Here is a 121,896-nt window from a genome sequence, read left to right on the forward strand (position 1 = left end):
ATCAGGAGAAAGAAGAAAAACTAACACAACAGTCAGAGACAGATGTTCACATTCCATGGGCAGGGGGAAGTAAAAAAAAGAGCATTGTTTGCTTGTCTGAAGAAGTTTATTTATTTTATTTATTTATTTATTTTGTCCAATATACAATGAGAGTTTTAGTGGGTATATATATCTGTATACACATAGTAAAATACATGATGAAGGTTATAGAGGAGATACTCATAGTAAAATATATCTATGAAAGAATAGAAAATAAGATATAGTAATAGAACATATCAATGAAAGAATAGAAAAAGAGATATAGGAATAGAAGAAAGGTATAGGAGATATAGGAGAGCAATAGGACAGGGGACGGAAGGCACTCTAGTGCTCTTGTACTCGCCCCTTACTGACCTCTTAGGAATCTGGATAGGTCAACCGTGGATAATCCAAGTGTAAAGTGTTGGGGGTTTGGGGATGACACTATGGAGTCCAGTAATGAGTTCCACGCTGAACTCATTACCTGAAAACTCACTGTGGACAAGCTGTATTGTCCCTCTTTTGATCCACATAGCACAAGTTCTGTGCACCATGTTTTCCAACTGCCTCTTTCAATCAATACAAGCTGTATTGTCCCTCTTTTGATCCACATAGCACAAGTTCTGTGCACCATGTTTTCCAACTGCCTCTTTCAATCTTGCCAGATGGGGTGGTTCTAATGCAAAAGGAAATTCTCAAAAGTGACTTGAGCTAGAAGCCAAACTATCTAAACCACTTGTCCTCAGGGGATTTCTCTAACACGACAGATTGATTAAGGACATTCCAAACTGGGAGGGGGAAAATGTCAGTTTAAAATAATCTAACCTTCTACAGAGGTTTATTTGCAGACAGTAAGACCCGTGGTGGCACAGTGGTTTAGAAGGCAGTATTGTAGGCTAATTCTGCCGACTGCCAACATTTGGATTCTTATTGGCTCAAGGTTGACTCAGCCTTCCATCCTTCTGAGGTTGGTAGAATGAGGACCCAGATTTCGGGGGGCAATATGCTGACTCTGTAAACCGCTTGGAGAGTAAATCACGATGAAGTAGTATTTAAGTCTAAGTGCTATTGCTATTGCTAGTTAGGAACTGACATTTTTCTTTTAAAAAAATGTTCCTAACTGAAAATTGCTTTATAGAGAAAGGGGCCTAGTATTTTGAGATGCTGCCTAAGAAAAAATTATTTTATTTATATATTTATTAGATTTCTATGCCGCCCTTCTCTGCAAACTCAGGGTGGCTCACAACAAAAGAAAATACAAAACACATGAGAAATCTAATATTAAAAATATGTTCTAAAGCCCTAATACTAAAGTTTAATCATTTTATTTAGACATCAATGCCACTTTGAAAGTTATGTATAATACATATTATAGAATGGACAGCACTGGCCATCACATTGTTTTTCCTTCTTTATGCAGGGAATCTAAAAATAAGCAGAGAAGATTGGGGAAATTGGCACCCTGAAGTTCTGTTGATTTCAATGGGGCTCTACATAAACAGAAGAAACCATTCTGGATTGTAGCCGGTACAATATTTGAGCACAGGAAATAAAGAATATCTACCTGAACTGAAGCAGAATGTCAGACAGCAGAAGATAATTTTGAAAACATGGGATTTGGCCTGATCAGAGGGAGGGGTTCAAATCCTCTAATGGGGAAATTCTTCTAGTTAAACTTAGGGTCAAAAAAAAAAAAGGACTTAAGAGCCAGCAGAAGATGATCTATGAGCCCGCCAGAAAAGGCCCACAAATAGTCCTGCAAATGAGGTCAGACAACTGAAGCACAGGCCATTCTACTTCTGGAGCGGTCCTGAAAAATTGGTAAACCTAATTAAAATAAACGGGCAGACAATAGCTTTTGATGCCCATTCACCCAAGATTGCTCGCTTCTCTGAAATTAAGATACGCCAGTTCCGGGAACTTAAATAATTAAATAAATAAATAATTCTTCACCCACCCACCCCGTATGTAGAGGGCAGGCCTACATGGCATGAGGGAATGTGCCCCAAGTATGTCAGCAGCACATGAGCTGATATGAAAAAGAGAAGAGAGAGACGGACGATCAAGCTCCCAATAATTAATTTCTTTTCTTTCTTTTTTTACACCCGGATCCATTCACAGCAGGAAAGCCAAGAGGGAAACAAAGCGATTGCCAATTGCTTTCTTCTTCAACAGCCACCAGGGGTGTTTAACTGAGCATGACTCGTCATCACAATGACTAGTCGGCCTATCTATCAGCAATAAAGAGATTTGCCTGGCTAACAAAGGTCAGCATAGAACACAAAGCAACGGATTTTACCTTACAGAAAGATGACTGCAGGGCTACAACACTGGGCGACTGCCTCTATGAGAGGGCCATAAGCACGCTCCATTATTTGTATGGTAATGCGGCTACAAGCTGGGCATGAATATTAGGCAACAGGTAGAGTTCAGTAATGGTGCCTTGTTGTATCTAAGGTGAAGTTTAAAAGAAAGTTCTTCTGCATCTTCGTCTGTAACGTGATGGGATTCTGCAATGCTCCAAAATTAGTTTTCTGTCCCTGTGATGTCCTAAATTAATTTATTTTTACTGCAGAACTGATCTTTCAGGTTCAGTTGCCATGAACCTGAAACTGTAGAGGATCTAGTTGGTTGTGGTTGAGGTTGTGGCCGCGGCTGTGGCTGTGTGATCAGGGGTAAGAGGGTGAGAAGGCTGCTCCCCAGTTGCAGAGCTGTTAGACTCCTGATGCAAATGGAAAGGTCTCCCTCCCTTCATTCCTCCCTCTTAAAAATCACAGGACGTACTTGATAGGAGAGGGAGGCGGTGAAATCTACTTATCTTCCCTACCAATTTGGAAGCGCGCAATTTATGTGCATGTTCTTTTTTCACCCTCTGTGCATGCATAGGAGGCTTTGCCCATGCACAGGGGGTTAAAAAAAGAAAATGGTAGCATCCAGGGTGTGTAGGTGGAGCCTCGCCCTTCTGTTGCTACTGTTTCTATAAACCACCACCAGCCGCCATTACCAGTTCGCCCAAACTGGGCTGAACAGATAGCATTTTACCCCTAGGAGAAGGGAATGTTTTGCTGCCATAGAACCAGGCCAGAGTTTCACTGGAGAACTGCAAACATGCAAACTGGAGAAGATCCTTGAAACCCTCAATGAAAAGACCAGGTTTAAGCACAGGAAACAGTCTTAGGAACCTCATCCAGTGGTGCTGGCATGCTGATCTCAGGGTTTGCTGATCCCTGTCTTTTGCTAGGAAGCTAGGAAGGGAGCGCCTACTGTTACCTACTGAAACCCCACATGTAACTTTGGTTTCAAAGATACTGAGCAAGACAGAGAAACACACCTCCCAAGGATGTCCCTTTTTCTCTGGTGAGATGGAGGGAGGGAGGGAATCTTGAATGTCTGTCAAAGCAATTTTCCAGCCCAACTTGTACCTACCATAGCAAAATTAAGGTGAAGTTATTCTGAGTTTCTTTCTCAAGTTTCCTTCTCCTCTGGATTAGGATTTTTTTTCCTGTAATGGTCCTGCTCTGTCCTCCAGGTTTTTAGAGTCAGCAAAATACTCCATATCAGCAAGAAAATAACCTTGGTTCGCATATATGCTATGCTAAAGCACCATATGCTCAGTCAAACCAAAACTACACTTGATATACATTTACTTTCATTAGCACTATCAGTCCATCGGTTACTTTTACCTTTTCTCTTACCATCCAAAGCAGAAACTTTTCTCAGGATAACAGATCAGAATAATAATTTAAAAAAACCTTTGAAAGGATAGGCATTTAAAATGTTGATTAAAAATCCTGGACTTCTCCATCACTTCTGAAGACACTCCATAAACTATGGTCATGTTACTAATTGCCATTCAAAAACGAACAAACACCAGCACAGGCAGGAACTGTGTGACCCCTGGATAGTTTTGACAGATGGTTAGCTCCAAATTCACTCCTGAGCACTACTGGATTCACCATGAGTTTCTCCAGGGGTGAAATTTTCCAGCGTTCTGCTTTTCTGCACAACCAGATCAGAAGTTATCACTACATTGTCAGGACGAAGCCATCATTTGTTTTTGGAGACTTTGGCCTGCCACATATTATGCATTAGACTGTATTCATGCTGTGGGAATTTGGGAGAGGCTGCTGCATGAGGGAAGTAGAAATGTAGCCATAACAAATTCCTTCTAGATTCTCAAGGTGATCGTTTGTTCGACACCTGCCTGGAAGTTGATGGGAGTAACGGACATGTTGGCATGAAGGAGACATGGTGAACAAGGGAATGAACTTTAAACTGGATTTGAGAAACCCTGGTAGCCTTAGATTCGGGTTTCTCACAGATGTGCCAACATGGCTCTGCTAATAAATTGGAACTTTGAGGGATGCTATGCCTCGGACTCTGACTTACTTTCGGATGCTATTTGGAACCTTGTCACACAGTACCTTCTGAATGGCTCATGAGACCACTGGGGATCACAGCCTCATCATGAGAACCTCTTAATGTCCCAAAAGTGCTTTTTCAAGAGTGACTGAACTTGAACGTTCCCTTCAAGTTGTTTCACTTCTCATCCAAGAGGCTTCTTCAGTTCTGAACTGAAGAAACAGAACATCTTTAAAGAAAAACAAAGGAAGTCCTGTTATCTTTTGAAAAAACACCTTTGGGACAACCATGACCTGGATGACTGAGAATTTCCATAGATTGCTTCTTAATGTCCCATCAATATGTGAGAACAAACCTATGCTTAAGATATCATGAAATGCTCCATTATTTATTACTGCAATGAAATCCCACCTATTTGTTTGTTTATATGTTTGTTTGTTTGTTTGTTTGTTTGTTTGTTTGTTCGTTTGTTCGTTTGTTTGTTTGTTTATCAGTTGAAAGGCACCTTGTAGGCAGGGGTGGGCTGTTGCCTGGATTGGGGGGGGGAATGCAGTGGGGTAGTAAAAATGGAGCTCCACCCCAGAGCACCCAATTTGCACTGAAAAATGAAAGAAAATGCAGGGCATCCTGCATAAGCCAGTGTGGTAGTAAAATTTTTGGTAGCCCTTCACTGCTTGTAGGTCATCTAGTCCAGCCTCTACTCTGCTTGTAGGTCATCCTTCACTGCTTGTAGGTCATCTAGTCCAGCCTCTACTCAAGCAGGAATCCTACACTACCCCAGTCAGATGACAGTTCAATTTCCTTTTGAATGTGTCGAGTGATGGGGTGTTCACCCTCACCATCAGGAAGTTCCTATTTATTTCCAGGTTGAATCTCTCCTTGGTCAGTTTCCATCCGTTGCTCCTGGTCTGGTCTGCTGGTGCCCTGGTGCCCTTCCTCTCTGTGGCAACCCTCAAGTACCTGTATACAGCTATCATGTCCCCCCATGGCCCTTCTTTTCGCTAGACAATCCATGCCCAGTTCCAGAAACCTCTCTTCACATGTCTTGGTTTCTAGTCCCTTTATCATTTTGGTTGCTCTCTTCTAGATGCCTCTTTTGATACACTGACCTGGTCCTGTGAGAGTTGGGGACAACGTGACATGTCTTCCACAAAGGCAGAATGCTTAATGCCAGAGCTAAATTGTCACTTTTCACTTCAACAGCATTAAACTGGAGGGTTTCTGGGTCATTAATAGGCGTGATTTGATTATAAGGCTTGGTTAGAATCACTGAAGAATGAACTATGCTGAGTATGCCTGTTGTGGACTAACTAATTTTCCCCCCCAAAGTCTGATTCACTTTCCCTGTTAAGTGCTACTTTCCTTGCAGGATATGGCAAAATGAAGCCTTTTGTTCATCACTCAAGTTATATCTTTATTTACTAAAGAAATAAGCCATGGTTGTGGCAAAATAACACATTATTTTGTAATAACGTTTAATACACAGAATCAAGAATAAGCAAATAATAGTAATAATATAATAACTTACCCATTGCTATACTGGCTTCCAATTTATATGTTTAAGTATGTTTAACTCATTTATGTTTTTCACCAATTAAAGGAGCAATGTACAAACTGAATGAGCGTAGGCACCCCATACTTATCTCGGAAAATGCAATATATACAATATTAAAACTTTAATTTGCAACCTAAAAATTAATGTACTTTAGATATTATTCCTAGAAACAGCAACATTTCCTAAGATTATGGAAGAGAGTATAATTTCTGAATTTCATTAGTTATAATCATCCATAGCTTTATATGCAATTAATTGTAGATATTTAACTCCGTTTGTTGGATAAAATTGTATCAAATATTTAACTATCGGATTGTCATAATTAAAATTTATTATTTAATTACTTATCGGCCTTCTTATCAGGCTGCTGGTATAATAAGCATTTCTGCAGTTTCTTTTTTTGCCCACACTAGAAGTGTGTCTCGCATCATTTATCTGTTTTGGCTCGGGTTGTGAAACTGCTTATGGGTTTATGCACTTTGGGGTAGTTGCTTCTGGCATTAAAGGACGAAACAATAACACCAAATCCTTGCAAAGCAGTGTCCCCAATTCTGTTTTAGTAACCCCAATTTTCTTCTCTTGCCCAGACACACGGAATCAGTATCCGGACCAAAATGACTAAATTTAACTCACCAATTATTTTGGCAATAGGATTTGAACCCAGGGTTTCCAAAGTAAAAAAGAGACCAAGGGGCCTCCTGCACCCATGCCTCCTAACGTTGATCATATTTTAATATTAATTAGTCACTTACTTGGCTGATTATTCAGTCAAAATACGCTAGGTTGAAAAAAAATTATATTCTTAGCACATAATTCACACGCCTTGCAAGGGGTTCCTTTTATTATTTATAAGGTCACGTGACACCTCCGTGCTTAAAAAACGAGGGTCTGCATGAGAAAAGAGGTAAAAGAAATGCACAGAAATGAAACAATCAGATATTCCCTAATGATATTTAAAAATAGAAAAATTTGCTACTGCTACATACAGCATGTTCCATCTTTTGAGATTTAATGGCTCTCTTGTGGTTTAATGGAGAATTAGTTTCAGTAATTGATTATTAAAATTTAAAATTGCTAACCATCTTCATTATTAGACGAGTGAACATGTTATCCTTGTAATTAAAAAAAGAAAGAAAAAAAAGCTGGAGATTGGCTTTCATCCTGTTGACAGACTGGGAAGACAGGCTCAGCGCTCTCCAACAAGAGGTTTCAGGCTGGTCTCTCGTTTGACCAGGGGGGGGGAGGGAAAGAAGGAAAGAAAGAAAGAAAGGGAGGGAGGGAGGAAGGAAGGAAGGAAGAAGAATAAGCAGCACATTATTTCATGATAAAATTGTAGAGCATCCACAGAGACTGAGCAGAGAATAATGAACAAAGATAAAATTATAAGAGAAGTAACAAAGACTTGGAAGCTAATTAAAGTATTTGGGGAAGGGCTAATACTGCCCACTGTCATTCTGCATGCTGCTTAGAAACATAGAAACATAGAAGACTGACGGCAGAAAAAGACCTCATGGTCCATCTAGTCTGCCCTTGTACTATTTCCTGTATTTTATCTTACAATGGATATATGTTTATCCCAGGCATGTTTAAATTCAGTTACTGTGGATTTACCAACCACGTCTGCTGGAAGTTTGTTCCAAGGATCTACTACTCTTTCAGTAAAATATTTTCTCACGTTGCTTTTGATCTTTCCCCCAACTAACTTCAGATTGTGTCCCCTTGTTCTTGTGTTCACTTTCCTATTAAAAACACTTCCCTCCTGAACCTTATTTAACCCTTTAACATATTTAAATGTTTCGATCATGTTCCCCCTTTTCCTTCTGTCCTCCAGACTATACATATCATCTTCTTTTAACAAGCCCATAATCCTTTGCGGAGTCTGGGCAACTGAATGGAGCTGAAAGTTTACTGGCTAGATGCCTTTCCTGTTGCCAATGCAGAGTTTTGTTCAGTAGATGTACTCTCACTGTGTTCAGAGAGAGAAATATCAGCTTCTATCTAGGATCAAACTCATAGCTTCATATCTAGGATCAAACTCATGCTTTCTTGTCTTAAATCCTGCTTTGATTTTTATGAGTAAAACAGACAGAAAACTCATCGTACAAAGGTAACAATATACCTTAGGGTGGAATTGGTACTGAAGGAAGAGCTTTGCAGATTTCACATTGCAAGGTGCTACACACATATACACACGCTCCATATCAGTGGTGAAATCATTTCTTTTAACTACTGGTTCTGTGGGCATGGCTTGGTGGCAGGGATGGGCTACTACCCAGACGGGGGGAAAGCAGTGGGGTTACAAAAATGGAGCTCCACCTCAGAGCACCCAATTTGCACTGAAAGATGTTGAAAGAAAATGCAGGGCGTCCTGCATAAGCCACGCCCACAGTAAGGTAGTAACAATTTTGGTAGACCTTCACTGGTCATGGTGTGACTTGGTGGGCATGACTTGGTGGGCATGGCAAGGGAAGGATACTATAAAATCTTCATTCCCATCCCATTCTGGGGCCAGCTAGTGGTGGCATTTGCCAGTTCTCTAAACTAATCAAAAATTCCCACTACCGGTTCTCCAGAATGGATCTGTTCTGAGTCCTATTCTTTTTAATATGTTTGTGAGTGACATAGGGGAAGGTTTGGTAGGGAAGGTTTCCCTATTTGCCAATGACTCTAAAGTGTGCAATAGGGTTGATATTCCTGGAGGCATCTGTAATATGGCAAACAATTTAGCTTTACTAGATAAGTTGTAAAAGCAGTGGAAACTGCAGTTTAATGTTTCCAAATGTAAAATAATGCACTTGGGCAAAAATGAATCCTCAATCTGAGTATTGTATTGGCAGTTCTGTGTTAGCAAAAACTTCAGAAGAGAAGGATTTAGGGGTTATTTCTGACAGCCTCAAAATGGGTGAACAGTGTGGTCAGGCAGTAGGGAAAGCAAGTAGAATGCTTGACTGCATAGCTAGAGGTATAACAAGCAGGAAGAGTGAGATTGTGATCCCGCTGTATAGAGACCACATTTGGAATACTGTGTTCAGTTCTGGAGACTTCACCTACAAAATGATATTGATAAAATTGAACGGATTCAAAGACGGGCAACAAAAATGGTGGAAGGTCTTAAGCATAAAACGTATCAGGAAAGACTTAATGAACTCAATCTGTATAGTCTGGAGGACAGAAGGGAAAGGGAGGACATGATTGAAACATTTCAATCTGTTAAGGTTCAAGAGGGAAGTGTTTTTAATAGGAAAGTGAACACAAGGACAAGGGGGCACAATCTGAGGTTAGTTGGGGGAAAGATCAGAAGCAACGTGAGAAAATATTATTTTATTGAAAGAGTAGTAGATGCTTGGAACAAACTTCCAGCAGACGTGGTTGGTAAATCCACAGTAACTGAATGTAAACATGCCTGGGATAAACATATATCCACCCTAAGATAAAATACAGGAAATAGTATAACGGCAGACTAGATGGACCATGAGGTCTTTTCCTGCCGTCAATCTTCTATGTTTTTTATCTGTTCTGTTCTGTAGATCCTTACGTCTAAACCATGTTTCTTTTACTGTTACAGTAAAACTGCCTTCCGTTTTGTCTTACGGCTTTGGATCATTTCACAGGAAAACCACATTTCAAGCAGTTTCCCCATTGCATTCAGAAGCTCTCCTAGCCTGGCCCCAAATGTCATAATTTACTGCCTAATTAATGGGACTGTGTGCATCACATCTGTTAGTAAATGGCAAGGTGTCAAAATCAACAGCCACTGCTGGGCAATGACGTTGAGACTTTGTCTGCCTGAAGAATGAGCCAACTTGGAAGAGTTTCATTTGCTTGGCAAGGCTCTACCTTATCTCTTTCTTTTTTTTTCTTGTTCAACTTTAGTGAGCACACACACACACACACACACACACACAAAACAAAGTTGGATCCCCCCCCCCGCTGTTTTCTCTAGAGTCTGATAATGTTATTTGCTAAATCTTTTTTGTGTCAGCACGGATAGAAGCTATCTCGGTACAATGGAAATGGCAGATTGTGAATAATTAACATCAGGCATCAAGGCATTGACATGTCACTCACTGATAACACCATGGGATGGAATGCCAATAATGCTTTCTAAATATGCCATAGAGGGAATTCCGAGATCCTTAACGGAGGACGCCTTGATACATAATGTATAAGGAAGCATCTACCTTCCCCCTGCAGAAACTGTGCCAAGTGGAAGGAAGGTAACTGCATTAACTTTCAAAGACTGGCTCCAAGCAACAGACATTTTTATTTTATTTTATTTTATTTTCTAAGGTTAAAAACATACACAGACACACGGAGACATGGGTTTCAAAATAAGCTTTAGCCTTTGGAATATACTCTTTATTAGATAATGGCGACAGAATCCTTACTTTTCTCTTTCTTTTTGCCTTTCAGTCTCACTCTCACTCTACCTGTCTTTGTTTCAGCCACCTGTAAGTTTTGTCTACTTGCATTCAATATTGGTAGGCCTTCCTTGGAATGATAAATATAAAGGACAGCGAACTTCGTGCTATTATATCATTAAAAAGCTTTTTTTAAAGAAAAAAAGCTAGATTTGGGGAAAGTTGGCAATAGGGCTAACATCTCCAGGGGAAAGAGGAGGAATTAGCAGCAATTCTCTTTACTACCATCTAATGATCTTCTAGTTTTTTGCACCTCGGAATTAATTACAGAGCAGTAATTCAGAGAAAATGGATTTTAAAAGACAGTGTCATTATTAAAAAGTAACCAAAGAGAGTGGGGGGGAGAGAGAAAGGTTTAAGATGGTTTTAAAGCTTACGCAGATCATCTTAATTACGTGGTGTGAGTTCCAGGACTAAGTGACAAGCAAATAAAAAATAAATAAAAGAGGAAGATACTGCCTTTAATTTATTTTGGCATGTTGATTTATTTAATGTGAAATGTCTCATTTTACGACACGTTTTTACAAATGTCAAGGGTATTCCCTGAGCTACAATCATTAGCATATAGAAGTTTTTTTTCCCCTAAGTGAAACCCATTGCCTGTTTACTCAGAATACTTTGCTCAACAAGGTGCATAGCTTTATGTGTTAAGGAACACCAGAGTAGGTGAAGTTCTCCTCTCACAGAATTAATTCACACTCAGAATAAGTGCCACCCCAATCATGCTTGTGTGACTGTTTGAAAAAGAATTCCAGAAAGAGAATTCCCTTATAAAGTGAGTTTTAAATGCTTCTACATATCCAAGTGTTAAAGGGGTGGGTGGGAATATGCATACTGGGATCAACTTCTCAGTTCTGGATGAGATACTGTAATTTTCTAATAGGTGTAACTGTATTCCTCTTCCCCACATAGTTGTTGTGAAAAGGAGAAAATCAAAACCCAGCTTGGAAGGGAAGCTGGCAGCAATTAGTTTCAGGTGAACAGCAAAATTCACCGGAAGTTTTTCTTTTCACTTAAAGAAAAAGAGGAGAGTGGGAGGAAGCAGAATATTATACTGCAACAACATTGCCACCTAATCCTTCCCAGCTTCTTCTCTGGTCATTTTGAACTGCTAACAAGAGCTTACAAAACATTTGTCAGACCAATCCTAGAATACAGCTCGCCTGTATGGAACCCACATTGCACATCTGACATCAACACAATTGAGGGAGTCCAGAAATATTTCACAAGAAGAGTCCTTCACTCCTCTTCTCACAACAAAATACCTTACTCCGCCAGACTTGAAATTCTTGGTTTAGACAACTTACAACTCCGTCGTCTCCGTTCCGACTTAATTATAGTTCATAAAATCATATACCAAAATGTCCTACCTGTTAACGACTACTTCACCTTCAACCGCAACAACACACGAGCACGAAATCGATTTTAACTAAATGTCAACCGCTCCAAACTTGACTGCAAAAAATACGACTTCAGCAGCAGAGTAATCAACGCGTGGGATGCACTACCTGATTCTGTGGTTTCTACTCCTAACCCCAAAACCTTTAACCTTAGACTATCTACAATTGACCTCTCCCCCTTTCTAAGAGGTCTGTAAGGGGCGTGCATAAGCGTACCACTGTGCCTACAGTCCCTGTCCTATTGTCTTCTTTTGATACTTTTTATCATTACTTATCTAATGTTTTATTTGTACAAATTACCACTCTATAATTGTTTGAATAAAATAAAATATAAAATATAAAATATAAAATATAAAATATAAAATATAAAATATAAAATATAAAATATAAAATATAAAATATAAAATATAAAATATAAAATATAAAATATAAAATATAAAATATAAAATATAAAATATAAAATATAAAATATAAAATATAAAATATAAAATATAAAATATAAAATATAAAATATAAAATATAAAATATAAAATATAAAATATAAAATATAAAATATAAAATAATATAAAATATAAATTATAAAATAAAATAAGGTTCATTCCACCTCCCAGGGAAGCCAATCTTGTCACCATCAATAGCTTCCAATGGAACAGGATCAAGCAAATACCCACTTTTTAGATTCCTAGACAGTATCATGGTTTCTCTATGGCAGGGTGCCAAACAGGGCCAGAATGCCATTACTACTGCTACCAGTGCACTGTGTGCGCAGCTTCAGCTCTCTTGCGTGCATGCGTGCATCCCAGCATGTTTTTGCTTCTGTGCATGCACAGAAAGCAAAAATGCACGAAGCGATGTGAGATTTCAGCAATTTTTTGCTTCTGCGCATGCACTGAAGCAAAAAAACCTGTTGAAATATCTTTCTTGCCCGTCCCCTTGTGAGATTTTGTTTCTGCGGATGCGCATGAAACAAAAATACACTGGGATGCACATGTGCATGCAGGCAAAAGAACTGAAGCTGTGTGCAAAGCAACCCACTTCTGGTGTCAAATGGGCAGCCCGCAGACCATATGTGTCTCACGCATAAGCCATGCCCACCGCAGCTCCACGAAGGGGGAAAACATTGTGATACATCACATGACAGCAATGTGATTATTATTATTTTTTATTAGATTTGTATGCCGCCCCACTCCGTAGACTCGGGGCGGCTCACAACAACAATAAAACAATGTATAACAAATCTAATAATTTAAAAGTCACTAAAAAAAACCTTATTAAAAAGCAAAAACATACACACAAACACACCATGCATAAACTGTATATGCCCGGGGGAGATGTCTCAATTCCCCCATGCCTGACGGCAGAGGTGGGTGATGCTGTGAGTTTGACACCTGTGCTCTATGGGATCTCCTGAATTTATTTTATTATTTATTTATTTATTTATTGGATTTGTATGCCTAGAATTCCTAGAAATCAAGCGGCCTTTCAGAATTCTGTTTCTTGAATTGGATGGGAATGTCCCTCAAGTAAGAAAAAATGCAAAACGTTTTTTTTAACTTCTTGAGGTCAATACCAGCTTCTCTCTCTTTGGGGAAGGTCTATGTGCCAGCAGCCCTCTCTGAAACTCAGAGATGACTTGCAGCCATGATGGACGTCAGGAGTCTGAAAATTAACATGAGGTGTTATATCTATATCTGCCACTCAGATACGCATCATCAGAAGGAGCCAGGAGTGGGTTGCTACCAGTGCGTTAGGTGACTGCACATTGGTAGCGGCCCCCAAATTGTGCAATTTGTGTGTGACCCCTCCAGTGCCAGTCCAATGAGTGTCGTCATCTTTTTTCTTCAATTTTTTGTATTCTTTGCTTTGCGCGCATGTGCAGAAGCAAAATTTTGCGAGGGGATGCCCGTGCACACAAGATTTCGGTGATTTTTTTTTTGCTTCTGCACATGTGTGGAAGCAAAAAACAAAATCACTGAAATCTCATACTGTTCTGTCGGGCTCTCTGGAAGACTCCTCCCAAAAATTCACAGGTACAAATTTCAAACACACACATGTTTGAAAATTCAAAACAATGTTCTTTATAATGAAAAATCACTTAAACCAAGCCCTCTTTTGGGATAGCAAAGAGCACTCGTCTCCAAACAAACTGGTAATTTGTACAAGTTCCTTATCAGTTCTGTGATACTTAGCTTGCAGTGTGAGGCAATTCACAGTCCTTCTTCTTTCACAAAGTGAAACACACTTTGCTCTGGTTTAGTTTCAAAGCGGGGAAAAATCAGCACACAAAAGGTCAAAGTCAGTAAAGCAGTCACGAAACACAACAATCAGATAATCTTTGATAATAATCTCTCAGCTGTTGTTGCCTATGCATCGCTCTCCGCATGCATGGCTGTATCATTAACTCTTGTTCTGAATCCAAGGAGAAGCTAGATAATTTATCTCCTTCTGAGCTGTCTGCCACACTCTCCTCCTCCCTGTCACTCATGTCTTCTTGGTCAGAGGAGCCTTCATCATCAGATTTCACCGGGAGCAAAACAGGCCTGCAGCATGTGGATGTCTCCCCCACATCCACAGTCCTTGGGGCAGGAGCTGGGCCAGCGCTAACCATAACACCTACCTGCATGCATCCCCTTGCAATATTTTAGCATAGTTTTTGCTTCCTGTGCATGCACAGAAGCAAAAACAAGCTGGGGACACACACACAAGACAACTGAAGCTGTTTGCACAGTGTACTGGTAGCAATGGCAATAGCAATCTGCCCCTGGAAGGAGCACTGTAGAAGAGGTAGGGGGATGAACATAGTTGACTTCATTTCGTACGGCACACGGGACCTTCTAGGTCAGTGATGGCGAACCTTTTTTTCCTTGGGTGCCGAAAGAGCATGGGCATACACTGTCGTGCATGCATGAGTGCCCACAGCCATAACTCAATGCCTGGGTAGGGGGAAAACAGCCTGGTGGCCCTCTTCAAATCAGAAATGGCCTGTTTCCCAACTTCTGATGGGCCCAGTAGGCTCCTGTTTTACCCTCCCCAGGCTCCAAATGCTTCCCTGGAGTCAGGGAAGGTAAAAATGCCCTTCCCCATCCCCCTGGAGGCTCTCTGGAAGCCAAAAAATGCCCTCCCAGAGCCTCTGTGCAAGCCAAAAATCAGCTGGCTGGCACACACATGCACGTTGGAGCTGAGCTAGGGCAACTGCTTGTGTGCCAGCAGATATGGCTCTGCATACCACCTGTGGCATTCATGCCATAGGTTCGCCATCACTGTTCTAGGTAGATTGGATTTCAGATTCCACCATTCTTGGCAGGCAGATCAGCAGTGGATCACAAAAGATGAATGTTCAAATGGATGGCTTTTTAGGCGCAGACTAAATCAAACCATCATTATGTAAATGCTACATCAAAAGCTAAATATGTAGGCTATGCACTTATGCAACTATGGAAAAGCAAACATTTTAGACAAGTAAACTAGCTACCTAAGAATATTTCCTTTTCTAATTCTCTTTTGAATAGACTTTCTGCCTGAGTTAGGTCTGAGTAATTTATGGTACATGACATAAACCCAATGTCTTAACACAATCATTAAGTGTTGTACCACATGATTCTTGACAAATGTATCTTTTTCTTTTATGTATACTGAGAGTATATGCACCAAGACAAATTCTTTGTGTGTCCAATCACACTTGGCCAATAAAGAATTCTATTCTATTCTATTCTTTGCATGAAGTTGGCCATCGGTTACACCATAATTTGGCTTTATGTGGGCAAAGCATATCATCCGAACACAACAATTGGGCTTTGTTAATCTAGGCTAATGTAATTTCTGACTTCCTTTCTAGGCTGAGCAAGATTCTTTCAGGGAACAAATTATTCTCAGCCCAACAAGGTAGATCAGACTAAGAAATCAATGACAAATAAGTCAGGAGTATTTTTATTGTAACCATAGTAACAAAATCTTCCAAGTCTGAATGTACTCCCCCACCCACCCGCATCATTTTATCTTCCTGTGAATGAAAGAGGAGGTTACCTGAATATTTACTCACATTACAACCTTGCCTTGGACTCGGGTTCCTTTCATCTATTGCCTTGGTAGTAACCCTAAGACCAGTAAGAGTAACAAAATGTGTTATCCATTGTCACCAAAGCAATAGCAATAGTACTTAGACTTATATACAGCTTTAAAGTGCTTTGCAGCCCTCTCTAAGCAGTTTACAGAGTCAGCAGATTGCCACCAATACTGGGTCTTCATTTTACTGACCTCGCTGCTTTGAATGGTACATATCAGGCTCAGCTGATCACAGATTTCGAGGACCAGGAGATGGATGAGTAATGGCATCGCAGGCCAGTGTTCTTGTCACCTGAATCTAAGAGTGATAATGAAGGGGAGTAGGAGACTAGGGAACCACCAGAGATTGTAGAACCCCCAATTAGGGTATTGTCTGACTCAGAGAACAATGGGGACTTTGAGGATCAGGATCCCCTGTTAGATGCAAGGATAAGCAGGATGAGATCGAGACATGAATATCTCTCAAGAAGGGGTTCTTGGCATTAAATACATCTATGGGATATTTGGTCACACCTTGGTAGTATTTATGGACAGGCTGATGGGAAATGGGGTATGGCAGACAACATTCCCCATTATGGAGGAAGGTGCCTCGGAGGTAAGAGACTTCTTCTGCTTCCATGGACTTGGATTCCTGCATGTGGCATGAGCTGTTTAAACTCTTTAGACTGTAAGTGTAGTTAAAAATCAAAGACACATCATTAGCGGAGGTTTATGACTCTGGCTGGCTGGCATCCCTAGCCTTATCTCCTGCTAATTAGAGAAACTCAGCCAACTTGGAATTCCTTGCATTAAACCTGGTATTGCAGAAATAGTGTTACCAAAAGACTTTTGCCTATGGGTGCTTTTGAACCAAAGCGTATATGGGTCTTTATTTCTGATCATTGATCCTGCCAGAGAAAACACTCACAAGGATGGAAGTCTGAATCAACCTTGAGCTACTCAGAGTCAAACTCAGTGAACAGTCACTTAGCCTGCAAAACTGCATTCTAACCACTGCACCAAGACCACCGATCTATTCTCCCTGGAATTCTGATTATCCTATTCTGTGTTTTCTGCTGCTCCATATATTCTTACCAGCTTCAATAACGGGTCTCTGTTATGTGTTGGATTCTTGAACTGGGTGGGGAATTGAACTGATCTCCAAGATTTCTCCAACTGTTACCATCCATTCAAGGATTCTCTGTTGATTCAGGTTTAGAAGTTTAGTTCATCCCCAATTCTACTGTTTCAATTGAAACACTCTAGAAAAAGTATGCATTTGGCTTTGCTAAGGCCAAATTTCTTATTCAATCTTTATCACTTATTGGGAGAGAGATCCTGTTTGGTCTAGTGGTTAAAGCACCAGCCTAGAAACTACGATGCTCTGGGTTTTAGTCCCACTTTAGACACAAAAGCTACTGGATGGTTTTGGGCTAGTTCTTCTCTCTCAGATCTACTCATCTCAAGACGTTGTTGCTATTGGGGAAATAGTGGAGAAAAAAGTATATATAGTCACATGCAGTTACTAATAAAAATAATAAAGGTATTATTTTTTAAAAGAATCTAATCTAATCTATGTGAGGCCCCAAAGTACATAAATATCTAACTACCGGTAATCTATTTCTACATACATGGTGGATGTTCTCTGTTTCACCAAATTTGTAATGTGAATCTTATTTCCTAGCACAGATCATCCCCAGAAAAAGAAAAAGAGAAGAAAAAAAGAGCTTCAAACAACAGAAGCTTAACCTATGATTTCTGCTATCTAATATATACATTAATGCAAGAATAATCAAGAAATAGCAATAAAAATAGGCAGAACACTAAAAAACATTATACCAAATAATCAAGGAAGGAGTATGTTCCCCTTTTAAATCCTCCTGTGGCTATTAAATCTGAAATGGAAAATACATCTGTGTCTCATCCTGTTTCATTATATATAAAGTCTTCAAACATGACGCAATAATCCCATCCTTCAGGATCTAATCTGAAATTAATCTGACAGAAGAAAATGAAGTGAATGGGACATTATTTTTCTCATACCATTCAAGGTGATAATTTGGGCACTTAAATTTAAAACTTTGATAATTCCATTTGCAGAGTATATGGACAGTATCTTTTGAGTGCAGCAATCAAGAAAGAATGAGGGGAAGACTGAAGATTGAATGAATGACTGAACTCGACAAAATTAAAATGGAGCTCTGTTTAACTAAATGTGTTCTGTTCTCTTTCCGTGTCTCCCATTTTTTCTCTCCCCACATTTTAAACTTATTTCATTCTTGTACAGTGATACCTTGTCTTACAAACTTAATTGGTTCTGGGATGAGGTTCTTAAGGTAAAAAGTTTGTAAGACGAAACAGTGTTTCCCATAGGAATCAATGGAAAAGCGATTAATGCGTGCAATTCACCCCTTTTGCCAGCTGAAGCTCCTGTTTTTGCACTGCTGGGATTCCCCTGAGGTTCCCCTCCATAGGAAACCCCACCTCTGGACATCTGTGTTTTTGCAATGCTGCAGGGGAATCCCAGCAGGGGAATCCCAGCATCACAAAAACGAGTGCTTTGCTGGCAACGGAAGTCCGGGGGTGGGGTTTCCCAGCGAAGGGAGCATCAGTGAAATCACAGCATCGCAAAACATCAAAGTCCTCAAAACCCCATCTCCGGACCTCTGTGTTTTTACAATGCTGCAATTTCACTGAGGCTCCCCTCCATGGGAAACCCCATCTCCAGACTTCCATTGCCAGCGAAGCGCCCATTTTTGCGCTGCTGGGATTCCCCTGCAGCATCACAAAAACACGGGAGTCCAGAGGTGGAGTTTCCCATGGAGGGGAGCCTCGGGGAAATCCCAGCAGTGCAAAAAAGGGTGCTTCGCTGGCAACGGAAGTCCGGAGGCAGGGCATCCCAGTGGCAGCAGTGGGTTTGTAAGGTGAAAATAGTTTGTAAGAAGAGGCAAAAAAATCTTAAACCCCAGGTTTGTATCTCAAAAAGTTTGTATGATGAGGCGTTTGTAAGACGAGGTATCACTGTAGATCCTTTCTCTCACCTGTCTCATTTTCTACTTTTATTGCCTTGCTACAATTATAATAATTTACCTGGGAATAATGCAACACCAGCTATACACACTTTAAGTTGTTCATGTAATATTTAGTAATTTAATTTCGTAAGATTAAAGCTGGTCCTAGTCTTGCCCTCTTAGACTCTTGCTTCTTTTCAAAAAACTGGAACGATGCTTCCCAGAGCTAAAGTGAAATGCTAAAATTCTGAAAAGCGTAGAAGGCAGGGAGTTCACATCGCCAACTGGTTTCACGAATGATCCTAGTTAAGATTTAGAGAGAAATGTATTGTTGTGTCAGTGGACCTTTTACTCTTTAAAATGCCTTTCTTCTCTTCCTTGTTGTATACCGTGAATTCTATACTAATATAATTTTGGGGATCAAGGTATCATGCAGGAAGAGGAATTGTCTGCTTTCAACCTATTGGATGAGTAATAAAGATCTCAACTTTGGTCAACTCTAAGATGTGTGGAGTTTAATTCCCAGAATTTCCCATCCAGCATACTGGCTGGGGGAATTCTGGGAGTGTGAGTTCAAACATCTTAAAAAATGACCAAAGCTGAGAAACATACGTAGTTCTAGTGGGTAAGACTATCACCTACATAGATCTAGTGGGTCAGACTATTCTGATTGACCAACGTTTTTCTCCATTCTTTCATTGGTCCTTTTTATAGGGATCCTGTCACAGAGAAACCAATCCCCAAACTTCTGCATATAGAAAGGCATCCCAGAATACGCTCAGATAACAACTGAAGAGCTTTTCATTAGATCATTATTCCCACTTAGGTGTGTTCAAAGGAGAAAAATGTGTCTGCTCCAACAGTAACATTTGTTTTATTTCTCTTTAATTCTGTTTCCATTTTCCAAGCGATTGTTATGAGAAATCTACCCTAGTTTCTATTGCTTATTACTTTGATATTTCCAATTAAATGGCACACATTTTCAGACATTGCATCGCACCTTCAGGCCATTATAACCACTTAATGTCATGCAGATTAGACAAAGATTTTCTATTTTAGCAGTAATTAAAAAGGCTGCCTTCTAAAGAGGATCTAGTGAGTCTTCTCCTGTTTATATCTTCAGTATTGTTTTTTTCCAAGTTTTGAACTTCCTTACTCGATCTTAAACACAATAGACAAAGTAAAATGTGAAAAATGCATAAAACGTTCATTATTTTTAAATACTTAATTAGGCAACGAGATGATGGAAATGTGTGCACTGAATTTTTCTTTATTAATTTTTCAAATCTAACAAGAGCTTATTTCCAGTTGCATAGTTAACAGCCTGTACTATTGCTGGCTATATCTGGAATTGATTAAAGCTGGATGACTAAAAGAGCTTTTATTTATATAATATGATCCCTGTATTTGATACCTGACAGGAAAAAAGAAGATATGGGAATGTCTCATTTCTGGGAACCTTGGTATAGGACAGTGATGGTGACCCTTTTTTGGTTTGTGTGCCAAAAGAATGTGTGTGGCCACATCCAAAACATCCCCCACAAATGTGCCCCCTGTGCTCCACCCCATGCATGCACACAACCCCCCCCCCCTCCATCTTCGCACATGCATAGAGGCTCACTGAAATCTGGGATGGTGAAAAAACCTCACAACAGGCAAACAGGAAGTTTGGAAAAATGGACTTCCGGTTTGCCCGTTGTGCTGTTTTTCAAACTCTGGAGGTTACAGGGAAGCTTCTTGAAGCCCCGGAGTGCAAAAAACAGCACAATGGGCAAACTGGGAGCCTATTTTTCCGAACTTCCAGTTTGCCCATTGCCCAGTGTGGTTATTCGCACTGGGCTTTCCCTGAAGCCTCTGGAGGGTGAAACAGCCTTCTCTAAGGTCGAAAATCAGCTGGACAGCATGCACGTATGCGCTGGAGCTGACACAGGGCAGCGTCTCGCATGCCCTCTGATATGGCTCAGGGTGCCACCTGTGAAACACGTGCCATAGATTCTCCATCACGGCTATAGGAAATACGGGTTCTATTCATCTTCAGCATTATTGGTGGGCCAGTTGACACTTTCAGGGGTATCATCGGAAGGATTAAAAAAGTACACAAAAAGTAGTGGACTTAAATTATGTGGTCATGCCTACTACATACTTGCTCCCTAAGAAAGCCCCCTTCAAGCCTCTCCTTCCCATGTGAATTATTTCTTTATGACAAGAGGATTAGGTCTATGGGTTACCTAAAGCAGTAAGGGGGTGATCACGAAAATATTTTATGGAGACGTTAGGGAATTAAAATGGCTACACAGGGAATCATTACACAGAGTGGCAATTTTGTGTGACAGTGGACTGGATGGCAAAGCTGAATGTCAGACGGAAGTGCCATGTCAAGGTATGTGTGCAGAGAGATTAAAAAGACAAAGCCGCAAAGGCCTTTGAAGGCAAGGACAACCATTTTGTGTGGGCAGCGTAAGGAAGTTAGCCGAGAGATTTAAGAAATAGAGCTACATGGTCAGAAGGCTAAGAGAGGCATATAATCTTTGGCAGAAAGTGGGAGATGGATGTCATTGGATTATAGTGCAACGGCAGAAAACCAGGGAGAAAAAGACCGTAATTAAGGCAAATGTTACTATAGCATAAACAAGAGTCTTACTGGAAAAAATAACACACCAGCTTACTTCCCAAAGATAGTAAATTACGAGGTTTCCCATTGAACCCAATGTGTTTTTAGATACTTCTTCATAAAGCCACTCCTGCTTTATTAAATCATTTAGAGATTAAGACTAAGCAGTGGGTGTGTAATATCTTTAGGCCAGGTGCCACATAAGGCATTTAATTGATGTGCCAGGGGATTACACTCTTAAGTCAAAAAGCAGTTTGATTTAATTTTTTTCAAAACACTCTTAATATGATTATCTCTCCTCTTATGTTTGATTGCTTTCTCATGCAGATAGAAACTTTTGTCAACCATTTCTGTTTTAAAAAAATCACCTTGAATTTTGTACATCCGGTTGAGTGCATCCAATGTGTAATATCTTACAATCATAAAGTCTTCCTTCCTTCCTTCCTTCCTTCCTTCCTTCCCTCCTTCCATCCTTCCATCCTTCCTTCCTTCCTTTCTTCCTTTCTTCCATCCTTCCTCCCTCCCTCCCTCCCTCTCTCCCTCAGAATAATATATATTTCTCAGCTGCTTCTTAGAATATCCAATTTCCAATCTAACTTCACTGGCTGTCTCCAAATAAGCATCATTCATGTTTCCTGGTTTGTTCATCTGTGCTCACGTAAAAGATACTACCAATTGCTTTGACCTGGATTGCTTGCACATTGCTTAATACTTGAAGAATAGCTCAAAGACATATTACACAGCCATTTTTAAAAAATCTGTTCTTCTGTGGTAGGTTTTTTTTCTCTTCCTTTTTAACTGTGGAGCTATGCAAGTCGAGAGATGTAAAAGAAACCGAGATCATATTCTAATGCATGAGAAAATTGAAACGCCTTAGGACAACAGCATAACTATTGCCAGTTAATGTACTGGATTAAGAAACAGAATCCATTTACCTTCCTTTCCCACAATTCACAACTGTGTTACAAAAGGAAATAAATGTCTGATGGAAGAATCATGACACAATGATATTTCCCTTTGGTTTGAAAAATCATAGGACCAATTATATACGCGAAGAGAAACGCTTATAGAAGTTGGGGGGGGGTTAATTTTAAAACATTGTCCTCCCACATGGTGAGTCACCCACTCCTCTCTTATAACAGATAGTAGATTAGTGTAAAGGCACAGGATGTGTATTATAAATTACACATGATGTCCTAGGTATTCAATTATGTATTTATTTTTTTGGCTTCAGCAGCTGTTAATCCTTCGCTTTCCTTGGCCTTGGTTAGTACTTGGACTTCTTGGAAAATCCAGGCCTCTGGGTTGGACTTGAAAATTGAAAACATTACAGAAATTGACAGCATTATGGAGGGAGGAAATTTCTGGAAACTGCAAAATCCCTATTTCCTCCCAATCAGCTGGGACTCAGGAGGCAGAGAATAGATGACAGTGGGGCCAATCAGAGGTGGTATTTACCGGTTCTCCAAACGACTTGAAATTTCCGCTATTGGTTCTTCAGAACTGGTGAGAACCTGCTGAATCCCACCTCTGACTAGGATAGATAAGACATGAAAATTCAAAACTGGAGGATAACACGTCCTGTTCTTAATTTAAGGATTCCAGATCTCATGGGATAAACATTGTATAAGAATTGCCTGCAGATTGTTCTGCATAAGAAAAAGGTATAGCTGAGAATGCATGTACAAATAGCAGACATTCTGTTATTAATTGACATTAATTATTTTAGCTAGCTACTTTGAGGACAACCTGGTAGAAAAACTGGGGCAAAATAGCTTAGATAAAAAGTGAAATGATGAAAAGAAAATCATTCCCATAGGAATGTGGCCTGCTTAATAATATTTATACATGTCCAGTAAAAATAGAGACTTCTGCACTACTACTATTGGGATTTTAGTTTATAGTTTTTAATTATTAGATTTGTACACATATTGTTTCTTTATTGTGTTCTGTGAGCCGCCCCGAGTCTTCAGAGAGAGGCAGCATACAAGTCTAATTAATAATAATAATAATAATAATAATAATAATAATAAGAAGAAGAAGAAGAAGAAGAAGAAGAAGAAGAACAAGAACAAGAAGAACAAGAAGAACAAGAAGAACAAGAAGAACAAGAACAAGAAGAACAAGAACAAGAAGAACAAGAAGAACAAGAAGAACAAGAACAAGAACCAGAAGAAGAAGAAGAAGAAGAAGAAGAAGAAGAAGAAGAAGAAGAAGAAGAAGAAGAAGAAGAAGAAGAAGAAGAAGAAGAAGAAGAAGAATGGTCAAAGTGTAAGAAAGTTTGCCAAGTGATTGAGGTCTCTAATAAACAGCCAATTTTTTTGAAGAACTTAAGAGAAGTTAGCCATTGCACATTATTCAGCCATTACAGAACAACATCATTCTGTTTTTAAAAAGCTTTACCAGGATGCCTATTTCTAGCAACCCAGTTCCAGTTTTCAAAAACTCAGTTGCATCAATAGCAAAATATTAATATTTTTGTACTAGTGCTTTGACATTTCCTTTATTTTGTCCAGCCTGGAAAGCAAGAGTAGGTTCTACTTACCCTCCCCACTGGTTCGCATCACAATGGAAGTGTATGTTTTATACACGCATGTGAGTCACTTCCTGGAAATGACCCTCTGCACATGTGCAGTGCTATTAAAAAAAGCTTCTGCGTATGTGCAGAAGCAAACAACAAGAGAGAGAACTGGTTCAAGGGCGTGACAGGCGTGGGTCGCTGCTGGTTCCAGTGACCCAGGCCACCAAGTTACTACAGGTTCTACAGAACCGGTTCGAACTGGGAGGAATCCATCTCTGCTGGCAAGGCTAAGAATCAGACTCTAACAATATTGTGCACATAAGACATGGAGAGAAATTAAACAAAATAATAAAGACAGAAAGAATCATGACACACAGAAATTTGCCAGCATTCTTTAAAATATAGGTTCAAAAAAAGCAAGCATACTTCATTTTTTTCATCATTCTAAAATAAAAATCAAGATCATCATCATTTGGAAATGAAATGTTGGCCTCAGTTTAAATAAAAAATAGAACTGATGTTCGTGTGTGTTAAAATGTATAATAAAAAAGCATTTACCTGGTAATACAATTGGCAGCTTAACACCAAAGATTTTTTTAGTAATAAATGACATTGCTGGAGATAAGATACTTTCAATTTGTTTATCACGAATGAATTTGTTGTTCTTTTTTTTCCTTTATAAAGGATAGATAGTAAAAAAAATCCATATTATTACTCAGTTAAAAAAGGATTTCTTTTTTCTGGCTGCAATTTGCTTTTAGAAACATAGAAACATAGAAGTCTGACGGCAGAAAAAGACCTCCTGGTCCATCTAGTCTGCCCTTATACTATTTTCTGTATTTTATCTTAGGATGGATATATGTTTATCCCAGGCATGTTTAAATTCAGTTACTGTGGATTTATCTACCACGTCTGCTGGAAGTTTGTTCCAAGGATCTACTACTCTTTCAGTAAAATAATATTTTCTCATGTTGCTTTTGATCTTTCCCCCAACTAACTTCAGATTGTGTCCCCTTTTATTGATTTTTTTAATACTTCCAAATCAAGACCTGGAGCCATCCACTGGGCTCACACCATGTTCTAAGCCATGGGATACTAGAATGAATAAAATACAAATTGGCAGTTTCATGTACAAGGTGAAATCATGAACTTTGGTTTATTCTAAGCCAAAAATTAAGTGAACCAGATTAAGGCATAATAAATTTTGGCCACCACACTACCAAAAAAAGTCATTGAAACACTAGAGAAAGTGGAGGAGAGCAACCAGGATGATTAGGGGACTGGAGACTATAATATACGAAGAGCAGTTGTAGGAACTGGGCATGGCCTCTCTGGTGAAGAGAAGGACCAGGAGAGACATGATCGCAGTCTTCCAATACTTGAGGGCGACCACAGAGAGGAGGGAGTCAGGCTATTTTCCAAAGCATCAGAAGGCCAGACAAGGAACAATGGATGGAAACTGACCAAGGAGAGATTCAACCTAGAAATAAGGAGAAACTTTCTGACAGTGAGGAGTGATCAATCAGTCGAACAGCCTGCCTACAGAGGTTGAGAGAGCTCCAATACTTGAGACTTTCAAGAGGAGATTGGACTTCCATCTGTCTAAAGTGGAATAGGGACTCCTGCTTGAGTGGGAGGGAGGGGTTGGACTAGATGACCTGCAAGGTCCCTTCCAACTCTAGTAATCTGTAATCTGTAAATGATCCCTGTTTAAATGTTCTCCCCCCACTTTTTTTGTAGGTATTGCCGTCAAACCTGTGTTCTATCCTGGCCACTCTGGATAAATTTCTGAAGCTTTCTTGGAGAGATTTTGGAAGTGGTTTGCCATTGCCTGCTTCCTAGGGCTGAGAGAGAGCAACTGGCACAGTCGCTTGGCTTCTTGCCTGAAACTAGTTTGCCTTAATCACTAGACCAATTTGGTTCTTGGGGATGTTCAAAACACAACATGGGCAATCTTACAAAATAGTTGCTGTTCTGTCGGGCTCTCTGGTATAATCCTCCTGAAAATTCAGAGATACAAATTTCAGACACACACACGTTTGAAAATTCAAAATAATGTTCTTTATACCGAAAATTCAAATAAACTAAGCACTCTTTTTGTATAGCAAAGAGCACTCGTCTCCAAACAAACTGGTAACTTGTACAAGTCCCTTATCAGTTCTGAGATACTTAGCTTGCAGCTGTAAGGCAATTCACAGTCCTTCTTCTTTCACAAAGTGAAACACACTTTGCTCTGGTTTAATTTCAAAGCGGGGGAAAATCAGCACACAAAGGTCGAAGTCAGCAAGGCAGGCACGAAACACAAAGATCAGATAATCCTCCACAATGGCCAAACCCACAGGCTGCTATTTATAGCAGATTCACTAATTACCACAGCCCCACCCAATCACAGGTGGCCTCATTTTCTTCGATAATAATCTCTCAGTTGTTGCTGCCTATGCATCGCTCTCCGCATGCGTGGCTGTATCATTAACTCTTGTTCTGAATCCAAGGAGGAGCTAGATAATTGATCTCCTTCTGAGCTGTCTGCCCCACTCTCCTCCTCCCTGTCACTCATGTCTTCTTGGTCAGAGGAGCCTTCATCAGCAGATTCCACTGGGGGCAAAACAGGCCTGCAGCATGTGGATGTGTCCCCCACATCCCCAGTCCTTGGGGCAGGAGCTGGGCCAGAGCTAACCACAACAGGTTGCTATATGGGTACTCACCAAATTAACGACTTGCCCTACCCACCTCAATACTCTTCCCACCCATCTTTTTCTGGACAGATTGGTGCACTTCAAGCAACATTCAAGAAGCATTTCTGACTTATTTTTATTTTCAAGAATGCTTCTTTAACCCATGTGGTACCCAGAGGGATTATTGGGGGGAGATATCGGAGGTTATTGCTTCCCCTTTTTAATGTTTTTCAAATTAATTTTCAAAAACACCATGAAGCAGAGTCTCCAGTGATGTTGCTTGGCACACTGGTCCCCATCAGGAGTGTCACAATGAATATATGCCCCTTCCATAAAACAATCTACATTTTTTGCGAATATACATGAAAAAATATTAGAACTGAACTTATCAAATTTTATCATAATGGATGATCTTAATGCTATCACAGACAAAACAAAATATATATAAAGGCAGCTCTAAACACAATTCAAGAAAACTACTTCCAACCACCTTTGGTCAACTAGTACATATTTCAAAAGATGATGTTACTATATTACATTCTCCCACCCTAGGAGAACTCTTTATTTTAGCAGCACCAGTAAAAAAAAGAGGAATAGCCATATATGTTAAACCAAAATTCTTTCCTAAACTTATTTATGCTGACCAAAATGGCCAAACACTAATTGTCCAGGTAACTATAGTGTCACAATGACATCTTTGGTTTCAGAACCTTCACAGAATCTTCATTTTATATTTTCCTATTTAATTCCAAATAAAAGATAGCGTCGAGATATCCCCAGGGACACAAAATACAAAATGTAGTAGGTGGGGTTTTTTTTAAAGAAACCACTATTGAATAAAAAATTCTGTAGTTGATTAAACATTAAAATTCTAGATGAGAAACAATTTGTCCAAAAGGGGAAAATACTGGTGAGATTTCGGTGGACAAAATGTTCATGTACAAACACAGGTGAATGGCCTTTCAATATATGATACAGGTAGTCCTTGACTTACAACCATTCGTTTAATTTCAGTTGCAACAGCACTGAAAAAAGTGACTTATGACCGTTTCTCACAGTTATGACTGCTGCAGCAATCTTGTGATCATGTGATCATAATTTGGACCCTTGGTACCTGGCATTTATTTCTGGCAGTTGCAGTGTCCCAGAGTGACTTGACCTTCTGACAAGCAAAATTAGAAACATAGAAGACTGACGGCTGAAAAAAACCTCATGGTCCATCTAGTCTGCCCTTATGCTATTTCCTGTATGTTATCTTAGGATGGATATATGTTTATCCCAGGCATGTTTAAATTCCATTACTGTGGATTTACCAACCACATCTGCTGGAAGTTTGTTCCAAGGATCTACTACTCTTTCAGTAAAATAATATTTTCTCATATTTCAGTAAAATAATATTCAGTAAAATAATATTTTCTCTCTAAAATTAATGGGAAACTCAAATTAACTTAACAACTGTGTTTATTTATTTATTTATTTATTTATTTATTTATTTATTTATTTATTTATTTATTTATTTATTTATTTATTACTTAGATTTGTATGCCGCCCCTCTCCGAAGACTCGGGGCGGCTCACAACACGTGGAAACAAATCATAAATAATCTAACAAATTTAAAATTAAAAGATTTAAAAGACCCCATATACTAACAGACATACACACAAGCATACCATATATAAATTAAACATGCCCAGGGGAAGATGTTTCAGTTCCCCCATGCCTGACGGCAAAGGTGGGTTTTAAGGAGTTTACAGAAGGCAAGGAGGGTGGGGGCAATCCTAATCTCTGGGGGGAGCTGGTTCCAGAGGGTTGGAGCCACCACAGAGAAGGCTCTTCCCCTGGGTCCTGCCAGACGACATTGTTTAGTCGACGGGACCCGGAGAAGGCCCACTCTGTGGGACCTGATCGGTCACTGGGATTCGTGCGGCAGGAGGCGGTCTCGGAGATATTCTGGTCCAATGCCATGAAGGGCTTTAAAGGTCATAACCAACACTTTGAATTGTGACCGGAAACTAATCGGCAGCCAATGCAGACTGCTGAGTGTGGGAGTAACATGGGCATACTTAGAGAAGCCCATGATTGCTCTGGCAGCTGCATTCTGCACAATCTGAAGTTTCTGAACACTCTTCAAAGGTAGCCCCATGTAGAGAGCATTACAGTAGTCGAGCCTCGAGGTGATGAGGGCATGAGTGACTGTGAGCAGTGACTCCCGGTGCAAATAAATCACTAATAATCCCAAGTATCTGATTAGCCGCCCCGAGTCTTTGGAGAAGGGCGGCATACAAATCTAATAAATAATAATAACAACAGCAACAACAGCAACAACAGCAGCAACAGCAGCAACAACAGCAACAACAACAACAACAACAACAACAACAACAACAACAACAACAATAATAATAATAATAATAATAATAATAATAATAATAATAATCCTAGGTGCTTGGGAAGCGCCCGACTGGTGATGAAATATGAAATCCAGCATCTTGTTCGCTGTGCTGTATTGACATAATAATAATAATAATAATAATAATAATAATAATAATAATAATAATAATAATACACTTAGCATTCTGTATTAAAGAAACAGTGGTTGAATGTACAATTCTGGAAATTTATCTCAAATTAATCACACATCTATCTTGGGCAAATCATACAGAAGAGGAACAATATTATCTTTGTTTCAGCAAGGTTTGGAGATTAAACTTTACCAATGAAACATGTAATTTTAATGTTTCGCCATTAGAATTAAACTTCAGCAATTAGATTATGCTTCATTCTTTTTATTGCCTCACATTTACATGAATGTGCCAGTATTTATTTTATTTATCTTATTAATCAAATTTCCATGCCGCCCCTCTCTGAGAACTCCAAGGTTTATTTTCTAATCTGAAGCCCTTAATCTGAATCTAAACTGCAGACTATAGGTCAGTAATATCTAAACTAGTATTGGTATGCACAGCTTAACAGCAAAGTGAGAAAAAAACAGGAGCCAGATGGAAGAAGCCCGAGTTGGCCATCAACAGCTTGTTGGTGAAGGGACCCATCGCACAGACTTCAGAACAGAGACTGACCCATGAAAACAGGGGAGTGATGCTGCCGGCTACCAGCTCTTTAGTACATCATCTCTTTGAAAAGTTGATGGGGATACAAAGCAAAGCTTGACACCCAATGCGAACTTTTAGCATATGAGAACAAGCATTACTTTCCCTTCTCTCTTTCTTCAGAGAGTGGATTTTATCGCCTCTTTAAAGGGGGAATTATGACAGAAATGAGCCAGACTTTCAGAAAGATATGACTGACAGGACAAAAGCTATAAAATTTGGTACAGACACTGTTTTGAGCATACCAAGTGGCTTTCTCACCAAGAGCTAATAGAAATATCCCATTTCCTCATGAGTGGATTTCAAGATACATTCTCTAACTCATTCGGAGGCTATAAGCCACTGCTGACAAGAGGGCAAATGCTTGAAACTTGTTACATCTATGACAGATTATCTATCTATCTATCTATCTATCTATCTATCTATCTATCTATCTATCTATCTATCTATCTATCTATCTATCTACATCCATCCACCCATCCATTCTATCAGATAAATCTTTGCTCATTAAAATATTTTCATTTCATAAGCATTTTCGTAAGATTGCTATCCTTCCCTCATATAAATAAAATAAAGACAACCAATTAAATAGTCAACTAACTTAAATAACAGGAAAAGAAAAGAGTCAGTTGAATATAGGAATAAAAGAGATACCGATGTGAGACCTATGAAAAACAAAACGTATATTATTATTATTATTATTATTATTATTATTATTATTTATTAGATTTGTATATATTTGTATAATATAGTATTAGAAACAGTAAATGGTGATTAGAGAAAACCAGCGATAACTAAAATGATGCCCTTTTCCAGCAGGCTCTAAAACTGTGACAATATAAGTACCATAGATTGACTCGCCTCTCCCAGCCCATAAAATATCATTATGTATTTGGGTGGAATTAGGCTCGCTTCAGAACGGCTAACTGTTATTGGAACAATGGCTCTCTATAGTGAACACTTTAATTTTCCAGAAGGACTGCGCTGAATAAGATACCTTTCCCTCCAGATATGTGTACATTTCCCTAAACTTTGGGGGGAGTTGGGTGCCTAGGAGTTCTTTTGATGCTTCTGATCACTACCTCCTCTACCAATTTTTATTTCCTTCCCTCTTTTGCATTTTTTGCAATGCATCCTGTGCATTGCTCCTTTCTCCTTCCCTCCCTCCCACCGATGCTTTTATGAAGAATTTCAGCTTCCCCCTCCCCTAAAAAATTAATTATAGAAATCATTAGTATTAAAAAGGTAATATAATGGTTCCAAGAACAAGCTTCAGAGAGTATCTGCATATTTAATCATCTGAGTTAATAAATATTTAATCATTCATTGAATTCAGGTTCTGTCTTGAAGCTTAACTTGATAACAAACCTTGCAACTGGTAGAACTAATTGGTACAGAAGAAGTGAATAATTTATCAGAATGAAAAGCGCCCGGGTTTTTCGGAAGGTGTGCAGAAACCAGGAATCACAGCTGTTTTAGGAGCTAACAGGAAACAATGGTTCCTTCAAGGGATTGCAAGCGCACTGCTGCCCTCTGGAGGCCCACGCTGATCACTGTCACCTCTCTTTGAAAAGAACTATAAGGCCTACTACAAAGTCAGATCCACTAAGTTTTAAATATTCATGCATTTCATTAAAGCTATCATAATTGGTCTACCATACACATTGCTTATGCATAGACCATCAAGTGTTTAACCTCTGAAAGCTTGCATGCGTATTTTAAATATATCTGTTAGGTCCTGTCTTGGTGGCTTCGGAGAAATCTTAAACCACATGGAGCTGGATTAGAAAAAGAAGAACACACCACCAAAGAAAACAGAGGCCAAAGAAGTAAAGTGTGGCAACAGCAATGTTGTTATTTGTTTCTTCAGCATGATCAAAATGTATGGTTCTGAAACATTTGAGGGGGCAACCTCTCCCCCTCCCTCCAAAAAAAATTAAAATTGTTTGACATTCTTTAATGGCGAGCTATTTCTTTACAGTTATTTCCTGCACATATTTAATTTGCAGAGCACAGATTTGAAAAGCAAAATGGAAGTGTCTGTTTTTTAGATGCACTGCAAAACTACGATCAGATTAACTAAAAGGGAAAAGGAAGAAGTCCCATCATATCCAATTGCTCATCAGATTCTTCAGAAACATTGGAATCTGTTATATCGAAACCTTTTTTAGATGCGGCGTTAATTGCAGCTAATCTGACCAAAACCAAATATCAGTTGTTGGGCAAAAAGGATTATTTCTTTCATGACAATCAAATAGATTTCAATCACATTCTGTTTAATAAAACCCCACTTATTTTAGAAACCCACTTAATTTAGACTTCTGGGGTAGGCATAGCAAATGGAAGATGTCTCCATGACAATTTAGCCAATGACTGGCCAAGAACAAAGAATTGGTAAGTAGATCAGTTCCTTGAAACCTCTTTGGATAACGTGAGAACAGATTATTGCCCATGTGTGTGCCAGATAGTTGCTCTTCATGTGGAGACAACAGGATAGTAATTTTCTGATGGTTAGAATGCCAGCAAACAATGGGACCAGCCATCTTGCTTGCAACAACAATGGAGTTTTAGAGAGGACACTAACTTAAAAACCTCACTTTCTAATCACTTTCAGAAGCTGCCCATTAACCACCAAAAGCTAAAATAAGATTTTGATCTAAAAAAGTTACAAACAGATTAAAGGTCCAGTTAAATTTGATATACAGTGGTACCTCTACCTAAGAACGGCTCTACTTAAGAACTTTTCTAGATAAGAATCGGGTATTCAAGATTGTTTTGCCTCTTCTCAAGAACCATTTTCTACTTACAAACCCGAGCCTCCGAAACTGTAACCGGAAAAGGCAGGGAGAAGTCTCCGTGGGCCTCTCTAGGAATTTCCTGGGAGGAAACAGGGCTGGAAAAGGTGGGGAGAAGCCTCTGTGGTGCCTCTCTAGGAATCTCCTGGGAGGAAATGGCCAGAAATGGTGGGGAGAAGCCTCCGTGGGGCCTCTCTAGGAATCTCTTGGGAGGAAACAGGGCCTCCACCCTCCCTGTGGTTTCCCCAATCACACACATTATTTGCTTTTACATTGATTCCTATGGGAAAAATTGCTTCTTCTTACAAACTTTTCTACTTAAGAACCTAGTCATGGAACGAATTAAGTTCGTAAGTAGAAGTACCGCTGTATTGGTGTTTACTATAAGATTTTGGAACAGACTAGAAAAAAAATAAACAGATTTTAGAAACTGGATACCAGAGGGGATTGAAGATTCTAAATAGAAGAGGGAAGGGGTCGAAATAAATCAGCATTCATCCACTGGTCAACTTTAAAAAAAACAAAGTAAAACAATAGATTCAAAAAGTGAAAGTCGGATATGTTTAAGAAAATGAAACTAATAACAGGAAGATGGATATACCCAATGACTTTCCTACTGGGATATGGATCTGAGTCACAATCCAGATTATCTGAAGGATAACCCCTCTCCCCCATTACATTCACCCAATTCACCAAAGCAAGGAGGCATGGAATGTTGTAGTACTCCTCTCCTCAGGATGTACATCTGGTAGCACCCAGAAGAAGGCCTTCTCTGTGGTGGCTCCCTCCCTTTGGAATGCCCCCACCTTGCAGAAATTAGACTAGTTCCTACTTTTACACTCTTTGCAAAGGCTCTTAAGAGCTGATTTTGCCAACAGGCCTGGGAAATCCAGAATGCAATGAAGCCCATCAAGTGGCTTGTTTGATTTACTGCTGTTGCTGGGGGGGGGGGGGGGCTGAGGGAGTTATTGTTTTTATGGCTGCATGTTGGGTTGTTGTTGTTTTTGCCCAGAGTCACTGAGAGTGAGTGGGTAGCTGTGTATATTTCCTAGGTTAAATAAATTAGTAAATAAATGATTTACTAATGATTTACTAATCTCCAAAATAGGGGGGGGAATGTTGTAAAATACATACTAAGACAAGCTGCTTCAATTTAACCTGAGAACCCATGTTAGATTTGTGCTATAATCTTAGATGTACATTTTCTTGGGAATTAAGTCCCACTGCATTTGATAGACCTTTCTTCAGAGAAAGCAGAGATTGCAATTTCATTTGCATAATATAGAGCACCGCACACCAAGACAACTAGACACAAGAACAGTTTTTCCCCAAACCCCATTGCTCTGCTAAACAAATGATTCCCTCAACACTGTCAAACAATTTACTAAGTCTTCACTACTATTACTACTATTTTTTTCTCATCATTCCTGTCACGCATCTCCTCCCACCTATGACTGTATGACTGTATCTTGTTGCTTGTACCCTTGCAATTTATATTAATATTGTTTCCTGGTTGCTTATTTGACCCCTATGACAATCATTAAGTGTTGTACCTCATGACTGTTGACAAATGTATATTTTCTTTTATGTACACTGAGAGCATCTGCACCAAAGAAAAATTCCTTGCGTGCCCAATCACACTTGGCCAATAAATTATTCTATTCTATTCTATAAAGCCTGGGTCCCATCTGGTACCTGTGAATTGGGAATTTACCTCTCTAGAAATGTCCCTCAAAGCCTGTCAAGCTCCATGGCCCATCCTGGATCACAATGCTTCTACTCTGTGGCCTTAAAACAATGTATGTTTTTTAAAATTAAACCCACAAGCAAGCGTTCAGTCTGCTTTAAACAGAACTAACAAAGCAAACTCCACGAAGCTTACGCTGCCCCATTATGTTTCAAGGCTTAATTGAGGTGGAGGTTTTGAAAAGAAAAGGAGACCTGAGATTTCGGGGAATGCCTTCTTCTAAATGAAGCCATGTAATGTAACAAAGGACAAGGGGTGGGTTGAAGGGGAGGAACCAGACGCAATCCATCTTTAGACATGGAAGTTCTTGGGGGTGACAGATTCATTTGCCTCCTTCTTCACCACCATTCTTTTCGCCCTACCAGCAAAGCTAGTAGAAACAAGGTGGTTTTTTTAAAAGCTTTAAAAACTGAAGCACAGCTATTTTCAGAGAGCTTTCACTGCTGCTTTAAAAGGAGGATTTAAGGCAATGGCTTGGACCGCTGACATAAATTAGCTCCAATGAAGCCTAATGAATGGGATTTTCCACTGATTTTAGTGAAAGTAGTTTAGCTACCACCCGGTGTCTGCTTGACGCTTGGTTGTCACTGGGGCTTTCTCGCTTCATTCCTATTTATTTTCTTTGCTGCTCACCACTTTCTATTTGATTTGCACAGAATATTGCTGTATGAATGTTATAGGTCAATATAAATAAATAGAAGTCTATCAACCACGAAGGTATCAATTAGAACAGCCGAGTTTGTAGTTGTGTTAGGACTTCAATTCTCAGAAATCAATTTTAATTCTTTTTGCTGCCTTGAGTATTCTTTGGAGCAGGCAACTGGGTAGGCAGGATATAAATCAAGCAATAATTTTTTTTTAAAAAAAAAATAATAGATTCCCGTCACTGGATTTCTCCCATTTCAAAGCTAAGTATCACTCTCCATTGCTTTGAGATGTGTTATGATAGTTTCTTTACACATTAGGGATACAGAAGCAGTGCAATTAAAACTAAAGATTGATTTTACAGCCTACTTCACTCACGACATAGGCATCTCAAGGAAAAATTTCTATGCTGCAAGCCCTTTGAACGAGAAAGATAAATGCAAGTTGGGAATTTCTTCTTAGATAGATAGATAGATGCTGTGCTTGAGAAATTCTCTTTTTAGAAATATTTTTCTCTTAATTTCCTTTGCTTACCAGATCTTTGCTTTTTCTGGAAATGCAAACTGTCTATTTGTCTATCATCTCTATCTGGGGTCCTCAATCTATGGCCCATGGGCCAGATACGGACCACCGAAGCAATTAATCCAGCCCGTGTAGGACCACAAGGTTGCCCCGCGCACATCACCATACCCACCTGCCAGCCCCCACCCTTTGGCCAAGGGCAGGATTTATCTTCGCGAGCCCCGCAGGCTGGAGCTGTAAGGTAAGACCAACAGTTTTGGCTGGCAGAATGCTACTGGAGGCAGGGGAGGCCAAAAATGGGGTCCACACACAAATGCCCTGGGAGGCTTCTGCATGCCCCATTTTTGACCAGCAGAGTGCTACTGGAGGGCAAAAATGGGGGTGGGTGGAGACAATATGTACCTAGAAGCAATATCCATGAATAGTGCAAGCCATGCTGGAAGAAATAGTAACAATGATATAAAGCAAAGATGAAATGAAGAAGGTCACAGAAGACTTCTGACTTGGGTTGTCCCTCCACTGCACATCCTCTTCTCCAGTTTTCCAAATCAGAGCCTGCCAGCCTCAGATGTACAAAAGTTTGTGTACATGATGGAAGGGAAAGGATAACTGAGTGTAGAATTGCTTAAGTTTCTGAGCTCATATCTACCATTGTAAAAGAGCTGCATAAAGTGATGTTGGGTAGCATCAAATCAAATCATGGTATAAATCAAGGCAAGAACCCTAAGAAAGACTCCTAAAATTGAGTAACTGTGTCCAAAAATGTTAACTTTCCATTTTATATTCATTCTTCCAGTGAACAGTTTGCTTTTCTTTCATCAAATAATGTTTTATTCTTATGGTCCAAAGTATTCTCAACAGTCTTCCTCAGTACCAGAATTCACAGGGATTCAATCAGCCTTTCTGATGGTCTGGCTTTCATGGCCATATTTTACAACTTTTTTAAAAAGCCCATGGCCTTGACAATATATACCTTTGTTGTCAGCACGATCTCTGTACATTAGTATCAATTTTTCTCCTGAATAGCAGGCAGCTCTCTATTTGATGGCTACATGTGAATTGTTCAGCCTAAGATGATAGTTTGTTTCTACAGCTTTTCTCTTCTTTGTATTGAACTGGCATTGCCCATTCATGCTACTTTAGTGTTTGTTTTTTAATAATGAGCGGAAGAGTAGTTATTGTACACTCTGCGTTCATCTTCAACAGGAAATTCCTTGAATTCTCCTCTCTTCCAGCCATTTAAATGGTATCACCACATAGCTGGTTGTTTCAAAGTTGTCGCAAATTGCAAGATGGATGGCAAATAAAATTCAATGATAATTTTTTAAAAACAATTCTGATGTTATTGACATTTCCCCCAGTGTCTTTCATTCTGATTTCTATTTCTTCTAATTGATCAATTCTTGTGATTTATTCTGGATATAACACAAATAAGGATACAACCACTGAAGGGCTAGCAAAATTTTTACTACCACACTGTGGGCGTGGCTTATGCAGGACACCCTGCATTTTCTTTCAACATCTTTCAGTGCAAATTGGGTGCTCTGGGGTGGAGCTGCATTTTCACTGCCCCACTGCATCCCCCCCCCCCCCATCCAGGCAGTAGCCCACCCTGGCTACAAGGTACAACTTTGTGCAATTGTTTGGTTAGTTTGAATATTCTTCAGCACTGCCCGTTTTTGGTCGTTTTTTCCATATCAGAGTACACAAGGCATACAAAGAATTGCATCATTTTGTAAGTTCCGAAGTTGTCCTGCTGGTATTCCATCAGCCACTGCATCTTTGATGTTAGCAACATTATCTAGAACCCATTTAACTTAACTTTCCAAATATATTTGCTCCATTCCCAAGCACCCATTAGGCCAGTGTTCCACAAACTTGGCAACTTGAAGAGATCTGGACTTCAACTCCCAGAATTCCCCAGCCAGCATTCGCTGGCTGGGGAATTCTGGGAGTTGAAGTCCAAATATCTCCAAGTTGCCAAGTTTGGGAAACACTGCATTAGGCAACCAAATACTCTTCACCCAGACAGAGTGATTAACTCCTTTACAAAGCGTCCCCTTTGCAAGCAGACAAAGTTTTATCTTTCCTCTGGATGAAAAATGCATAGCAGAGCCAGGCAATCCCAATGCTCCCCCTCCTCAATCCCACCATCTGTTGGCTTGCCAGTGGCCATGCCGAACAACCATGGGGCATCAGGATCGCTTGCCCCCCCCCTCTCCCATGCCTCTGCCTGCTGCCACACAAGGCCTCCTGTGAGCCTCCTGTGAGTCAGGTAGCTGCAAAACATGTCCAGATCATCTGTCTTCTCCCCTCCCCACCTCTGTCTCCAAGCTCAGACTTAGAAGTATTTGTGCTGGGCAGAGGGGCCGGCAGGCTGCAGCTGGACACTGTTTGTCCCTGTGTGCTGGGTCTGGCCACATCCATCCCCCCTGACTTACTTTTGGGGTAAGGCTTATATTAGGCCCATCCCCCAAAATCAGGTTAGGGCTTATTTTGAGGGTGGGTCTTACTTTTGGGGAAACACTCAGTGTTTGTGTGTATTTTTACTTCTGCATGTTTCTTGGTACAATTTATCTGCGCTATCTCTTTATTTCATCAGATCTTTGCCTCCTTTTATTTTCAATAAAATAATGCAGTATCTTGCTTTCTGTGATTTTCTTGAATTAATCTTTCCTGAATTATTATTATTTAATTATATTCTCAATTCCTTTGCTTTTTCCTACTTAGATATAATTCCTTGCATTTTTTGCTCGCCTCTGAAACTCAATGGTTAATGGTACAATATTTTTGTCTTGTGTTGCCTTCTGCCTTCCTTCAACTGTTTTCAACATCTCAGCATTTCTTCTTTTGCTTTCTGCATTTTGGGTTATCCTTTTGTTTCCTCCTTCTTTAAAGATGCCACAAATTTAGGTTTATACTTTTTAGGCACTCTATTCATCAAACCCAAAGAATAGATTTCTATTCTTTACCTTCATTACATGATCACTGAGTTCCTATTTTGCTTTCTTTAGATGTAATTTTCTGAGTAATTGTTTGATACGTCAGCACTGATTTGTTTCTGTTGCCTAAGTAAAGCTTCCACATCTTTTGCTTATAGGGCAATGTTTCTCAATCTTAAAGCAAGCCGAAGTCCACATGTCTTAGTTGCCAAGGTTCAAAAATTCTGTTCTAAACTATTTCATTAGTTTAGTTGTGCATCTGAAGCTGACTATGTGAAGCAGGGGTGTCAAACTTGCAGCCCGTGGGCCAGACGCATCATAGGCTGGCCACGCCCATGCCCAGTTTAGCAAAAAGGAAAAAAGTCGTGATGCAACACATGACAAAGATTAGATTAGATTAGATTAATTAGATTTGTATGCCGCCCTTCTCCGGAGACTCAGAGTGGCTCACAACATCAAAGCACAGTACAAATCCAATGTTGAGAAAGCCTTCGATAACCTCAATTGGAACTTTTTCAAAAAATTAATAAATACTATGGATTTAGGAGAGAACTTTGAAAATACAATAAATAAAATATACTCCAAACAAAAGGCAAGGATAATTATAAATGGAGATTTAACCAATACATTTGATATTAAAAAAGGAGTGAGACAAGGCTGTCCACTATCTCCCTTAATATATATAATGTCTATAGAAATACTATTAAACCGAATTAGAGGGGAATCATCAATACAGGGCACCCAAATTAAACAACAAATTTATAAAACACAGGCCTTCGCTGATGATCTGGTCTTCTTCTTAGAGAATCCAGTTAGCTCAATGATATATTTAGTAAAAGAATTAGAGAACTATGGGAAAGTGGCCGGCTTAAAAATAAATAGGAACAAAACTAAAATATTAACCAAGAATTGTAATCAAGATTTAAACAAATTATTAATAAAAGAAACAGGTTTTCAAATAGAAAAGAAAATTAAATATCTAGGGATTTGGTTTACGACAAGGTATTCTTCACTGAAAGAACTAAATTATACAAAATTATTAACAAAAACAAAAGAAGATTTAGAAAAATGGTCAAAGTTAAATCTATCCTTAATGGGAAGGATCAATACAATAAAGTCTAATATACTTCCAAGGTGGCTCTATCTCTTCCAAACAGCACCAATACAACTAAACAAATCGTTCTTTGCTAAAATAAATAAAATAATTTCTAAATTTATCTGGTGCAATAAAAAACCTAGAATAAACATGAAAGCCCTACAAGATTTAAGAACAAGAGGAGGATTCGGTTTACCCAACTTAGAAATATACTACCAAGCCACTAAATTACTATGGATTAAAGAATGGGTCAACCTTGAAAATCCTAGAATTCTAACAATAGAAGGCCACGATATAAATGAAGGATGGCACGCACATTTGTGGGAAAAAGAACACTCAAAACATTCTCACTTTAAACAACACCAAATTCGAAATACACTATTGACACACTGGCGGAAAGTCAGGAAAAAACATTACAACGAAATTCCCAGATGGTTATCCACTCTAGAAGCTCAAATTCATCCAAACATAATAAGCCAAGAACAAAAAATAACCTACGAAGCCCTATTAAATACTAAAGGAAGTCTTAAAACTAGAGAAAGACTTAAAGAGGAAGGTATAGTAATAGATTGGCTTCCATATTACCAAATTCAAAGCAGATATAAAAGGGACTTGGTACAATTTGGAATATGTAATAAACAAAATGAAATAGACAAAATATTGACAGGATCTGACAAAAAATTTATAACCAAAATGTATATTTATCTATTAAACTATGAAAACATCGAAGAAATTGTTAAACCTAACATGATATCTTGGATGACCAACTTTGGATATGCAATTCAGCTAGAAGACTGGGAAAAACTATGGTCAGTTAATTATAAGATGACTTTGTCAACACCATATAAAGAAAATCTTTATAAAATGTTCTTCCGATGGCATTATGCGCCAGCACGCCTAGCCAAAATGAATGTAAACATTAGTAACAAATGTTGGAAGTGTAAAAAAGAAGTGGGAACATACTACCACATATGGTGGCAATGTAACGAAGCAAAAAAATTTTGGATTCAAATTAGGGCATGGATGGAAGAAATATTGGGCTATAAAATTGAAATAAAACCGGAAATGTATTTATTAGGCATAATTAGAGGCAAACATAGCAAAGAAAATTACTACTTAATAAATCACTTACTTACTGCTGCAAGATTAGCATATGCACAAGTCTGGAAACAAGATAAGATTCCAAACAAAGAAACGGTAATTAAAAAAATATTAGACTGCGCCAAATTTAGCAAATTAACATACGAAATTCAAAATCAACAAAATAAGGACTATTACAAAGTGTGGGAAAAAATTTACAATTGGGTGGAAATCAAGAAAAAGGTATAGTAAATAGAATTGTTAAAAAATAAATCTTGTAAATATATTAAGTGTAAATGTTTAATGTTGTATTGTTTGATGTCTAAATGTTTGTAAGTCATATAAATAAAAAAAAGAAAAAAAAAAAAAACAGTTAAAACCCTTAATATAAAAAACAGTCATATATCCCAGACAAACCATACATAAAACGGAATGGCCCAGGGGAATCAATTTCCCCATGCCTGACGGCAAAGGTGGGTTTTAAGGAGTTTGCGAAAGGCAAGGAGGGTGGGGGAAGTCCTGATCTCCGGGGGGAGTTGATTCCAGAGGGTCGGGGCCGCCATAGAGAAGGCTTTTCCCCTGGGTCCCGCCAGACGACATTGTTTTGTCGACAGGACCCAGAGAAGGCCGAGTCTGTGGGAACTAATTGATCGCTGGGATTTGTGCAGCAGAAGGCTGGTCCGATGCCATGTAGGGCTTTATAGGTCATAACCAACACCAACAAAGATGTGAGTTTGATACCTCTGATGTATAGAGTTATCTTCTAAGCTGTTGATGGAAGGCATTTGCTATAAATATTGAACCTTCTTCGCAGAACCTTGTAGTCTGTTTCCTGCTTTGTTTCGCACATCAGTGCCAATGTTTTTCTGTTTATGGCAGATTCTATTTTACTTGCAACTTTGACCTTTCGGTCTCTTATAATTGTTCCTTTTGTTTGTTTTGCTGACAGGTTGCAGGTTTTGATAGATCTATTTACCTGCTGCTTCCTTGGCCTCTGTAGTTGGGGCAGAGATTTTGGTGACTGTGATACTGATTGGCTTTCCTTGGATTTAGATTGGTTTTTCCTTGGAGAAATTAAAATGAGGATTATCTGCTCTCAAACATTATTTTCTACTTCTTAAGGTGCGAAGGCTTCCTTACAAGTGTCAGTTCTATATTTCCATTCCATTCTGCTGTCTGGAATCCAGAGAGGAATATTGAGGCATATTCTCTTAAAAGTTTGTTCAATTGTTTTTCATTGATAAAATCTACTTTTAAAAAATATTCTCAACAGAATAAATAAGGAACCAGAATCTGTACATTTAATACAGCTAGTCCTCAATTTACAACTGAGCTTAAAATCTTGGTTGCTAAGTGAGACTTTCGTTAAGTGAGTTTTGCCCTATTTTACAACATTTCATTCCACAGTTGTTAAGTGTGTTAAGATATTCATGAACCCGGAAAGTTGTGTTAACGAGGTCAGTCAATGAATAGGCATAGCAGCTGAGTCAGCCAAGGGAGCTTGAAGAATTGTGAGTCTGTGCAGAGGATCAAAACTGAGAAACTTAAGGCTGGCCATGGCTCCAGGTCCACACTCTGTATTCTTCCACTCTGCTGAAATGAAACTAACTGCTTGAAAAATAATCTATATTGTTATTGTAAAAATTTACTTCATCTATATTCTTGTATATAAAGAATTTAATGAATCCAGCTGAATCAGTCATCTGTGTGTGCTTCTGGAAATTGATTTTTCTGCAGCAAACTTGAATAGATCACTGTAGATGTTAAGTTAGTAACACAGTTGTTAAGGGAATCTAGCTTCTGCAGTAACTTTGCTTGGCAGATAGTCGCAAAAGCCGGTCCCATGACTTGCGGATACCATAATTGTCATAAACATAAGTCAGTTGACAATTCAAAATGTAACAGATACGGGGTATGAACTGTTTAGAAATGTATATATGCTATTATTTTTTTAAAAAAATTCTTCATTTTCAAAATCAATTTAAAAAAATAAGTCAGTTGCCAAGAGTCTGAATTTTGATCATGTGACCACGAGGATGCTGCAATGGTCATAATTATGAAAAATGGTTATAATGGTCATTTTTTTCAGTGCCATTGTAACATCGAATGATCCCTAAGTGAACTGCAGTGAAGTTGAGGACTCCATGTACATAAATGTTGCTTTGTCAATTAAAAGTACTAAAAGGGAAAGTAACATATTAATACCTATATGTACAGGAGACGTCAAATGTCCTTTAGCTATTTTGAACCATAGTCGATCTATACAATGAGTTGTTAAAATGGAATAATGAGATTTGTAGTTTATGATACCTGAAAGGTTGCAGGCTGCCTTCTTACTTTCTATAGATTTAATGGGTAAGCAAAGACTTTTACTGTAAATATGTACTATTATCAAAATGTGAGCTAGCTATAGCTATGGTATTTTCCCAGTATCTTGTTATCCAAGAGTTTGATGTTTTATCTTGCAAACAAATATCATTTTTCACCTTGACTAAATTCTGAAACCATGATCTGGAACACAATGCATCAAACTGGGTCATCTTTCTGTATCTTGGCTGATGTAAAGAAGAAATGGCATTGCATGGGTGATGTTCATATGATCTCATCATATGCAAAATCGATGAAAGGTGTAGCAAGCAAAAGAACAAATGGGTAAGTGTTCTATTTCTACACTGTACTCTGATGCATTCCTGAGAGGCTAACAGTCATGTTAGCAGGGTATGTTTTTGCCATTTAATAATTGTAAGGAGGAAATAAAAAAGACATTTGGAAAAAAATAGTGAAAAAAGACATTTATTGAGATTTTGAAAAATACTCCCTAGGATTCCAACACTGCAGTGTTACACCATTTCAGTCCAAAGTTCATACTTGGAAGATTAACCATTGATTAATCAACTCTTAATGCAAAAGTACTGTGTTTTGTTTTTTCCGTAGAAATAGAAGCTCTTCTTTGTAAGCTGGAATTTACATTCAATTACTTCTTTTTAAACTTCATTCTCATAACAAAGTGCTTTTTCAAAAGTAATGTTCTGTCTTGATTTGTTATTCTAAGTGAGCTTGGGGTGAGATGTTGATATTTTAGCTAAAGTGCAATTCGGGCACAATAATGTTTTAACTTGCAAGGAAGGATGCCTTTATTGAGTTGGTAGAACTCCACGAGTTGAATAAGATCAGAGAACCTAGTGTGACCATCATCCAGTGTATAAAAGAGTTTGCCTTCCTCTTCTAACTGCAAAAGGGGAGAGAGAAAATACATAATCTATATCATGTACAGTCAACAGGCAATTAGACAGACAACTATTATGGATATATATGTGGCAGCAGCATCTTGGGTTTTATTGAATAAAAACATTTATCTTTCCTGCATGAATTTTACATATCCATCATCTCTTAAGAAACAAGTTCCATGAAATATGTACTATATCTTGTAAGATACAGAGCACACAGGAAGAAAAAGGTAGAGTGATAGTCCCATATATAGACTTATTGGGATATGTGTCAAAACGGACAGCGAAGTCATAAAGATAAGTTGATATCCCAAGTAAGAAAGTAATTTTCATGGTGAACAAGGTTTTTGGTTTGGAAACTTCTCTTCCATAGAAAGTGCAAAACCATGGGATTTTGTTCTTGTAAACAGAAAATCAAAATATTTGATTCAGCACCTTCATAGCTATACTTACCGGCACAATTTGGAAGTGCTTTATTTTTAATCCATGGCTTAATGACAACACAAATGTTTTGGGGTTGCTTTGACTATCCCGAACCAAGAAAACTCTATGGAAAAAAGGAAAATATCTGTGGTAGCAAAATATAAAATTGTGTCCATAAATAATGGCATTGTGGTGCTAGCAAAGAAATTTATCAATTTATCAATTTCAAGGAGGTGAATATACCTTATATTCCTTCCTATTTTCCTCAGAAAAAAATGTGCTTTAGTACATTTTATTTTACCTCTTTATTTTTTTAAAGTGAACATAATTAACATTAATTGCTGTATCACATGTGTCACAATATCCATAATAAAGTTAAGCAGGTCCACATCAGAAAAAAGGAAAATTGCCAAGTGAGTATAAGGTATAGAGCTTTACATTATACTATGGAGAAAGAGGGAATAAAAATGTGATAAATACTGTACATCTTATATGCTATTGTACCCACATGAAGCTGAAGATAGATAACATAAAAAGTCCCCAAATGAACATAATTGACAACTATAAAAACTAGAATGATATCAACAGCAAACAGCAAAAATGTCCCTACACATTTTCTAATAAATGATGATGTTAAGGCAAGGGTACCCATTTTCTTTTACTGTTTGTATTTGCTTTAGAAATTTTTGTGGACAAGATTCAACATACTGGAGATTAAAATTCAAGGACAGAAATAAGAACTGAAACATTATGCTGACAATGTAGTACTAAGCATTATGGAAACACAAAGGTTTATAAGATAGCTGATGAAAACATTCAAAGACTGAGGAATTCTCTGAAGACTGAGTCAATGAAAAGAAAACAAAATAATGACAAGGTACTTAACCCCAGATGAAGAAGAACTTTGTTTAAAAAATAGTCTGAGTTTGAGATAACCAAATAAATATATTCAATGAAATTTTTAGGGGTATATTAAATATATATTTACATTTGATAGGATGCAAAGACATATTTCAGAACAACAATCAATTGAGGGGGAAATATATTGAAGGGTAGACAAACCTAAAACTTTCTTGGCTAGATCTTATCTTGACAATAAAAATGAGCATACTACCCAAGATGATCTATGTATGTTAAATGACACCAATTTCAATCTCAATCAAAATCTTGCAGGATTGGCAAAGAAGAATGAAGTGATTTATACAGAGTAGGAAAAAGCAAATAAGAATAGGATTTAAAATTCTGCTGTTGTGAGCCACCCCGAGTCTGCGGAGAGGGGCGGCATACAAATCTAATAAATAATAATAATAATAATAATAATAATAATAATAATAATATATTCAAAGAAAGAGGTGGCCTTATGTTTCCTAACTTTAAACTATATTAACACATAACGTAACAGATAAAACCCACAATGAATAGAACATTGGGGAAACTGACTTAGCCAATGACTTTATAGATACAGTGATACCTTGTCTTACAAACTTAATTGGTTCCGGGACGAGGTTCTTAAGGTGAAAAGTTTGTAAGATGAAACAATGTTTCCCATAGGAATCAATGGAAAAGCGATTAATGCGTGCAAGCCCAAAATTCACCCCTTTTGCCAGCCGAAGCGCCCGTTTTTGCACTCCTGGGATTCCCCTGAGGCTCCCCTCCATGGGAAACCCACCTCAGCATTGCAAAAACATCGAAGTCCTCGAAACACCACCTCCGGACCTCTGTGTTTTTGCGATGTTGCGATTTCGCTGAGGCTCCCCTCGCTGCAAACCCCCACCTCCGGACTTCCTGCTGGGATTCCCCTGCAGCATCACAAAAACACAGCAGTCCGAAGGTGGGGTTTCCCATGGAGGGGAGCCTCAAGGGAATCCCAGCAGCGCAAAAATGGGTGCTTCACTGGCAATGGAAGTCCGGAAGCAGGGCATCCCAGCGGCGGCAGTGGGTTTGTAAGGTGAAAATAGTTTGTAAGAAGAGGCAAAAAAATCTTAAACCCTGGGTTTGTATCTCGAAAAGTTTGTATGATGAGGCGTTTGTAAGACGAGGTATCACTGTACTTATACTTTTATACTTATAGTATAAGAAAACAAAAGAAAATAATTTGAAAGGACATATAAAACCATATTAAAAGTCCAATAACAATAGGGGATCTTCTAAAAACATAAACAGGTCTGGCAATTTCATGATTAGTTTCACTGTCAAACATCTTGGGTATGTAGGTTTCTGTGGGTGGATCCTCCAATCTCAACAATGTTAAATCACTTCTGACATTTTTTTTAATAAAGGCAGAATGAAAAGTCCCTTTCCAGAAGTAGATGCTGGAGAAGAGGAAGAGAGTCTCTTTGAAGGAGAACATTCTGTGCATCATGATATAAAAGGGTGGGAATGTGAGTTTACTTCTATCCTGATACAATATGGTGAACTTCCAGAAGATTAGGCAACAATTAAAATAGATTTGAAACTCGCAGCTGAGGTCCACATTCAAACGGACAATTCACTGAGGGCTGCATAGTTGGAAAAGAAGGTCATCCCCATTCTCTCTTTTAACCTCTTCTTGCTGCTGGTCTACTATCAAGGGACTTCCCAAAGGGCAACTGGACTTCCTTTGTTTTGCTTGAAGATATTTTACTTCTCATCCAAAAACCTTCTTCCATTTTGAAGTGAAGAACTGAAGACGTTTCTTGGGATGAGAAGCGAAACGTCTTCAAGCAAAACAAAGGAAGTCCAGTTGCCTTTTGAAAAAGCACCTTCAGGACAACATGTCCTGAATGATTGTGAATCTCCATAGACTAATCAAGGGACTTGAACTGAGTCTACATACAGGGCTTCTGAAAATAAGGTACTTAGGTACCCTTACTGAACTACCCTTACTATATGCTTGTTTGATTTATTGATAACTGATTTTAAGGCTCACTGGTGACTTTGGCATCTTACAGAAGGTTAAAACGACATCAACCATTAGGAAAGTCAAGGACGCTGGGAGGGATAAATCATCTTATGAGATAGCTGCTGGTGCTTAGTGGGAACACACATAAAACTCGGAATCTGCTTGAAGAGTCAGGACTTAAGTTCTTACACAAAGACCAGCAGGTCAGAGTCATGTAGATCTTGTGGGAGATATAATTCCATAGAGTAGAGGGGGCAATAAAAACAGTCAGTCATCAAATTTAAACATCAAGGGCAAAAACACTTACCCATCCACCAGTCCTTGCCTCAGAATCAGTTGGTGTGCCTCTTCCCTAGAAATCTTATGATGAAACCATGGCTGTGAACTGTGTATAGCTAAAAACATGATTCTAGGTAAGGTAATACACCTTTACACTCTGCTTCAAATATCTGAGGATTATTTTCCACAAAGTGGTTCATACAAAGAGTGTGCTAGTCCTAGTCCAACATGTCCAACCTAGTATTGCAGTATTTCTTGGCTTTTTTTTTCATGACAGAGGTATTCATTTTATTCCAGTAGTCCGAAAGCTTTTTGATTCAAAAGCCCTAGAATGTATATTATACAAATTTTACTTGGGTCACACCCTTCATTTGAATTAATCCGTTCAAGTCTCTGAAAGGCTATCTTTTAAATTACTAATTGTATTTGTAATTGCATTCCCAATTTTATTTTGGGAATGCAATTTTATTTTGAAGCACAGTTGAAAATCTAAATCAAATCATCACCTAGTGGTCAAATTTCAAATTGATCTCTTTGTGTTTGGCTCCTTTTATACTAGACTTTATATACCAGTAGACTTTTATAATCTTGGAATTGCCTTCTGGAAGCACAGTTCCCATTAGATAGCTTTCTTTAGATTAGGATCTGCTGGAAAGTCAGCGGTTCCAAGTTACTATTACTTGAATAGGTTCAAATGTTCTTTGAAGACAGCTGATAATTTATTTCATGTCTCAATTCCCAATTTATGTATTTTTATAAAAAGTATTCATGTTGTCATCCTTGGTAGTTTTATTTAGGAAATACAGGATATTCCATATGGTCTAAGTACAGTAGCTTGAGTCAACAAAATGTATCCCCCTAAACCAGGGTTTCTCAAAATGATCAGTATTGACCCCCACAAGTTGATAGGACTTATCCACTATTACCATTGTCACTATTATTTATTTATTTATTTATTTATTTATTTCTAGTGCTATTTATTCAAGTGTTATTTATTAAATATAATAGATTTTTGGAGGGGGGGGGTCAATATATAATCTGAAACTTCATGAAAGAGTCAATGAGCTGAAATGTTTGGGGACTCATGCCCTAAACATGTATTTTATAAAGATATGTAACTTTTTCTCATTTCCTTCCATAGTGTTGTGGTTAGCTCTGGCCCAGCTCCTGCCCCAAGGAATGTGCAGATGGATGTGGGGGAAACATCCACATGTCACAGGCCTGTTTTGCTCCCGATGGAATCTGCCGACGAAGCTTCCTCTGACCAAGAAAGTGTGAGTGACAGGGAAGAGGGGAGTTTGGCAGACAGCTCAGGAGGAGATCAATCATCTGTATCATCCTTGGATTCTGAACAAGAATTAATGACACATCCACGCTTGCATAGAGTGATGCATAGGAGACAACAACTGAAGGATTATTACAAGAGAAAATGAGGCCACCTGTGGTTGGGTGGGGCTGCTGTAATTAGTGCTAGAGATAAAAGTGCAACCTGGTGTTTTAGCCTCATGGCAGTTTATCTGATTCATTGTTTCATCAAGATCATGGTTTTTGTGTTGTTCAAGATTGTGTGTGGACTCTCTGGACTTTAGAATTGGACTCAATTTCCCAGTTATTGGGTGAGCAATTGACATTTAAAAAGGGAGCTGTTTCTATTTTTCTGTTTATAAAAACTTTTGGGTTTTTCTTTTATCGCGTGGTGTGTGTCTTCCTGGACTAATTACCCTGTAATTACGGGCGGTTGAAATACGCCGGCAGAACATGTGGTCCTCTCAAGAATTTTTTTGCTTGCCCAGAAACAAAAGTATCTGCAGAATTGTTTTTGGCAAAATGGCAAAAGAACACTGCCCTATGAGTTCCACATCACGACACATATACACAAGAGGCAAAATTTTCTTTGGGTTGGCTTGTCGCTTGATAGGCCTAAAGCAATCTCCATCACTTTTTTAAAAACAATAAAGCTGAGATAAACTTGTATTACAGTATCGTTTTGTGAATATATATACACGTGTGTATGATGAATGAATTCATCACATTCTACACAATGTGTCAGTGGTGCATACCTGTAGTGGAGGGGGCACTTTGCAAAGTGCTGGGGCTGCTGTGTATACCAAGACGTAAACTTCCTTTTTTCTGCATAAAAAGAAAGGAAAAGCACTACATTTTGAAACAAGAAACCACAACGTTAAGAATGCCTTTAAATGAAATGTTCATACCCGCCATGCTAAACCTTCTTCAACTGCAACTGATAAGGCTTCTGTGGGGTTTTCAATAATTCTGGATTTATTCCCTGTGAAGTCCATAGCCACAAGGGAATTCTCTGAAACACTTCTCTACAGGATAAAAAAATGTGTTAAATACAGCTACCAAAAATATTTTACAGTATACCCTTGATTATTCTCAGACCAAATCAACATGGACTCTATTGATTAGCCTGCAAAAAAGTAAAAATAAAGGCATATTTTCTGGAGAAGGTGGTTTATATGCATTAGATACCCCCATTTCTTTGCAAGAGTATGCCTGAAAGTTAATTCCTGTCATTATCAAGATCAGCAAATGGTATTTCATTTTTAAGAATTACAGTCTGCATTCATGACAATTCTCTGTCAAGATGGTTAAAAAGTAATTAAATTAGTTATTTAAGTTGAGTAGGTTATTGTTGGATTTGTATTCCACCTTTTAAATATACCATTTACAACCGAGGTAGTTATCTTTCTCCTCATTGGATCGAACTCCTACAGGCCCCAGGTCTGGTTTGATGGGAAGCTGTAGCTCCAATTACCTTTAGAGATATATCCTGCTAGACCAGTGTTTCCCAACCTTTTTTGAGCCGCGGCACATTATTCATATTTTCAAAATCCTGGGGAACACTGAACGGGGGGACGGGGGGCGGCGCGGGGAGGGCTAAAGAAAAGTTTGGACAAAAAAAATATCTCTTCCTCCATTTCAGTCTATTTCTCCCTCCCTCTTTCTCTCTCTTCCTTCCTTCCCTTCTTTCTCTCTCTCCATCCCTCTTTCTTTCTTCCCCTCTTTTTTGCTCTCTTTCTCTCTCCCTCCTTCCTTCCCTCTATGTCTTTTTCTCTCCCTTGCTCTCTCTCTGCCTCTCTTGCTATCTCTCTTTCATTCTCTCTACTTCTCTCTCTTTCTCTGTCTCTCTTGCTATGTCTCTCTCTGTCTCTCTTGCTATCTCTTTCTCTCTCTCTCTTTCTCCGTCTCTCTTGCTATCTCTTTCTTTCTCTCTCTCTCTGTCTCTCTTTCTCTCTCTTGCTATCTCTGTTTCTTTCTTGCTCTCTATCTTTCTCTCTTTCTCTGTCTCTCTCTCTGTCTCTCTTGCTATCTCTTTCTCTCTCTCTCTCTCTCTTTCTATCTCTTTCTCTCTCTCTCTCTTGCTATCTCTTTCTTTTTCTCTCTCTCTCTTGCTATGTCTCTCTTTCTCTCTCGGGCGGGGGGTGGGGGCTAAAGAAAAGTTTGGACAAAAAATATCTCTTCCTCCATTTCACTCTATTTCTCCCTCCCTCTTTCCTCCCTCCCTCTTTCCTCCCTCCCTCCCTCTTTCCATTGTATCTCTCCCTCCCTCTTTCCTTTCTATCTCTCCCTCCCTCTTTCCTCCCTCCCTCTTTCCTTTCTATCTATTTTCTTTCTATCTCTCCCTCCCTCTTTCCATTGTATCTCTCCCTCCCTCTTTCCTCCCTCCCTCTTTCCTTTCTATCTCTCCCTCCCTCTTTCCTTTCTATCTCTTTTCTTTCTATCTCTCCCTCCCTCTTTCCTTTCTATCTCTCCCTCTTTCCTTTGTATCTCTCCCTCCCTCTTTCCTCCCTCCCTCTTTCCTTTCTATCTCTCCCTCCCTCTTTTCTCCCTCCCTCTTTTCTTTCTATCTATTTTCTTTCTATCTCTCCCTCCCTCTTTCCATTGTATCTCTCCCTCCCTCTTTCCTCCCTCCCTCCCTCTTTCCTTTCTATCTATTTTCTTTCTATCTCTCCCTCCCTCTTTCCATTGTATCTCTCCCTCCCTCTTTCCTCCCTCCCTCTTTCCTTTCTATCTATTTTCTTTCTATCTCTCCCTCCCTCTTTCCATTGTATCTCTCCCTCCCTCTTTCCTCCCTCCCTCTTTCCTTTCTATCTCTCCCTCCCTCTTTCTTTTCTATCTCTCCCTCCCTCCCTCTTTCCTTTCTATCTATTTTCTTTCTATCTCTCCCTCCCTCTTTCCTCCCTCCTTCTTTCCTTTCTATCTCTCCCTCCCTCTTTCCTTTCTATCCTTCTCTCTGTCCCTCAGCGGCGGCAAAGAAGAAGGAAGGCAGGCTGCAGAGGGCACCAAGGACAAGAGCGCTCACTCACTCCCTCGCCCTCTGACTTCCCTCCCTCGCTGCTGAAGGGATGAGCGTGGGCACAAGCGTGCGTGCGGGCCCGTTGCAAGAAGTTTTTGTTTGTTTGTTTTTTCCTTCCCCCGGCTCACGGGAGAGAGAGAGAAAGAAAGAGCGCAGCCAGGGAAAGCGGCCTCGAGCCGAGTGCGAACTGCAGGATGCGGCAAAGGACTCCTTGCCAACCAAAAAGGGGGTGGGGGTGGTGAAGGCAAAGCCTGGGAGGCGGGGAAGGGAAGAGCGGGAGACCCCCAGACAGAACGGCTGAGGAGAAGGAAAGGCGGAAGGAGGGAGGGATTCAGAAGCGAAGCCAGGGAGGGCTGAGAGAAAAGGGGAGCGGCGCGCGCGAGAGAGGGTGGGGGTGGGCATTCCCGAAACGGACGGAGAAAGCCCTCTCGGCACACCGGTTGGGAAACGCTGTGCTAGACAACCCAAATACTATCAATTGAAAAAGGAAAATGGAGGGGAGGAAATAAGAAATAACTGCAGAAATTATATAGAGTTCCAAACTAGTAACTGGAGGGCTACACTTGGTCCCAGAGATTCCACTGAATAGTCTGGCATCAAATTAATTTATAAATTCATTCATTCCTTTGTTTATTCATTCCATTTGTATATAACCAAATCAATAAAAGCATACAGATAATAAGTCATTGTGGGGAAAATCATCTTACTTTGACAACCAAAACAGAAAATCCCGTAACAATAAACAAGCTAAACAATTTCCTCCTCTTCCATTATCTCTAAAAACAGTTGACTTAGGAGGCCGTATAATGCAACAATCAGGAGGTTGTATTTATATTTCAGTTTAAGTAGTTGTTATCAAATATACCTACCATGGGTGTGCTAAGAAAACTTCCCCCACTTCTACCTTGATAGGGCTGTGTGTAATTCTTGTACAACTGCATTCCATACTGTATAAACAAGGAATAAGAACTATTACAATTTTATGTATACAATTCAACTGCTTGAGAGTATTCTACAATTAAAATAAAAACACAGACCTAACATGCACTTGCAATAGCACGTAGACCTATGTATTACTTTATAGTGCTTTTACAACTCTCTCTAAGCGGTTTACAGGGTCAGCATATTGCTCCCAACAATCTGGGTTTCATTTTACCAACCTCAGAAAGATGGAAGGCTGAGTCAACCTTGAACCAGTCAGGATCGAACTCTTGGCAGGGAGCAGTGTCAGTCTGCAGTACTGAATTCTAACCACTGTGCCACCACAATTCCTGCAGCCTATTTATTTGAGGGACCATCTGTCTCTGATTATATCTACCCATCCCTCTAGGCCCCAAAACAGAGGCATGCTCTGGGTTCCATGTATTGTTGTTGTTGTTGTTGTTGTTGTTGTTGTTGTTGTTGTTATTATTATTATTATTATTATTATTATTATTATTATTATTATATTTGTATGCCGCCCCTCTCCTTAGAGACTACCGTAGAGATTAGAGACTACCATCTGGAGGAGCCCAGATAGAGCTCTTTTTCTGTCATGACAGCCACCCCTTGGAATATTATCCATACCAGAGATTAGATTGGACCTAATCCTGCTGGCTTTTGGTAAGGTCTTACACACAAGGTTGCCTCATTTAGTTTGGCAACTTGGGGTATGTGGCAGAGCCTGTGCAATGGTTATATTGAGGATGTTGGTTATTCTTTAAAAATATGGTTTTTTGCTGCTGATTATGTGTGCAATTCTAAATGTTATGCTGCTTTTAATTGTTATTAGTTGCTCAGGGGCAAGAATTCAAGAGGGGCTACTATATAATTTGAGATAGGCAGAGGAGATAGACACAAGTAAATTCTACCACTAGGCTGTATGATTGAATGGTTACAGACCAACATCTCTAAAAGACCCAGAATTGGAGAATGTTGACTTAGAAAAGCAATCCTCGATCCACAGCTCACATTAGAGAAACATCTTTCAGCTGTGGCGAGGGGGACGTTTGCCCAGGTTCGCCTGGTGCACCAGTTGCGACCCTACTTGGACCGGGAGTCACTGCTCACGGTCACTCATGCCCTCATCACCTCGAGGCTTGACTACTGTAACGCTCTCTACATGGGGCTACCTTTGAAAAATGTTCGGAAACTTCAGATCGTGCAGAATGCAGCTGCGAGAGCAATCATGGGCTTTCCCAAATATGCCCATGTTACACCAACACTCCGCAATCTGCATTGGTTGCCGATCAGTTTCCGGTCACAATTCAAAGTGTTGGTTATGACCTATAAAGCCCTTCATGGCACCGGACCAGATTACCTCAGGGACCGCCTTCTGCTGCACGAATCCCAGCGACCAGTTAGGTCCCACAGAGTGGATCTTCTCCGGGTCCCGTCAACTAAGCAATGTCGCCTGGCGGGACCCAGGGGAAGAGCCTTCTCTGTGGCGGCCCCGGCCCTCTGGAACCAACTCCCCCCAGAGATTAGAACTGCCCCCACCCTCCTTGCCTTTCGTAAACAACTTAAAACCCACCTCTGCCGCCAGGCATGGGGGAATTGAGATCCTCTTTCCCCCTAGACCTTTACAATTCTATGCATGGTATGTATGTATGTATGTATGTTTGGTTTTTATATTAATTGATTTTTAATCATCAATACCAAATTACTATTGTACACTGTTTTATTGTCGCTGTTAGCCGCCCCGAGTCTCTGAAGAGGGGCGGCATACAAATCCAATAAATAAATAAATAAATAAATCCTATCACTTAATATCATGCTTCCCTAAAAATAAGACCTCCCTGGATAATAAGTCCTAGGGTGTCAGAGCTGGAAATCAGGTAAGATGACAAGAAGAGCCCCGTCTTTCTCCATACACCCCAAAATAATACTGGAGTTCAAAAAAAATATAAGACAGGGTCTTATTTTCGGGGAAACATGGCATGATCAGTCACAATGGTGAGCCAAATTATTATTCCATCTCTTTTAAACGTGGGCTGAGTGATGTTCTGCTACATACTAAAAACAATAGGAATGCCTGTGTTACAGATTTTTTTTTCAGGGGTTCTAAAAAGGATAAAATAACAAGTTTCCATGTTTTTTTAAAATAACTGAACAGATCTCTATCTCAAAAGCTATGATGAGCAGGAGGAGGAAAAGGAGAATGTCTGCCTAGATTTATTCTTATCCTTTGACAAGTAGATTATAGGGAAAGAGACAGGGCCACCTGGTGACCCTGAAAACTTCAGTGTACCTGAAAGAACATCCCTAAGGAAACCTACAGCTTGCCAATAACAATAGTAATACTAAAATCCTGTAATACAGTGGAGCAGTTTTTTATTGATCCCAACACTAACAACAAAAGAGCAACAAGCATTTGTGTTTATAAGGTAGTAGCAAAGTGAAATTAGGCTCTCTTTTTGTTTCTAGGTCCCACCCAGAAAAACCCTAGAAAAACCCAACTCTATTTGCAGTTTTAAACATCTTTCATATCCTGAACTGGATTTGGACAAATGCGTAAGTGGTGATTAAATAGTGGCATAACAAAAGCAGTTACTTAAATACTCCTTTTATGCACAATGTAGTTTTGTGCTATTAGGCGACTGGCTTGAGAAAAATATGAACAAAAGGCATTTTTAAAACAACCAATCTTATTTTGTAGAAAGAGCTCTTGGGAAGCTAGCTGAAGATGTATTTGCTAAGATCCCAGGAAATGTGATCGGATCATTGTGCTCGGGACAAGAATAACAATTACAGAAATCATTATTTTGAGTTAGCAAAATTATATACAGTGATCCCCCGGTTATTGCGTCCCCGACCATTGCGAATGGGCTACATCGCGATTTTTCAACCCGGAAGTAAAAACACCATCTGCGCATGTGCGCCCTTTTTTCCTATGGCCACACATGCGTAGATGGTGTTCCCCGCCGGGCAGATCAGCTGCTGGGCGGCTTCCCTGGGTCTTTCCCCTCTTGCTGGCGGGAGGGCGAGAAGCCCCCCCCAGCACCCGCTCGCCCTCCGTTCGCCCGCCCTTCGCCCGGCCACCCGCCATTTGCTCGCTGCTCGCCCGGCCACCCGGGTTCGTTTGGCTTCAGGACTCAGTTGGGAAGCGGCACGGGTGTTTTAAAAGGTCTCCGCCGGCATGGGGGGCTTCTTAGCACCCCCCCAAACCCGGGTTGGGGGTTCGGGGGGGGTAGGAAGCCCCCCATGCCGGCGGAGACCTTTTAAAACACCCGTGCCGCTTCCCAGCTGAGTCCTCAAGCCAAGCGCAGAAGTTAGCCTTGAATCCCTTTGAATCCCGCCGCTTCTGCTGGATACGGGCGATGGGGGGGCGAGCTGCCACACCCCTGGCTTCCGCACCGCTCGTCCCACCCACCGCCCGTATCCAGCAGAAGCTGCTGGATTCAAAGTGCTGGGGTGGGGGGCTGTCGGGACACACACACCCCACCCCAGCACTTTGAATCCCGCCGCTTCTGTTGGATACGGGCGATGGGGGGGCGAGCTGCCACAGCCCCTGGCTTCCTCACCGCTCGTCCCACCCACCGCCCGTATCCAGCAGAAGCTGCTGGATTCAAAGTGATTCAGGGAACAGAATGGAGCCTTCCGCGGCGGGGCTGGTAGGAGGGGAGCCGAGGGGATAACCGAGCCCAGCCCCGTGGCATTCGCCTTCCTCCCGCCTGCAGCCGAGTGATCGTGGGCTCCTTCGCAACCTCAGAGAGCTTCCTGGTTTTCGTGAGCTTTCATGCCCAGGAAGCTCTCTGAGGTTGCGAAGGAGCCCAGGATCACTCGGCTGCGGGTGGCAGGAAAGCGAATGTCACGGGGCTGGGCTCGGCTCCCCCAGCCCCGCCGCGGAACGCTCCATTCTGTTCCCTGCCGGCCCGATTGAGCGGCCGGCGGTCTCCATTCAGGGAACAGAATGGAGCCTTCCGCGGCGGGGCTGGGGGAGCCGAGCCCAGCCCCGTGGCATTCGCCTTCCTCCCGCCTGCAGCCGAGTGATCGTGGGCTCCTTCGTAACCTCAGAGAGCTTCCTGGTTTTCGTGAGCTTTCATGCCCAGGAAGCTCTCCGAGGTTGCGAAGGAGCCCAGGATCACTCGGCTGCGGGTGGCAGGAAAGCGAATGTCACGGGGCTGGGCTCGGCTCCCCCAGCCCCGCCGCGGAACGCTCCATTCTGTTCCCTGCCGGCCCGATTGAGCGGCCGGCGGTCTCCATTCAGGGAACAGAATGGAGCCTTCCGCGGCGGGGCTGGGGGAGCCGAGCCCAGCCCCGTGACATTCACTTTCCTGCCACCTGCAGCCGAGTGATCGTGGGCTCCTTCGCAACCTCAGAGAGCTTCCTGGTTTTCGTGAGCTTTCATGCCCAGGAAGCTCTCCGAGGTTGCGAAGGAGCCCAGGATCACTCGGCTGCGGGTGGCAGGAAAGCGAATGTCACGGGGCTGGGCTCGGCTCCCCCAGCCCCGCCGCGGAACGCTCCATTCTGTTCCCTGCCGGCCCGATTGAGCGGCCGGCGGTCTCCATTCAGGGAACAGAATGGAGCGTTCCGCGGCGGGGCTGGGGGAGCCGAGCCCAGCCCCGTGACATTCGCTTTCCTGCCACCCGCAGCCGAGTGATCGTGGGCTCCTTCGCAACCTCAGAGAGCTTCCTGGTTTTCGTGAGCTTTCATGCCCAGGAAGCTCTCCGAGGTTGCGAAGGAGCCCAGGATCACTCGGCTGCGGGTGGCAGGAAAGCGAATGTCACGGGGCTGGGCTCGGCTCCCCCAGCCCCGCCGCGGAACGCTCCATTCTGTTCCCTGCCGGCCCGATTGAGCGGCCGGCGGTCTCCATTCAGGGAACAGAATGGAGCCTTCCGCGGCGGGGCTGGTAGGAGGGGAGCCGAGGACGGAACCGAGCCCAGCCCCGTGGCATTCGCCTTCCTCCCGCCTGCAGCCGAGTGATCGTGGGCTCCTTCGCAACCTCAGAGAGCTTCCTGGTTTTCGTGAGCTTTCATGCCCAGGAAGCTCTCCGAGGTTGCGAAGGAGCCCAGGATCACTCGGCTGCGGGAAAGCGAATGTCACGGGGCGAATTCGCTTCAGGACTCATCTCGAAAGCCCGCTAGCGAGGAGCCGAAGATTGGGGGCGGCGCGGCTGTTTTAAAACGTCGCCGCCGGCATGGGGGGCTTGCCAGCACCCCCCGGACCCCCAACCCGGGTTTGGGGGGCTGCTAGGAAGCCCCCCATGCCGGCGGCGACGTTTTAAAACAGCCGCGCCGCCCCCAATCTTCAGCTCCTCGCTAGCGCTGCGGAAGTTAAAAACACCATCTGCACATGCGCAGATGGTGTGTTTACTTCCGCAGCGCTACTTCGCGAAAACCCGCTCGTTGCGGGGGGTCCTGGAACGGAACCCTCGCAACGAGCGGGGGATCACTGTATTACTTGATGGAGATAGCCTTAGAATCACTTATTTTAAAAGAAATTTAAATATTTCTTGAAGATTACTCTGTGAGGTATGCCAAATCACAACAAACTCTTCGAATGCATTAAGTTATTATATCCCAATTAAAATACTACATCCCTTTTACAGTGCTTTATGGCTTAGTGTGACAAGTGAACCCAAACAACTGTGATTTATTCAACAAGTTCTAGATAAACAAACCACGAGTTACTATAATATATAAAAATGTTTTATATATTATAGTATCATATATCATGTAGGCCAATACATGAGCTACAAGAATAATCAGTAAACAGATTATTCACAGGAAAAATCTTTCCTATCTAATTTTATTTTTTGAAGCTATCTACAACTCCTGAAATGTTGTCCCAGGAAAACCCTTCAAATTATGCATAATATGATTCGGAGTGTGTTTTGCAATCACCAGTGATGGGTTGCTACCAGTGCAGTAGGCAACTGCACACCGTAGCGGCTGCCAGATTACACAATTTGCGTGTGACTGCTCCAGTGCCAGTCCTTCAAGGGACACCATATTTTTTCTTTAATTATGGGTATTTTTTGCTTCCTGCGCAGCAAAATCTTGTGAGGGGACGTGTGCGCGCCCGAGATTTTGGCAATTATTTGCTTCCGCGCATGCACGCAACCAAAAAGTCACCAAAATCGCACTTGTACACGCATCGCAGGGGACGTATGCGGAAGTAGCAGGCAAGAGCAATCCACCCTGGCAATCACTTACATTCTTCTATAAATTGAGGAATAAAATATGATTCAAGCCAATGGTCTAATACCAGGGTAGGCAAAGTTGGCTCTTCTATGACATATGGACTTCAACTCCCAGAATTCCTGAGGCAATCATGCTAGATCAGGAATTCTGGGAATTGAAGTCCATATGTCATAAAAGAGCCAACTTTGACTACCCCTGGCCTAATATAATATATAAACCAAACCTTTATGGCAGCCTAATCAATACAATTTTTTCAACAAATCATTCAGCCCAACAAACTGAATCTGACCTCCCTCCTGAAATATTATTGTAACTAAATTGTGTCCAATTTTACTTTTCCTAAATGGAAAAAATGGAAAAAATACTTTTTTCCAAAGTAACCATTTTCTTTATTCTAACAGAAATTGTAATAGTTTATCAATGTTTAAAAAAATGAATGGATAAGAAGAAAATATACATTTATTAACAAAGAAATCCCACTAGTCTAAGGCAGAAATACAGTATGTAAACTGGATTAACATATTGCCTTAAACCCATGGTTTAATCAAGTTAAGTGATTAGACCATAATTGATTGTCTTCAGAAAGTATATTAAGTATCAAAAAAACCCTACAATATGGTTTAGTATTTTGCATGAATCAACATTTAGTATAATAATTACCAAATGAGTGACAGTTTTGTGGTAAGATTTTTGGGTTAGTTCAATTGTAAGTAATGAACCTTACCACATTCCAGTAAAAAATATATGTTTTATAGACTATTTAACTTCACTGGCATCTGCTGAAATTTCTATTATTTTCTAATCTATGCTGCATATTTTATATTTTTTTTAAAAAAAAATACATTTAAACTGCCTCAAGCAATATAGTCCTCTTAATTGAATTTTAACGTTCACTTTTATTTATTTATTAAATTAAATTTATATGTCGCCCAACTCCCAAGGGACTCCAGGCAGCTTAGCAACAGAATAAAATATTAAAAACATCTTAAGCATTCCATGGCCGGATCTCACCGGCCCCAGGCCTGCCGGAAAAGCCAGGTCTTAACTACTTTTCGAAAGGCCAATAGGGTGGGGGCAGTCTTGACTTCTGGAGGTAACTGGTTCCAGAGATCCAGGGCAGCCACAGAGAAGGCCCTCCCTGTGGGCCCACCAGCCAACACTCTTTAGCTGACGGGACCTGGAGGAGACTAAGTCTGTGGGATCTCACCGGTCGCTGGGAGTTGTGTGGCAGAAAGTGGTCTCGAAGATAACCTGGCCCTAAGCCATGTAGGACTTTAAAGGTAATGACCAACACCTTGAATTGTGCCCAGAGACCAATAGGAAGCCAGTGTAGCTCATGGAGGATTGGTGTAATATGTGTGTACCTAGGAGCACCCACAACAGCTCACACAGCTGCATTCTAGCCAGTTGTAGTCTCCAAGCAGTCTTTGAGGGTAGCCCCATGTAGACAGCATTCCAATAATCCAATTGTGAGTTGACAAGGGCACCTCTCGATCCAGGTAGGGTCGCAGTTGGTGCACCAGACAAACTTGTGCAAAGGTCCCTCTAGCAACAACTGTCAAATGTTGATCTAGTTTTAGCTGTGAGTCTAGAAGGACCCCCAAATTTCAACCCCGTTCTGAGGGGGATAATTTCCCCCCCAACAAGAGCCAAGAATGGACAGTTGACATAGTCTTTAGGAAACAATATCCATAGCCACTCAGTCTCATCTGAGTTAAGTCTGAGCCTGTTGACCCTAATCCAGATCCTCACAGCCTCAAGGCACCAGCATGTCACATCAACTGCTTCAGTGAATTGATGCAGGGTGCAGATATATATTGGATGGAATGGTCCCAGGTGGAAAGTTTCCTATCACTACCCAGTTAAAAGATGTAACACAGCTCTGCTGCCTTCTGATCCTTAGAACACCAACTGTGACAGAACAAAGTAAAAGGAATGGGGGGGGGGGGATGTTGATAAAGTACGGGATTGCTATAAATGGAGCATCGTCCTTAAGGAACAAATATTCTTGAACTAGTTCTTTGGAATAACAGTAACAAGCACTTCTTTGATAATCCAAAACTGGTGACAGTGCTTTTTTTATTTTCAGCCTATTCTTTGACCATGGCAAAGGCACATTTTAAGTAACTCACTTCTCCCATAGCTTCCTTCCACTTCTTCAGAAGGAATGTCTCTTCCAAACATTACTGCATTATCCATGCAGCCTAGTCATCCTCCTGAGATTGAGTGGGTGGTGCTTTTTGCAATATTTTGTCAGTGGTGGTTCTCTCTCATAGGATGCCCTCCCTGGGAAGCACGCCTGACACCCATTTTAGTGACTACTCTAAGCTAAGAGCTTCCTGTTTTCCCATCATTTTTTGTGAGCTTTGACTTCATTTCTATAAGGGGTTTGTTGTCAGTCTGAAACCATTGTCGACTTGGACCTGCCACACTTTATGCTTTAGAATGTATTATTGCTGTGGGAACTTGTGTGTGTGTGTGTGTTGTTGCATGAGAGATGTAGAGATGTAGCCATGGCTGCCCCGAGTCTTCGGAAAGGGGCGGCATACAAATCGAATAAATAATAATTATAACAAATCCCTTCTAGATTCTCAAGGTCATCCTTTGTTCAGTACCTGCCTGGAAGTTGATGGGAGTAACGGACATATTGGCAGAAGATGACTGGGCAATGTAATGAACTTGTGGGTGTGGGAGCAAGGGAATGAACTTTAAGCTGGGTGCAGAAACCCTTGTAGCTTTAAATTCAGGTTTCTCACAGATGTACCAACATGGCTTTGTTAATAAATTGGAACTTCAGGAACGTTGTGCTTCGGACTCTGATTTAATTTCCGATGCTATTTGGAACCCTGACATTTGTGTAGTTTTATCTTACATCCTTGTGGTGCACCGTTCTAATTCTAATCGGTTTTTATGTTTTAAGCAAACATTATTTACTGAAATAATTGCGCAGATGAGAAATATACACATGCAACACTGAGCTTCCAAAGGCTAAAAATACCACTTTTACCCAGAGGCTAAAGAGAAGAGTGAAATGTATTGTGTACGGTAACTATAGAAACAATTGGTGAAGACAATGCACAGAAGAAGAGAAGACATTTACCTTCAGCAACCGAATTGCTGTCATCCAACAGGTCCTACTTTGCTCACTGTCTGCATAAAGGTATTTCAGGTCTCTGGTTCCTCCTGCTTTATAAGGCTAGAAGGCCACAGCATATTGTTTAGCATTAATGCATATCTTGAAGACTATACCTGTTGAAATAAAAGCCACTAATTCTCCTATTTCACAAACAAAATCTCTTCTTTTCTTAGTTTTTTTCCCTAGCATGAAAAAAGTGGCTTAGCAAGTGATAGTGGGGGGAAGAAACCCCACTAATTCGCTGAAAGATGTTTAGCTCTTATTAAAATACTAAATTCTTACCTTGAAGCAGAACCCAAAAGTGACTGGCACGCCAGACATCTTTTTGCCTCTCAGAGACATATATATGTCACTACTGCTGAATTCACTAAAAAGCTGGAGGTGTCGTGGTTCCTGAAACGAAAAACGTAAAAATATTACATCCATTTTTAAATTATTGCTGTCAGGTATGGGTGTGTGGTTGAGAGAGGGAGAAGGAGAGAAAAAACCTACAGTGGAAGACAATGAATTTTCAAAGAATTTGAATTTTTTCCAAGTTGTATATAGCACCTTATGACGACTCAAGATCTTTTAGATTAGGGAAATCTCCATCAACATTACTAAAATAGCATTATACCCTGAAGAAGAAAAATAAATATTTTTAAAGGAAATGACCTTGAAGTACTGAACACGATAGCTGTGTTTAGAGTAGGGGATGTCGAACTGGATTTCTTCGAGGGCCGGATTAGCACTGTGGTTCCCCTCTGCAGGCGTGTATGTGGGGGAGATGGGACAGATGTCTTCTGCAGCACCTTGTTGGCCAAAAACGGGCTGCACAGGGTGCATATATGGCCTGGTTTGGTTGTACCACGGCCCAGTACTTTGATATTTCCAGGCCAGCCCAGTGGGCTGGATTTAAGTCTCCTGCAGCCGAATCCTTACGTAGGCTTTGAGTTTGAAAACCCTGCTTTAGAGACTCCGCTAAAACCAGAATGTGGCTTATTTTAATTTGTTGCACAGGATGAAGTATCGCTAGCCACTGTAGTTTATTCAACTGATTATTCTAAACTTAAACTATGGTCCAATATGGAGTGTCACCCTCCTCTGATATTCCACCATTGGTTCCACCCAGAAGCAATTGTGGATCTCAAATTCAAGAACGAATCAAAATGTAGATTGAACAAAACTGTTGGAAACAACCAATAAAACCATCATTGCCAGAAATTCAAGGGCAACTAGATGCCACTGTTTATGGTAATGCACAGACACAGCAAGTTTTTACCAAAGGCAAGGCTGTGACGCACAATTATGCACCAACTGCAGGAGCATCCAGTCCTCAGTGAGGGCCAAAAAACCTAGATGACAGATCAGTCCAAGTAACAAAAGCCAGGTCCCTTTGTCCATGCAGCAGAGTTGTTTTCTGTACAAAGGGGTAGGGTTCTGATCATACAGTCAGGCCTGCCATTGTAACTTTTTGGCCCAGACCCTGAGGATAGCTCTGTGGATATTTTTTACCAGGTCATGATGTCTTCCCTGGGTTTCAATCACAAAGGAAGGAAAACTACTGTATTGTTCGGATTATAAGATGTATCTCCCTCCCCCACCCCCCAAAAAAAGAGATTGAAAATTTGGGTGTGTCTTATACTCTGAATGTAGCTTCTTCCCACTTGCAGGCTTGTTTTCATTGCTAGTCCCTTTGAGTAGCAATATTGAATATTGGCTGTATTCGGTGTATAAGATGCACTGACATTTCCACCCTCTCTTATACTCCAAAAATATAGTAATCATAATGCAACTTTTTTTAAAAAAGAAATTTATGTTTTAAGAGCAACATCATGAATCCTTTAAAGTTAATTATACATTTTTTCAAATCATAATTCATTGCAAGTCTATATCACGGCAGTGTTTCTCAACCTTGGCCGCTGGAAGATGTGTGGACTTCAACTCTCAGAATTCCCCAGCCAGCAGAGCTGGCTGGGGAATTCTGGGAATTGAAGTCCACACATCTTTCAGCAGCCAAGGTTGAGAAACACTGTCATAAGGACTGGATTATCTACTTTTTCACCTTTCTTTCTCCATAACAGAGATTCCCGGCCTGGGGTGCCTAAACCTCCATGGGATACCAAATGACATTTTAGAGGGTGCTGCAAAGAGTGGCTTGTGTCAGTTAGGCATGAGTCACAAGTCACAATTACTTTTATAGAGAGTGTGAATATTGATCCAACATTTGTGATGCATAGAAAATGTTGGGAACTACTGTGTCAATTCTGAAGTGAATTTGGCTGAATCCATCTTGTGCTACCTGATGGGGGGAGGGAGAAGTAGATAGCTCAGTTACAGTCAAAACAAAAGTTTTCCTGTGGGAACCAAGGTCATAGTAACAGAGGTGCCTATTGAAGGAAGAGAAAAGCCTGCCATCCATCTTCATTGGACAATGTGACTGGTAACACTTAGGAGGGGAGATTTTAACTCTTTTAATTAGGTGAAAACTGCGGGAACTGTTAGAGTTGGATTTCACCGGCTGTGCCGATATGATGAATGCAATAAATATGTTCTTCGAGGAATCTCCCTGAGTTCTGCCTTCCATGGATGCATTGCACAACAAGAAAAAAAGTGAGAGGATTTTTTTTTCTAAATCTCCAGAGACATAAAATGACAAAAGAAATCTAATACATAAAAATAAAATGTATACCAATTTCTAACACTTCTTCCTTTCAATTTGCGAAACTTACCTTTGATGTTCCCTTAGTGGAAAAATACAGACCAGATCTTCGCAACAAAAAGTACATTTTTTTCCAGGCTTTCTTCCCTTGCTCTTTAAAATGCAAATAACCATGAATTTCAGGATATGCAGTGGAACTTAAAAACATCTGGGGGGAAAAAGAGAGAGAGATAGAACAGCAAGAGAAAGTGAGAAACACCACTCTTTAAATTCCATTGGAATGATCTCTTATTTTGCAGTTTTTTTGTAGTCAATGAAGTATTCTAGCATGGCTTTGGCATTTGCTCAGGACATTGAACAATGAGCTTCTGCAGATTATATATATATTGTTGAAAGATCTACAACTTTCTTAAAATGCTAAGTGCTGTAAATGCTAAGTGTGTTTGAGATAACTCCATAGTGATTTCACCTTATTCTACAACCATTGATGCTCTGGGTTGCTATTTCCGTTTTTCAAAATAGCGATTAGTAAGACCCAGATCCACCAACTTTTCCTGTTGCTGCACAAAGTCCCTCTATCTCAGAGGTCTTCAAACTTGGCAACTTTAAAACTTGTGGACGTCAACTCTCAGAATTTGCTATGGCTATGCTGGCTGGAGAATTCTGGGAGTTGACGTCCACAAGTCTTAAAGTTGCCAAGTTTGGGGACCCCTGCTCTATCTTCATGAAAGTGCCTATAATTAGCATAAGATTTTTCACAGCTGGGACTGGAATTCTGCTCAGTTGTCTCCTCCAATATTATTCACAATTTCAACCAACCAGCTATAATTTCTTCAATACCTTTTTGCAGATGGCATGGCTATTATTACATATAACATTATCTGATAGAACAGTTAGGTGAGAAGGCCATTCTTTTTCTCCAGGCTCACTTTTTCTTTGCTACACAAATGTATGGGGCTACACACATGCACACAGAATACACACAGCGACTTCATTAAAAGAAAGAGATGCTTATAAACCTAACTGACACCTTAAGAATAAATAAATCTTAAGCCAGATGGTATCCACCTGAGGGATTCCAAGAACTACACGAAATTGCTGACCTGATAAAAATACACAATCTGTATAAGATCACCATCTATTCCCAAGGACTGGAAAATTATCAGTAAGACTCCAATTTCTACAAGAGAAACTGAGAGGAGATGCTGGCAATTATAGGACAATTAGCTGACAATTAATTTGTCTCAGATCCATAATATCAAACATAGAAAAAAATTAGAACCAACATGGCATCATCATGGATTGATCTAAGTCAGTGCTTCTAAAATAATGGGGTGAAACCACCGGGAGGGGGCAGGGAGTGATGCCAGGGGGGAGTGTGACTCCAGGGATCATGGGTTTTTTTGCCACAGGGAGTGGGGGTTTTGCACTGAACAATAGCACACTGCACACAGTTATCCAAAGTGCAGATAACAAACCTGTAAGAGACACCATGGAAAAATATTTAACAGGGATGAAAAGAAAGAAGGAGAGAGACGGAGATAATGAAACAAACGTAAGTCTCCCGAAAGCTAAGATGAGGAAATATGATGAAGCATATATAGCGCTTGGCTTCACTGTGACTTCGGTGGGAGACAAGGAAAGACCAGTATGTTTACTGTGTCTTAAAATGTTGGCAGCAGACAGCATGAATCCAAATAAATTAAGGCATTACTTAAACACATTACATCCGAATCACTCTGATAAGCTGCTTGAGTTTTTTCAGCAAAAATGTGCCGAATATTGCAAACAATTGTCCCGGTGGAGGGGGGCGGGCAAAATGTTTACTTTTACCTAGGGGGACATAATAGAAAATAATTGAGAAGCAGTGGTTTAAGTTAAATTTCTAAACTGTCTAATGGTATAAAAAAGCATGTAGACAGAGATGACTGGACAAGTCATCTGGAATACTCAATTAACTTTTGCCAAAAGCCCCTGAGCAGTTTCAGCAGAGTGGTGATCTTAAAGAGAAGCAGTCGGCTAGAGCAGTGATTTTCAACCTTTTTTGAGCCGTGGCACATTTTTTACATTTACAAAATCCTGGGGCACACCACCAACCAAAATGACACAAAATGACACCCTAAGACACTCTCATCTGTTTTTCCATCCCTGTCTCCTCCCCACCTTTTTGTGTGTGTGTGTGTGTGTGTGTGTATATATATACACACACTCTTGAACCAATTCCAAAAACAGGCGAGGTCTGGGTTTTTTCTCTTATTCTTTGGGTGCTTTTTATCATACGCTTTAAATCAAGAGTCACTTCTCTCTCTCTTTTGTTTCTCTCTCTTTCCTCTCATTCTCTGTCTTAATCATTTTCTCACTTCTCTTTTTTCCTCCCCTTTTTGCTCATTTCTCTCTCTCTCTCTCCCTTCCTCTCCTTTTCTCTTTCTCTCTCTCTCTTGCTTTCTCTCTCTCTCTCTTGCTTTCTCTCTCTCTCTTTTCTTTCTCTCTTGATTTCTCTCTCTCTTTCTCTCTCTCTTTCTCACTCTCACTCTCTCTCTCAGCAAAAAGTTGCGAGACCGGAACCTGAGCTTCCTTCTTCGTGGCATACCTGACCATGTCTCGCGGCACACTAGTGTGCCATGGCACACTGGTTGAAAAACACTGGGCTAGACAACAGAAATGCACAAATCACTTTTGGTCTCGAGTGATATTCAATATCCAGTCCAATATTCAGAACTGAATCATCAGGAAGCAGTAGTAGAATCTGCTTAAATCTTAGTCTGCTTAAAAATCAATTCGAATGAAGAGGGATCAACCAAGTGATGATGATTTTCCATCCACTATTTTGAGACATGTGGATTAGAGCACCATAAAAGTCAGCCACAAGGGATGCAATCTCAGCTAAGGATGCTTCAGAGGGAAAAATTAAATCGGATCCCCAATTCTTACTGCTTTACACAGAAGTGAGAATGTGCTTAAGAGTGCTTAATGGAATCTGTGGTTTGATCCACGGGTAAATGATTTCATTTCAGTATCTTACCTGCAGTATCTGTGCGTGGTTCGTTGTGCCATTGATCTCATTTGAGAGGGATACGAGATGATCTGGGAAAAAAGTCTGCAAAATAAAAAGTTAACAGAAGGCAGTAAATGTTTCACAAGCTTGAGCTGGACACAGGCTATCTTGTGGGCTTCATCATGACTATCATAATCTAGGTTAGATTATGCAAAAATGCCGGCAAGAAACATCGTACAGTACAGATGGCAAGAAAGTGGTACAGATGGCAAGAAAGCCATACCAGTAAACCAGAAAGTCCAGTTGCCTCTTGAAAAAGCACCTTTGGGACAACCATGACCTTGATGACTGAAAATCTCCATAGACATACAGAAAACTCTTAACACTCAATTGGAATTTAGCAACTTTGCCTTAGAATTATTTATTCGTGAATATGAATTAAAAGAATACCTGACTCCCAGTGAATCAGTGTTAAGATATTCAGAAACTAGGAGAGCCAGTGGTAACAAGGTTAGCCAATGAATAGGCATAGCAACTGTGTCAGCCAATGGGAGCTAAACACTTCTGAGTCTGTGCAGAGACTTGAAACTAGAATTTAAGCTTAAGGCTGGGCATGGCTCAGCCCACTCTGTACTCTCTGTCCATTCTATACTTGTCTGTTCTGCTGAAATGAAACTAACTCTCCTGTTTGTGTGTACTTCAAGAAATAATCTACTTGTGGTATTGTATATATATTACTATGTTTATAAAGAAGTCAATGAATCCAGCTGTATCAGTCATCTGAGTGTGCTTCTGGAAACTGATTTTTCTGCAACAAACTCTGATAATCAGGATATTTGATATTATAATAAGCCGGGATAATAAAATCAAACAATGAGACCTAGTTTTGGGGGAAGGAGTGGTTTCCCCACAAGAAACACTTCAGCAACTATTGTGTCTGAAATCAACGTTCAGCAGAAGAGCACTTTCTTGTAAGCAGAAGGCCCACGTTGATGTTACTTACTAAAAGAAATAACATGGAAATAGATAGTATAAATACATTTATGCTGCCTGTCAGAAATCCATGGCCAAGGAAATTTTCTATGGACTTATTAAGTACAGGTACTCCTAGCGCAGGGGGTAGGCAAAGTTTGCTCTTCTATGATATGCAGACTTCAACTCCCAGAATTCCTGAGCTAGCATGATTGGCTCAGGAATTCTGGGAGTTGAAGTCTACAAGTAATAGAAGAGCCAACTTTGCCTATCCCTGTCCTAGCGTAACAGCCACAATTGAAACCAGCAATCTGTCACTAAACAAATGTGGTAATTATGCAAAACATGTAACTGCAATGGGATTTCTTTCTAGTTGTTAAGTGAATGACCCATGGTCATTAAGTGAGACATTATGCAATCGCAACATGTAATTTTTACAGTTGATTTCTCCACTGGCTCTATTTGTCAGAAGCCAGCTGTGAAGTTCGCAAATGGCAATTGAATGACCACATGACACTGTAGCACTCATTAATGCAAGAACTTATCACAAAGTTACTTTTCAAGGCTGTCATAACTTCAAGTGGTTACTAAAGGGGGCAGTTATTAAATGAGGATTACTTGTAGTACTTCCGAGTCTTCTCCAGATGTGTTCCAGCACAATTGGAAAGTATCATGTGGTGGAAGACTCTTATAATGTACACAGCTCACAGCTTGTAATAATTGAATGGAGTCCAGAAAAAAAAACCATTTGTCACTTTTGTCTCCATATAAAACAATGTGCAGTCAATTGCCTCTCAGCAAGAGATTTTTGACTGCCACCATAACCTTCAAGCTCTGTTCATATATAGGAAGTAGCTGAGGAATTTGGAGCAAGTAAGGTTTTGCAAAGCTCTGTTTTTTTCAGAAGATGGGCACAAGAACAAAGAAAATGACCTCCTCTTACAATGTCAGTTCTTCTACTGGATGGAGCATAAGGAACCCTTGTCACTTTAGGTCAGGGTTGGGGAACAATGGCCTTTTTATGGCTTGAGCCAGGAATTCTGGGAGTTGAAGTCCACAAGTCATTTCCACTGTTCCCTGCCTCTACTTTGGGTAGTCTAGCAGTGATGAATGATTCCTCTCCAGTGGTAAAATTCAAATTTTTTCCCCACCTGATATGACTGGGTGGGTGTGGCCATCTTTAAAAAAAAGCTTTTTAAAGCATTTTTTATTACAGGTTGTCCTGAACCGGTAGTTAAAAATGCTTTTAAATTTTTTTTTTTTAAGTTCTAATGACCATCTGTGACAAGACGCGATTCACAACCAGTAGCAAAAGAATGCTTAATTTTTTTTAAAGATTCTGATGATCACAAGGCACAGTTGATTGTCACAGCTGATCATCAGAACCTTTTTAAAGAAAACTTTTAAAGCATTTTACTACCTAAAATAAAAAAATACTTTAAAAAGTAAAATAAAAGTTCAATTGATTGCGCAGCACAGCTGATTGTCACAGCTGATGATCAGAACCTGTTTTTTTTTACTTTTTAAGGTATTTTTACTACCTATTTGCTGGAACTGGTAATAGAAAATGCTTCAAAAAGTTTTTTTAAAGGTTCTGATGATTATGCAGCATAGCTGATTGTCAGAGCTGATCGTCACAACTTTAAAAAAAACTTTTTAAAAGCATTTTTTACTACTGGTTCAGGCAAACCAGCCTAAAATGGTAGCATTTCATCCCTGCCTCACTCCGCTCTACAACTTTATCTTGCTGTTAAAAACAACTCAGAGCTGAACTGTTAGTCCTTTGAATGAAACAGATAATGGTATATACTCGAAAGATTTTTGTCACTAGACTTCACATAGCTGATGAGTTCCTGTAACTGTAAAGAATTATGCGGAATATTAAATCTGAGGTGCTTGCCTATGTTATAAACATATTATCGAATAAGAACTTACCTCGGGAGTTTTAAAGAACTCGTATTTGGCGTAATTTTTCCGGAAATAAAATTTATTGCCTTCTTCAATTCCCCACTTTGAATGGACTTCAACAATCATTTCATGGTCTTCCACTATTCTTTCTGTGAAGCAAAAGAGAAATGCAAATTCTAGTTCTTTCTCCAAAGGGGCTGGGAGGAAGTGGCTTAGCGGAATCCTTTCAGGTAGGGTTCAAGTCCAGTTGTGCTACTGAGGCAGCATTGACTGTGCATGTGAATGCCTTCAGGATGCATTCATTCTAGCTGTCCTGGATCTCATGGCAGCTTTTGATACTACTGACTATGATATCCTTCTGGACTGATTTAGGGAGTTGGGAGCACTGTTTTCCAGTGACCCTCCTCTTTTGATTGTAGGCCAATTCCAGTCAGTACTAAGGGAAGGGGGAGAGATCAATCTTTAAGCCCCTCCTACATGGAGTACAGTGTTCCCTCGATTTTCGCGGGTTCGAATTTCGCAAATAGCCTATACCACGGTTTTTCAAAAAATATTAATTAAACAATACTTCACGGGTTTTTTTCTATGCTACGGTTTTTCCTGCACGGTCACATCATACGTCATCACCAAACTAACAATTTTTGCAAATAAATAACAAAATAATAATAATTATTGTTAATAAATAATTATGTTTATAAATATCAGGATCACTAAGTGTCTTATTCAATGCTGAGCACCAGTAATAATGGTGAGTAAATGATGGTTAAGGGAATGGGAAAGGGTAATTTAGAGGTTTAAAGTGTTAAGGGAGGCCTTGTGATACTGTTCATAGCCAAAAATGGTGTATTTACTTCCGCATCTCTACTTCGCAGAAATTCGACTTTCGCGGGCGGTCTCGGAACACATCCCCCACGATAATCGAGGGAACACTGTATTCAAGCCTCAGGTGTCTGTCCTGTTTAACATGTACTTGAAACTCCTGGATGATACTTGTAGATCTCTGTCCCAGGCCAGAGAGATGATGCCATTCAGAATGTAGGCTGCAAGATCTATGGAGAGGAATTCATCAACTCTAGCAAGAGAGAGGGGCTCGGAGCTTCTAATTCAGTAGTGGGTTCTCAAACCCTCTACTAACGGTTCGTGCATGCATAGAAGCATCCCAGGTGGGTGGGTGGAGTCTCCCAACACTAGCACTACTGGTTCTTAGAACCAGACCGAACCGGGAGAAACCCATGGCGGTTCTAATTCCTCTGTATCAGGATAATTCCCCATCCATCCTCCTAGATTGGAAATTAAGGCTTGCTCTAGGTCCCCTCCCTTTAATGCAGTTATCTGGTGGAACTATTAGAAAGTGACCCCTTTCTGTAGCTTTTGGAACAGCCTCCCCACTGACAAACAAAAGACTCTTTTCCCAGAATTCCATTACAATCTGGCTTTTCCCAAAGGTGATGGATCAGGACAGAAAGAACCCACCATTTTTAAGGTATGGGATGAGATACTTAGGGTGCTTGGTAGCAAGAGGAAATTTTAAATTTTTCTTATTGTTATTATTAGAGCCGGGGTGGTGCAGCAGGTAGAGTGCTGTACTACAGGCCACTGAAGCTGACTGTAGATCTGTAGGTCAGCGGTTCAAATCTCATCACCGGCTCAAAGTTGATTCAGCCTTCCATCCTTCCGAGGTGGGTAAAATGAGGACCGAGATTATGGGGGCAATAGGCTGGCTCTTTTAAAAAGTGCTATTGCTAACATGTTGTAAGCCTCCCTGAGTCCAAGGAGAAGGGCGGCATAAAAATCGAATAAACATATAAATAAATAAATCGTTACTGGCTTACCTACTGTTAACTGGCCAGCATTACTTTATAAAATATGAGCAGCTATATAAATTGTTTAAATACATACATTTCCATTTCTGTAATTGAGAAAAACTGTCAGAAGTCTGAAAGATGGAGGCAATTTACAAACACTGTAAATAACTAGCTACAATTTGCCGCAGGCCCTGAAAACAATACTGCTACTATTGTGAACATTTAAAAAAACTTAAGACTATTAAACTGATCTGTTCAGGGAAGGAATCTTGAAAGCCACATACCATATTTTTTTGAATATAAGATGCACCTTAATTTGGGGGGAGAAAAACAAGGAAAAAAGGCCTCTGCCTCCTAGCAATTTGCCAATCAGCAAAAATGATGCTGTGTGTTTGCTGTTGGCTGTGTATTTCTGTGCATGTGTGCCTAACCCATAGAAATAGCAAAGAATTGGAGAAATGTACATTATGGCAGTATATTAATCCCAGAAAGTTTTCTTAAATGTAATCACAATTACTCCTCCCAATTATTTAAATAGAACTACTCCAAACATGATTAAGTCAGGGTTTAACTCAGCTGCCTTATCCTAATACTAATACTTAATATTAAAACAACACATTTCAGATTATATTTTTACAGATCTTTAAAATTGATGCGGCTTTATTCTTTATTTCTCAAATAGACAACAGGGGAAAACCCATCCTCATTTGGTTAGTCAAGTTGTTCTAAAACAAGAGGGCTTTCGCCAAGATCATTTTCCAGGCTCATCCCCGGTCCCCAAGTAAAGTAATCCTCAGCCAGCCTTCTATAATAATATTTAGCTACCACTATACTCTTTCCACCAGTCAATGAAGCCAATCTCTCTTAAGTTCTAAAAATAACATATTCTAGATCTTGGGATAAGACAAGTGTTTAGGAAATATAATGCACATATAGCTTGTCCTTCAAACTAATTAAATTCATAAAATCTGACCTGGATTAAAGATGGCAACTTTTCTTCAAAAGTTTCCTTTCATTTCCATGCCAGCCGAGTAACTGAAACCTGAGCTGTCTCAAAATCTGCTTCCTTTGCTAACTGTGAAGGAAGCTTTCAAAACTAGTCTGACATTTAACTGTAGCTACACAGATGTCACTGTGGCATTTATGAAAATGCCACCTTGTATAGGAGGGGAAAGGTGTTTTTTTATTGTAACTATCGCCAATAGAATATATTAATACTTTCATCAATTGCACCACTGACCATTATTACTTAGATAAATAACCATCATTTTCCCAAATGTTGTTTATAGACATCTTTGTCTTCTAACACACTTAGAAGTTTTCAGACTCTCGTGCAATCCAGTTATTCTCTACTCTGTTTCCTTCTTTAGCCATCCAACCGATTTTTCTAAAATTCTTCTGGAGCGCAGAATTTAAATGGACTCGATTTAAATTTATGCATTCCCTTTACAGTTTGTAAATTCACACATTGCTGGATTCCCAGAATGTTCCTTAAGTGTGCATAAATTATTAGCTTTCCAGTTGCTTCCAAATTATTAGCTAGCCAATGGTGTTATTAGATGAACAAGGAACATTGTACTTTTATCTTGGCCAATCATGTAGCCGCCACCACCACCATTAATATGTGAATTTTGATTCCCCAACTTCACCAGATAACATAGCTACTGTTGGAATTTTAGGACTTGAAGGTCATCCAAACAAGGTGCACAAAAGTTTGGAAAGCTGGAATCTCTCTACTTGGCACCACGAGTGTACCTACTTATGGTTCCAGTCAGCCACATCAGGACTGTCAACTCTGAAGTGAGCCTGGCTGAAGTCATATTTTGCTGCCTTATAGTTGCCACGATTTCTGAAAGGGGAAAAGGGTGGGTGAAATAGATAGGCTAACAGTCAAAACAAAAAGTTTTCTTGTGGGAACCAAGATGGCAGTTAAAGGAAGAAAGGAGTGACCAAGCAGCTTGCCAGCTTCTGTCATTGGAGAATGTGACCATTGACATCTTGGGAGGAAAACACTTGTTCTTTTAATTAGAATAAGACTATGGAAACTTTTAGAGTTGGTGTTCACTGGTTGTGCTGATATGATGTATTCAATAAACATGTTATTTGAGGAATCTATTTGCCTCAGAGTTCTAATTTTGGCTTCTGTCTTCCCACCAACAGCAATACCTTTTCTCCACAATTCTTTTATTTCTTTGTTATTATTTTTAATCCTACCTTTATTGTTGTTTACCGTATAAATAACTCAAGGAGGAGAACCTATCTAATATTCCTTCTTCCTCCTATTTCACACACATCAATCCTATGAGGTGGGTTGGGTTGAGAGGGAGTGACTGGCTCAAAGTCACCCCACCCATTTTTCATGCCTAAGGCGGGACTAGAATATAAATGTCAATCTAAATTGACATTTAAAAATTTAATTGACATTTAAAACGGCCAACCCTAGGGATTTATGCAGCATAAAAATCGTATATATCGAATCGAATCAAATAACATTTAGAACTCCAACAGACGTTTTCCAACTGAAAATTGAACTGGTTAAGTGCATCCAGCTTTCCCCATTAACTTTGCTTAGCAGAAGGCAGCTGGGAAGGTTGCAAATGGTGACCCATATATACCTGCCAGTTGCCAAGCACCCAAATTGTGATTATATGACCACACAGGGATGCTGCGATGGGATGCAAGGACCAGTCATAAGTCACTTTTTTTTTCACCCCTTCATAAATTCAAATGTTTGCTAACTGAATGGTCATAAATTGAGGATCACCTGTAGTATGTTTTTTCTACTCAGCAGCATTGATGTTATCTCATTGAATAATGAAATATTTTTAAGAAAACAGCCAAGCGCAGAGAGCACCAAGAATTCCACAATTGAATCCTGAGCTACAAATGGTCTCTTTTTCCATTAATGATAAAAGTGCATCTACCTCTGAAATTAGAAGGGACATTAGAACCTGTTCTACTTTGCAAGGTTGCTCTTCTGTCGCCTACTGCCGCCCCATGAAGTTGCTAGGAGTTGAGCTCAAAGGAGATTTCTTACTGAAGGTTAAGAAAAATGAATGACTGAAATTCTGTGTTGAGTTTTGCTAAAGGGAAATTATGTCTCTGAAAGTAGACAACAGTGACACCCAGTGGACATTTCAAAACTATACACGTCTACCTGCCATTATGTGAACAATTATCGTTCTTTCTTTATAAAGTACGTTCAGCCGTTCCTAAATTAAAGCAATTTTAACCTCTTTTAAGATTTGAAGAATAAATCAGTGATGTATCTCTATTCACTCGTCTCTCTTACTTAAATTCAAAATTCAGAAGCCACTTGTATTCCTATTACTGGAAAAGATTCCATCTAGATAATAAAAGCCTACCTTATGTCTTGCCTTTCCGCCTAGCTTATTGAACAGTTACCGGTAGCTACCACCATTTCTTTTGCATTACCCTTGAATCTGACCCTGAAGAAATAAAGCCTGCTAAATCCTGCCTATTAATTCCATTTAGTAGATTGGATTAGAGTCATGACCAAAACTGTCTTCCGCTAGAGCAGAGTGATTTACTATTAGGCAGCACTTTTAAACCCCGTGTTCTGGTGGGACAGCAAAAATATTTCTGTTGGCATCAACGTAATGCCCCAGATGGTTTTAATATTCCTAGATGTGTCAAAGGATATGATCCCGATCAGATACCTCTGCACAGATTAATCAAGTCAAATAGGTAGGGGTAAATGTGTCTGACAAAGCGGCATCAGAGTTCATCCTGTTCAGCACTTTTAAAACTGAATTTACATTAATCTTACGGAAGAAAAGAATGATGTAAAGTAAGTTCAGCAAAGTCTGAATGCTTGAAATGTTGGATTATTAACATGCTGAGGAAGGGAGGGAGGGAGCAACAGAACACTGGAAGAAGTAATTGGAAACTCACTCAGAAACCAGTTTATATCTTAGATTCCCATTCTAGAGTTTGCTTTTAAGAGTTTGGATCCAGCCACAAACAAGCTAAATGCTGCAGAAAACTGAAGCACAGTTCCGAGTTGGCAGAAATGGAAACATGTCATAGCTGATTAAACTACACGGCAGCTCCAGGGAATTCATAAACTTTACTGTACAAGTGGTCCTCGACTTACGAGCAGAATTTCGATTGTAAGTTACAATAGACTTACAATCCTGGGCCTAGAAAGCCTAGAACTATGGCGCCTAAAACATGATTTGAGTATTGCGCTGCAATGTCCTACCAGTCAATGACTACTTCAGCTTCAACCGCAACAACACAAGAGCACGCAACAAATTCAAACTTAATACGAACCGCGCCAAACTTGACTGTAAAAAATATGATTTCAACAATCGAGTTATCGCAGCGTGGAACTCATTACAGGACTCAATTGTGTCAACCCCTAATCCCCAACACTTCTCCCTTAGACTCTCCACGATCGACCTCTCCAGGTTCCTAAGAGGCCAGTAAGGGGCGTACATAAGTGCACTGGTGTGCCTTTCGTCCCCTGTCCAATTGTCTTTCCTTTCTCTCACTTATCATATATATTCTCTTCCTTTCATATATCCTCTCCTCTAAGCCCGCTTTCACCCTTTTATATTATCACATGTCTATTTTTCTTCCTATGTATTTGTGTATTGGACAAATGAATAAATAAAAGAAATAAAAGAAAAGTTGTGATGGTCATAAGTCGAGATATCTACATGCCTGGACCCAATTTTATTTCTTGTTCGTTTGCTTTTTTTGCAGAAAATTGATTTTAAAAAGTCACAAATCACAATCGTATGACTGTGGGATGCTGCAACCAGTTGTAAATGTGAACCAGATGCCAAGTGCCCAAAATATAGTCATGTGACCAGGGAGGGTGCAACAATGGCTAGTAGTTCTTACAGGCCATAAAGAACCCTTTCAGAGATGTTCAATTCCAAAGAGTTGTTGTTTATTTATCCTCCATTCCAAATGGATTTCCTACATGCTAATGGAGAGGGGCTTCCAACCCAACAAACTCCTCCTAATATACAGATTGAAGTCAGTGCTTTTAAGAAGAAAACAACTTTTTTGCCCAAACCATTCGGAAATACAGTGATCCCTCGATTTTCGCGATCTCGTTCTTCGCGAAACGCTATATCGCGATTTTTCCACCCGATGACATCACTCTCTTCCTTCCTTTCTCATCTTTCTTTCTCTTTCTCTTTCTTGCTTCTTCCTCTCTCACACTCTCTTCCTCCCTCTCTCATCTCTTTCTTTCCTTCTCTCTCTTTCTCTATCTCTCCCCCTCTTGCTGGCGGGCGGCGGGCGGGCAGCGGGCGGGCGGGCGGGCGAGCGGGGGCATCAGCGAGGAAGACCCAGGGAAGGTTCCTTCGTCTGCCCAGCAGCTGATCTGCTCGGCAGCGCAGCGAAGAGCCGAATCGGGGTTTCCCCTTTGCGTGGGCGGCGGGGAAACCCCGATCTTCGTCTGCTCGCTGCTGCTGCGCTGCCGAGCAGATCAGCTGCTGGGTGGCCGCAGCAGCAGCGAGCAGATGAAGATCGGGGTTTCCCCGCCGCCCACGCAAAGGGGAAACCCCGATTCGGCTCCTCGCTGCTAAACTCCACCATCTGCGCATGCGCGGCCATGAAAAAAGGGCGCGCATGCGCAGATGGTGTTTTTACTTCCCCCCCGATTATCACGAGGGGTCTTGGAACGGAACCCTCGCGATAATCGAGGGATCACTGTATATATAATGAAGCAGCAAAATGTTAAAAGACTGATGCTGGGCATATTACAGCTGCACAAATCAAGGTTAAAAGCAGCTGGCAGTACCCAGGAAAGAGAAAAGTGTGCTTTTCTAATAATTAATATGATATGTAAACATTTAACACACACATTTATTATGAAATCTGACATTGTTGCAAATAAAAATCTCATTTTCAATTTTCTACGATTCACAAGTTTAGACCTCCAAGCCCTGGAGCAGCTGCCAAGTGTTAGTAGAAGAATTTGAAACTGCTATCTTATCATGAATTGTTTATTCTCAAACTAGAAAAACCGAAGCACATTTTTTTCACCATTTTCTACTGGGAAGCAACCTGATATATTTTGTAAGATTCACACCATGACAAAAACAGAGGTCAGTCCTTTTAAATCATCCCCTGCCTTGCTCACTATACAGGGGTCCTTCAAGAGAGGTTTCACATGGAACTGTGAAGGAATGAATATTATTATTATTATTATTATTATTATTATTATTATTATTATTATTATTATTATTAACAGCATATTATTTTCACAGTTGTGATAGCAACTGAGGAAATTAGAGGCAAATATATCAAGCATGCTTCTCTACCTGTCAAGGTGACTACTTAGCAGAGCTCAAGATGTGTTACGCATCATGGGCTTGTTGCGCTAAACCCCAGCTGTGAGTTCTTTTCCTTTGTTTAATCTTCTTTTTTTTTGTGTGTGTGTGTGTGTGTATGCGCACGCAAACACAGACTTCTGCAATACCTTTGACTTTGGTAAATAAAGCACTGAATTCTTGAGGAAAACTGCATTTGGAATCGACTCCCCCTGGAGATTCTTACTGCCCCCACCCTCCTGGTCTTCCGTAAGGCCCTGAAAATGCACGTCTGCCCACAGGTTTGGAACCACTGAATTTTAATATCTACCCCGGCCTGTGACTGAATTTATTATGTATGTTAGGATGAATGTTGATGATTGCTTTTTAAATGAATCAGGGTTTTAGAATGGGAATTTAGATTTCATAGGTTTCATAGGATTGATGTTTTTTTAGAACTTTAAATGTTAGACTTCTTGCACATTTATATTTGTTTTGTTGTTAGCTGCTCTGAGTGTCAGGAGAAGGGCGGCATAGAAATCAAATTAGGTAGATAGGTAGGTAGGTAGGTAGGTAGGTAGATAGATGTAGGTAGGTAGGTAGGTAGGTAGGTAGGTAGGTAGGGAGAGAGAGAGAGACAGACAGACAGACAGATAGATTTTCCTTCTCTAAGCTACTTCCAAAATAGCACAGTATTTCCTTCACTTAAGTTCCTTTTTTTAGAACTTTCCAAATAGGGAAGAATATTCTTTTGGAAGGAAGAAATGAGGAGGGGGAAAGGTCATTTAAGACCATTAATAGAATTAAGAGGACTGTTCCAGGCCTTTGTAGTAGGGGTTTGAATTGTGGCAAAGATGGAGGTATTTGGTTCTGGGCAGGGGTGGGTTCTAATTTTCCTCGCAGCCGGTTTGCTTTGTCCTGCTCCATATGGTTGTGCCTCCTGGCACATGCACAATGCCAGGGAGAAAAGCCGAAAGCAAGATGGTGACACATGTGCAGTGCTGGAAAACTCGGCTTCTGTGCATGCTCAGAAGAAAAAAAATTAAAAAGAAAAAAAGGTGGTGGAGCTCACAGACCAGTATTGACTGAACCGGTTCCATGACATCATTGTGACATCACCAGTGGGTCTCTACCAGTTTGGGTAAACCAGTCCTCACCGGGAGGAACCCACCTCTGCTTCTGGGTTTCTAGTCAAACAACAACAAGTGTTTTTAACCACAGCTTTATAGAGAGGCTGAAAACTTTAAGTAACTTCTTCTGTGAAGGCAGAGAGTTGTCTTTAGCTTGGTGCTCTCTGCACATTTCAGATCTGAGATTACCATGGTTTATGTATAACAATAATTATTATTATAATTTATTAGACTTGTATGCCGCCTCTCTCCAGAGACAACAACAATAAAACAATATCAGTACAAATCTAATAATTAAAACTATGGCTAAAATCCATTATCTTAAAAAAAAAAAACAATAGTATACAATCAATCAATATTACAATCATAACCACACATAACTTTTAATGGTCAGAAGGGGGTGGTGTGCTAGTTGCCCCATGCCTGGCGACATAGTCTTAAGGCTCTTGCGAAAGGCGGGGAGGGTGTGAGCAGTCCGAATCTCTGGAGGGAGCTGGTTCCAGAGGGCCGGGGCCACCACAGAGAAGGCTCTTCCTCTAGGCCCTGCCAAACGACATTGTCTGGTCGACGGAACCTGGAAAATTCCAACTCTGTAAGACCTCTTCGGCCATTGGGAGTCCCGTAAGGCAGTCCCGTAAGTAGTCTGGTCCGATGCCATGTAGGTCATCACCAACACTTTGAATTGTGTCTGGAAACCAATCGGCCACCAATGCAGGCCGCAGAGTGTTGATGAAACATGGGCATATCTGCGAAGAACTCCTTAGTAAATTTGTATGCTGCCTGACTCCCAACTCCTCAAGCTTTGAACCCTAACCTAAATCAACAGGGTCCCAATACATACCAGATTTTTTGGGGGGGAGGCGGGCTTTTTAAAACCATTGTTGGGGAATGGTTCTGTTCTGCCCAACAATTCTGATTTCCTGGGGATCTATGTTCCCAAGAGAAAAGTTTTTTTGGTGATATAAACACAAGCAATTTCTTCCAACATGTAGGATTGCATTCCAATGGAAATAATTGCCAAGCGTTGTCAATGTGAATCCCAACTCTTGGGGAAAGGATGATGGTTTACTGGCCCATCCAAGCAAGAATTGTATCTTTATCAGAGAAATCAATTCAAAAAGTTTAAGGGCCTTTAAGGGAGAAAAGAAGTTACAGCTCTCATAGGTTTCCAGGGTTTTTTCTTTTTCTCTTTTTGCTGCCTCTGCATATTTTAAACTTACTGCGTATGTTAATGCCAATGACTGAAGATAATTTAGTGCCAAGAAGAGAGGTTGAACAGTAGCTGTAAAATAATTGTAATTAATATTGATACAAGGGAAAGAGAGGCTCTCAAACTTCACATCATGGCTGAAAAGGATCCAGAGAAAGATGTCTTTGTGCAAAGAAAGCATTCCCAGACACGATGGGAATTGTAGTAAATGAAGGATTGCAATGGGTTGCAAAGAGCTATTTTATGTCGCTTTCAGTAACTGCTATTCTCTCTCATTTATTTTAAATTGCTTGTCTTATTGAAAGTTGTTCATGGAAGCTATTGAAACCGTTTGTAAAAAAAACCCCCACTAAAATGAATTCCACATTAGGGACATATTTCACAATTATACATTAGGCATAAACTATTATACTCCCCTAAAGCACTTCCTCTCATAAGCCTAAGCAAACATTACTAACGTAGGCCCAAAGCCAGAGACTCTGACTCTCTCTCTCTCTGTCTCTCCTTCCTTCCCTCAATTTGTCTCTCTCCTTCCCTTCTTCCCTCCCTTTCTCTTTTCTCTCCTCCCCACCTCTCCTTCTCCCTCCCTCCTTCCATAATTCTTTTTTAAACACCATCTTGTGGACTATGGCTAAAATGCTGCCAAAACAGTATTGCCTGATCTAGGCTTTCAGAAGTTCGACAGCTGTAGTTCTGAATTCCTCTATTGTGTTAGCGGACCTTAAATCAAATTGCACTGGGATAATTTATGATCCTGTAAGAGGATGCTGACAGGTCTCTTTCAGTAGAAGAAAAATGTAATTTAGAAGACAGCATCTACTGTCCCCACAGAAATATGCAGTAGGATAACACTTCTCTAAACCCAGGACAGTCAACAATGCCCTTGCGACAACATTTTGACTGGCTATGTTGGGTTGACCCTAAGGTCAAGGTATGTGAAAGTAAATATGAATTATGGAATTATTCTCCCCCTCCCCAGTATATAGACTTTAAAACATTTCTGGAAACTTTGGTTGAGTTGTACAGTCATATCTTAATAGTTTTCTGTGAAAGGCAAAGGTAGATCACAAGCTGCCTTGCCACACGGATATGTGCAAAAAGTGAGGATAATGAAAAATGCACCTTGCAATGTCTGAGAGCAGCAGGAAGGAAATATATGGTAGCTGGAGGTAGCGCCAATTGTGATCATATTCCATTATCAGGACAATCAAACCCTCTTTGAATCAGGCTAGCATTTATTTATTATATATTTTGTATGTCAATACAGGTGGTCCTTAACTCACGACTGCACTAGATGCCAAAATCTATGTTGCTAAGTAGTAAATTTGTTAAGTAAGTTTTGCCCCATTTATAGTTTTTCTTGCTGCAATTGTTAATCAAATCACTTAACAATTATTAACTGATTTGCTTAACAATTATTATTAAGGTGGTAACATGATTGTTAAGGGAATCTGGCTTCCCTATTGATTTTGCTTGTCATAAGGTTATCGCAAAAGGCAATCACATGACACACACACACACACGGACATTGCAACCATCATAAATATGAGTCAGTTGTCAAGCATCCAAATGTAAATCACGTGACCATGGAGATGTTGCCACGGTCATAAGCATGAAAAATGGTTGTAAGTTACTTTTTCCCTGGTGCTGTTGTACCTTTGAATGGATACTAAACAAATTGTTGTAAGTCGAGACTACCTGTACAATCAAAACAAATCTGTGTGGCTTACAAAGAAAAATACAGTACGAAATAAATTTCATACACACAGCAATGAAGAGGTAAAGCACACTGGAAATGAAATGAATATTAAAGATTATGCTGATGAATGTACTGAAAATTACTGTGAATTTTATTATGACTTTGACCATATTCATAACTGCAATAAGGAAAAAGAAAAAGGCATCAAAAATGAATGGGTTGATAATTTCATGGAGATTAATAATGAGCAAATAATACACTTAAGAAAGAGAAAAAGAAGTGGGGGAAAGAGTAGATATCGATATGACAGTAAAAAAAGAAAAGAAAAAAGGTAAGGAGATGGTGATGGAGAAAATACTTATATAAAGAGGAAAGAGTTGAGAAATTAAAAGGAAATGGATGTTGTGTGCTAGAATACTATGGAATTGTTTCATTTTTCTTACCATAATTAACATATTAGATGTAATAGAAGAAGATGAATTGCTCAAAAATTTGATACATATAATTAAGATAATTATTGGGTTTAGAATTTTTTGTCTTTCTTTAGATAATATATTATTGTATATAAGGGGGATGATTAGATAATAACATTAGAGTATTCTTTTTCTTTCTTTCTTTTTCAATTAAATAAATATACAGTATAGGTAGAAGCTATTTCTCTATATAAGAGATTTGTTTAAAGGAAAACTTAAAAAATTATGTGAAATATTTAATGTTTAAATGATGTGAAATAATATAATAAAAATAACAAGATAATAATGTAATGAACAATTACTTGATATATATAATTAATATTATTATTCTGTTAAGAGCTGTGTTCCCTTTGTATAACATAAATACTGTGTAACAGAGGAAGGAATAGGTAATAATGGTTGACTAATTCTTGATTTAACATTTAATGAGGTAGAAATTATTTTTATCAGCGAGATTGGTTTAAATGGATAATCTGAAACGTATTGCAAGGAAATATGAAGAAATTAGTTGACTGGAAATATATATGAATTTTGATGATTAATAAGAAAAGTTGAAATGTATAATTAATAAAAGTATAATATGATATGATTAATTATAAGTCTAAATGTATTTTGAGAGGCATTTAGTTATGATAAAAGAGGGGATTAGAAAAACAAACATTAAGGAAAGAGATCAAGGAATGGGAGAAGGCAATAGGCCTAAAATTAAGAGGCACAAGAAATAGTAACCATTTCAGAAATTTAAGCCAATAGCGGTTTAAAAGCTGGAGTTAAAATTTGGATTCAATTGATCAAGAACCCAGATGACAAAATTAGAGGTTCTTTCTGGAGGTAGCTTTTTCTTTTCAGCAATACAGTGATCCCCCGGGTATCGCGACCCCGATCATTGCGAAACGGCTATATCGCGAGTTTTCAACCCGGAAGTAACACCATCTGCACGCATGCGTAGATGGTGGAGTTTGCGTTCCGGCAGATCAGCTGCTGGGTGGCCGAAGGAACGTTCCCTGGGTCTTCCCGCCGGCATGGGGGGCTTCCTAGCACCCCCCAAACCCGGGTTGGGGGCTGGGGGGGGGTGCTAGGAAGCTCCCCATGATGGCGGAGACCTGTTAAAACACTCGCGCGGCTTCCAAACTGAGTCCTGAAGCCAAGCGCAGAAGTTCGCCTTTGGCGCTTGGCTTCAGGACTCGGTTTGGAAGCCGCGCGAGTGTTTTAAAGGTCTCCGCCAACAATGGGAGCTTCCTAGCACCCCCCCCCCCGAGCCCACAACCCGGGTTTGGGGGGTGCTAGGAAGCTCCCATTGTTGGCGGAGACCTTTTAAAACACTCGCGCGGCTTCCAGGACTCGGTTTGGAAGCCGCGCGAGTGTTTTAAAAGGTCTCCGCCAACAATGGGAGCTTCCTAGCACCCCCCCCCCGAGCCCCCAACCCGGGTTTGGGGGGTGCTAGGAAGCTCCCATTGTTGGCGGAGACCTTTTAAAACACTCGCGCGGCTTCCAAACCGAGTCCTGAAGCCAAGCGCCAAAGGCGAACTTCTGCGCTTGGCTTCAGGACTCGGTTTGGAAGCCACGCGAGTGTTTTAACAGGTCTCCGCCATCATGGGGAGCTTCCTAGCACCCCCCCCGAGCCCCCAACCCGGGTTTGGGGGGTGCTAGGAAGCTCCCATTGTTGGCGGAGACCTTTTAAAACACTCGCGCGGCTTCAGGACTCGGTTTGGAAGCCGCGCGAGTGTTTTAAAAGGTCTCCGCCAACAATGGGAGCTTCCTAGCACCCCCCCCCGAGCCCCCAACCCGGGTTTGGGGGGTGCTAGGAAGCTCCCATTGTTGGCGGAGACCTTTTAAAACACTCGCGCGGCTTCAGGACTCGGTTTGGAAGCCGCGCGAGTGTTTTAAAAGGTCTCCGCCAACAATGGGAGCTTCCTAGCACCCCCCCCCCCCGAGCCCCCAACCCGGGTTTGGGGGGTGCTAGGAAGCTCCCATTGTTGGCGGAGACCTTTTAAAACACTCGCGCGGCTTCCAAACCGAGTCCTGAAGCCAAGCGCAGAGCGCCCTTGGCTTCAGGACTCGGTTTGGAAGCCGCGCGAGTGTTTTAAAAGGTCTCCGCCAACAATGGGAGCTTCCTAGCACCCCCCAAACCCGGGTTGGGGGCTCGGGGGTGTGCTAGCAAGCCTCCCATGTCGGCGGGGATGTTTTAAAACACCCGCGCGACTTTCCAATGAGTCCCGAAGACAACGCGTTTGTCTTCGGGACTCATTGGAAAGTCGCGCGGGTGTTTTAAAACATCCTCGCCGACATGGGAGGCTCGCTAGCACACCCCCGAACCCCCAACCCGGGTTTGGGGGTGTGCTAGCGAGCCCCTCATGTCGGCGGGGATGTTTTAAAACACCCGCGCTGCCCCCAATCTTAGGCTCCTCGCTAGCGCTGCGGAAGTAAAAACACCCTCTGCACATGCGCAGATGGTGTTTTTACTTCCGCAGCGCTACTTCGCGAAAACCCGCTCGTTGCGGGGGGTCCTGGAACGGAACCCTCGCAAAGAGCGGGGGATCACTGTATATACCTAGAGTAAAGACTCTTTTTTTTCTTTTATAAATAAATGCTATAATGATGATAATTTTTTGGGAAGAGATAGTGTTAGTTTTGCAACTGGACATGAGGAAAACTCTTCTGAATTGTCTTAGTTTGGCTTGACCAGTTAAAATATCAGACATGCATAGTAAGTTGTTGTTTGCCATTAAGTGTGGCAATGAGTGGGAGAAAAAGGAAAAGGAAAGTAACTCTATCTTACAATATTTGGCTACCGCATTTTAAATGTCTATTTTCTTTAATCTTAACACCATATTTCTCCGAAAATAAGAACCTGTCTTATATTCTTTTGAACCCTTATTGCCATGCACTCCAAAGCCCGACTGGGTTTATTACCAGGGGATGCCTTATTTTGAGGAAAATCATATTTGGGTAATCATATGTACCATTCAGTGTATAAACACAATTATTAAAGTTCTGTAAATTCTGTTATTATTATTATTATTATTATTATTATTAATTAGATTTGTATGCCGCCCCTCTCTGCAAACATACATACATACATACATACATACATACATACATACATACATACATCTAAGTCTTTTCTCAGCCAGCAACTGGCAACAATTTCCAGCAGAAAATAGGCGTTGATTGCTTACCTGAACGCCTCTTCTCGTACGGTGAGCGGGTACAGCAGTCACATGGGTTGCTCATGTCCAATCCGGTGGAACTGAGCCTAGTGTTAAAAAAGCTTGCCGGATCCGCCCCTTCCCCAGAATTCGCGAATCCATAGACTAGGCTCAGCTGTGAAGCTCTGTAGTGTTCAACTCTTATTGTTAGAGGAAAAGGATTATAGAAGGTAAAGAAGACACATACAAGGGCGGGAAGTGACTGCTGTACCCGCTCACCGTACGAGAAGAGGCGTTCAGGTAAGCAATCAACGCCTATTCTCCGTACTGAAGGAGCGGGTCCAGCAGTCACATGGGACATACCCAATAGATGGTCCCTAGGGAGGGATTAGATTGCTATCGTGTGAGATAACGGATTGGAGTACCCTTCTGCCGAAGGCAGCGTCCGCTGAAGCGTAAGCATCAATCTTGTAGTGCCTGATGAAGGAATTTGGCGAGGCCCAAGTGGCTGCTTTGCAGACCTCCTCCAACGGGGCTTGAGTCGCCCAAGCGGCCGAGGTGGCTGCGCTCCTGGTGGAATGCGCTGTGATGTTCCTTGGGACTGAGAGGGAGGCCGATTCATAGGCCTTAGATATAGTCCCTCTGATCCAACGGCCTATTACTGTTGAAGACACTTTGGCCCCCATGACTCTGGGGTGATAGGCTATAAACAGTGCTTCTGACCTCCGAAAGGGTCCAGTGCGTTGGATATAGATTCTCAGCGCTCTAATAAGATCCAGGGTGTGCCATCTAATTGCCAAGGGATGGTCTCGTTGGAGGCAGAAGGATGGTAGGACAATATCCTGAGTTCTGTGGAACATGGAACTGACCTTGGGTAAGAAGGTGGGGTCCAGTCGCAAGACTACCTTGTCCTGATGAAATTGACAAAGGTCCTGCCTGATTGAGAGGGCAGCCAACTCCGAAATGCGTCGTGCAGAGGTAATAGCCACCAGGAATGCTACCTTAAAGGATAGGTACCTGAGGGACGCCGATTTTAGGGGTTCGTATGGTGCCTGCGTGAGGGAATGGAGAACCCGTGGCAAATCCCATGATGGATACCTGTGGACCTTGGAAGGTCTGAGGTTGGCTATGCCCTTGAGGAATTCCTGAACTTCAGGGAAGGATCGGAGAGGCTGTCTGCGGGGACCCCCTAGGACAGATGAAATGGCTGCCAGATGACGCCGGAGGGTGCTGGTGGAAAGTCCTTTATGGAAGCCTTGCATAAGGAAGGAAATGATTCTGTGTATGGGGATGCACAGAGGAGAGAGACCTTCCTGTAGACACCACTGGTGAAACTTGGACCACGTGTGGTCGTAGATTCGATTGGTCGAACCCCTTCTGGCCTTTAAAATGACCTCCACTGAATCGGGGTCATGACCACGCAGTTCTAAGTCTCTCCTGATAACAGCCAGGCGGTGAGATGGAACCACTCCGGGTCTGGATGGAATGAGGCCCCCTGCCGCAGCATATCCCCCGAAACGGGGAGTCGCCAAGGGTCCTGGACGGACAGCTGTTGGAGATCCGCGAACCAGGGCCGGCGGGGCCAATGAGGGGCGATTAAGATTACTCGGGCCCTCTCGGTGAGGACCTTGTGAATCACGTCCGGGAGAATTGGAATTGGAGGAAATGCGTAGAGTAGGCCTGGAGGCCATGGACTCCGGAGGGCATTGATTGCTTCCGCTCCCGGGGATGGAAATCTGGAAAAGAAGCGAGGGAGTTGGGCGTTCGCATTGGTCGCGAAGAGATCCAGGATTGGTAGGCCGAATCTGAGGCTGATTTGATGGAACAGGTCTTGATGGAGGTTCCACTCTCCTGGGTCTATCGTTGCTCGAGATAGCCAATCCGCCTGGACGTTGAGGCTCCCCGAGATGTGGTCGGCTAGGAGCGACCGAAGATGTTTTTCCGCCCAAAGGCCTAACTTGAGGGCCTCCCTCATGAGGGCCTTGGATCTCGTGCCCCCCTGTCTGCAGATATGGCTTTTTGTGGCAATGTTGTCGGTGAGAATGAGAACGTGCCGGTTGGGAATGCGAGGAGAGAAATGCTTCAGAGCCAGGGAAACGGCTCTTAACTCTAGCCAATTGATTGGCCTGGAAGCTTCCTCCGGGGACCACGTGCCCTGGGCTATCATCCCCTGGGCGTGGGCGCCCCATCCCGATAGACTGGCATCTGTGGTGATGACAAATTGATCCGGGCACCTGAACGGGGATCCTTTGTCCATGGCCGGAGACTTCCACCACTTGAAGGATCTGCGAACACTTGGTGGGATGACAATGCGACGATTTGAGTTGCTGTGCCCCGATCTCTGAAAGGGTAATAGGAGCCACTGGAGTTCCCTAGCATGAAGGCGAGCCCAGGGAATGATGCCTATGCATGACACCATCTTCCCCAAAAGGGATGACAGAGTTACTATGGATACTGAAGAATTAGATAAAATGTTAGAAATTAACTCCCCTATACTGAGTTTTCTCTCGGGAGAGAGAAAAACCTGGGAGGATTCTGAATTAATAATGGATCCCAGGTGTAAGATGGATGTGGAAGGTTGGAGGTGACTTTTATCAAAGTTGATGGAAAATCCATGGTCCTGAAGGACTGACATGGTGACAGAAAGGTCTGTTTTCACTTTCTCTAGGGAGTTCCCATGAATCAAAATATCATCAAGATAACATAAAATGTGGATGGGAGACGCCCGGATATAGGCCGCTAGGGACCCCAAGAGCTTTGTAAAGACCCGAGGGGCCGAGGAAAGGCCAAATGGCATCGCCCTATACTGGAAATGCCTGCCTTGAAAGGAAAAACGTAAAAATTTTCTGTGGCATTTGGCTATAGGAATGTGGAGGTAGGCCTCAGTGAGGTCTAAGGAGACCATGAAATCTCCCGTGTGGATGGCGGCCAAAATAGAAGATAAGGAGTGCATCTTAAACTTCCTATATTTGATGAATAGGTTTAGCTTCTTTAAATCCAAAATAGCTCTCCAACCTCCGGAGGACTTTGGAACCATAAATAGGATGGAGTAAAAACCTAGGCCCTTCTGACCGGAAGGAACCGGTTGAATGGCTCTGATGGACAATAAATGAGAAATGGCCTCCTCCATACGGTTACAATCTGAGGAGGACCTGGGAGAAGGGCAGGAAATAAAACGTTTCGGGGGAGGAGAAATAAATTCTAAAAGAAGGCCTGTTTGAACAGTGTCAATGACCCAGGGGTCCTTGGAGGTGAGACGCCAATTAGAGGCGAAATGGGCTAGGCGACCCCCTATGGGAATTGAGGAAAGATTACCATCTAGGTTTTTTTGAAGCCCTGTTAGAGGACGCTCCCCTTTGGAAACGAAAACCTCTGCCCCTGGAGTTCCCACCTTGGGAACGAAAGCGGGGGGAATACTGACCTGGAGATCTCTGATAGGAAGCCGCTTGATCTTGCTGGCGCCCTGGGCGACGAAAGGACTGCGTTTTGGTAGCCTTTTTTGTGGTTGGACCCAAAACTTTCTTCTTGTCCGTGGTTTCCGTGAGGAGTGGATCCAGAAGATCACCGAAAAGAAGGTCGCGCTTTAAGGGTCCCTGGGATAACTGCCACTTCTGGCGTACTCCCGCTTGCCAAGGGCGAATCCATAGGAGTCTTCTTGCCGTTGTAGAAGCTGCAATAGACTTAGCAGAAAATCTAGTAGATTGCAAGGTGGCATCAGCCACGTACTGGGCAGCTGCAAAGACCTTGTTGAAGTCTTGTTGACCTCTCAAGTCATCGGGAGGAATATGCTGTTGAAGTTGACGAAGCCACAGCAGCATGGCTCTGGAGAAAAAGGAAGCTGCTGCAGAACTTTTAATGGCCCAGGAATCTGCGGTGAATCCTCTTTTGAGCATTTGTTCAATCCGCTTGTCCTCTGGGCGGAGGACTTCCTCCGCTTCGCCTGGCACAGCCGCTGCCGAGTGAAGGATCTTGACAGGTTCATCCGGTTTGGGAAAAGATAGAAGCTCTTCATAGGAAGAGGAAAGTTTGTACAACTTTCTGTCCTTGGTGGAGGGATTAAGGCCAGAGGCTGGGAAATCCCACTGTTTGAGTAAAGCATCTTTAAACAATTTAGGCATAGGAATTACCTCGTTATCCTCCTGTTCCTCTGTGAAGTAAGGTAAATTCTCCTCCGGGGGATCAGTGGAAGTGGAGGCTTGTTTCTCCTGGGCCGCTAATCCCGTAGAAATTCTAGCTTTGAGGAGGAGAGATTTGAATAATTGAGAAGGAAAAATAGTAATTGGAGAAGGAACCTTTATTTGGGATTCCTCATCATCTGAGAGGCCTTGAAAGGGATCCTCATCATCCTCCATATCCTCATATTCGTCCTGAGAGGAATCTGAATCATCCTGAATAGGAGCTCTAACCGCTGGGGAAGAACCCAAGTGGCGGGAGGGACGAGGAGGAGGAGGAGGTAAGGGAAGCTCATTGATGGTGGAGAGTTTGGCATCAATGGCCTTGGACAACACAGCAAAAATAGATTGGAACTCAGGAGGTAAAGTAGAAATATCAGCAGGAATGGCAGAAGAATCCCTAAAGGCCTGGGAGGTTCCTGGCTGGGGGGAATCTTCAATAATATCTGGTTCCTCTGGACCTATGCCCCATAGGTTAGGTTGGGGTCTGTCTAGGTTAGGCTCATCCAGAGATAACACAGGGACCCCAGAAGGAGGTAGACTAGAAGCCTCTGGGGGGTCTTGACTACTGAGTACTTGGGCCTGTACTTTCAAACGTTTTGCTGATTTGTCATGGATTCTTTGTAGGGCTAGGTCCCTTCTCTTCTCGGCCCTGGTGACCTTGGTCGAGGGGCGGGCCCCTGGAGAAGAGGAGGAAGAGGCCTGGGGGATACTAGTAATCTCATCGCCTGTAGGCCTGGCCTCTCTGGGACCTTTAGTTGTGCCTCTCTTGGGAAAAGTAGCCATAGTCTGACAATTAACAGAAGACAAGGCTGAGCCAATAACTGAATAATTAAGGAGAAGAATTTCAAGGACTTCCCAAGAGGAATGGATCCTGCTTCGAGGCCTCGAAGCTGCTGAGACTTGAGGGCAATCTGGGCAAACCCAGAGTTCGTGTCCCCAAATCCAGCGGGGCCAGCCTCCCTAAACTTTATAATTAAGTAAACCAAGGCACTCTGGTTGGAGGCTTAGCCGGTGGAGAATTAAGCCTGGGCGTCCCAAGGCCCGCTCCGGGATCCACGCGGTGGACTGAGGCCTACGCGGCTGGCAGGAGGCCAACACGAGAGGCCTAAATTTAAAAAGGGCGCGAAGGCCTTCGCGCCGAAAAATCGCTCCGTAATATTTCTTAAAGGGGAAGCGATCGACTAAGTCCAGGAGACTAGCAAGACGTCTCACTCCGCAGGAGGTATTTCTTAAGCCCTTTAATAATATACAATAATGAATCAATAAATCAATAAATCAATACTTGCACCAAGACCTCCAGGCCAAAGGATTAGAGGAATCCACAAGCGGCAGCGGGGATCGTACACGGCAAAACCGCCGGGGGAAAACGAAACCGCAACTTCTCCAAAGGAAAAAAGCCGAGCCACAAACGGCTGGCGCTATAGTGCAAGTAAATAATAATGGTAAAACAATTCTTACTACTTTTGAAGGAAAGGATCGAAGGGAAGGTGTTAGAATGTTGAACGAGCTATCACAATACAACCGCAGGATATGCGAACTGAGCGAATTCTGGGGAAGGGGCGGATCCGGCAAGCTTTTTTAACACTAGGCTCAGTTCCACCGGATTGGACATGAGCAACCCATGTGACTGCTGGACCCGCTCCTTCAGTACGGAGAACAAAACAAAGCTGTGTGAAAAGGCATGCGGGTTTTGTTTTTGTTTTGTTATTTGGGGGGCAGAGGCTTAGCAGACAAGAAACAAGATATGCAACATCTGAGCATGCACAGTGATATCACTACGGAAGCTCTGTCCTATAGTGGCATCATGATATAGACATGTAAAAGGAGGGATTTATACAGTGACATTACGGCAGGATGAGATTTACCACAAATTGTCCTGATTTGCTTTGGATTTGTTGCTAGGGAAGGATTTAGCTCATTTTACTACAATCTGGGCATCTGAGGATTAAGATCCTTGGTGTGAGCATATGTATTTGCAAGTAATTCCTACCACATTGTTTCCAACTGATACAAATGCCTCTAGCATTGTAGACTTACTCTCTGCCTCCTCAATTTTCCACTCCATTAGAGACACCCAACGAATATTGCTGCTTTTAAAAGCAAGTGATACTTACCAAGACCTAAATAAGTGAGACGTTCAAAGAGGGTCCAGCTATGATCATCAACGTAATGATTCTTTAGTATTAGCAACTGGCACAAATCTCGGGCCGTTATATCACTTGGTATTTCAAAAGCTCTGCTGGTTTCATCCTCGCTATAGACTTTAATTACCTATTAAAAAGAAGAAGAAGAAGAAAGACATAAAACATAGATTAATATGTAACACTACATGTTACCAACATTACCATGATTATGTTACTTGGTTTATGCTGATCTACTACCAAAAAAGGGGGAGGGAACAAAATAATAGTACAGGTACTGCTTGACTCATGACCACAATTGAGGCCAAAATTTCTGCTAAGTGAGAGAGTTAAATGCGTTTTGCCCCATTTTATGACCTGTCTTGCCACAGTTGTTAAGTGAATCACTGCAGCTGTTAAGTGGGCTTCCCCCTTGACTCTGCTTGTCAGAAAGTCACAAAAGATGAGATCCCATGAGCCTCGGATAGTGGAACTGTCATAAATATGAGTCAGTTGCCAAGTGTTTGAATTTGATCACATGTTGCAATGGTAGTAAGTATGAAAAATGGTCATAAGCCACTTTTTTCAGTGCCATTGTAACTTCGAATGGTCACTAAACAAACTCTTGCAAATTGTGGATTACCTGTATTTATTAATTGCATATTTATTTTATTTATTTATTTTGTCCAATACACAATGAGGGTTTTAGTGGGTATATATATATACACATAGTAAAATACATGATGAAGGTTATAGAGGAGATACTCATAGTACAAAATATCTAAGAAAGAATAGAAAAGAACATATATTAATAGAACGTATCAATGAAAGAATAGAAGAAGAGATATAGGACCAGAAGAAAGGTATAGGAGATATAGGAGAGCAATAGAACAGGGGACGAAAGGCACTCTAGTGCACTTGTACTCGCCCCTTACTGATCTCTTAGGAATCTGGATATGTCAACAGTAGATAATCTAAGGGTAAAGTGTTGGGGGTTTGGGGATGACACTATGGAGTCTGGTAATGAGTTCTATGCGTGAGGGCCCACACCCATAATTCAATGCCTGAGGAGGGCGAAAACAGCTTCTCCCAAACCCCAGAGACCCTCTGGAGGCCAGAAATGGCCTGTTTCCCAACTTCTGGTGGACCCAGTAGGCTAAAAATTCCCCCCTCATCCCCCCAGAGGCTCTCTAGAAGCAGAAAATGCTCTCCCAAGCCAAAAAATCAGCTGCCCAGCACACACATACACATTGGAGCGGAGCTAGGCCAACAGTTCACGTGCCCGCAGATATGGCTCCGCATGCCACCTGTGGCACCCATGCCATAGGTTCGCCACCACTGTTATAGTCTGTCTGTCTGTCTGTCTGTCTCTCTGCCTGCCTGCCTGCTTACCTATCTCTATCTATCTATCCATCCATCCATCCATCCATCCATCCATCCGTCTAACTGATTTAAATCTAATTAAAATGAATTGTAATTTAATTGTGCCCAAATTAGTAGCAACTGAGGAGGCTGCACGCTTTTGATTATATGGAGTTTTGTATTTCCTTTTATTAGTCACACACACTATGTGTGTGTGTGTGTGTGTGTGTGTCTATGTCTGTGTTCATACCCTCAATTAAAATTAAAATATTAGTTTCATTAGTAGGTAACAGTTTCAGGCCATAGGAAACCCCCCCCACCCACAATAAGAATTGTGCTGTATGTGATCCTCAATATCATTATCATACATTTAATAAATGTTTACAGCCAAAGCTCAGTGACAAAACACTTGCTTTGTATGCAAAGGATTCAAGATCCTTGGTATCTCCACTTAAAAAGGCTCTGGGTAGACTATGACTAATGAGATATTTTTCATTCATTCATTCATTTATTCATTTATTTATTTATTTTATTTATTTGATTTCTATGCCGCCCTTCTCCTGGGATTCAGGGCGTTTACAGCATGTAGAAATCTAACATTACACATTAAAATCCTCACAATTAAAAATTAATAACACATTCTTCCATCATCCATCACACATTCATTCATTGGGTGGGGCAAGGTATTAAAATTTCAATGGCCCCAGGCCTGTTGGCAGAGGTGGGTCTTTAAATGTTTACAGAAGGCAGTGAGACTGGGGGCAGTATGGATCTCCGAGAGAAGCGCATTCCATAGGGCCGGGGCCATCACAGAGAAGGCTCTTCCCGTAGGCCCCGCCAGATGACATTGTCTGGCTGATGGGACCTGGAGAAGGCCAACTCTCTGAGACCTGACTGGCCACTGGGATGTATGAGGCAGAAGATGGTCCCGTAAGAAATCTGGTCCCATGCCATGTAGAGCTTTATCAGTCATAACCAACACTTTGAATTGTGTTCAGAGACTAATCAGTAGCCAGTGGCAGTGTTCCCTCTAATTTTTTTGGGGGGTGGGCGGAAAAGTATAGTGTCTGAGCAGCAGTCCCTTCGGGACTGGGCGGCACAGAAATAATAAATAAATAAATAAATAAATAAATAAATAAATGAATGAATGAATGAATGAATGAATGAATGAATGAATGAATAAATAAATAAATAAATAAATAAATACTGTGTGTCTATAACAGTGAGCTCATAATAGGGCAACTCTATCAATATCAAAATGCCACTTAAATAGTTGGGCTAGTTTCAAACTAGATTTTGATTTTCTTTCTCTCTTCCTTACTCCCATTCTTTTTCTTTCTCTTTTCCTTCCTCTCTTTTTTCTGTTTCTCTCTCTTCCTCTCTTCCTCTCTTCCTCTCTCTCTCCTTCCCTCTCACTCTTTCCCTCTCGGCTTCTGGGCAGGTTTGGAAAACTCTGAGTTGATGATGATTTTTAAGTGAGCGATTGCTCACTGCTCAGCTTAGAGGGAACTATGGCCGGTGCAGCTCGTGGTGTGCTATAGAGACATGGGCATACCTCAGGAGGCTCATGATCGCCCTCGCGGCTGCATTCTGTACTCCAAACACTCTTCAAAGATGTAAGTATACAGATCGGGTGGCAGCAGATTAGTGGTCCCTGTGACTTGTGGGTGTGGGAAAGGAGAATTAATTGTAAAATGGAAGTAGAAATCCTGGGGAAATCAGATTCTGGTTTCCCCAGAGACGTGCCAAGATGGCTCTAAGAATAAATTGGAACATTGAAAATTAGAGTCCAAGTCTTTGCCTTGGATTCTACTTAGATGTTTATTGGAACACTGACAATCAGTTGCCCACTGGATGGCAACAAAGGGTTCCCTATATCTCCTTGCTGCCATCTAACAGTTGTTTTTGCAACCCATGTTAGATAACTCTACCCTATCATGATACATAAATATCCCTGTTATATTTAGTTTCATGCAGCCACAATGAATTATCAATAAAACTCACATTCTGTGAAGTTATTTAACCATAAATAACAATTGCCTAGGTTCACACTGCATTTTAGGCCAAACTAGGTATACCCTACAAGAGTTAAATTCATGTAACATATTAAGTCAAAATCAAACAACTACATGATTCAGCATCGTATATGACCCAGCCCACACTGGGACAGCATTGTGTGTAGTAAGCCAAGCCATGTTAAAATACTGTATGTAAAATATGGAAGATTTTAACTGACAATTGATCTTCTATTTATATGTGATTTTAAAATGATATATTTAAAGGAAGAAGGAGATTATGATCCCGCTATATAGAATGCTGGTGAGACCACATTTGGAATACTGTGTTCAGTTCTGGAGACCTCACCTACAAAAAGATATTGACAAAATTGAACGGGTCTAAAGATGGGCTACAAGAATGGTGGAAGGTCTTAAGCATAAAACGTATCAGGAAAGACTTAATGAACTCAATCTGTATAGTCTGGAGGACAGAAGGAAAAGGGAGGACATGATCGAAACATTTAAATATGTTAAAGGGTTAAATAAGGTTCAGGACAGAAGTGTTTTTAATAGGAAAGTGAACACAAGAACAAGGGGGCACAATCTGAAGTTAGTTGGGGGAAAGATCAAAAGCAACGTGAGAAAATATTTTACTGAAAGAGTAGTAGATCCTTGGAACAAACTTCCAGCAGACGTGGTTGGTAAATCCACAGTAACTGAATTTAAACATGCCTGGGATAAACATATATCCATCCTAAGATAAAATACAGAAAATAGTATAAGGGCAGACTAGATGGACCATGAGGTCTTTTTCTGCCGTCAGACTTCTATATATGATATGGCCGGGATATGATTTAATAGAAGATTTAAAAGTAAGGTTGAAATATCACAGTGAACTGTCTAGAACATTTTGTACATGCTTTTTAAGTTAAAAAAAGGATAACATGTGAAATTTAAGTTTATGGTATTTCTCGGGGGGAAAGTCCACAGAATTCCCAAGTATGCACAATTTATGTAGAGAACTGTCTCAAGAAAGGTAATAATTAAGTTACTGTCGAAGGTGAGACCAATTTCTCGCATGTAATTTCAACGCTGTACCACTCTGTCTCAATGCCTCTCCAAAGAATTGAAATATCCACCGAGGTAAGTGTTACTGCTTGCTAAAGTAACAGTTCAGTAAGTAGGCTAGCCGAGATCTGACAATCCAAAATCAGATTCTGATTTTCTGAAGGCTTAATTTATTTGAAAGAGGATTCAGCTGAAGAAATGAGAGTAGTAATTTTCTCAGCCACACTTATTCTTTTTTCCCACATGATCCCAAAGGTTTGTCTCGGGAAGAAAATGCGTGTCTGAACCCTGAAATGTTGGCAAATGAAGCAACAAGTCCTTGGTCCCTATTACAAATGTATTTCAAAGAAATGGAGATAGAAAGAGAAATCAAGCATTCAAGGGGGAGGTATGTTCTACTGAGAACCACCAAGCCATGAAGTTGTATAAATATTTTCACTTGTTGGCATTCATGCAACTGTGCAATCAGATACTCTAATATATATCTGATAGACCAACTTTATCATGAAATGTGGGAAGGTCATTGAAAGCGTTGCCTTGACAATAGAGAGAGCAAAAGCATTAAAATAACTACACACTGTGGTGTCTTTGCTTTTGAAGAAGGCACCTAATTCAGCAAAGGGATGTGACAGAAAAGATTACAAAATAGAGATCGGTCATGCAAAAAAAAAAAGTACATAAATATATCACGAGGTAATCTGAGGTTAGGAAAGAGATCTGAATTTTATTTAAACCTTAAAGCATTTTGTTCTGTGCAGAATTATTTTTAGCTATATGTGCCCAGTAGTTATTTAGGTCAAATCTGCACACCTCTTCATAACTGTAATGCAGTATATGGGCAGATTATTGTTATTCAAATATGCCTTTCGGATGTATTTGCAAGCTTCTCCAGCCTACAGTATACTTGACTTTAAAATCCGACCTATACAGTGGAACCCCGACATAAGAGCTGCTCTACTTAAGAGCAACTCGAGATAAGAGCTGGGAGGGGAGAGATATTTTTGTTCTACTTACAAGCCCAAATTCGAGATACAAGCGCCAAGGAGCTGTCTCCTGAAGCCAAACGCTAACTTCCGCGTTCGGCTTCAGGAGACAGCTGCGAAGCGGCGCGCGTGTTTTAAAAGGTTGCAGCCGGCCTGGGGGGCTCGGGGGGGTGCTTGCAGCTTTCTTTCTTGCTCTTTTTCTTTCTCTCTTTTACCTTCCCTTCCTCTATTTCTTCTTTTCTTTCTCCTTCCCACCTTCTTCCCTCCCTCCCTCCCTTCACTCATTCCTCTCTTACTCTCCCCTTTCATAAGTTTCCTTGCTTCCTTCCTCTGTTCCTGTCCCTTCCCCCTTTCTTTCTTTCTTTCTTTCTTTCTTTCTTTCTTTCTTTCTTGCTTTCTTTCTTGCTCTTTTTCTTTCTCTCTTTTACCTTCCCTTCCTCTATTTCTTCTTTTCTTTCTCCTTCCCACCTTCTTCCCTCCCTCCCTCCCTTCACTCATTCCTCTCTTACTCTCCCCTTTCATAAGTTTCCTTGCTTCCTTCCTCTGTTCCTGTCCCTTCCCTCTTTCCTTCCTTCCTTCCCACCCTCCGTCCATTCATTCACCCATTCCTCTCTTGATCGCTTAAAGCTGGTCCCTGGTGCAAAAAGGGTTGGGGACCTCTGTCCTACAGGATTGGGTGGCAGAGAAGTTGAACATATGTAAATTTAAAAGTTTAAGAAAGTTTACAAGTTAAGTGAAAGAAACTTCATTATTCATTTATATGTACATGTACATTTCTTCATTAAAAACATGTCTTTCTGCATAATTTAGACTAACTTTGTGAGTTTTTTGAGGGCTGGAACCAATTAAAATTATTTACATTAATTCCTATGGGGAAAAGTCGTTCGAGATAAGAGCTGCTCGACTTAAGAGCCCAGGTCCGGAACGAATTAAACTCGTATCTCGAGGTACCACTGTAATTAATATATCAGGGATGAGTTCTAACTCACCTTTCTGCCATTTTGCTTCCTCCTGCACCACATGGCCACACGTGCAGTGCCAAAAAAATAAAAATAAATGCCTCCCCAAAAGCTGAAAACAAAGTTCAAACAAATTCAAAACAAATTTAAAACAAAATCAATTTTTTTTAAAAGATGGTGGCACTCACAGTTCTGTGATGTCATTGTGATGTCACCAGCAGGTTGCTACCGGTTCAGACAAACCATCTGAACCGGGAGGAACCCACCTCTGAGATATATGCAACTATTATTCATCTACATACATAAACAGACATTATCTTCAAAGGCAGGAATTTTTTGTCTTACTCCTGATTTTTTTAAAAAAATAACTGTCTTCCCTTATCAAACTTCTTTGGCTGCCTTTCCCTTTGAATGGACTTCACCTCATTCCTATCTCATTTTATTCTGCTTGCTTCTCACTTATTGTGATGTCCTAACTCATCTTCCCCAACTCTCCAGGTATATGAACTTCCTCTCCCAGAATTAACAGAAAAAGGCCATGGTAGCTGAAAAGTTCTGAAAGTTAAAGCCCACAACCCAGAAGTGCCAGCTTGAAAAAGACTGACTTAGTAGTCCAGTTTCTCTTCTGAAAAACGGGATAAGACCCACTGTTTTGAAATGATATTTGACAGGTTTCTGATGTCTATGAAAGTACTAGGAGAAGCATAATATAAAATCAGAGCAATGGGAGAAACTTTGGGAAAGGAAATATAAATTTACGGCAGTGGTGGAATACAAAGAAACCCCTTACAAAATGTTTTATAGACTGCTCAAAAAAATAAAGGGAACACAACACAATATAACTCCAAGTAAATCAAATTTCTATGAAATCAAAGTGTCCACTTAGGAAGCAACACTGATTGACAATCAGTTTCACATGCTGTTGTGCACGTTCAACTTTATACAGAACATAGTATTCAATGAGAATATTTCATTCCTTCAGATCTAGGATCAATGTTCCCTGTAAGGTGCGCCTTGTGCTGTAGCACATTAAAAATTAAGCCTGGCACACGCTTTTCAAAGGCCACGCAGAGAGGGGTGGTGGAGGGGGGCAGCCCCCGCCTGCCGCCATGGCATTTCGCGCTTCCTCCTCCGCCTCCTCAGCGGCGGGTGCTCCCTCCAGCGGTGGCGGCGCTGCTGTTGCTGCTGCTTCTGGCTTGCAGATCCTGGCTGGAGGTTGACGGCCAGGCTGGGCAGGGAGCAGAGCCAGTGGAGACAAAGGGGCCTTGAAAGGCGGGAGTGGGGGGCAGGTTGCGAGGGGGGCAAGGCAGTGGACTCGGCCTGCACTGGGATGGAAGGGAGAGGCGGTGGCGGTGGATCTGCAGGACTTTGAGCTGGTATCAAGCCTCCTTCCCCGCCGTCACGCTGGGGGCTGCCCCCCGCCACCAAAGACAAGTAAGAGACAGTGGCCCGCATTGAGAGCATGGACCCCACCACCGTTGAACAGGTAGCAAGAGGGGGGTGAGAGAAAGAGAGAGAGACAAAGAGAAAGAGTGAGTGAGAGAGAGAGAAAGAAAGCAAGAGAGAGAGAGAGAGAGAGAGAGAAAGCAAGAGAGAGAGAAAGAGAGTGAGAGAAAGAGGAAAAGAAAGCAAGAGAGAGAGAGAGAAAAGGAGAGGAAGGAAGAGAGAAAGAGAGAAATGAGAGCAAAAAGGGGAGAAAAGAGAGAAATCAGAAAATGATTGAGGCAGAGAATGAGAGGAAAGAGAGAGAAACAAAAGAGAAAGACAAGTGGCTCTTGATTTAAAGCATATGGTAAAAAGCACCCATATCATTACAAAGTTCCTACTGTATATTATACTGCAATTGAGAAGTAAATGGATAGGAAGGTGCAAAGCTGTAAAATGATTCTAAATGGCATGTATTGGTTTGTTATATTTTGTTTTCTATTTTTTATATGTGTTTGTTTTTTATGTTGTTTTTTAAAGAGAAAACTGTTAAACAAAAACTATTTTTTAAAAAAAGAAAGTACTTGGAAAAGCATTTGAAAGATTCCTCCATAAATTTGTAGAGGGGTAAATTCTATTCTATGCATATAATGTGCATGGTATTCCTAGAGAGGGACTTTCACAAATAATTTCATGAAACTCATTCCCTCTGTTGTCTTATGTATCCATCTTTAAATCAGTTTCTAAGATTAGAGTGTTTGATCAGGACAATGTATTACTCATTGCCTATCAGTTCGATTACATTGTCTTCTGTAAGACACAGATATTTGCATATGTTGTTCCCAAATCTACCTTTCAAGGAATTTGAGATAAGAGCTGTAATCATATACCTCTTATCTAGCAATAATCTTTTTTTCCTCAGTAAATCATGGTGTTTTGGCTTAAATACAACATTAAGTCATGATGGGTGGGTTCACCAAGCCAAAGTATAAATCACATTATGATTTATTCTTATGCCTGACCCAGGTGATAAATGATATTTACTTTTGAATAGACATTAATAGACTACTCTATGAAGCATTCTAACTATTCTCCAGCACCTTATGAGCATATTTTCATAAGGAATATACTATTGCAAAAATAGCTCCCAAACTCCACACTTGACTAAATAGAAAATTTACTGATGCACCTTTTTCCTCCCTAAAAGTGGCTGATAATTAGGGTGTGTCTTATACTCTGGATGTAGCTTTCTCTCCCCCCTCCCACCAGCCCTAACTCTAACAATCTTCCCAGTTCTTACTTTGCAGGCTCTTTCATTGTTTCTCTCTGTGAAGAATGTTTTCCAAGCCTTAAGTCTTTGCAGGGTTTTTTTTCATTGCTCTACTTGCTCTGACTGCTTCTTTCTAGGTGCTAATGATGTTCCCAGCTCTTACCAGCTTGCAAGCTCTTTCATTGCTACTCTCTCTGAATAAGGATTTTTTTAATCAATAGGTTTCTTTCCAGGTGCTAACAATGTTCCCAGTTCTTACTGCTTGCAAAATCTTTCATTGTTTCTCTCTGCGAAGAAAGTTTTCCAAGCCCTAGGTCTTTGCAGGGTTTTTTCCATTGCTCTACTTGCCCCAACTGTTTCTTTCCAGGTGCTAATGATGTTCCCAGTTCTTACCAGCTTGCAAGCTCTTTCATTGTTACTCTCTCTGAATAAGGTTTTTTTAAAAAAAAAACCTTAACCAAGGGACAAAATAATGTGCTGAAGCTGACCAGACTAAGGATGCTAACCAGACTAAGGATGCTGCCTGGTAAGCAGATTCTTTTCTCTATTTTCCTCCTCAAAAACTAAGGTGTGTCTTATACTCCGAAAAATATGGTAAATGGATTATATTATATTAGTCAATTTATATATCAATGAATTTTACTAAATACTATTTAGCTATTCAGCGTGTCCAGTGAAAAGAATAATCCCAATATTCAAAGTTACCAAATCTTACAAATTCCAATAAATGGACCATTCATATTATTAAAAACTCATGCACACACAAACTGGATTATGTTGCAAGCTTTAAAAAAACTACATAATTTGTTTATCTCAATATTTTACTAATGTATGGATCCCATTACTTTGAAGCTTTTGGGAATAACAATATCTGTGGGCCATCCAATTGTCATAAAAACAGAATGTGCTTTTAGGTAGTACATAGTATTTTTTATGCAAAATGCAAATACTAGTGCAGTGGTACGTCTACCTAAGAACGCCGCTACTTAAGAACTTTTCTAGATAAGAACCGGGAGTTCAACCAGGTGTTTTTGCCTCTTCTTAAGAACCATTTTTTACTTAAGAACCCGAGGCCAGAAAAATTTCCAAGGAAATTTGAGAGCGGCACGAAGGCCTGGCCAGTTTCCTGTCATTCCCTTTAATCCTAGCCATCTCGGGCTTTTCTGGGCTGCCAGAGGAGCCTTTCGGTGGTGCTTAAGGAGGCCTTGGCAGTCCAGAGCGAACAAAGCCTTTTCCTTTTCCTGGCATGAGGTTGCCTCCCGAAGCTTCTGGATGCGGAAAGGCAAAAGGGGGTGCTTCACCCCAGCCGGATCAACTCAACTTCAGCCAAACCGAGGAGTCACCACAGTGAAGGAAAGGCACTGGCTACAAAGCAAGCGAGCGAGAGGAGAGCCCTTCAGCATGGGAAGGAAGAGGAAGCAGGTAGCAACAGTAGCATCTTTTGGTCAAAGGAGAGGGAGGAGTTTTGGATTTTTTTGATTCACCTCACCTCACCTTCTTCCTTCGGCAGCGTTTGTCCTCCTCCTCTTCTTCCTCCTCCTCCCACAAAATTCCGAGCTTTTATTTCTTTCTTAATGGGTTTGCATACATTATTTGCTTTTATATTGATTCCTATGTGAAAAATTGCTTCTACTTACAAACCTTTCTACTTAAGAACCTGGTCACGAAACGAATTAAGTTCTTAAGTACAAGTACCACTGTACTCTTTGAGTAGTAGAACCTTCACTGATTTGGAGACTTAGTGAAATGTCTAACTTTACCACCCTTATAAACCAGCCCTAATACTAACAATCCAGAAACCGTTTTGAAATCCTTAGCACTTGGGATTAAGCAGCAGGACACAATCTTATCCTTTTCATAAGAACTTGAATTGCTTTCAGCAAGTCAGGCAGGTTAAAATATTTATTTCATATGAGCAAAGCTCATTATATATTGAAAACTCATTGCCATTCTAGAAATAACATTTCTTTCATACCTCAGCTTTTTTGAACAGTCATGGATTGGATTTGATAATCATAGTATATAGAATAGAATAGAATAGAATTTTATTGGCCAAGTGTGATTGGACACACAAGGAATTTGTCTTGGTGCATATGCTCTCAACGTACATAAAATAAAATATACATTTGTCAAGAATCATGTGGTACAACACTTAATGATTGTCATAGGGGTCAAATAAGCAATGAAGAAGCAATATTAATAAAAATCTTAGGATATACGCAACAAGTTACAGTCATACAGTATAAGGGAACTTCAAATGTATGTTGGAAATGTGGGCAATGCCAAGGGTCATTTTATCATGCTTGGTTGACATGGAAAAAGGCAGGAAAAATTGGGTTGAAATATATACACCAATACAAGGAATTTTAAAGTTAAGATTCAACTGAAACCAGAACTTTTCTTGTTGTGATCAATGGGCAGACAAAAGCAGTGGGTTGCTTCCGGATTGGCCCGGTTATAGGAACTGGTAGCGCCAGCAGCAGGAGGCTCCTCCCACCTACCCGGGATGCTTCTACGTGCACGCAAAATGGTAGCAAAGGGTTTTAGAACCCACTACTGACAGACAACTAGGAAAGAGTTTATTTGTATGTATGCTCATTACTGTGAGACTACAGGTAGTCCTTGATTTACAACAGTTCATTTAGCGACTGTTCAAAGTTACAACAGCACTAAAAAAGTGAGTTATGACCATCTTTCTAACATTTAAACATTTAAATATGTTAAAGGGTTAAATAAGGTCCAGGAGGGAAGTGTTTTTAATAGGAAAGTGAACACAAGAACAAGGGGACACAATCTGAAGTTAGTTGGGGGAAAGATCAAAAGCAACGTGAGAAAATATTATTTTACTGAAAGAGTAGTAGATCCTTGGAACAAACTTCCAGCAGACGTGGCTGGTAAATCCACAGTAACTGAATTTAAACATGCCTGGGATAAACATATCCATCCTAAGATAAAATACAGGAAATAGTATAAGGGCAGACTAGATGGATCATGAGGTCTTTTTCTGCCGTCAGTCTTCTATGTTTCTATGTTTCTATTCCCATGATCATGTGATCAAAATTCAGGTGCTTATAGCAGTTGGCTTATATTTATTATTGTTGCTATATCCCAAAGTCATGTGATCACTTTTTGTGAGCTTCTGACAAGCAAAGTCAATGGAGAAGCCAGATTCATTTAACAACCGGATTACTAATTTGTCAATTGCAGTGTTTCATTTAACAATTAAGGCAAGAAAAGTTGTAAAATGGAGCAAAACTCACTTTACAAATGTCTCACTTAACAACAGAAATCTTGGCTCAATTGTGGTTGTAAATAGAGGACTACCTATATTATATGTACAAAAATTGGAAAGACTTTGATACGCGCACAATGGAAGAATGTTTGGTGAAGATGGCAAAATTAACTTGTTTGCTTTTTAAAGGAAGATAAATGTTATATTTATTAGTGACTGGAAACCTCTTATGGACTTTTTGCTGAAAAAAGGAAAAAATGAACTTGTGATGTATAGGTTTAAGGATTAGAAAGGAGAGTTTATATATTAAAAAACTGATATAATCTTACACAAAATGGTTTTACACATGGTATTTATATCTGCTGTCAAACAACTTGTAAACATCTACTTTATAAAGTAGAATGAGGCTATCAACAATTTACAATGGATAGACATGACTGTATAAACAGATCAGACAGTATACATCCAAATATTAAGATCCTAGGGAACATGCCCTCGTGTCCTATCTAATCTTCCTAAATGAACCAGATATTTCACAAGGAGACTGATGCTGATTTAGACAGGTTTCTGGTCTGATTCAACATTGTTATTTTAATGGCTGTAAAAGTGATAGGAAGGACTTTAACAAAGTTCCTATTGCCTTCCCTCAATTTAATTATAGGCACAAATTCGGTAGATTTATTTATTTTTCTTTTGTAAGAACTAAAGTAGGAGCCTTGGGTTTAACCTTGGTGTTCTGCTCAAAAACACATCCTAAAGTTCTGTTCCCAGGTCTATTTGTCCCGGACCACAAATCGTTCATTTTAGGTACTTATATTTGGTCTTTTTGAAAGCTTTTTTCACTTGGAAACAAGTTTGAACATTTCTGCACACAATGAAATGAAAATTGAAATGAAAAAAAATTAATGCTTATTGGTTTATTTTGCTGATAAAATGTGCCCCTCCCCATTTTTGTGAAATGTTTTTCAATTTATAGATAGTTTTGCCTGCAAAATGCGTTCTATTTTAGTAAACTTGGTGTGGGATTGGTAGCTTGAACATTTCTGAACATAATGATATGAAAATTGAGCTGGAAAAAATGATGCTTATTTGTTTATTTTGCACATAAAAGTCCCCCCCCACTGTTTTCAATTATTTCAATTTATATAACAATTATGCTGTTAATTTCAAAATTACATACTTGTTTTTAGTAAAATGGATTTCTTTCATAAAATTAGTTGTCTGGCTATCATGTGCTTGATTTTCAAAAGGATATTCCAAATATTTCTAGCCAAATATATATAAAAAGTTAAAATAATGGCACACAGCAAGGCCGAGGGGGGTGGCCCTTTTGTGACCAAAATAAACAAATAAGCATCATTTTTTCAGTTCATTTCTACTTTTTGTATGATCAGGAATGTTCAATTTAGTATATCAAAACTTTTGGGGGGAAATTCCTTAGAGATTTGTAGCCTAAAAAATATAAACTGACACAAAATGCTGAAAAAATTGGGGGGGGGATTTTTGATCAAAATAAAAATATAAGCATCAATTTTTTTCAGTTCAATTTTCATATCATTACGTTCAGAAATGTTCAAACTAGTTTCCCAGTGAAAACAGTTTCCAAAAAGACCTAAGTTAAGTACCTAAAAGAATTTTTTGTTTCAGGTCAAATAGACCCGGGAACAGTACAAGTGTAGGTAAAATTTTGCCCAGAAAAAAGTTAGCCCCCACCTCCAAAAATATTTTTATGATGATCAGCAATGTTAAATTGACTAAATCAATGTCTAAGATATTAAAAATATTTTGGATTTGGAGCCTAAAAATTTTTAAAGTGAAAATGGTTGTAAGCAGCTGGGGGGGGGGGGCGCCTTATTTCTGATTTTAAAAAACCAATAAGCATCATTTCTTTCAGTTCATTTATATTTTTCTTATGTTCAGAAATGTTCAAACTATCAATCCCACACCAACTTTAGTAAAATTGAATGCATTTTACAGCCTAAACTATCTATAAACTGAAAAAAAGTTCACAAAAAGGGGGGACTGCCTTTTATGATCAAAATAAACCAATAAGCTTTTCAGTTCAATTTTCATATCATTGTGTGCAGAAATGTTCATACTACTTTCCAAGTGAAAAAGTTTTCAAATTGACCAAACATAAGCACTTCAAATGAAGAATTTTTGATCTGGGTCAGGGTGACCTGGGAACAGAACTTTAGGGACTTTTTTTTCAGCAAGAAAGAAGCCTCCCACCCCCCAAAAAAATTATCATAGAGAGAATCCCTGAAATGATGCAAAGTCATGAAATTTCAAGCTTCAGATATGCAGGGAAAATTTTTTACAGGGGCTCAAACTTTGATTTTGGGTCTCACAGACCCGAACATAACAGCAGGGTTAAAAGGCTATATAAAAGTTTTCAAGGCCCCAAGATTATGTGGGAAGACTGAGAATACAAAACCTCCATCAGATTCAAGCTTTCCCATGTTGGTGCTCCATGTAAGTTTTGGATTAACTTTCCTCCATACCAGCTGAGAATATGGGCCACTGTAATGGAACAAGAAGGCCCCATTTTATATAAACAGAACACAAAATGAATCATTCATTTTTAGTATTCAACCTTAAGGCATTGTGTATACAGAATACTTCTCCAAAAATACAAGTTTTTAATATTTCCATGTTTTTTTCCTGCTCAAATATGTATGTATGCAAATGTATGTATGCAAATATATGCAAATATGTATGTATGCAAATGTATGCAAATATGTATGTATGCCTTAGAGCAGGTGTGTCAAACTCGTGGCCTGCAGGTTAATTCATGCACTTGCCACGCCCACACCCGGTTTAGCAAAGGGGGGGGGGGAATCCAATATGTGACACCACTGTGATGACACGAGTTTGGCACTCCTGCCTTGGAGATTTTTACTATGGTAGTTACAACAGAGCAATGAAAAAAGTCTTATTACCGGTTTCAAAGTTCTGGCATTCCCCCCACCATCACCCCACCGTCACATGACTGCATTCTGGGCACTCTGCAACTGCTCTGCATATTTGGCCATTTGCAGAGCCATGCAGTCACATAACTGTGTTTTACAATGGTTGGCCAGAAACCAGCATTACCTGCAAACAAGCAAACAATATTAATGACCACGGCATTCACTTATTGACCGTAGAAGCACTTACAACCACAGCAGTCGCTTAACAACTGCTTGAGGTCATATGACCTGCTTTATGATGGTTATGATGATGGTTGCCAGGCTCAATTACAATAATAAGTCAAGGATGACCTGTATGTTAATTATACAGTATCTGTATTACAAATCATTAACTGGACTATGACTGATGTCTTGAGCAATGTAGCAAATTTATAGGCAAAACAGATCAACTCTTATTTACCAATTGCACAGTTGCCTTCCAACTAACCCCTCCGGCGAAAATAAGCAAACACAAACAGTGTAAGAAATTAATCCAACTCCTAATATCATTGGACAGTTATCAGATGCAGCTTTTTAAACTTCACATAGAACCTACCTGAATATTCCGCCATTTCAATGATAAAGATCAGCCGCAATCTTAAAATGGAAATACAGCATTTTTTTAAAGGGAAAAAAAATGTTACACTGAGACTTGTAAATAGTTTTGGTGACAAATGCCATTTTATAAAGGATGTACTAACATAAAAATAAGTTTAAAGATTATTTCAAAAACTCATGTCCTCCATTGATATTAAGACAATCCACCAACACATTCTGTATCACACACCTCGGTCACTTCCTGGAGGAGACAGCCCCTCCCAAGTCTGTGCCACTGAGCTTTTCTTCCCACCTGCCACTTCAACTCTTCCCTACAGTTCTGTATACTGTGTTACACCTAACTTCACAAAAGCATATGTTTTCATGACAGACATATTCCCTCCCTCACTCCAAATTTCAGTCACCCATCCTTCTTAGCAAAACTGCTGGAGAAATCACAGGCAAGGTTGCTCTTCTTCCACACAAGTTCATCTTGGTTGTTGGCAGCTAAAGTTCCTTGTCCAAATGACTGGCAAAAGAAAGATGAATGTCTGAAGAATCAGTTCTCAAGTCAGCCAGACCTCACAAAGGGCCATTGGAAAGAGATAACTTGGAGGGCAATAAAATGCACGCTGTTTATTTGGATATACTTCTTCAGAAAGCCAATTAAGGATTGTCCAAATAGAACTGACCAATGGCAAGTTAATCAGACGTTGGAGAGCAGACAAAGGAAGGCTGCAATCCCTGCCCTTGAAAACACATTACGACTCTTTGCTTTATTGTGTTAAAAGAAACAACTTTTAACTTAGAGAGATAATTCAGTCAAAGCCCGTTTCTCTCAGCTGTGCCTTCATCTACCAAGCAAGAAATTGCATCAGATTTCTCTCTTCCTCCTCTCCCCAAAAAAGATAGACCTCTTTCCCTTATTTGAAAGGAAAGACAAGTATCTGAAATCTTACATTATTGCAAGCAGCAACTTTTAAACAAGATGTAAAATCCAACCTAGTCAAGTCAGGAAATATTCAAAATCAAGACTGCTAATGCACGTCAAAAATTGATGCTGGATTGGTCCAGGGAAGCTAATGCAGCCTTCAAATCAAACGGCACTTTACTTTTTGACTAGGATACAAGATGAAACTGCAAGTAGACTCCGCCTTGTTCTGAGTTAAGGTCAACTGAGGATAACTTCTTGCCATGTGAAACAGTAGAAGGCTAAACTGAACCAGCTGCATCAGCAAAAGTCCAGAACTGCTTTTATTTTCTTGTTTAACAGCTGCTGCACAGTTCATGCAAATATATAAGGGTGAAGCAAGTTGCATGTGTATGCCCATACACAAACACACACTTATATTAAAAATTAAAATTAAATTTATTAAATTTCTATGTCGCCCAACTTCCAAAGGACTCCGGGCAGCTTAGCAATAGAATAAAATATTAAAAACATCTTAAGCATTAAAACAATTAAAACCCATACATATCCATGGCCGGATCTCGCCGATTATAACTGCAAGTTCAATGACCCCAGGCCTGAAGGAGTTACGAACCGGCGTTCGGAGACTGCTGGGAAGCCGCGCTGCTGTTTTAAAAGGTGACAGCCGGGCGGCGGGGCTTCCCAGAAGCCTCCCGAACGCCGGTTCGTAACTCGAACAAAGTTCGTAAGAAGAGGCAAAATTTTGCTGAACCCCGGGTTCGGTTCGGGAGGTTGCTGGGAAGCCCCCCAGGCCGGTTGCGACCTTTTAAAACACCCACGCCGCTTCACAGCTGTCTCCCGAAGCCGAACGCTAAAGCCGAATTTCCGCGTTCAGCTTCGGGAGACAGCTGCGAAGCGGCGCTGGTGTTTTAAAAGGTCGCAGCCGGCCTGGGTGGCTTGCCAGCACCACCCCCCCTGAACCCGGGTTCGGGGTTCGGGGTGTGCTGGCAAGCCCCCCAGGCCGGCTGCAGCCTTTTAAAACACCCACGCCGCTTCACAGCTGTCTCCTGAAGCCGAACGTTAAAAAAGCCGAACTTCCGTGTTCGGCTTCGGGAGACAGCTGCGAAGCGGCGCGGGTGTTTTAAAAGGTCGCAGCCGGCCTGGGGGGCTTGCCAGCACCCCCCCGAACGGGGGGGTGCTGGCAAGCCCCCCAGGCCGGCTGTCATCTTTTAAAACACCCGCGCCGCTTTGCAGCAGTCGCCAAAAGCCGTTTTTTTGCGGGGGGTTTTTTGGTTGCACGGATTAATTGACTTTACATTGTTTCCTATGGGAAACAATGTTTCGTCTTACGAACCTTTCATCTTACGAACCTCCTCCTTGCACCAATTAAGTTTGTATCATGAGGTATTACTGTATATCCCAAATAATATATTTATATATAGATTGTTCTGAGTTCGGGTTTTGCCCCGTGTAATATTTTGAATGTCTATGCATATACATATACATATATATATATACACATTCACATATCTCTTCCCTTAATTTCTTAAAATTACTTTGGCATGTAGAATTACCCCCAGTAATTCATGCCAGAACTATCTTATTTTCTTCAAATAGCTGGGCAGGCAGCCAGTGGAATGCAGTTCAATGACCATGAATGATAGACAAAGGAGAACAATGTGCATCTGAGTTACTTTAGTTAACAAAATTGAAGTATTAAACGCTAATCAGTTATGGAAAAAATGGCAACTGGTCACATTGCTTACTTCTTAATACGGGAGCCTTAACATGCCAGAGCATGTCTGGTTATTGCTGCTGCAGCTTATCCTTTCTTTGTGGCAAATCTTCAGGAGATCAAGGTCCTCAGATTTTCAAGAGGACCAGTTAAAAGCTCTAATGCCATACAATTTTCATGCAGCAAAGCCATGTACAAGAAGAAATGATTTCCCAAATGAAACAAACCCAGCAAACAAAAGCTTCCAGAGAGGAAATCTCAACTTTTCTTCAAACCTTTGCACTCTTGCCCAATATTTACAAATAGCCTCTGATATTTTATAGCTCAGGGACCAGGACAGAAATCCCTTTCATTTTATTTCCATTTTATTAATATAGTTAATATAATCTCATAAGGTATTTAATAAATGTTCCTTTCTATCACATTACTCATTGCTATACAATACCTATGGGACTCTTCTGCCTCATATATCCCAGCAGCCGGTTAGGTCCCACAGAGTTGGCCCTCTCCAGGTCCCGTCAACCAGGCAATGCCATCTGGCGGGGCCTAGGGGAAGAGCCTTCTCTCTCTGTGGCAGCTCTGACCCTCTGGAATCAACTCCCCCCAGAGATTCGTATTTCCCCCACTCTCCCGTAAGGCATTGGAAATGCATCTCTGCCAACGGGATTGGGGCTACTGAAACTTTAACATCTACCCCTGGCCCATGAGTGAAGAATGATAACATGAATGGGAATGATTGGTTCTTAAATATTTAGGGATTATAGAGTATAACTTATGTTTCATAGCTATTTGTTTTATTATTGAGATTTTAGTGTATTTTAATATTAGATTTCTTTATACAGTAGTACCTCTAGATACAAGTTTAATTCGTTCCAGAACGGAGCTCGTTTGTCGATCAGCTTGTATCTGAAACAAATGGCTTTAGACTTTGTTTTTCCCCGGGGAGATAACCAGAAGCAAGAATTCATGCGCCACCTAGTGGAAGCTCGGCTCATATCCCAAATTTGAGCTCGGGTATGGAACAGAAATTTCGCTCCCATCGTGGCTCGTATCTTGGAATACTCGCATATGGAGCAGCTCGTATCTAGAGGTACTACTATATTTTGTACTTGTCTACCGCAAGCCGCCCTAGGTCCCAGGAGAAGGGTGGCATAGAAATCTGAATAAACAAACAAACAACTTTTGGACACTGGAGGGAGGAGCATTAGTAGTCCTGCAATTTTAGTTGTGTATTTCTGGTCTATTTAATTGCATTATCTTTAATTAACATCCCTGAAGCTTTTGGACATTAGTTTATTAATGTTCAGTAATGAACATCCCAGCTCCCTAAACTGAAACCAGAGCTTTGACAATCTTGATCTTTTGATGCAGTGACATCACAGCAGCTCAGCCAATCAGCTAGCATGCAACATTTTTACCTCACAGTTCATTATGCAGGCGTTTTCTGCCTGCTTCCTATTGTATGCAGCCTGCATGTAAAAAAAGTAAAACTAATTTGTGATAAAAAATACATAAAGGAAGACAACCTGATGTGATTATGACTTCCACTCTCATAGGTGTCCCTATTACTTTCACTTTGAACTAAAAGATCTATATTTCTTAAAACAAATTTGCTCTCTTCAGTGAACAAACAAACCACATGCCACAGCTCTGGATATGTGACAATGCTGTTGATAAGGGTTATTGTGGTGTAATTATTTATTTAAGGTCATTCTTCCCCAAAATTCCTGAGGCAATTATTTATTTCCCCCCCCCCAGCTCTTCTTGTCTTTCCGAGCTGAAGTGATCTTTATCTAACAGCAATTGGATTCTTTCTTCAAGGCATCTCTGTACTCCTCTACCCAGAAATATTTCCTCAAATAATCCTCTCTTCACTTCCTCAAAGGCAATCTCCTCAGCTTCCTATTTTCTGTAAAAAGTAAATGTCACTTAAGTGAATGGACTGTGTAGACAATTGTTAAATATATAAATAAACATTTTAAAGTATTTGCAGAAAAAAAACCCAACACCTAATACCCTCAATTGACTTGCAACCTTATAAAGAATTACATTGATTCCAGATGGAAAGGGAACCATGAAGAACCCCTAAAGACTTTTTGCTTCTATAGATTATATTTCCGAATTTTGCCATATTAAAAATTAAAACTGGCACATTTGTAGCCACTAGCACTTTTCACAATTGTTTGAAGGGATCTTAACGTTGCTTTATTTCTCAACATAGACTGGCAAAATATTTTGATTTCACAGACTCTTGAGATGGTTTTGGGAGATCCCCCTGGGGCCTCAGGACCACACTTTTAAGAAACACTGCTCTAGTATAATGTTCACTTTCAAATGTAAGTAATGTAATATGAAGAAAAGTAATAAGTAAAGGGATTGCTACTTTATTCAGTCCTCCAGCCTATGTTATCAGACTATGCATAAAAATAATTTTAAAAATGAAAAAAAAATTCTATGCTGACATTTTTTAAAATAAATTTATTTTATGCACTGAACTTGTGTGAAGGAATAAAAGAAAATTAATTTTCATTTTTAAAAAAAAATAGTTTGGGGTTACAAGTCAGAGAAATCTGCTTATGTTTAAACATATGTAACTTTCTAATTTTAATTCAGTGGTAACAGAAGCATATACCATGTGTGCCCAACAGCATTCTTATTTAGGCTCTATAGTATATATTAATGGGAAGGCTATTTTTCAAACATAGGTCATAAATTGGCAGATTTGAGAATGAAAGACAATCTCTCAGAAAGAGAACAAAATGGAATATGCTGTAAAAAAATGCACAACTGATTGATGAGCCATGAAGAGTAGCTTTTTTGTGAGATTGCAGGATGCAACTTGTCCTTGTTATTATTTTTGCTTCATTCATCAGTTGTTATTGGGATTGCATTTCAACTACTAAAAGTGGAACAGACATGCCCTAAAATCCAATCCAGAGTATATTATATGCATCTGAGTTGTTTTTGTAGCATGACTTTTCTATTCTAGGCAGATTAGTTTGGCAGGCTTACTGATTTGAGAGTCAACTGTAGTGACCTCACTACTGCGGTGATCCCACCAGCATTCCCTTCTTTCTTGAAATAAATGGCAATAAATGAAATGAATAAAATGAAATAAACATTTTAATTCTGGAAGCTCTGGAATGGTATGATAATCTAAAAGCAAAAAATAGCTACCGACAAGGCGATTTGGTAGAATCTTTCTATTAAAAATATAACACATAAATATGTAAAGAATGACTATATATACTCAACCATCACAAATATAGAAGCAGGAATATAAATTATTTACTACATTTAGTTAAATGAAAACAGGAGTCTGTAGGAGCCTTTTAAGTGAAAAAAAAACTGTACAAGGTCCTCCCCCTTTTCAGGCAATTCTCTTTGTAATTGCAGTGGTATGAAGAAAGAGAAGAAAACACAAATACAGTATATCAGATATTTATGTCTTTACACTTCTGCCTCAGACATTTTTGGAGGAATATATGAAAAAAGCTGCCTAACATGCATAGGTATTTCTTACCATATAGAATCCTAAGTAAAAATATAGCATATTAAATCACAGTGGATTCCATAATTGTATAGTACCTACACAGTATGCATCCTCTTCCTTCAACAAACTGCAACTTACTGGATTCATATGATATGTTTATAATGAGAACCCGGATTGTGGGGGCAATATGCTGGCTCTGTTAAAAAGTGCTATTGCTAACATGTTGTAAGCTGCCCTGAGTCTAAGGAGAAGGGCGGCATAAAAATCAAATAAAGAAAGAAAGAAAGAAATAATGCAAACCCTAGTTTCTCAATCAAATTGTGAGGTTCACATAATACACTAATCTTAGTGCAATGTATGAACCCCACTACAAGGTTTTTTCCTCTTTCATGATTATAAAACCGAAGGAAAAAAGATTTAATAAGGTTACGGTTGTGTATTATCACCATAGCCTGAAAACTAAACATTTCTGCAAGCAAAGGGATCATCAGGATGTTATTGAAAACTCTTGCCCTAAGCACACTTTCCAAAATGTTATATTATTTTTTTAATGGTTCTTGGTGTTACTTATTCCCAATTTCAGAAGTAAGTATCTCCTAACTCTTCAAAATACAGTGATACCTTGTCTTACGAACTTAATTCATTCCGTGATGTGGTTCATAAGCAGAAAGGTTTGTAAGGTGAAACAATGTTTCCCATAGGAATCAATGTAAAAGCAAATAATGCGTGCAAACCCATTAGGAAAATCCAAACTTTAAGGCTTAAAAAAAAGTGGCGGGCGGACAAAGTGAAGGCTAACAGAGTGGAGACAGACTGCGAGGAGAAGCAAGGAATGGAGGTCCTACCGAAGGATAATGCTGCCCCAAATTGTTCCCAAAATCACCCCTCCAGACGCTTCCTACGACGCCCCAAATCGCTCCAAAAATCACCCCTTCAAATGCTTCCTACATGCCCCAATTCGCTCCCAAAATCACCCTTCCAAAACCTTTCTACGTTGCCCCAAATCACTCCAAACATCACCCCTCCAAAAGCTTCACAATAACTGTGTTATTTTAAAATATGCAGTTATGAAGTAACACTTTAACAATAAGTTCTACGTAGTTTATGTATGATGCAGACATTATTAGATAATTGATTATTGTCTATATACAACTAAATTCTACCCATAATTTGGGACAACACCATTATCTTTCTGTACTTTCAGATAACAAGGTAACAATGCTAAATAAGACTACATTCAAATTAAGCAAATTGAGGTTCTGCTAAATATCATTTTCCCACACAAAGGGCAAAGTGTAAAGATAAAAATGGGCTGAAGGTGAAATAGCTCATGAAAATTCACTTGTCCAGCAGTGATTTTAAAAAGTTCTTGCTGGCTCCCCTAGAATTGTTTTAAAGCACTAGCTTCACATAAAAGGGCCACCCTCCCTGTCAAGTTTAAGAAATAAAAATCATGGCGGAAAGACAGACATGTGGACTTTAATTCTACTTCCTTTATACCCAACTGTAAGGATGAGGTCTGCAGTGAGGTTGGGATTGCGATTGGGAGGAAGTATCCCTTTGAGAATTGGGAGTAGACTAGGCAAGAAACCTTGGAAAGAGTCACTGTCAAAAGGACCCATAGGTTCCTCAGAGCTTTCCAGAGACATTCAAGCGCTGCCAGTGGAGCAGCAATTGCTCTTTCATATTGCAAGCAAGGCCCAGAATACCTAAGCAGCTGTTGAGAGAGATCAGACATGGTTGGTCAGGAACTGTCATGCAACTAAAAACTGCTTTGAGTTGAATTGGAGTCCTGGTCATTTCATGGGCATATAGAGTTTTCTTGTCAATATTATGCAAGTCATTTTCCATTAATTTCAAGGTTAAAATAAGAAACAATCTGCCTGGGAATAAAATATGCAGTAAGATGTCTGTTATATGGACAATTAGTAAAAAGTAGGGCTGAAGTTTGCTTACCAGTGTTCCTACAAGAAACAGATTTATTTTGCTTAATGCAGTCAAGTTATTTACAAGCTGTGAATATCTAAAATCAGATAAATACAGAAAAAATGTAGCGAAAGAATAAAATGTCCCTGGGCTTTATATACCCTTGAGTTTTATTTGGCCCCTTCCAATCATGTTCAAGGAAGTTAATTTGCCTTGAACTATTTCTGTAGAGAAGTCATTTCTAGCTTAACTTTGACCAAAACAAGATTTATCATGCCAGTGTACATTTTCATTCCATTTATTCAATTTAAAGTTCTTGTGTTTCCCAAATACGTAACACTCCAACACAAATATAATCAGAACAGAATAACAGAATAACAGAATTGGAAGGGACTTTGGAGGTCTTCTAGTCCAACTCAAGCAGAAAACTCTGTACCATTTTTTGACAAATGGAAAGAAATAAATCCTTTCATTTATTATGATGTTTCTCTATCTGAAAGCTTCTAAAATTTTAATGAGAAGATTATCCATCAAACACAAATTTATATTTTTATAATCAATGATAAAGCTCAACAACTAGCATTTGTACATGAAACACAGCTATGGGAACCACTGCTAAATTAATTCTTTAGTTCCTGAAGGCCTTGTAAATCTGAGAGTGTCTTAGAAGCAGGCTACTCTCCCCAAGTATCTCCAATGATTCAAAAATCCCAGATTCTATGTATGTGGATATGTGCAAGCTGTAGTCCTTTATATGAGTCATACACAGAGTTTAGTTAAGGAAGTATTTACTGAATAAGCAAAAGATGATACAGTTCCCATGGCTGTTATGATGCTAAGCATGCCAGAAGATAAGTATAGCTTCCAAATTGTCTTTGCTCAAATGAAAGTTGCGTACAGTATTTATTTCCTAGTTTTGTGACTGTACAAAGAAGAATCACAAACTTATATCTGAATCCATGGGAGCCAGTTTATATAGGACATTCCCCTGTTCAATGCATTCACCGGAATCCATATGCTGCATTTTATAAGATGTGAACAAAGTCTTAGTTATTAAGGTCTAGCCCTCTAAGTAAGCATACAAAGGATTATACTGCAGATGCAGTATCTTACCAAAGTTCCCAAACTCAGGGGGGTTTTATTCCATGCATCCTTCCTTGCAGGACAGACCATTCTTGTCTCTCATTTTTTAAAACCATATCCAATACTTAAGAGGGTATGAAACTTAGGGTACTGATTATCCCTAATTAGACCTCTGGTTCATTTGGCCCCATGCTGCCAACACTGACTGGCAACACACTAAAAAATTCAACAATTCAATTCAACAAAAGTCTTTTCAACCCAAATTGAAAATATCAGGGATTGAACTTGTGTTGGGCTGCAGTTTTCTTCCTTTTTTATCCCATGGTTGTTACACTTAGTCAAGAACTGTTGATTTTGGGTTTTACAGATTAGATTGATATATCTTTATAGAAATGATTGGTTCATACTATTATGGTAAAGCAAAAATTTGTTTTATAGTGATTTGTTGTTAAGGTCTTATTCTACTGTAGCAGAGAGAGTCGGAAGTCAATCTTTCTTTTCTTTTTCTTCCCCTATCGTTTCTCACTTTCTTTCTTTCCCTCTTTCCCTTCCCACTCATTGTCCTTATTTGCTTTGTATTTTATAATATCTTATAGCTTAATATTCAATATGGTTTGTCAAAAAAGAAAACCTCTGTTCATACGAGACTTTCAGGAAAAAAAACCCCATTAAATCCAGGATTAGAATTAATATTTACCAACCACCCTTGTCCACCTGCAAATTGAACTTGTTGTAGATTGTATTAGATTTCAATTGCCCTTGTCACATACATAATCGTATTTTGGATCATTTCAATATGCCTTGTACTCATATACATTAATAAAGGTTAGGACAAACATAGGGTAGAACACAACTTTGTTTCCAGTTTTTCAAGTGTGAAAAAGCCCAGGCTTTGAGCATCTACTTTGAACAATTTGGTGCAACAATATGGACCCCAGATTGGGTGTCCATGTTTACGATAGATAAGATGTCTGAATATGTTTATACGGTAGAATTAAAATTTCTAGATCATTAACATAAAGGATTCTATCTTGAAATAGCTGACAATAAAAGGAATCAGTAGAAGAAAATACTAGGTTTAATTGCACAGAACACAGTTGAAAGGTTTTGAGGTAAAAACACTGAATCTGATAGGAATTGCAAAGAATAAACCTATTTATCTTCATAGTTTGGCTATCAGAATTTTTTTTCAAAAATGCTTACCTGTTTTACCCTGGGATTTGCCTTAGGCAACAGACTGGCTGACAGAACTGATGTAAATGGAGAAATGCAAAGTTCAGGAAAAGGATTTGGTATGGCTGGGATTTCTGGCATATTGAACTCTGCCTTTTTTGTCCTATATTGAAGAGAGATCATGTATTATTCATATAAACATAATTAGTTATGTTTAGTTTATAACATAAACATATATTCAGTTCAAACATACAAGTATTAGTTAAACATACAAAAACTGCAACGTGGAAGTGCACAGACTTTATAAGATGTTAAATATTCTTACATTAAACCAATACTGCTGCTCCATTTTCCCCATTGCTAAAGCACATTTTGAACTGCAATGATTTTTAATAATGTTCCTTAATTATGTGGGAAATAATTATTGATCTTTCTCAATTCTTAAAAAAAATTACATGGTAAATTGGATGAAAGCAGGGTGTTTTTACTTCTAGACAACTGACTTATTAAGATCACAACTATGCTGCTTGTTCTCATAAATTCTTCCTTCGAGGTGAATCACACCATGGTTCACGCAAGGCCTTCAATTGCAATCTGTCTAGGTTCACTTGAGTAAATCCATTTAAATTCAGCGGGAGTTAAAGCTATAGGAGTGTATATTAAATGCAATGTCAATCCTCATATGAAAGATCAACAATGTTGGCACACTTCAAAGTTATAATGTATTTCAAAAGTCATTTTTGTAACCTAAACTGTATTGTTCTAGATTCCTTTGCAATGAAGATTTTAGAAAAAATTGTAGATGTGTAGATAATTTTAGAAGAAATTATCTACACATATTAGCATTGGGAATTATCAGCACTATAAATACTGGGTTGATTCTACTTCATGGATATTAATGACCTTCAATTATGTATACAGAGTTTCTGGATAACAATGTATATTTTGCACTATCCAAAGAAATTTCCTTTAAAAGAATTTTCATAATGCAGCAGAAATATTCAAGCTACTTTCCCATATTTAGGTATTAATAATGCTAACATTTTGTACAAATATACATTTTGTTGAATGCTCTTTTTAAATTTTACAATCCACTAGCAGGATCAAAAATGCAGTACCTATATGCATCATTCCAATAAATCATAATAAAGTTATAAATGGAATAGTGGCATTTCATTTCACTCCAAGAGTTCTCGTTTACAAATTCTGCCAATTATTTCCTGTTCATAAAGTCTTGGTTATAGCAAACAGAGCTCTCAATTATGTCAAATTAAGATTTTTTTAAAAAAATCCAGAGACCATGGCAACAACATGTTCAGGCCACACCTTGTATGTTTAAAGGATTAAAATATATATATTTATAGGTCCTTGAAATACCTATAATTAAAAAATATATAATACTCTCTTTTTTATAATCTTCTACTGATTGCACAGAACATTTGTCAGCATTACATTTCCACCATCTACTGTATCTCAGCTTTGCCTAGCTGGCACCTTCCAGAGGAATCTGATTTCAGCTCCCATCATCCACAACCAAGTTGGGGGTTTTGATTCTAATGTGGCAATTCTGAAGACAACCTGGGTATTTAAACTGGCCACCTAGAAAAACCATTGTTTGAAACAGAATAATGACCTGAAGGATTTTCTTTTGGAGTTGGGTTCTTGGGTGGATGAACAGAGGAGGGGATGTGCACAGACATGGCATGTGTGAAGTTTTCTCTGCTGTGTAGGTGTTTCTGTGTGTGCTGATACAGAGATAGGGAGGGAGGGAAACAGAGAGAGATGCTTCTCCTCAGAAGTGCCTTCAACAGGAGCATCAGCCTTTTAAGCTTCTGCAAACCCAGGGGTGCAAAATGCTCATTCAAGCCTACACCCACTTTCTTTTCCTTGCAACCTCTGGCTCTGCAATTCTTTCTCCTTTCACACCAAGTGCCAAAAGAGTGCGGGCAAATCCCCCCCCCCCAAAAAAAGTACTGAACTATCAAAAAAACTCTTAGGACAGTTTTGTTGCCTTGCTTTAAAAGAGGAGACTCTTTTTTTAAATTATTTTAAGAAAGACACACCTCTGATACACTTCCAATAAAGAGAGTTAGCCTGGTCCCCATCCAAACCTTTGGCCCTGAACTAGCAAACGCCCCGCCCCACTAAAGCCCTCCAAAGCAACCTGGTTGAATAGCCTCTTTGGGGAAAGCTGGGTCCTTGCAGTGTTTCCCAGTCCCCTCTTACAATTTTACCCTGAGGTACACTGTCCCTGAACATGGAGGGTTCATTGGGATTATCCAGCTCTCCCTCCGACATGCTTGGCAGACCCCGGCCTTCTTCTTTTCCCCTCCTCTTCCTCCCTCGCCTTGCAAACGGGAAGGCTTTACCTGTCCTCTCGGGCGAGCTGGGCCGAGATCCCCGGAGCCGGCGGAGTCACCCAGGCGATTTCTCCCACGCTGCTCCCTCCCTCGCTGCCGGCGGGGCAGAGTCTTCGACTGCGCTCGGCTGCCGCCGCCACCACCCCGCCCGCCGGGCTCTGCAAACCGGGCAGAGAAGCGGCCATCCTCGTCCTTAAAAAAGCCGGCTGCGGGGCTCTTTTTTTTTCTTTTAAAGGCACATCCCTCCGCGGGCAGCCACGATCACGGGGGGCCGCAGAGCCCCAGCCAGCCAAACCAGGCACACACCTTCCCTTTCTGCCCGGCTTGCCCGGCCCCACGTGCGGCGTTTAGCAAGAAGGGGAGGAGCCGGAGGGAAAAGCCGTCAAGGTAACTCCGGGCGGGCATTCCCCCGGAGGGCGGGCTTTGCGAAGCGGGGAGCCGGGTAAAAGTGGGCTTGGCCGGCTCCCTCAGCGGGGGCTTCCACAACCCTCGTCCGTCCCATCCTCTTCCCAAATGGTGCTGGGCGTGAGGTGGCCTTCTCAGGGAGGCCGGTCGCCGATGCGCATTCCCACCCCCTCCACGCCCCATTCCGAGGAACGCCGCTTCGCCTTTCCTCACAGCTCTTCCTCACATTTTCTTTGCCTTTACAGTACTTTTTCCCCTCAGTATTGTCTGAATACTGGCTCTTAAAAAGTGGGAGAAGGATTCACGCGTGTGTCAGAGCCAAATTACCTGCTGGGATAGGAAAGCCCGCGTTTATCTCTACAGGGTGGGCTGAGGAAGAGGGGGGAATGAGGGGGACCCTTAAGTGCTTTGCTCTGAATTTTATAAAAATAAAAATAAAAAAAATATTCAGAATATAAACTTGCGTGGATTTTGAAGAGGGGAAGAAAAAAACCTGGTGCCCCAGCACTGCATAATAAAG

At 40.5% G+C, this 121,896-nt stretch overlaps 1 protein-coding gene across 4 annotated transcripts; it reads right to left on the reverse strand.

The window, feature by feature from the left end:
- Positions 1–43,323: 43,323 nt before the first annotated feature.
- Positions 43,324–121,482, reverse strand: GRB14 (growth factor receptor bound protein 14). 4 transcript variants are annotated; one of them, XM_070731655.1, is made up of 14 exons: positions 120,981–121,482; positions 118,642–118,774; positions 92,502–92,658; positions 70,481–70,602; positions 67,601–67,675; positions 64,649–64,786; positions 62,220–62,330; positions 61,902–61,997; positions 52,547–52,624; positions 49,570–49,686; positions 49,417–49,486; positions 47,385–47,472; positions 44,227–44,320; positions 43,324–43,775 (listed from the first exon to the last, which is right to left on the reverse strand). In XM_070731655.1, exons 1-14 carry the CDS (start codon positions 121,154–121,156, stop codon positions 43,629–43,631), a joined length of 1,602 nt encoding a protein of 533 aa, XP_070587756.1. In that variant the 5' UTR covers positions 121,157–121,482; the 3' UTR covers positions 43,324–43,628. The 4 variants fall into 4 exon arrangements, with proteins under 4 accessions (XP_070587756.1, XP_070587759.1, XP_070587757.1 ...); XM_070731658.1 differs by lacking the exon at positions 47,385–47,472 and having other exon boundaries at positions 120,981–121,302; XM_070731656.1 differs by lacking the exon at positions 61,902–61,997 and having other exon boundaries at positions 120,981–121,286.
- Positions 121,483–121,896: the final 414 nt, after the last annotated feature.

Source organism: Erythrolamprus reginae, chromosome 1, assembly GCF_031021105.1.
Source record: "Erythrolamprus reginae isolate rEryReg1 chromosome 1, rEryReg1.hap1, whole genome shotgun sequence".
Taxonomy (NCBI): Eukaryota; Metazoa; Chordata; class Lepidosauria; order Squamata; family Dipsadidae; genus Erythrolamprus; species Erythrolamprus reginae.

What these genes read in the sequence shown, in the direction of transcription:
- GRB14 (XM_070731655.1), bottom strand. Translation starts at nt 121,156, where the DNA reads ATGGCCGCTTCTCTGCCCGGTTTGCAGAGCCCGGCGGGCGGGGTGGTG. An exon ending in ACCACGCACAGATACTGCAG is followed by an intron (nt 64,787 to 67,600) that starts GTAAGATACTGA and finishes TTTTCCCCCCAG; the next exon opens with ATGTTTTTAAGTTCCACTGC. An exon ending in AGCACTTCCAAATTGTGCCG is followed by an intron (nt 43,776 to 44,226) that starts GTAAGTATAGCT and finishes CCCCTTTTGCAG; the next exon opens with TTAGAAGAGGAAGGCAAACT.